Source organism: Dermochelys coriacea, chromosome 24 (genome assembly GCF_009764565.3).
Source record: "Dermochelys coriacea isolate rDerCor1 chromosome 24, rDerCor1.pri.v4, whole genome shotgun sequence".
In the NCBI taxonomy this organism is placed as follows: Eukaryota; Metazoa; Chordata; order Testudines; family Dermochelyidae; genus Dermochelys; species Dermochelys coriacea.
This window is the reverse complement of record NC_050091.1, coordinates 2,097,429-2,241,607: the sequence shown is the minus strand read 5'-3', so window position 1 is coordinate 2,241,607 and position 144,179 is coordinate 2,097,429. Positions and strand designations below refer to the sequence as shown.

Below are 144,179 nucleotides of genomic sequence, written 5' to 3'. Positions count from 1 at the left end.
TTTGTTTATTCACTAGCAAGTAGTGCTGACTGGTAAGTTTTAAACATCAGAGGGTTGAACTCTGATAATGGACAGAACTAGTTTCCACGCTGAGATTAAAACTTAAAAAGGAGAGAATCCCTATTAACATAGCCCTCTTGTTAATCCGTGCTTTAAATTTTTATTGGGATTGCAAAGTGTTCTGGGCAGGAACAGTCTCTTAGATAGATAGCATGCTGTGCATTGTAGAAACCTAGACAATCTATCCATCGATCCATCAACTGACTGACAAAGAGAGTAAAAAGGGTACCAAAGGTTGGTCAAGAGAGAGGCTAAGGGTGAATGGAGGGAGAGAACTAGAAAGAGGAATACGGAGAATAAATGTAGGCAAGAATTAAAGATCAATTGATCATGTGGCTTCTATGAAGCTATATATTCTTTCAAGTATACATCTAGGTTGCTGGCAGGTTGCTAGTGCCATAATATATTAGATTCTAACGCTTTATTCCACTCGCACTTGTAAATAATGGTTTCTCTCCTCCCCATTGTGTGTTCAAGGTTTCCCTCCATCGCAGAAAGATGTCTTCCTACAGACAGCTGTGCAATACCCAGTGCTACACACCATGCAATGTGACATGCCCCCGGCCATTTGTTGACGCCTGCAATGAGCCATGTGTTACCTCATGTGGTGACTCAAGCACAGTGGTTTACCCACCACCAGTCATCGTGAGATTCCCAGGACCAATTCTTGCCACTTGCCCTCAGGAAAGTGTAGTGGGATCCTCAGCACCCTTTGGCATCGGGAGCTCTCTCGGTGTAGGGGGCCCCTACGGTTCTGGGAGCCTGGGAAATTATGGGGGGTCATACACTTCCGGATTATCAGCAAGAGGCAACGGATGCTCATACCCATCCTCCTCCCAGCGTTTCACGACATACCGCTATGGAAGCTGTCTGCCATATGAAACCCAGAAGTAAAATCCACAGAACAAGGAACAAGCCAGCATGAAAAAGCATGATACAGATTCATTAATGAGCTTTAAGGTGGAGCTTTCCGATTTGCTGAGCATCCTGAATCCCCATTCAAGTCAGCGGGATGTGTGGGTGCACAGCAGTTCTGAAAATCTATTGGCTGATGTCTCGCTCATCTTCTCTTTACTGTTGATATATGACTGTTTCCTCCAATGATTTACCATTATATGTTTATTACATGATTAATATGATCAATCAGATTCTCAATTATATTAAGGAACTACATTACACTCCCAGAGAGGTGTATATTGTCTTGAGTGCCAATGAGAAGTAGACTATTGATACTCCAGCCTTTCCAAAATACGTACCATTTGTTTATGGCTTTTGTCTTTGCTACACAAGATATACTAGGGAATGCTGTTTAGTCTTCTTTTTAGACTCCACTTTCTCTTACTTCACATTGAGAATGAGAAAACAATTAAATTAAAACAGTTAAAACGGAACTTGATTGTCCCAGTCGAGAGCTGCAGGAAAGAACATCCTGTGTGAAATGTATCACCTTTGAGTGGGTGGTTGGCTGCAGCCCCTCTTGAAACCCTAAAAATGTATCCTTCATGCTCTGCATTAGTTCATTGTACCAGTGTACACTTCTCCTGCTAATTAAAAATTATACCGCATCGTACTATTGGACTTCTGGTTTTACTATCTTCTTCATTTTGAATTTGCAAAGCACTCTGGATGAAATTCTCCCCTCTTGCAAGGGCTAACATCTAGCCAAGGCACTATTAATTCCCTTTTAAGCCCTGTAGTGAAAGGAGAATCAGTCCTAAAGCAGTTGCTAGCATTGTGCAGGCCCTCTGCTAGGATTAGTTCACACTCATTGCACATGTTTTAGTGCTCAGGATGTTGAGTAGGAATGTGTAAAATTGCTGACAGAAGGAGAACTTACAGGTGGTTACCATTGTCATCATAGAATACTGGGGTTGGAAGAGACACCAGGAGGTCATCTAGTCCAATTCCCTGCTCAAAGCAGGACCAATACCCACTAAATCAATGCTCCTATCCAAATGTGGATGATCCACAAGGGATGTGAAAAAGAAAGGAACGTCATCCCTCTTACAAGGGAATAGTCATTTATGCCAGTGCAAAGTGTGTCAAAAATGCTACCAGATCAAAGAATCCACATCTAATGGCCACTGGTATAAATGACTGTAAAAAGTACAAAGAAATGGAGAATCAGGGAGAAATAGTTCAGTGTCATAATGAGATTTTGGATTTCAGTCCACCCATAAAAGCACATTTAAATAACTTCCCTTTGTCATTCTTTGTCTTGGTAAAACAGGACTGCTAGAATTTATAGCCTTTCATACTTGACTCTAAGGATGTCATCAGAAGTTGATTCAAGGCTGATGTTGCAAACACAGCTAAACGAGTCCATTCTCTCACATATACTAATGACACTACAACAAGACATCGGGGGGCGTCTGGAGAGTTTTGTACAAGATCCATAGATTAGATCAATAGATGAAAGCACTATCTACTGATTGAGTAATAGAGTGTAATGCTTTTTACTGTAAAGCTTTTTACCGTGGTTATACAGAGGGAGCTGGAGAGAGCGGGGCTCGACACAGCAGAAACTGAAATCTGAAATGCTGAATCCCTGCTGCTATTTTGGATTTGCTTCTGATGCCCCCATATGGCTCTGACATGGCACCATTTTTGTATCTGCTTTGCAATGGTTTTAGTTTTAATTGTAGGTTCAAGGTGGTGGGGAATTAGGCCCTTTGTATTCATTGGAGAATGCTTTCTTTGAGTATTTGCATCCAGATATCCATTGAGGGAGACAGGAGACCAGTAATATTTGCCTTATAGTCTATCAAAGTTTGCACCTTTTAGCATGCTACAGGGTGACCTTATACTCAGGGAATGTGGGGAAGAGATCAATAAAGACATTTCTGCCCCTTTTGAAGTTCCCTTCACCTTCAGCCATTTGCCAGTGCCCTGTGGATTTGCCCTCAGAAGTAGCGTCTTCCCCCAGGTTAGCAAAGAACACAGGCTGCGGTGAATTCTGAACTCCATTATAGCATGGTGTAACTGTGGAATAACTACAGAAATCAAAGTAAATACTCTGCAGCTCCACAAATGAAAAGGACAACAGAACCCTGATCTGTGACTGCACCCAGCTGTGGGCTAGGTTTCATGTCAAGAAGGCTTTCAGAAACAGAGTGCCCAGAAATTATTTCATTGTATTCCCCTTTTATGCTATTTATGTTTTATTTCATGTTTCATTATTTCATGGTTTCATGTCCAGAAGGCTTCCAGAAATATAGAGCCAAGAAATTGTTTCATTTCTTTATTTTTCCTTCCCATTTTATATTTGTATTATTTTAACGTTATTTTGCGACATATCAGTAGTTGCAGTGCTTCTAACTACATATCACAATATGACATAATATAATAGCTGAAATAATCTATTTTGTTTTATGTTTTTAAAATCATTAAGGGCACATTCTACTTACTACTGATTGAAACATCTTATTATCATTTCTAGATCAAAGTGTCTCCTATATGTGTTGTAATGAAGGATTTTAGAGGTCCTGTGCAATGCTATTGACCATTATATAAAGGCCTGGGTCTCATCTCACAACATGTCTTAAGAGGGACATAAATAGTCCAGAATCACTATGGACAAGATTGAATTTTACCCTCAGTGTATTGTAATTAAAAAAATGGAGGGGAAAGGAAAACCAGAGGTCCACTATTGGGATGTAGCATAATTTTAAGGGGAATGAGAAGCGGAGTATACACTTGAAGAATAAAATAATGCAGAGTAGAAAGAATAGATCTCCAGGGTTACAATAAGGGCTGCAAGGCTCAATCCAAAGGGAAGCATTTCACGCAGGATGTTCTTTGTATTTCAGCTCAACACTTTGACAGTGAAATCCCATTTTCAACTATTTTAAGAAAATAAAGAGACAGACACTGCAGGACATAATCATAACTCTAACATAAGGCATGAGAAAGACAAATATAGAAGACAGATTTTCAAAGGAGCTGAAGATTCAAAGCTCCAATGACTTCAAGGGGAGTTTTCGGTGCTCAGCACTTTTGAATCCCATTTCCTATAAGCTCAGGATTGGATCTCTATCTTGCTTTTACATTTTGTGGTTATTACTTGATTTATGGATATTGCTTCTCAGATTAACATGGCCAACAGCTTCCAGAGCAGGAGGTACTGGACTGTTGGGAAGAATAAGGGTATGAGCATCAGGTGCCTAATGCTGACAATCTGGACGTGTACTACTTCCCATAATTGTACAAGCTTCTGGAATCATATGAGCCCCCATAAATAAGAGAAGGCCAGAACCAAATGGGCTCTCAATGCCAAATAGTGCTGAGGATCCCACTATGCTTTCCTGAGAGAAGAGCTGAGATTTGGTCCTGGGAACATCATGACAACAGGTGGTGGGTAGACTACAGTGCTTGAGTCACCGCACAATGTAACCCAGGGCTCATTGCAGCCGTTAACAATTGGATGAGGGCATGTCACATGACCTGGAGCGTAGCACTGGTCTGTGGGAAGACATTTTTGTGCCATGGACATAAACCTTAAACACACAATAGGTAATAGAGTAAACATCATTCAAATGTGCCAGCAACACAAAGGGCTAGAAGCTAATTTATTGTGGTAATTATGCTACCTTCTAGGACCCTAGATATACACATGGAATAGATAGCTCCCTGGAAGCCAGAGGTGATGCGATCCTTTACTTTCTGGCTACATTTCTCCTCCTTCTATTTCTCTCCCTCTTACCGGACTCTTTGTACCTCTTTCATTCTGTCTCCCTTCCTTAGGCAACCAGTTTCAGTGGGTCCTGCCTGTGAATGCATTTGAGTTGTAAATCCATTTCTGAAGACCTTTTGTAGAGACTCCATTATTTTGAGCTTGCACCATCTACATGCATTCATCCCGCTTGTCCTCCTCTGATTTCCAAAGCCTACCTCTTCTTTTTACAGCTTCAGACACCAGTTAACATAGGAAATAGCACTTGAAAAGCAACTTCTCTTTTATCTGCTCTATACAACCCTTAATCTTGACAACACCCTTGTAAACTAGGTAGTAATTATGGCGGGATGATTGAGGCACAGAGGCTAAGTGATTTGCCCTGTGTCACTTGGTGATTCAATGAAAGGGCTGGCACTCCTAGTTCTTATTACTTCTCTTATTATTAGAATTCCTGTATCTCCCAGCTGCTGCAACTGAGATTGTGTCCCCACTGTTCTCAACACTGTAAACAAAGTGTAAGAGATAATCTCTGCATTGAAACTAAAATAAACCCTACAACAACCAAAACTGACTAAAGGCAATGAGCCTGGGGTTAGGAAAAGGCAGCAGGTCCAAATCCTCCTTGCCGATGATGAGTGGTTTACAGACTGCAGTCTGCCCCAGTGAGCAGAGGCTAGATGCTTGCTGGCAGTAGCCACTGAGGCAAGGTGGAGATAGAGGGTTGGGGGAGGGGAGACCCAAAGTGTGGGGACACTGCCAGGGGCAGCACCCCAAGGCAAAGGGGCACCGGGGTTCGGGAGGAACAGGGGGCCCAGCGGCAGGTGAGACACCAGCCTGTAGAGGGCACTCTGGGCTGGAAGAGCTAATTCCCAGGATGACCAGCAGGAGGCACCGCACCAGTGAGTCATCACCTCACTACAGACCTCCCAAATGCATTTGAAAAAACTCATCTAAAAGTCTCCCACCTTCCTTGGAATTGTAAAAATTAACTCCACAAAGCCCCCAAATTAATATCAACATAGATTTAAACCACATAAATATAACACCATGCATGAAAACAGATTGTGATACTGATACATGTTTGAAGCCTAGATGGAGGGAGCTTCAAACTCATTGTAAATCCAGGGAAGTCAGTGGAATGATATCCGGAATTAATTTCACCCAAAAAGCTTTAAGAAGGAAGAAACTGTAGGTTGTAGGGTAAAACTGAGAATTGCCTAATAATCTCAAACAATGAGAAAAACAATTACCTCAATCTGAGGAGTGCTACAGTACACAAATGTAGTTTGGTAACTAATTGGACTTCATGCACAAGGGGTGTCTCAGATCCTCCATGCAACCTGAAGAATCATATAAAAGCACTCACTACTCAAGGTTCTTCCAACCACTTCTCTTGATTTCTCCTCCTTGGTGAATTGAATAAATCTGATTCCACTCAATCTCTTTAGACACTTTGAAATGTTGATTTTCTGGTGGCTTAACTGAGTCCTGCAGAATTACTGTGTGAATCTTAGTATCGCTGGGGCCTTTCTTTTCACAAAGGGACTTTTTGTATTTATGCAATTGCAAGCATGGTTGGATGCAGATTTGGGATTTTCAAGAGATAGTGTTTGTAGGACAGTTAATTTCTGTTAATTTTTATTGAGGATTGAGCATTCACACCTCTCAAGTGCATTTGAAAAAACTCAACCTAAAAGTAACTGTATACTGACGAGTGTTGTTAAAACGTGTTTGTAAATATACAGATATGACCAGATCTTCATCTGACTACCAAATTAATGGACTACTGGTTTGAGCTTAAAGAAAAGGAGTACTAGTGGCACCTTAGAGACTAACAAATTTATTTGAGCATAAGTTTTCGTGAGCTACAGCTCGCTTCATCGGATGCATTTGGTGGAAAAATCTGATGAAGTGAGCTGTAGCTCACGAAAGCTTATGCTCAAATAAATTTGTTAGTCTCTAAGGTGCCACTAGTACTCCTTTTCTTTTTGTGAATACAGACTAACACGGCTGCTACTCTGAAACCTGGTTTGAGCTTGTTTAGGAATTCCTATGACCTTAATCTTAACAACTACCATTCCTAGCCAGCTGTTATAACTCCACTGAAATAAATAGAAGGGTGATGACTGACAGAGAAGATTAAGTCTAAACTTTTAAAGGTAGTGAGGAATTGACAGGCAATGGAATTTATGTGCCTAAATAGCTTTAAAAACCTTGGCCTGAGGGTATCGTTTTGACACAAGACTATTTTCAATTTTTTCATTAGCGTGTATTGCTGACTCACCAGCTGCACATATCAGATGGACAGAACTGGTTCCCATGCTGAGATTAAGTCTTAACAAGGAGAGGATCATTACATGAACATTGCCCTCACCTCAAACTAAGCCATAAATTTCTATTTAGATTGTACAGTCAGCTGGGCAGGGACCGTCTTTTAGTCTAAGTCTGCACAATACCTAGCACAAGGAGGCCCCTTCTAATTAGGGGGCTCTACTAGAATTCAATTTATAACAATACAACTAAAACCAACTAAGTGTCCCTGAATTCTAGTCCCAGCTCTTTAAATGGCCAGGTGACTTACCCTCACGTTCTTCTTCTTTAAAATGCAAATAACACCTATGTAGTTTGCATTGTTGGACTGAGGATTAATAGTTAAATAGAGAAGTGAAAAGGTAAGTGGCTATGTAGGTGGCAGGTAGAATTGACAATGGTTCCTCAATTTTTTTTTAAAAGCAAGCTCAAGGAATGGAGAGTGGGTGTCAAAGAGAGGGGAAAGAATGGGGTTGGTGGAAGCTCAAAGCAATGGTGATCTCTGGGAAAGGGAACCAGTGAAGGTTTTACCGAGGATCGGATGAGGAGGTCCTAAAGAAAAAGGTATATTGGTAGGAGTCTGAAGGAAGGAGACAAAGAGACTGTGAAGAGTTCAAAGGGCTGGTTTAAGAGGGCAGGCAAAGGCGAGTAGGGGAGGAAAGGAACACAGTGACTAGAAGGAAGAACACAATAAATCCTGCATCTTGGCAGGAGTCGGACTAGACGACTCTTGCGGTCCCTTCTAGGGTGACCAGATAGCAAGTGTAAAAAATTGGGACAGAGGGTGGGGGATAATAGGTGCCTATATAAGAAAAAGCCCCCCAGAATCAGGACTGTCCCTATAAAATCAGGACATCTGGTCACCCTAGTCCCTTCTGACTCTATGGTTCTATGATTCTAAGAAAATTGGAGCAAGGATTTATCAAGGAGACAATAGCATTTTTTTTGCACTGCACATTACTTTTGTCCATCTATTTATCTAGACTCCCACATGGCCCTTACTCCTATGGTATCTGAACTTTGAAACTCTTATTCCACCGGTACCTGTGTGTTGTGTTTACACTACTTTTTACTGTGTGTTTCGGATTTACCTCCAACACAGAAAGATATCTTCCTACGGACAGCTGTGCAATACCCAGTGCTGCATACCATGCAATATGATATGCCCACAACCAATTGTTGATGCTTGCAATGAGCCATGTATTACCTCATGCAGTGATTTGAGGGCAGTGGTATAGCCACCACAGATTGTCGTGACATTCCCAGGATCACTCCTCAGCTCCTGCCCACAGGAAAGTGTAATGGGACCTCAGCACACTGACATTGGGAACTCATTGAGTTCTGGGGGCTCATATGGTTCAGGGAGACTGTACAATCACGGGAGGTCATACACTTCTGGATTGTCAGCAGCAGGCAGCAGAAACTCATACCCTTATTCTTCCAAATGCTTCAGTATATACCCCAAGGGAAGCAGTCGGCCTTGTTAAACCCAGAAGGAAAATCCATGCAACAAGGAACAACCCAGAAATGAAAAGCTAGATCCAGATCCATGAATGAAATGTGGCATTATATATATATCTCTATATCTATCTATATATATATATATCTTTCTCCTGTTAAAACTATACCTTATATTTGTGACTATTTCCTCCAATGGCTTCCTAGCTTAGTCCTCTCCTTATATTGTGCTTTGTCATATTAAACAATGACTTTGTGACAAGAATTATTTTAAAATGGCTGATGATAGGACATGATTCTCAAACTCAACGTCAGCAACAAATAAAGAAGAACATCTTGCGTGAGATGCATCACCTTGGAGTAGGAGATTGGTTGTAGCCCTCTGAGACTCTGGCAATAGATTTATATTCTTTTATTTCATTACGCAATTGTATACTTCACTTTTCATTCCCATTAAAGCTTTCTTCATCAGAGTATAAACCTACTGGTTTCCTTGCTCTTCCATTTCTTGTGTAAAAACCGCTCTGAATGAAATTCACCACTCGCAGAGTATCAGCACAAGGTCTCTGCGCTACTTGTCTCATTCAAGTTCTAAATGAGAGAATAATCAGGTCCCTTAAGTGACCAATAACATTGGGTCTGTCTTCTGCACAGTGGTAACTTCACATTCGTTACATGTGTTTCAGAACTCACACTAGTAAGTTTGAATTTTACTTCCTGGAGAGGTGTGGTTACAATATCTATCATCCATGAGGTAACAAAAGGACAGAAATTAAATAAATGACTCTGTTTCAACTTGAAAATATTTCTTTTCTCAAAACAGTATTTGCCTGGGGCTCAGAAATAATTATTCTCAACTAATTGTCCAAAAGCTGAGGCAATAAAATATCACTAGTCACTTGAGAAACTCTTAGCTTTGGGTTTAGTCATAGACTCCCTGAGTGATTTGGTGTAAATTAATAACCTTCTCACCTCTCCATTCTCCCCATATGGAACATGTCACAGCGATTCCCCCCATTAACCCATCACCCTGCACGCAGAGGTAAAGGTGAATGGGACAGTTATTTATTGGGCTGGTTTTGCTGGGTGGATGTCCAGCTCCTGGCCTCTCCTAACAAATCAAAAATCAGTTTGGACAAACATCACCATTCCACTTTAGGATGATGATCGGGGAGGGCTATATATCTCCCAGAATTGTGGAACTTGCATAGCTGGGACTGTAATACTGACCAATAGAGACAGACCAAGGTCCATCCTTGTGGAGTCATTCATTGTCTCTATGAGTCTGGAAAGTGGATCAATGCAAGCAACGTATCGGACAGGGCAGGCAGGACTGTCTCTGGCTCACTTTACATTATGAACATGGGCTCTGAGCCTTTCAGGACAAGGAGTGGATCATGCTCAGACTGGCAAATACAGACACCCTTTGCCGCCAAGAACACACTTATTTCCCTCCATTTCTTTCAGTTACTTTTTTTTTAATATAATAAAGTTATTGCTACAATTGATACCTGAATTGCCCAGTGCGTTTTGGAGCTCCTTTTTGAAACAACACATCTGGGATTTTTGAGGCTTCTTAGCAACAAGGGATTTCAAAGAACTTCATAAACATTCATTAATCACTTACCTATGGAACGTGAGGTGTTATTATAATATTAAATTTTGGTGAGTGGATTCAGATGCTCCAATATGGAGTCACAGCAACATTTCAAAATAGGTGCGTCAAGGTCACTCATGTTATTCCCTAAATCAGGTCATATTTTAGTGGGATTAGGGGTTATTTTATTTCCATTAAAAAATACCTTTCTGCTTCTTTTCAGAAAATCCTGAAAACCCTCACAACTCCTTCTATTTCAATGAGACGACTAATTTCTAGGACACTCCAGCTCCATCACAGCACTCTTTTCCCCCTCTGCTGCACTGTATTTGAAAATGGATGTATTCTCTCTTTTATGGCATGTTCACAAATTTATTTAGCAGGCATCTTGTAGCCCGCTTAAGAATTCTTTTACTGTCCATCATCTCCCAGCTACGAGTGGATTTAGCTCTGGCATGTAAAGTAAGGGGAAGGATGGATTGTCTTGTGCAGAAGGCATGAGGCAAGAACAGCTGAAGGCAAACATTTCCAAAAGTAATTTTGGGTACCTCTCTCTTCTTCATCCTCCCTATATATTAAATGGGGGATAGTCACACTTGGCTGTTCTCAAGAGTATTTATCCATAAACTCACTGATGCTATTAATGAATCTGGTCCACAGAGGTTTAAAATGAAAGAATTTGTTGGGTGTAATGTTCATGTCATACCATGTGCAGATGAGAATAGACTAATAAACACAAAGGGCAAGCAAAGCAATTGCATCATTTTGAGGAGTTCCACATTCTACAAACTTTCTTTTGTAATAAATTAGGACCTCATGCTCAGAAAGTGTCTCTCATACTCCAAGTCATCTGAGAAATTTATAAAAGCACTCACCACTTAGGGCTCTTCTAACCATTTCTCTTGACTTCTCCTTGGTGAACTAGGTAAGTCTGATTCCACTCACTTTCTTCATTACCATTGAAATGTTGTTTTAGTGATAGTGTTATAGTAGGATTGTATCCAGGGGAAACAGCCTGTGATTCTCTGAGGAGTTAAAGTGGTTTTTTTTGGTAATAACTCAGTTGCAGACATTAGGAGTTGCTGGCTTTAAAACCTAAGGTAGGGGTAGTCAAATAAGATGTGTGTTTCGGACATACAACTCCCATTCCATTTCATTAGGGACTGGGCGTTCCAATTCATTCAAAAGCTTTAAAATGTCATCCTGAATTCCCTTTGATACAGAAAGAATTATTTTAACATTTAAAAAAATATATATCCTTGTCCTCTGATCTCTTTAATGTATCTATGCTGATTGTCAACCTCCAAAGCTCTGGCCTTCAATATTTCCAGAAAATTATGGAGACTGGATTTAAAAAATAACTTTAAATTATAACTATAAATAAAGTTGCACTTAGTTTATATATAGCGAAGAAACCAAATGTATGGAAGCAATACAAATACATCCTCCTTCTTCAGGGCAAAACAACCTCTGCCTTGCAATCTCCTACTAAAAGCAGTTTATTTCCTAATGGACCATTTGAGGGTTCTTATATTTTCCTTTTACTTATCTGCTGGTGGACACTACTAGAGACAGTATACAGGATGAGACTCAATATATACATTTCTAGCATTATATACAGATCCAAAACCCTAGCTGCTGAATCAGAAGTGGCTGCACCGAGGTCAAGGGAACTGCACTCAGTTACAATGAATAATGAAGTAGCACTTGGGGAAGATGGGGTCCTGGAGAAAAGGCTCATTTCTAGTCAAGGTAAAAAAAAAATATTCTTCTTTTAAAAGAATGTAACAGTCAAGGTTTGAATGCAACACCTGGCCACAGCCTTCATCCTTTGGATTTTAGCAGCACATTTCTAGGGAACTGCAAACATTAGAGCTGAAAAGAGAACAACAGACAATACAAGGTAGCCCAGTGAACTAACCAAGGGGCAGGGAGATTGGAGAGAATGGCTGATCTTGTAATTAAGATTCTGGAGGGGTATGTCTACACTGCAAAGAAAAATCCATGAAACCAAATCTCAGAGCCTGGGTTAACTGACTCGAGCTTGCAGAGCTCAGGCTGCAGGGCAAAAAATTGCAGCGTAGATGTATCTGTGCAGGCTGGAGCACAGATTAAGAGACCCTCCGTTTTCACTGTATTTGAGAACCTGGGCTCCAGCCTGAGTGGGAAGGTCTGCACAGCTACTTCTAGCCCCACAGTCTGAGCCCTGTGAGCCTGAGTCAATTGACGGGGGGTCTGAGATTCAGTGCCACAGGATTTTCTTTGCAGTGCAGAGATGTCCATTGGGACAACAAATCTGCCTTCAATTCCTGTCCCTCCTATTCATTTTCTGCTTGAACTTCAGGAAGTCAGCTGGGGCCACATTTTCAGAAGAACGCGGTATGCTTAGATATATTGAAAACTTAGCCAGGAATATCTGTGGACGTGAGAACTACATTTGAAATGCATGAAAAATAACCCTTCTTTCCACCCTTCCATAAATTTCCTCTGTGTGTTGCAGGTGTTCCTCCATCGCAGAATCATGTCTTGTAACAACGAGTGTTACGCACCAGATGCACTGCCAGGCCCACGACTACTCCTCACAGCAACAATGAGCCATGTGTGAGACAGTACCCTGACTCAATAGCAGTCATACAACCACCCCCAGTTGCAGTGACACTCCCAGGCCCAATTCTCAGCTCTTTCCCTCAGCAAACCGTAGTGGAATTCTTAGGACCAGCTGGAATTGGAGGCTTATTGGGTTCCGGGAGCTCTTATGGTTATGGAGGCTCTCTAGGGTCTAGAGATCCACTTCCTGGACACTACGGTGCTAATAAGCGATGGTCACATAAACACCACCCTATATCGGAAACCTACTGACCGCTATTCCTACCTACATGCCTCTAGCTTTCATCCAGATCATACCACTCGATCCATTGTCTACAGCCAAGCGCTACGATATAACCGCATTTGCTCCAACCCCTCAGACAGAGACAAACACCTACAAGATCTCTATCATGCATTCCTACAACTACAATACCCACCTGCTGAAGTGAAGAAACAGATTGACAGAGCCAGAAGAGTACCCAGAAGTCACCTACTACAGGACAGGCCCAACAAAGAAAACAACAGAACGCCACTAGCCATCACCTTCAGCCCCCCAACTAAAACCTCTCCAACGCATCATCAAGGATCTACAACCTATCCTGAAGGACGAGCCATCGCTCTCTCAGATCTTGGGAGATAGACCAGTCCTTGCTTACAGACAGCCCCCCAATCTGAAGCAAATACTCACCAGCAACCACACACCACACAACAGAACCACTAACCCAGGAACCTATCATTGCAACAAAGCCCGTTGCCAACTCTGTCCACATATCTATTCAGGGGATACCATCATAGGGCCTAATCACATCAGCCACACTATCAGAGGCTCGTTCACCTGCGCATCTACCAATGTGATATATGCCATCATGTGCCAGCAATGCCCCTCTGCCATGTACATTGGCCAAACTGGACAGTCTCTACGTAAAAGAATGAATGGACACAAATCAGACGTCAAGAATTATAACATTCAAAAACCAGTTGGAGAACACTTCAATCTCTCTGGTCACTCGATCACAGACCTAAGAGTGGCTATCCTTCAACAAAAAAGCTTCAAAAACAGACTCCAACGAGAGACTGCTGAATTGGAATTAATTTGCAAACTGGATACAATTAACTTAGGCTTGAATAGAGACTGGGAATGGATGAGTCATTACACAAAGTAAAACTATTTCCCCATGGTATTTCTCCCCCCACCCCACCCCCCACTGTTCCTCTGATATTCTTGTTAACTGCTGGAATTAGCCTACCTGCTTGTCACCATGGAAGGTTTTCCTCCTTTCCCCCCCCTGCTGTGGGTGATGGCTTATCTTAAGTGATCACTCTCCTTACAGTGTGTATGATAAACCCATTGTTTCATGTTCTCTGTGTGTGTGTATATAAATCTCTCCTCTGTTTTTTCCACCAAATGCATCCGATGAAGTGAGCTGTAGCTCACGAAAGCTTATGCTCTAATAAATTTGTTAGTCTCTAAGGTGCCACAAGTACTCCTTTTCTTTTTGCGAATACAGACTAACACGGCTGCTACTCTGAAACCTCTCTAGGGTCTGGGGACTACCTCAGTTATGGGGGTACATGTGGCTCAAGCCATTTGTGCAACTATGGGGGGTCAGATAGCTCTGGCTGGTCATCCTTGGGCAGTGGATACTGTTCCCCATATTCTTACCTAGGGTTCAGTGGGTACCATGGTAGAAGCTGTGGGCCATGTTAAACCCAGCAGATATCTCCACAAAACCCAGGAGAACCAGGCAACAGGGAAAAAAAGATTCAGATTCATGGCTACATTTATGGGCAATGGCATTCAGAAGTGATGAACTGTGAGTGCTCAACTGTGAGGCTCATACCAAGCTTGTGTGTCTTTTTCATTTTATGCTTTAGCTTACCTTGCTCATCTAATTGTTTCCAACCTTAGTTCTCTTCTTATATTGTGCTTTGAACTCTTTGAAACTAACTGGATAAAACATGCAACTTAAAATGGTTCAAAATGGGACTTGATTGTCAGCCTCTACAGCAGCAACAAAGAAAAAAGAACATCTCGTGTAAAATGCATCATCCTGCAGCATGGGATTGGTTGTAGCCCTAACTGGAATTCTTTTCAATCTATATGATTTTGTTCTGCAAGTATATACTGCATTTCTCATGCACATTAAAGTTATGTTGCATCTTATCATTTGCCTTCTTGTTTTCCTTTTGCCTCTATATTTTTATGAGTCATTCTGCTTTAAATACATCTTTGTGCGCAGGGCCATCACCAGGTTTCTACATTACTTAAATCCCTTTTATACTCTGGAATGAGAAGGTAATTTGGCCCCTTAATTGGTCAAAGGCATTATGCAGGCTTTCTGATTGTGGTGAATTTCACCTTTGTTATACTTGCTTCAGACCTCACACTGCTGAACAGCAATTTGCTTTCCTGGAAAGGTCTGGTTATTATAACATCTTCAAGCTACCATGTAACAAAAAGTTAGAAAGGAAATTAAAATGATAGTGAAGTCAAATCAAATAAATTACTTACAACTTGAAAATATTTCACTGCTATTTTCTTGGGGGCTGTGAAATAATTATCCACCACTACTTATTATAATACTTTTAGAAAAAAAACCTAAAAGATTGAGGAATATAGGAAGGGTTAGTGGTCTGTGATTGGGGTCATATGGTACAGAGGTTCCCAAGACAAAATCCCCCCCGTTCTCCCACCCACAAATAAGGTCATTTTAAATTTTATTGATTCTTATAGCATTTTTTACCACATCTAGGGAAAAAAATCTGTGGGCGGAACCAACAAAATTATGAACGGTTTGGGAAAGAGACACAGGCTTTTCAATGTAAGGAATGCGAATTGTAATACTCTTCAGGAGATTTGTGTGTGCCCATTCCGTAGGTTTCAGAGCAGCAGCCGTGTTAGTCTATATCCGCAAAAAGAAAAGGAGGACTTGTGGCACCTTAGAGACTAACAAATTTATTTGAGCTAAGCTTTCATGAGCTCACTTCATCGGATGCATGCAGTGGATAGTTATGAACTCTCTCAACATGCCTTCTACTTGGGCTAAGGGGACAGGAATTGTTTCCTTTTGGTTCTGTGAATTGTGGATGCAACTTTTCAGAAGCCCAGTACCATATAAATATATTCTGAGTACCAAGTACCCCTCTGCCCAAGTCCCAGCTGCAAACAGATTGTTGTGTACATCAGACCAGGGGAAAGAGAACACCCGTTGAAATGAGTAGAGCAGTTTGCCTCCCTCAGAGCTATTGTTTCAGACTGTTTTTGTCTCTCTTCATGGGGTACTCTTATTCAGTGGAGAACATCCTATTGAGATAAATGGGGAACTTCAAACCTCTGGATATCCCCTGTGCTGCAGATGTATGGAGAGATCCCCTTCTTCACAGACTAGGCCTTGAAGTTGGGTAGATGCTTTGAGGTTCCTCTGATCTCCTATCAGTGCCCCTCGATCTTGCTGTTTCCAGCTAGTAGATGCACTTCTAGGAGCCTTTAATCTACCACCTTCTCTTTCCCCAGGGTCCCTCCAGTCTTATTTTGGATATTTAATTCATAGATACATGGATTCCAAGGTCATAAGGGACTATTCTGATCAGCTAGTCTGATCTTCTGTATAAAACAGGCCATAGAACTTCCCCCAGATTATTCCTAGATTTGATCTTTTAGAAAAGCATTCATATTGAAGACTATAAGCATCTAACTAGAGTACATATATATGGACAAATTTCTGTGAACCTTTTCTCATCAGAGATTTTTTGTGTTTATTCACTTGAATGGCTGCATTTATCTTTATTTATCCCAATTATCAATTGGTATTCCTGCTTTTAAGCCACTTTCTTTAAAGATAAATACATTATTCAAGTGAATAAACAGAGTCTCTGATAAGAAAAGAAAAGGAGTACTTGTGGCACCTTAGAGACTAACAAATTTATTTGAGCATAAGCTTTCGTGAGCTACAGCTCACTTCATCGGATGCATCCGATGAAGTGAGCTGTAGCTCACGAAAGCTTATGCTCAAATAAATTTGTTAGTCTCTAAGGTGGCACAAGTACTCCTTTTCTTTTTGCGAATACAGACTAACAGGGCTGCTACTCTGAAACCTGATAAGAAAAGGGTTCACAGAAATTTGCCATAGACCATCGCCATCTACTGGCTATGGAAAGCATCTAATAGAAATTAGAGGGCAGCCATCCTCTAGGGAGCCCTGAAACTAGGCTATAAAACACATGGTCTGCATGTGTGCAGAAGTTTACTAACCAGTTGATTAGACATGTTTCCTCCACAATCCACCAGGTGGAGTGAGCTCTGCTTTCTCTCATTACACCATACAAAAATCATGTTCTATTAAAGCAACTAAACACGGGCCTTTTGCAAATGTACTTCTTAAACTTACTCAGTTTATTCAAAGACAGCACTAGAGAAGTTAGAGATCTATTGTGGGGAAAATAACCAAAAAAACCAGTTCTGTGTGCAAATGCCTCCTTTAAAGTTATAAATATTTTTGAGCATCTTTTGAGGCATACATAATCACAGGTTTCAGAGTAGCAGCCGTGTTAGTCTGTATTCGCAAAAAGAAAAGGAGTACTTGTGGCACCTTAGAGACTAACAAATTTATTAGAGCATAAGCTTTCGTGAGCTGAAGTGAGCTGTAGCTCACGAAAGCTTATGCTCTAATAAATTTGTTAGTCTCTAAGGTGCCACAAGTACTCCTTTTCTTTTTGAGGCATAGTCAGTGACCAGGTCTCCACTCCTGTTCAGTCTTCTCTTTCTGGCATTATTCCTCCCTCTGGCTTAGAAAATGTGCCTCTCTTCACTGCAGTTTGCAGCACTCCCCTCCGCCCCAATTCTTCCCCGGGTTTTCTCTGTTCACCACACCCTCAAGTTGGGCTGCTGGCAGAGGGCTATTAAAAGTCAGAAGATTACACAGATATATTCCACAGTCACAATTCCTCTACCCCCACCCCCCAGAAAAATGAACAGTTATAGGGTCTTTAGATACCCCAAGAAAGTTCTTACCTGCCCCGTAGATGATAAATCAATGAAGCAATAACAGATGCTGCAGCATTCATGTATTCATACAGTATATACGCCAATAACCAAACTAACATGATGCATTGATCATATCTACAGAGCAATTTCAGATCTAACATACATTTCCCTTTATATCACACTACACATATATACCTGGGGATTTTAATGTGTCTCTATGCTTCTGTCACAACATTGCCAACCTCAAGAGATCAAAAATCATGAGCCAGAATCCCCCAAATCATAGGATTGACCCAAAAACCATGAGATTAAAAAAAATTAGAGTCTCTTCATCAATTCTGACAGGTTTCAGAGTAGCAGCCGTGTTAGTCTGTATTTGCAAAAAGAAAAGGAGTACTTGTGGCACCTTAGAAACTAACAAATTTATTAGAGCATAAGCTTTCGTGAGTTACAGCTCACTTCATCGGATGCATTTGGTGGAAAATATAGGGGGGAGATTGATATACACACACAGAGAACGTGAAACAATGGGTTTTATCATACACACTGTAAGGAGAGTGGACGTAGAGACTGTCCAGTTTGACCAATGTACATGGCAGAGGGGCATTGCTGGCACATGATGGCATATATCACATCGGTAGATGCGCAGGTGAACGAGCCTCTGATAGTGTGGCTGATGTGATTAGGCCCTATGATGGTGTCCCCTGAATAGATATGTGGGCAGAGTTGGCAACGGGCTTTGTTGCAAGGATAAGTTCCTGGGTTAGTGGTTCTGTTGTGTGGTGTGTGGTTGCTGGTGAGTATTTGCTTCAGTCCACATATCTATTCTGGGGACACCATCATAGGGCCTAATCACATCACTAATCAGCCACGCTATCAGAGGCTCGTTCACCTGCGCATCTACCAATGTGATATATGCCATCATGTGCCAGCAATGCCCCTCTGCCATGTACATTGGTCAAACTGGACAGTCTCTACGTAAAAGAATGAATGGACACAAATCAGACGTCAAGAATTATAACATTGGAGAACACTTCAATGTCTCCGGTCACTCGATTACAGACCTAAGAGTGGCTATCCTTCAACAAAAAAGCTTCAAAAACAGACTCCAACGAGAGACTGCTGAATTGGAATTAATTTGCAAACTGGATACAACTAACTTAGGCTTGAATAGAGACTGGGAATGGATGAGTCATTACACAAAGTAAAACTATTTCCCCATGTTATTTCTCCCCCCCCCACTCCACCCCCCACTGTTCTTCAGATATTCTTGTTAACTGCTGGAACTAGCCTACCTTGGTTGTCACCATGAAAGGTTTTCCTCCTTTCCCCCCCCCCCCCCCCGCTGCTGGTGATGGCTCATCTTAAGTGATCACTCTCCTTACAGTGTGTATGATAAAACCTATTGTTTCACGTTCTCTGTGTGTGTGTATATCAATCTCCTCCCTGTATTTTCCACCAAATGCATCCGATGAAGTGAGCTGTAACTCACGAAAGCTTATGCTCTAATAAATTTGTTAGTCTCTAAGGTGCCATAAGTACTCCTTTTCTTTTCATCAATTCTGCGCACCATCCGTTTTGTTGACCTATAAGCCACATTATCATAAGATCTTTTAGCTTGTCTATGAAACAGACTCCCCATCATGCTCTGAAATCATATTAAGAAGAGAAAAAATACTTTCTTGCTAGATTTAATAAAGCCCAAAATTGTTAAGTAAGGGATATACATTTTTAGTAAGGTACTAAACACAACACGCAACAGACTCTTGAGTTAGCAAAATATAACGTACCTGCCAAAGAGACATAAGTGAATAGATGTTCAACTAAATATACTAAAAATAGGATATATCCTTTTGTGGAAAAGAGGAAATAAAATATGCTCAAAATGCTAGACAAGTGGGATATAAGAGTGTGAAGCTATAAGCAGTGAGCAGAACCAGACGGTACCAAATCCGACTATTACCAGCTGCAAGGCATGGTTCTCCAGATTGTGGTAGAGGATATATCTTTCTGCTATGCACTGACTAACAATTGGTTAATAAACTCAGCCAAGCTGAGCTATATGAAGGCTCTTTATTGCCAAAATTCAAACCCATCAAATGTATTGATTCTTTATTATCTACTGTCATAAATATAAAGGGAAGGGTAAACACCTTTAAATCCCTCCTGGCCAGAGGGGAAACCCTTTCACCTGTAAAGGGTTAAGAAGGTAGGATAACCTCACTGGCACCTGACTAAAATGACCAATGAGGAGACAAGATACTTTCAAAGCTGGAGGGGGGGAAACAAAGGGTTCGCTCTGTCTGTGTTGTCTTTTGCCAGGACCAGAGCAGGAATGCAGGTCAGAACTCCTGTAAAGGGTTAATAAGCAATCTAGTTAGAGATGCGTTAGATTCTGTTTTGTTTAAATGGCTGATAAAATAAGTTGTGCTGAATGGAATGTATATTCCTGTTTTTGTGTCTTTTTGTAACTTAAGGTTTTGCCTAGAGGGATTCTCTGTGTTTTGAATCTGATTACCCTGTAAGGTATTTACCATCCTGATTTTACAGAGGTGACCATTATAGCTCACTTCCCCCATGCATTTACCTCTGGTACGTAAAGGGTAGGTGAAGGAGGACTGTCTGGCGTTGAATTAATGAGACTTGGACAACTGAAGACCAACGTTTCAAAAATAATTTTGAGTTCCTCTCTCGTCTTCATCCACCAATATGTTAAATAGAGGATGATAACACTTTGCTATCTCTTGAGGGGCACTCATTTCTTTATATTTGTGTTTTTTTCATAGCTGCACACTTCTGTGGGGTCTTAGTGTTTCCATATAAATCCCTACGATGCAGCTAGTACTGACCACTGACAATTCCTATATCCCTAAATCTGCCCCGCAAGGAGGTCCACAGGAGACTTCACAGAATGTCTCCTTCTCCCTTTGCCCCTGTTTATAGGAAGCTCAGCTTTGACTGTAAATCTATTCCAGAGATAGTGGAATGGCTTTCCCAAAAAAGAAGTATCATGAGTGCTCTCCATACATGGTCAGACTCTTATTTTGTTGAATTTGCTGTGGGTCGTGGATGGAGTTGTAGGTTGAAGACTAATCCAAAGCTTTACAGAAACACTATATTTGTTGCCTAGCACCCACTGCCAACATTCATGTCAAGTCCCCATTAACCCCAGAACAGACAACCCCCCAAAGCATTCCAGTATAACTAAGGTCGCTTCAGAGAATAATTTCAGATCACCACTGGGTAAAATATGCATTCTATCAGAGCCAGAGTGAATAATTAGGGTATGGTGATGCTAAGCATGAAGAATTTCCACTCTCTTAGGAATTGCAAGAAGAAACTCCAATTTCTTCCCAACTAGGTATCAGACTGAATGTAAAGAACTAAAATAGACTCCTGTGTGTAACAGCAAATTGTACTGCTGACACAACCCTGAGCCACCTGGCTAATGTAAAGTTAACAACTACAAAAACATGTAAATGGAGACATCTTAATTGATGCGTCTCTCAAATGAGGTCAATGGAATGACACCAAAAATTAATCTGGCAAATAAAGTTTTAATATGAAAGAAATGTGTAGTGTATAATCTGCATGTCATATCATGTGGCTTGAGAATGGACTAATAATTATAAGCAGTGGCCAAAACGATCAGCAGGAGGAATTATATTGGCAATAAAATTTGTTTTGTAACTAATTAGACCTTGTGCACAAAAGGAACCTAAGATCCTCCAGGCTGGCTAAGAAATTGTATAAAAGCTCTTGCCACTCAGGGATCTTCTAACCAATTCTCTTGCATTATTCGCCACAGTGAACTCCGTAAGTCTGATATTTTATTCAAATCAATCTCTTTCTAAATGTCAAAATGCATACTTTTACTTGCAACTGAATCCTACAAAAATACTTTGTGCTTGAGCAATGTAAAGGTGTTTTTGTTTGTTTGTGATGATTTTTTTATTCAATTGCAGGCTTTTGTGTGTGAAAATTGAAGAAGTTAAGGCTGTTTAGGACATCCAATGATTACGAATTTTAATTCTGGAATGCAAATCCATTAAGCAACTTTAAAAATATCAGCCTGAAAGTGCTTTGACTACTAGAGAGTATTAATCTTATATATATTGTGGCAAAGCTATGTCCTTGCCTCCGTGGGTCCCGCGTTTCCTGGCGGATTTTGCTAGCCTCAGAGGCTCACTGTGACCCATTCACGTAACCCTTCTCTCTCTAGAGACAAGGGTCACAGTCTACTGAGCCATTTTCATCATAAGCCAGAGAGGGAGGTGAGGAGAAGTTATCCTTCCTTGCACAGTCTCTGTTGTCTCCCAGTCTCAGTGATTAATCAGGGGGCAAAGGTGGGGGGGAGCCCGGGCCCACCCTCTACTCCGGGCTCCAGCCCAGGGACCCTAATAGTATCAGATATGGTAGCTAACCTTTTAGAAACATGACATGTACAATTCCCTGGGCTACTTCCCCCACAGAAGCCCTCACTTCCTTAAGCTCCACTTCACCCTTACCTCAGGGCCTCCTTCCTTGTGCCTGATATGGTGTGTACTACTCAGCCTCTCCAACAGCGCAACTTCCTCCCACAGCTCCTGACATGCACCTCCACCTGACTAACTGGGAGGCTTTTAACTAGTTTCAGCCGGCCCTTGATTGGCTTCAGGTGTCCCAATCAATCTAGCCTTTTCCCTGCCTTCTGAAAAGTTCTTAATTGGCCCCAGGTGACTTAACTGACCTGGAGCAGCTGCCATTTCACTTATCCTGGTACCAGAGATTTGTTTAGCCTGGAGCTAATATATCTATCTCTGACTACTTTTCTATAGCCATCGGGCCTTGCCCCATCACTATATATATATATATATATATATATATATATATATATATATATATATTTATAAAATGTGTAGGGCCCCATCAAATTCATGGCCATGAAAAACACGTCACAGACAGTGAACTCTGTATAGTATAGGGTAAAAGCACACAAAAGACCAGATTTCACGGGGGGAGACCAGTGTTTCTCAAACCGGGGGTCCTGACCCAAAAGGGAATTGCAGAGGGGGTCAAAGATTATTTTAGGGGGGTTGTGGCATTGTCACCCTTACTTCTGTGCTGCCTTCAGAGCTGGGTGGCTGGAGAGCGGCAGCTGTTGGTAGGGCGCCGAGCTCTGAAGGCAGCACCCTGCCAGCAGCAGTGCAGACGTAAGGGTGGCAATACCAGGACATGCCACCCTCCCTTCTACACTGCTGCTGGCAGTGGCTCTGCCTTCAGAGCTGGGCAGCTGGAGAGCGGTGCCTGCTGGCCAGAAGCCCAGCTCTGAAGGCAGAGCCACTGCCAGCAGCAGTGTAGAAGGGAGGGTGGCATGTCCTGGTATTGCCACCCTTAAAGGGTTTGCTCTCCCCCGGCACCACACACACAGATGTCAAATAATCTTTTTCTTCATTTTTTTAAAATCAATTAGCCATCCTAAGTTTGTTTGTCTGGAAAACAGTCCTGTTTAGATCAGAGCAGAGCAGTGACCTGGGGCGGGAGTTTGATGTGGGGTTTCCTGGATAAATTTTCAGGGGCTCCTTGCCCCACAAGACCAATCACAGCTCAGCTTTGTGCTGGACGGTGCCAAACTTTAACACTGAGGAACCCTGTTGCTGACCAACTGTGAAGAAGCGGCAGCCCCGGACACTTAGCATGAGCTATGGAAGAAACACAGGGCTATTCATTCTTTCTTTTCCTGCACCCACCCGTGCACTGGGGGCAGAGCTCAGGGCAAGCAAATGATTTTTATCCTTAGTGGATCCTTTTGGCACATAGCTGCTGTCCTTGCAATGCTGACAACCCATTGCATTTTCTTTCCTCTTTGGATCAAGACTGTGTTCGGGTTTCCGCTTGTTCTCACATGGTCTTTGAAGGAGGTGAACCTATTTTTTTTAGTATTAATTTATTGTGTGGACGGCGGCAATGGGGGTGGAGAGGAACACATCTATCAAAATTGTGGGCTTCCTTTTGAGCTGGGATAAAAAGATTTACCAGCAGACTCCGCTCAGAACCTATTCCTATGGTGGCTCAAACCCTCTGCATGGGGGTGAAGAGTAACCTGGTACAACCAATGATCCAGACCTCGGTAGCCGTGACGGATTCTCTGACTGGGCAGCCAATTTGACTTTTGGGGTCTGCCACTCAGAGCAAAGGATGACTCATCTGCACCCACCCTTGGGTAGAAAACATGATTATTCCCTCCTGAAGCTGTTTACGGTCTTATTTAATAAAGTTCTGCTCTTTACACCACAACTTATTCCTCAGTGAGGAGGTGTGGTTTGGTGTATTCCCGGGAAAATAACACTTGTTGGAGAACATAATGAGGCTTCAAAGATTTCTAACCGCTTTACAAACACTCATTAAAGGTTTATACATGCAAAATGTTGTATAATTTGAATATTAAATAGATATAAATGGCTTTGGACACCCATGCATTGAGTAATAGTATTGCCTTAGAATGTGCATGCAAGGCCACTAATCTCATTCCCCTAATCAGGTTATGATTTATAGCTTTAAAATGCAGGATTATTTTATTTTAATTAAAAAGTAGCTTTGCATTTGTTTTCATACAGCTCACAGGCGAGATTTTCCGCTGGTGCAAATCAGCACAACTTCACCTCCTTTGATGGTATCGCAATAATTTACAAAAATTTATTTTAAATAATGTATTTTAGGAAGCTCCAGAGCGATCAACAAGCTGTTAAAGCTTTTTTCTATGTTCTGAAAGACTCTTCTGTCTACCAATGGCAGGCTTAGTTAAATATCCCGCAACATTTCATTATATCCCACCTCCTGGTGCATTTAGCTCTGGTACATAAAGGAAAGGTATAGAAGATAGTCTCATGTTTAAGTCATGTGGCTAGGACAATTGAAGGCCAACATTTCAAAAATGATTTTGGAGTAGTAGAAACTGGATGAAATTACACTGATCTGATCTTTTCCTGTCTTGCAGCTAACAGAATACTCTGTGAGCCTCTGCAATGACCAACACTCCAAGATTTAGTAGGCTTTGAGATGGCTGAAGATGACTCTTAGAAAGTTACTGTAAAACTTGCTGTTCCCGGGTCTGAATCACAGTCTGAAACACTCAGGAGGGACCCTCCTTGGACAGGACTCTGAATTGAAGATCACCCAGGAAAGGGTATATCGGCATCCCCTCCTGCCTGAGAAAAGCCACCAAAATGACGAGGACTTTCATGAACATTCAAGGTGCGGACGACAGCCTGAAAGGCGGAAAATGATCTGTCCTATGAGCAAATTAAAGAAATCCCACATGTGCCTGGTGAAATGGTTCGTGAAGATAGCTCCCTCTCAAGTTGATTGATGTAAAGTAATGCCCTGTCAGATTGCTGCCACTATCGACTTCGGGGTCTTCACCTTGAATCTTGTCCTCTTGTGAACCTGTTCAATTGTTTTAAGTCCAACACTGCTCTGTCCTCCCCGGAACTCTTGGGTACCAGAAACAAGATGGAGGAATGGCCAGAGAACATCTCCGCCTCTGGAGCTCACTCTCTCGCACTGATTCACGAAGGACGATCTATAGCCTGTTGCATAGACTGCCTCTTTGGAGGAGTTGAGGATAGTGGTGATGGGAAAAAATGACAGTTCGGAATCTTTGAAAATTTTAGGACTTGCCGTTGACGAACCATATCTAGGACCCATCTCTCCGACACTGAATTTTAATAGCCTGCTTGCACAAGTGTTGCTCAGCAGTCCTCTCCTGACTAATCCGGGGTTGTTTCTTGTGTTGGAATTTGCATTGGAGGAAGACTGGTCTTTCCCTTTTCCTGGCCTAAACGTGTTCCATCTGCTTTTACTGTAGCCTTGCCTTCCGTTCTTAGAGGCGTAGCCACAAAAAAGATACTTAGGCCTGTAATTAGAAGCCACTCTATTTACCTGTCACTGGACTCCTTAACGAGCCAGGTCATGATATGCACCAGTCTCTCGGCACAGCCCTTTGTCTCATTGGAGCCCCTAGTGAGCCAGTCACTGGTACAGAAGTGCCACTCGGCATAGCTGTGTTGCCTCACTGAATCTTAGAGTGAGCAAGGCAGGTTTCTGTAAGGGCTGACTCAAACCTTGCTAAAGCAGGAAGTGTAAATTTGTCAGAAATCAGTGATGGGCCAACAGAACCCTCACCGCCTGCTTCTTCCTCCACAACTGGGCTGCTCTCCCTCTCTGCCCTCCAGACCTGTCTGTCCAGCACATGGTCAACCCTCAATGAGCAAGGTCCCATAAGCCCCCGCAGGTGTGGTGTGGCTGACCTTTCACACAAGCAGGGTTCAGTTAAGCCCAGGTATTTTTACATCCTTTTTCTTCCAAATTCCTTATTCCTCTGATTGCCTGGGAGGTGTTCCGCCAGAGAGGCCTGCCCAGATGCACTACCCCGGAAGCTGCTTTTTCATTGTGTTTTTCTTTCTATGCATGAGAACCTTGCGAGCAGGGCCTATAGCTCTGGCACCCTCTGGGGATGAGTCAGGGGAACGGCTGTCCCCTCAAGAAGAACAGACCAGTTTTCTCCTAATTTTCTTGGGCAACCTCTTGAACATTTTTCTTCAGTTACTCCTTAGGGGAGGTGGGGACTGTGAACCTGAGTCGGATGAGGTGTTTTGTGAACTGCTTCAGCTAACAGGAATTTCTTTACCTTTGCCCTCTTGAGAAAGGATAGGCGGCCAGTAAAGGCATACTGCAGCTGCTGCCTGGGCTTCACAAGATTTCACCTCAGATGCTGCCAGCACTTTTGGCACCAAATTCAGGAGCCTCCTATCCCATAAAGGGATTTTTTTCCCTGGAGACGATTCCCTTCTTCTCCTCCCCATGACGAATTCCTGACTTCCCCTGGGGCGGAGGGTTAGAGATCGAATTGCCTGATGAGGAAAGAGAGTGGGAGATGATGCGACCTATGCGTCAGCAGTGCACGCATCAAAATGGTCTCACTGAAGGGTGGGGAGAGAATCCCAGATTGGTTTTACCCGCCACTTCTTGCTCTGTCTGTGGTGGATTTGTCTGGTCCCACTAATGGTTTTCCTATGCCGGGCTGCTGCCCTTTGACAGAATAGCCTCCAATGGCAGAACAGCTCCCTTAATTTTTCCGCCATCCTTTGGGACATCCATGGCCTGGCTCTCAGTCTCCCTGCTGGTGGGGAACCAGCTCCTGGGTCGGGGAAGGTGGCTGAAGTGAACCCTTTCCATCCGGTGGATGACGGGGGCTAGAAAGCACAAGTCAAACATCTCCTTTTACAAAGATACAGAGCTGGATAGACACAGCAGTGCAGTGGGGGTTGGCAGGATATATATAATTCTCTCTTGCTGATTCTGGACTCCTCTGCCCTCCCAATAGCTCCAAGAGGCAAAACAAAATGGAGGGGGTCTTCAAAAAGGGGACGCTAGTCCCTTGTCTGCCCCCTCCACCTACAAACAGGTGACGACCCACTGAGGATCTGGGACCCTGGCTCTGAGAGAGAATACATTCTTTTCCTATCTTCCTTTTGTTATTTCTTTGTTGTTTGTTTACTCAGGAAATTTGCAAACTTATTTTCACATCTATTTTCATAAATTTCCATACATTTTGTGGTGTCTTTGTGGAGATCCCTTGGGCAATAACACTCATCAGGGAAGTTCTCAAGCTTTCCTGGCTTGAAGGATTTCAAAACACTTCAAAAACATTCGTTCAGTTTCGACACATGCAAAGTGCTGTGTTATTAACATCTTAATGATGTGTTATTGCTTTGAGATGCACAAATACTGAGTGATAACATCATTTTACACACATCAGAGTCATCTGATCTCATTCCCCTCTTCAGATCACATTTCATAATCTTGGAGTTCATTTGATTTTCATTCAAAAGTAACTACACATTTGTTTTTAGAGAAATTCCTTTTAAAGCTGATAGCTCAGATCCTCAGCTGGTGTAAATCAGCACAACTTCATTGGTCCTTTTGGTCATGGAGCTATGAATTTATGAAGAGATTTCACTGTCAAGACACAGATATGATTTGGCACACAGAGGCAAATATTCATGTTCCAAGGGTACTCCCAATTTACCTCTGTAAGGGTTATAAATGACTGGCCTCTCTCTTGTATGGCATGTCTGCAAATTTATTTAGCAGGTAGCTTGTTACTTGGTTAAGATGCCTGTGCCCTTTAGCCATTTCCCATTCCCTGTGAATTTAGTCCTCATACGTAGAGGAGAGGATGGATAGTCTGATTAAAGCATCATGTTCAGAGATTTTAAGACCAAGATTTTCAAAAGTGATGCAGTGATTTTTGGGCGCCTGACCTGAGATCCATTAAAAGGGCCAGATTTTCAGAGGATGGGTGCTCAGCACTGTCTACAAAAACAGTCCTGTTTTAAGCTGCGGGGGCTCTAGTTGTGTACTCAGAAGTTGAGACACCTCACACTGCAAATCACGGATGAAAGTCTTGGCTGTAGGTTTAGACACAGAATGAAGGAACCTGGCTAAATCAATAAGCTCTTTCTCCACTGCAGTTCCTGTATTGGTTGCATTCTGCTCAGATGTTCCTTTCCTTAACCCCCTTTTCCTCCACATAGGCTCATAGAGGAGCAGAGCAGTGACCTGGTGCGGGGGTTTGATGTGGGGTTTCCTGGATACATTTTCAGAGGCTCCTTGCCCCACAAGACCAATCACATCTCAGCTTTGTGCTGGATGGTGCCAAAGGATCTTCCTTTAACACTGAGGAACCCTGTTGCTGACCAACTGTGAAGCAGCAGCAGCCCCGGACACTTAGCATGAGCTATGGAAGGAGCACAGGGCTATTCATTCTTTCCTTCTGTTGCACCCACCTGTGCACTGGGGGCAGAGCTCAGGGCAAGCAAATGATTTTTATCCTTAGTGGATCCTTTTGGCACATAGCTGCTGTCCTTGCGATGCTGACAACCCATTGCATTTTCTTTCCTCTTTGGATCAAGACTGTGTTCGGGTTTCCGCTTCTTCTCACATGGTCTTTGAAGGAGGTGAAGCTATATTTTTTTTATTATTAATTTATTGTGTGGACGGCGGCAATGAGGGTGGAGAGGAACACATCTATCAAAATTGTGGGCTTCCTGTCGAGCTGGGATAAAAAGATTTACCAGCAGACTCCGCTCAGAACCTATTCCTATGGTGGCTCAAACCCTCTGCATGGGGGTGAAGAGTAACCTGGTACAACCAATGATCCAGACCTCGGTAGCCGTGATGGATTCTCTGACTGGGCAGCCAATTTGACTTTTGGGGTCTGCCACTCAGAGCAAAGGATGACTCATCTGCACCCACCCTTGGGTAGAAAACATGATTATTTCCCTCCTGAAGCTGTTCACGGTCTTATTTAATAAAGTTCTGCTCTTTACACCACAACTTATTCCTCAGTGAGGAGGTGTGGTTTGGTGTATTCCCGGGGAAATAACACTCGTTGGAGAACGTAATGAGGCTTCAAAGATTTCTAACCGCTTTACAAACACTCATTAAAGGTTTATACATGCAAAGTGTTGTATAATTTGAATATTAAATAGATATAAATGGCTTTGGACACCCATGCATTGAGTAATAGTATTGCCTTAGAATGTGCATGCAAGGCCACTAATCTCATTTCTCTAATCAGGTCATGATTTATAGCATTAAAATGCAGGGTTATTTTCTTTTAGTTAAAAAGTAGCTTTACATTTGTTTTCATATAGCTCACAGGTGAGATTTTCCGCTGGTGCAAATCAGCACAACTCCACCTCCTTTGATGGTACCACAATAATTTACAAAAATGTATTTTAAATAATGTATTTTAGGAAGCTCCAGTGCGATCAATAAGCTGTTAAAGCCTTTTTCTATGTTCTGAAAGACTCTTCTGTCTACCAATGGCAGGCTTAGTTAAATATCCCGCAACATTTCATTATATCCCACCTCCTGGTGCATTTAGCTCTGGTACATAAAGGAAAGGTGAAGAAGGATTGTCTGGGTTTAAGTCATGAGGCTAGGACTACTGAAGGCCCAAAACTTTTTTAAACGATTTTGGGTGCCCCTCTTGTCTTCATCCACCAATATATAAAATTTGTGATGACAACACTCTGCTATCTTTTGAGGGTTATTTATTCTAGATCTTAGGGGTTTGTTTTTTTCATAGCTGCCTGCTTATGTTCTACATAAGTATCTCAAAGTAAACCTCTGTGAAGCAGCAAGTACTGATCACTCTGACAATTTCTATATCCCTACATCTGCACAGAGAGGTCCATGGGGGGCTTCATAGAATGTCCCTTTCTTCCTTTCTCTCAATTTACAGGAAGCTCCACTTGGAGTGCAAAACTAGTCCAGCGATGGTGGAGAGGCTTTCTCAAAGGAGGTGCTCCCCCAACGTAGTCAGACTCTTTGTCACATTTGCTGTGTTGTATTGATGGTTCATGGATGGAGTTGTAGGTTCAAGAGCTGTTAAAAAAAACACGACAATTTTCTTTCACCCACTGTGGACTTTCATGTCAAGTCAGTCTGAAATCTACAACAGGCAGCCCTCTTTTGTTGTATGATGATCCCAAAAACATTTCAATATAACTAAGGTCACTTCAGAGCGTAATTCATTCTCATCACTGAGTGAAATACACCATATGGAAAGGGCCTACGGAGGAAGTTCCACATAATCCATATTTTGAAGGCTAATGTAGCAGTTAAATGGCCCATGAAAGTCTTGCAGTGGCTTTCTTTCCAGGAGTGGATTACAACCCCTAGGACCTGATTCAAAGATTCACTGAAGTTACAGGACAGATGTCTGTATATTGTTATGGATATTGTATTGAACACATAGTGAATAGATAGGGTGTGCAGATGCTAAGTATGCAGAATCCCCGTCCTCTTGGGAAATCCCCACTTTCTCCCCAACTAGCTAGTAGCCTGGATTTAAAAGACTAAAATAGAATCCTGGACATAATGGCAAATTGTGCTACTGAACCATCTCTGAGCTCTCTTCATGTAGTAAAGATGGCCAAAAAAACCCAAAACCCACCAACTAACCAACTCTACATCAATGGAGCCAGCTTAATTCCTGTTTTATCTCAAATGAGGTCAACGGAATGATACCAGAAATTAATTTGGTACATACAGTTTTTAAGATGAAAAAAACATGTAGGGTGTAATGAAGGGTGTAACAGGCATGCCATCCGAAGTAGGAATGATCATGTCCTGGTAATCACAAGCAGAGAACAGAGCAATAAGTTAGAGGAAGTACATGCGCAACAAATTTTGTAAATAGAGGGCACAAAGAATGTCTCACTTCCTCCAGGATGTCTGAGGAATAGTATAAAAGTGTTCGCCACTCAAGGCTGTTCCAGCCACTTCTCTTGACTTAATCTCCTTGGTGAACAGGTAAGTCTGATACTTACTTACTTGGAATTCAATCCTGCAAAAATACCTTGTGATTTTGGCAATCAACAGGGTTTATTTTGGGTGTGGGGTTCCCCCTATTTTTATTGATATATTTATGTTTTCATTATTTAACTGTAGGGGTTGGTTTTGGAGATTTTAGAAGTTAAGTCTGTGGATTTCAAAAAGACATAGGTGTTTGGGACACCTGATTCTTATTAACTTTAATTTGGGAATGCAAATCCATTAAGCGACTTTGCAAACCTCATCCTCAAAGTATTTTAATACTGCAGAGTATTAATCATTTAAAGAAAAAATAACATATACGTATATATTATGTGTGTGTTTGTATGTGTGTATATGGCCACATCCTCCACGCTCTTCAAAGGAGCTAAACCCGTCTTTGAAAATGAGGATCTAGCCCTATTTTTTTTAAATAAAACAATGATATTTGATTTCATATATAACTTTTGAAGTGTAAATGTATTGTTCCCTTCAATTTAGTTTTCATTGATAAATTAGACAAAAACAAACAGACTGGGTCAAGACTAATGGTCCACCTAGCCTAGTATCCTGTCTTCAGATACTGGCCAGTGACAGATGTTTCAGAGGGAATGAACAGAACTGGGCAATTATTAAGTGATCCACCGCCCTGTTGTCCAGTCCCAGCTTCTGGCAGTGAAAGGCTTCAGGAAACCCAGAGCATGGGGTTGCATCACTGACCATCTTGGCTAACAGCCATTCATGGACCAATCCCACATGAGCTTATCTAATTCTTTTTTTGAACCCAGTCATATTTTGGCCTTCACAACATTCCTTGGCAATGAGTTCCACAGGCTGAGTGTGAGTTGTATGAAGAAATACTTCCTTTTGTTTGTTTTAAACCTGCTGCCTATTAATTTCATTGAGTGATCCTTGGTTCATAGAATCAGAGGACTGGAAGGGATCTCGAGAGTTCATCTAGTCCAGTCGCCTGCATTCATGACAGGACTAAGTATTATCTAGACCATCCCTGACAGGTGTTTGTCCAACCTGCTTTTAAAAATCCCCAATGATGGAGATGTCACAACCTTCCTAGGCAATTTATTCCAGCGCTTCACCACCCTAACAGTTAGGAAGTTTTTTCTAATGTCCAACCTAAACCTCCCTTGCTGCAATTTAAGCCCATTGCTTCTTGTCCTATCCTCAGAGGTTAAGAAGAACAATTCTTCTCCCTCCTCCTTGTAACAACCTTTTATGTACTCACATGTGTTATGTGAATGGGTAAATAACACTTCCCTCTTCGCTTTCTCCACACCATTCATGAATTTATAGACCTCTGTCACATCGCCCCTTAGTGGCATTTTCATATTTTCTGTTTCATGATCTATCCCTTTCCTAAAGGTTCCTCAACAGACTCCAAATCAATAGTTTAGGAGTAATAGAAATAAATTCTCCTTCTTCAGAGCAAAAACCAGGCTCTACCTTAGGGATGTCAGAAAAAAAATGTTCTGTATGTGTAGTTTATTCCCTAGTAGACTATCTGAGGGGTTACTGCTTTCCTATGAAATATCTGTTACTGAAAGCTTTCACAAAGAAAGTATGGGACAGGGCTAGGACAGCTGGTGCTACCTACTATGGCGATGACTAAGTTATATGTTGAACTGGGTGTTTTTAAATGCAGATAAATTGTAAACAGGATGAATTATAAAGGGACTGTACAGATTTTCCTAGCCCTCATTGTCTCTGTGAATCAGCTCTTCATACATAAAACAGGGATAGCCAACCTTTCCTCTCTCCCTTTGTCTCTCTTGTTTAGTTTGTTTTTATGCACTGCAGGGCAGAGAATGTCTGTTACTCTGTCTCTCTACAATGTCCAGTACAATGGGGCATGGATCGGAGAGCTTTTCTACACGGTACAACAGTCGAGACAATGGTGGTGTGAATTATAGACCGCTTGAAGGTGTTCTGCCCTGTGCGGACCCCACTGGCACAAACTGAAATGGACCTAGTGCATGTGAACGTAGTCCTTTTTGAAACAGGACTACACTGATGCAAATTAGGTACCTTTTAGTTTGTGCCAGCAAGTTGTACACGGGGGAATTAGAGTGTGACATGCTGACACACTCTACAGTTGAGACCCCCATAGTCTGCATTGCATCACAGTATCGATGAGAACTCAGAAGCTGCTTCTAAAAGCGACTGGAATTCAAATATTAACAAGAAGATTAACAGGTCGGTGTGCCTGAATTCTAGTCCTAGCTCTTCCCTTCATTCAACATGTGACCTTAGGCAAGTCATTTGGCCTCTCTGTTGCAACTTTCCCTCTAGTGAAACAGGGGTAATAACTACCTAATTCACATGGATTGTATGACAGCAAATGGGTGCTTAGAGCTGTGAAGATTTACTATGTACATGCTAAGTAGGATTATAATGATTATCTGTGTTTGAAATAAAGACGATTTAGCACTTGCGGGAGACAGGGCTCAAGAAACAGGGAGAGAATTAAAATGAATGGATGCAGATGGTGCAAGGATGAAGCGGTTGTGAGCTCTAGAAAGATCATCAATGAAGGCTTTACGCCCCAAGGGATTAAGTCATCATTTTCTTCATTATATATCAATCTATCCCGGTTCCTACATGACACCCCTTACCACAATAGCTGAGCATTGGACCTCTTATTCCACTGGCAGTTTGCCTTTTGTTTACTCCCTACTTTATATTTCAGGCTCAACTCCATTGCAGAAAGATGTATTCCTATGAGGAGTTCTATTCCAAAGGTCAGCAGCAACATCCACCACAGAAATGCCCAGAACCATGTCCGCCGCAGAAAGTCCAAAAACCATGTCCAGAAAAGCGTCCTCCGTGTCCGAAGCCATGCCTTCCGTGTCCACGGCCATGCCCTCCGTGTCCACGGCCATGCCCACCAAGGTGTCCACCAATATGCCCACAACCATGTATTGGGGTCTGCAACGAGCTGTGTGTCACAGGATGCGGTGACTCGACTGCAGTAGTCTATGCACCACCGGTTGTCGTGAGATTCCCAGGCCCAACTCTTGCCTCTTGCCCTCAGTATAGCGTAGTGGGATCCTCACTACCAGATGGAATTTTAGGCCCATATGGTTCTGGGGGCTTCTTTGGTTCCGGAGGCTCATCCTTCAGTTCCGGGGGCTCATCCTTCGGTTCCGGGGGCTGGTACCCATGCCACTCTGGAAGATGTGGGCCATGTTAAACCCAGCAGGAATAACCATGGAAGAAAGAGCAACAAGGAAATGACAAACAGGATACAGATTCATGGCTGAGCTTATGGGATTTAGAAGTGATGGCCATCCACAACTCCTACTGAATTCAGTCAGAGCTATGAGAGCTCAGCACCTCCTAAAAATCAAGCATACGTGTGTCTTTCTCATGTTATGCTTTATCTTAGATTTCTGACCCAGTGGCTTCCCATCTTTTTTTTTCCTCTTCATATATTGTCCTTTGTGCTATTAGATGCTGGTAGGGATAAAGCAAGTAACATAAAAAATGTATAAAAGAGCATATTGCCAAACTGTACAGCTGCAACAAAGAAAGAAGAACATCTTGTGTAAAATGCATCACCTTGGAGAAAGTGATTGGTTGTAGGCCTTATTGAAATTCTAAACAGGCTACTTTATTTGCATTCTGCAAGTGTTTACTGTACTTCTCGCTCTCGTTAAAATTATCTTGCATCATATTATTGGGCTTCTGTTTTTTCTTTCACTTCCATTCTTTGTTTACATACCTCTCTGTGTGAAAGTCAAGTTTGTGGAGAGGACAAATGCCAGGTCTCTGCCCTACTCAGATTCTGAAGTTAGATGCTAATCAAGTACCTTAAAACAGTGGCTCTCAACCTTCCCAGACTACTGTCCCCCTTTCTGGAGTCTGATACCTCTTGTGTACCACCAAGTATCACCTCGTTTAAAAACTACTTGCCTACACAATCAGACATCAAAATACAAAAGTGTCACAGCACACTTTTACTGAAAAATTGCTTACTTTCTCATTTTTACCATATAATTATAAAATAAAGCAATTGGAATATAAATATTGTACTTACATTTCAGTGTATAGTATATAAAGCAGTATACATTAATCATTCTCTGTATGAAATTTTAGTTTGTACTAACCTCGCTAGGTCTTTTTATGTAGCCTGTTGTAAAACTAGGCAAATATGAAGTTTGTGTACTCCCTGGAAGACCTCTGTGTATCCCCAGGGGTATGTGTACCCATGGTTGTGAACCACTGCCTTAAGAGGTCAATAGAAATATGCAGGTCTCCTGTCATGTGGAGAATTTTACCCTCTTTACACGTGTTTCAGAACTCACTTTATTGTGTAACAATTTTCCTTCCTTGGAGAGGCTTGGTTATACCTTCTTCTAGCTACATAGTTGGAGAAGTATAGGTAACAAATATGCCTGCAAAGGTTAACCATTATTAATTCATCCTGCCCCTCAAAAATCAGAGAAACTATACATCTCTGATGACTCCAAAATGGGTACCTCCACATAGTCAACTCTGCCTGGAAAGTCAACAAAATAAGAAAACATTGATTCATATAACAACCACCATATTAGGTCAAACCAATGGCCCAAATAGCCCAGCATCCACTCTTCCAACAGTGGCTGATGCCAGATGCTTTCGAGGGAATGAACAGAACAGGGCAGTTTTGTGTTATCCATCCCATATTGTTCAATCCCAGCTTGTTGGAGTTGGAGGTTTAGGGACACCCACAGCATGGGATTCTGTCACTTAGGTAGCCTTGGTAGGCCTGATGGAATATCTGGAGTGAAAGACAGTTTGACTTTTGGGCTCTGCCACTCAGAGCAAAGGGTGACTTATCTGCACCAGACCTTTACCGGAAAATGTATCATTATTTCCTCCTTATGATATTTATATTCTCTCTCTTTTTTTAAACAAGGTCGCAGCCTGCATGCCATAAATTATCCCTAAATGTCAAGGTGTGGTTTGGGAGATCACCTGGCCAATAACACTCAACAGGGATATTCTGAGGCTCGAAAGAAGGGCTTTCAAAGCATTTCACAACTTGTTCATGGTATATAGAATCATAGAATATCAGGGTTGGAAGGGACCTCAGGAGGTTATCTAGTCCAACCCCCTGCTCAAAGCAGGACCAATCCCCAACTACATCATTCCAGCCAAGGCTTTGTCAAGCCTGACCTTAAAAACCTCTAAGGAAAGAGATTCCACCACCTCCCTAGGTAACCCATTCCAGTGCGTTACCACCCTCCTACTGAAAAAGTTTTTCCTAATATCCAACCTAAACCTCCCCCACTGCAACTTGAGACCATTACTCTTCGTTCTGTCATCTGCTACCATTGAGAACAGTCTAGATCCATCTTCTTTGGAACCCCCTTTCAGGTAGTTGAAAGCAGCTATCAAATCCCCCTCATTCTTCTCTTCTGCAGACTAAATAGAATCAGACTATCAGGGTTAGAAGGGACCTCAGGAGGTCACCTAGTCCAACCCCCTGCTCAAAGCAGGACCAATCCCCAATTTTTGCCCCAGATCTCCAAATGGCCCCCTCAGGGATTGAACTGGGTTTAGCAAGCCAATGCTCAAACCACTGAGCTATCCATCCCCCCCATAATAATCCCAGTTCCCTCAGCTTCTCCTCATAAGTCATGTGCTCCAGCCCCCTAATCATTTTTATTGCCCTCCACTGGACTCTTTCCAATTTTTCCACATCCTTCTTTTAGTGTGGGGCCCAAAACTGGACACAGTACTCTAGATGAGGCCTCACCAATGTCGAATAGAGGGGAATTATCATGTCCCTCAATCTGCTGGCAGTGCTCCTACTTATACAGCCCAAAATGCTGTTAGCCTTCTTGGCAACAAGGGCTCACTGTTGACTCATATCCAGCTTCTCGTCCACTATAACCCCTAGGTCCTTTTCTGCAGAACTGCTGCCTAGCCACTCGGTCCCTAGTCTGTAGCGCTGCATGGGATTCTTCTGTCCTAAGTGCAGCACTCTGCACTTGTCCTTGTTGAACCTCATCAGATTTCATTTGGCCCAATCTAAGTCCCTCTGTATCCTATCCCTACCCTCCAGCATATCTACCACTCCTCCCAGTTTAGTGTCGTCTGCAAACTTGCTGAGGATGCAATCCACGCCATCCTCCAGATCATTAATGAAGATATTGAACAAAACCGGCCCAGGACCAACCCTTGGGGCACTCTGCTTGATACTGGCTGCCAATTAGACATGGAGCCATTGATCACTACCTGTTGAGCCTGATGATCTAGCCAGCTTTCTATCCACCTTATAGTCCATTCATCCAGCCCATACTTCTTTAACTTGCTGGCAAGAATACTGTGGGAGACCATACCAAAAACTTTATAAATGCAAAGTTTTGTATTATTTGTATATTAAATGTATGTGACCTATTTCAGAGTAATAGTGAACCTCATGTCATTCCCCTAAGGAGGTTGTGATTTATAGCTAGTTATTTATTTGGAATTTTGCATTTGTTTTCATAAAAAATCTTTTTAAAGCTTACGGTATCAGACCCATGGTGAATTGTTAGGAGGTAGTGTTGCTAAGCCTGAATAACTCCCTTCTTCTTAGGAGCTGCAAGGAGAGACTGCACGTTTCCTCCATCAAATCACTACCCAGGAGTTAAAGGACTGAAATAAAATCCTGTGCATAACAGCAAACTGTGCAGCTGAAACATCTCTGAGCTACTGTAAAGTTGGGGGCAGGAAGCTAAATAAATGGAGCCTGTTTATTCCTTCTGTAACTCAAACAAAGTCAATAGAATGATACCAAATATTAATCAGTTAAACCAAGTTTTAAAATGGAAGAAATATGTAGCGGGGAATGCGCATGTCATACTGTGCAGGACTGATAATCGACTTAATAACCACAAGCAGTGAGCAGCTCAGTAATTAAGAGGCATTATATCTGCAATAAAATTTGCTTTATAACTAATTAGGACCTCATGCAACTAATTAGGACCTTTCAGCTCCTTCAGGCTGTCTGAGAAATTGTATAAAAGTGTTTGCCTCTCAGGGTTGTTCTAACCACTTCGCTTGCATTATTCTCCTCGGTGAACTGCGTAAGTCATATACATGAGTCAACTCTTCTCTTTCTAACTGTCAAAACTGAAATTTTCACATTGAACTGAATACTCCAAAAATACTGTGATTTTAGTAATTTTAAGTGTTCTGGGGGAGTCGGGGGGAGGGCAGGGGAAGTGCCCCACACACTTGGTTTTGTTTTTAAATTCAGTTACACACTTAGGTGTGGGCAAACTTGAGAAGTTAAGGCTGGGGTTTTCAAAAACACATTGGTTTTTGAAGCATCCAAATCTTATTAATTTTAATTTGGAAATGCAAATACATTGAGTGACTTTCAAAATATCAGCCTGAAAGTACTTTGATACTGAAGAGTATTAACCTTTTAATACTCTAAGAGTCTACTATTCTGTCTTTCTACAATAGCCAGCACAACGTGGCCTTGATCTCAGAGCTTGTCTATACAGCACCGCAGTCCAGACTATGGGGATGTGAATTGTAGAGCAGTCAGTTGCACTCTAACTGCCCTGGGTAGACCCTGCTGGCATGAACTAAAAGATACCTAGTGCATATTAACATAGTACATTGACTTAAGCTAGATACCTTTTAGTTCATAGACAGAGTCTACATGGGGCATTTAGAGAGCAACGTATTAGAGGTATTTGCAATTCACACCCTGAAGTCTGGACTGCAGAGCCATGTAGAGAAGCCCTGAGATCAAGCTCCCATTGTGCTGGGTATTGTACAGAGTAATGCAAGTCCTCAGATGTCACTTCTCAGAGCAAATTGAATTCCAATTATAAATAATAAGATTAACAATGGGTAGGTGTGCCTGGGTTGTGGTCCCAGCTCCACGAGACCCATGGCAGCAATATTCAAGCTTTGAAACTCTTATTTCACAGGCAGTGGGGCTTATGTTTACCTATGACTCCTCAGTGTGTTTCAGGTTTTTCTCTATCGCAGGAAGATGTCTTGCTATGACAGGTGCTACACACCCTGTGCGGGCCATGCCCAGCATCCTGTGCTGAGAGCTGCAAAGAGCCATATGTCCTGGCTCTAGAATTGACACTGCGAGGCCCAAGCTCTTGCCTGCAGGATAGTGAAGTGGGATCCTCTGGACCAGCTGGAATCAGGAGTCTTATACAGTTCCAAGGACTCTCTCTTTCTTGGAGGCTTATACAGTTCCAGGAGTTTCCAAAATTACCAGAGGTCATCCTTGGGTACTGGATACTGTAGCCCTTATTCTTTCCAGCAGTACAATAGATATCACTATGGAAGCTGTGGGTCATGTGAAGCTCAGCAGGAATTACAGTGGAAGAAGGATTAATCAGGAAATGAAAAACAAGATACGGATTGCTCTGCATACCTTATTCAGGCACATGTGTTTCTTTCTCTCATTATACTTTATCTTCGATTTCTGTTCTAGTGGCTTCCCACCTTACTTTTCCTCTTATGTTGTGTATTGTTGTATTTGACATTGACCAGGATTTTTTAAAACATGTATTTTGGACACCCTGGCAGGAGTTCACCTCCACATCTGTCCATCCCTTGATTAGCTATTAATTCTGCCCCCAACCTCCAAATCAATCCTGTTCCCCCGATCCCTGCATCAGTTGGTGCACCACCAATTCAGACCATCCTCCTGCACCCCAGCCATTCAGCCCCCACCCAGCCTGTCCCGCAGCAGTAACGACCGCATGTGTTCAGCCTCCCCATCAGTTCAGCCCTCTACTCCCCCTCTGCTCCTTACCACATCCTGCATCCTCCTTTCCCAGACCTGTAGGGAAGCTGCAGTGGGCTCCTCCTCATGAGGGTAATTGCCGATCTGATTTTGTCCTTGCAGCTAACAGAAAAATGTTGTGGGCTTCTGCAACTATGTGCACTAGATGAACTAGGCACTGAGATGGTTGAAGATGACTTTTAGAAATTTGCTGTAAAATCCTGCTGTTGCCATGGTCTGAGTCACTCAAGAGGACCTTTCCTTGGACGATACTATGCCTTGAACATCATCCTGGAAAAGTAACACCAGTACCCCCTTCTGCCTGAGAAGAGCCACCAAAATGACAAGGACTTCCGTGAATGCCCAAGGTGCGGATGAGAGTCCAAAAGGCAGCATTTTGTATTGGAAATGATTGTCCCCATTGTTAACCACAGAAATCCCATGCGAGTCTGGTGAATTGACACACGAAAGTCAGTATTCCTCAAGCCGATTGATATAAGGTAAACCCTGGGGCAGACTGCCACCACTATCAACTTCAAGGACTCCATCTTGAAAGTGGTTATCCTGATAAACTTTTTCAGGTGAGTTAAGCCCACCACCACACGGGGCATAGTCAACCTGCAAAGAGCAAGATCCCATTAACCCGGCAGGTGTCGACATGCAGCATAAGCTCAGTCTGGCAGTTGTCACATGGCTGATTTGCAGCATAACTTCTCTCTTCTTCTGATTGCCCGTGCAGTGTTCTGCCCGAGAAGCCTGCACCCACACACTACGCTGGAAACTGCCCTTTTATTATGCTTTTTCTTTCTATGCATGAAAACCTTGTGAGCAGGGCCTGTAACTCTAGCACCCTCTGGGGACAAGTCAGAGAAACAGCTGTCACCTCAAGAAGAGACCAGTTTTCTCCTAATTTTCTCGGGCAACTTCTTGAATGTCTGTTCTCAATTTACTCCTTTGGGGAGGTGGGGATTGTGAACCTGAGTTGGATGAGGAGACATATGAACTGCTTCTGCTAACAGGCGTCTCTTTTTCTTTGCCCTTTTGAGCAAGGCTACAAGGCCTGTAAAGGGACACTGCAACTGCTGGCTGGGGCTCACAAGATGGCAACCTCTGAGGTGAAGGGACTTTTGGCACCAAATCCAGAAGCCTCCTATCCCACGAGGGATTTATTTCCTTGGAGGAGATTCCTTTCTTCTCCCCCCCATGCACATTTCCTGACTTCCCCGTGGCTGAGGGTTGGAGACCGAACTGTCCAATGAGGGAAGGGAATGTAGCCCTTACTGAAATCCTTCATACTCTCCTGTATGTCATTCTGCAAGTATACACGGCACTTCTCCTTCGCATTAAAATCATCCGGCATCATACTGTTGGCCTTCTGGTTTTTCTTTAACTTCCATTCCTTATTTATGAACTTCCATTCATTATTTATGAATTTAGCTTTGTGCAGAGTGCTACTCAAACTCTGAAGTCAGATGCTAATCAGGTCCCTTAAATGGTCAATAGTATAATGTAGGCCCCCTGACTGGGGTGAATTTCACCTTAATTACACATTTCAGAACTCATGTTATTGTGCAGCAATTCTCCTATCTGGAGAGCTTTGGTTACACCCTCTTCTGGCTACAATGTGGGAGAGGTACAGGTAACAAATATTCCTAGAATGATTAATAATTATTCTTCCTGCTCCTCAAACAACAGAAAAAACTATACACCTCTGTTTAATCCAACATAGGGTCCCACCCAGTACTCAACTCCACCTAAAAAGAAAAGAAAAGAAGAAAACAGTGAGTCACATCATGTAAGACACTTTGTCTAAGGAACCACAGATGAGCTAAGGTTAGGAGATCCCACGCTCTGAAGAACAGAAACTAAGTATGTTTAAATATCAGTATTCTTAATTACCTAGGCAAGAATCTCTCAATTTGCATATGGATAAAATGTCTCTCTCTCTCTCTCTCCTGGCTTATAAAGTAACCAAAAAGAGGAACATCCTACTTTCTTATATAAAGTGGATCATGTGACTTGTTCTAGTGTTAGCCCTGGAAGATGGGAACGCTTATATGCAATCTGAGAATGCATAGACTAGGTCCACTTGAATTAGAAGACAAAGAGATTTGGTTTGTTCTTGTTGTAAATGATTGTTGCACTGCAAAGGAGATATGAATGATATAGCTCAAGAAGGAGAAAGGCATAACAAAGGTTATAAGCACCTACCCAAGGTATAACTTTGAAATATTCAAGGCAATTGCTTAAAAGCAGGAATACCAATGGGTAGTCGGAGTCAATGATGAGAAATACAGTCATTACAATGAATAACCATAAAAAACCTGCTAGAAGAAAAGGTTCACAGAAATTTGTCGCCATACACCATCGCCATCTGCTGGACATCAGAGAAACTAAGGGCTGAAACAAGAGAGCAATTTGGAAAGTGTAGAGACCAGAGGGTGGCCACCTTCAATGAACACTGAAACCAGGCTCTGAAACACAGCGTCACTTGTGGCACTCCAGAATTCCTGGAAATATTCCACTCATATCCAGAAGTCTTTGAAAACAATATTCCCCCTCTCTTGGGGTCTAATTTGTTAAACATTGCTCAGCTCCCCAGAAAGAGTCAGCTCTTCACTCACCCCTTGGGTCCTGGGCCCCCCAGGCCTTCTTCCTGGGGCTGTGTGGGTCAAGCCCTGGCTTCTCAGTCTGCAAACTCTCTTCTTTAGTTCAAAGTTTTCCACAGCCCTCCTTCTGGGACTATATCATGGCAGAGCCCCAAGCTTTCCATGACCCACTTTAGGTGGTGTAAAAACCACCCACATGATCAGTTTGGATCTGCCATACAGGATCAGACCATGGTCCATCTAGCCCACTATCCTGTCCCCAAGAGTGGCCCATACCAAGGGGAATATACAGAAAAGGGCAATTATGGATTGATCCACCCAGTCTTCCACTTCAGCTTCTGGCAGTCAGAGATATAGGATTGCCCCGAGCATGGGGTTGCATCCCTAACCACCTTAGCTAATCACCATTGATGGATCCATCCTCCATGAACTTACCCAATTTGAACCTAGTTATACTTTTGGCCAACATAATATCCCACGGCAATGAGTTCCACAGGTTGACTGTGAAATGTGTGAAAAAGTACTTCCTCTTGTTTGTATTGAATCTTCTGCCAATTAATTTCATTGGATGATCTCTGATTTTTGTATTGTGTAAAAAGGTAAATAACACTTCCCTATTTCATTTTTCACAACAGTCATGATTTTATAGATCTCTGTCATATCACCTCTTAGTTGTTTCTTTTCTAAGCTGAACAGTTCTAACTTTTTAGTGTTGGTCCCAAGATATTAGAGACACAAGGTAGGTTAGATAATATCTTTTACCAGGCCAACTTCTAAAAAGATTAGAGACACAAGGTGGGTGAGGTAATATCTTTTATTGGACCAACTTCTGTTGGTGAAAGAGACAAGTTTCAGAAGAGCTCTGTGTAGCTCAAAAGCTTGTCTCTTTCACCAACAGAAGTTGGTCCAATAAAAGATATTACCTCACCCACCTTGTGTCTCTAATCTTTTTAGTCTCTTCTCGGATGGAAGCTGTTCCATACCCTTGATCATCTTTGTTCCCCTTCTCTGAACCTTTTCCGGTTCCTCTATATCCTTTTTGAGATGGAATGCCAAAACCTGGACACAGTATTTAAGGTGTGGGTAAACCATAGATTTATATAGTGACATATGAGATATTCTGTCTTATTTTCTATACCTTTCCTAATAGTTCCTAACATACTGCCAGTTTTTTTGGTGGTTGTTGTGCATTGAGTGGAAGTTATCAGAGAACTATCCACAGTAACTACAAGATCTCTTTCTTGGGTGGTAACAGCTAACATAGAACCTATTGTTGTATATGTGTAGTTGGGATTATGTTTTCCAATGTGCATTACTTTGCATTTATCAATTCTGAAATTATTCTGCCATTGTGTTGCCCAGTCAACTAGTTTTGTGAGATTACCCTGTAATTCCTCACAGTATCTCTTTGGAATTATCTATCTTGAATCATTTTATATCACCTACAAACCACCTCAATTGTTCACTCCCCTTTCCAGATCATTAATGAACATGCAGAACAGCACTGGTCCCACAACAGATCATTGGGGGACCCCATTATTTACCTCTCTCCATTGTGAAACCTGACCATTTATTCCTACCCTTTGATCAGGACAGGCGTGGCCCCATGCAAAGCTGCTCTTAACCATTGGCTCCAGTTACCCAGTGACAGGTGAGGAACTGATTCCCCTTTTTGGCCTTCCCCCTGCCCCCAGCTCTGGCATGTTTTCCCAGGGTGTTTCCCCAGACCTCAAAGACATGCATAGACAGGGAGAACATTTCCTCTCTTAGCAGTGAAACCCCTAACATTCCTCAGAGCCGACTACCTCTCTCCACAAGATCAAGAATTGAGAACTCTGTGCCAATACTTCCTGGTAAAAGGAATCAGTAGAGGGATTCTCTTCCCAGTAGTTCGCCACTCAGAGTGATTATGCTGGCGCACCGTTCTCCCCACACATCCTGATGGGAGCTGAGCAGTAGGTTTTGCCCCTCACCTCTCGGAGACATTTACGTTTTCAAAGACCATCAGACACCTACCACCTACCTCCTTCATCGTGGCTTCTACTTCTGCATTCTCCCAAGCAGCTGCTGAACATTTATCTTTGTTTTTCCCCAACTTCTGGCACATATCAAAGGTTGTTAGTACTCTTTTACTCCCTCATTTTCCCCACACTCCATGGGGATTTGATTCCCATCAGCATTCAGCTGTGCCTCAGTTTCCTCATTTTCAGCTCAGGTTTTATCTGTAGCCACACCTAGATGAGCTCCAGGCACAGCAGTGCTCTGCTCTGCCTCAATTTTTCTGGTAAGGGAACAGAGTAGCAGCCGTGTTAGTCTGTATCCGCAAAAAGAAAAGGAGTACTTTTGGCACCTTGGAAATTAACAAATTTATTTGAGCATAAGTTTTCGTAAGCTACAGCTCACTTCATTGGATGCATGCAGTGGAAAATACAGTGGGGAGATTTTTGATCTAGCCTCACTTTTCTATTTTTATTTTCTATTGGGACAAAACTGAAATCTTCCAAAGTTTTTTGTGAAAGGAGAGAGAGAGATAGAAAGAGAGAGAGAGAGAGAGAAAACGCACCTGCAAGAATAGAGAGTTGTTAGAGAGAGTCCCTCCCCCAAGTTCAAGTCCCTGATCTAACATGATCACACTTTCCAGTCTTCGTCTGGCTCTCTAGTTTTGACCAAAAGTTATCTCTTGCGCCTGAAAAACCTTTTGCAACTGGTACATTTCTTCCAAACAAATTTTGTTTTTAATGAATAGGTTTTTTTCCTACAAAAAAAATATTTGTTGAACAATTCCCAACCAACTCTAGTCACAAACTTTCTTGAATGAGTCTGTTCTCCACACATATATACCAATTACATGCCAAGAAACATAACCCCTGCTCTCGGAAATGTGGGTTCAGTCCTATGGTCAGTTCATATCCTTGGGAGGTTATACAGACATTTACCTGCAGAATGTATGTTGGTGTCGTGATGTTGGCTATCCATTGGCTTTTTTTTTCTGTTCAGGTCAAGCCAGAATTGCATGCATATTTCCATGTGTTCCCATAAATTCTATTGCAATTTTGCAGCTGACATAGTCTTAGCACAAAATTAAATTCACTCGGCTGTGAGGGCAGGGACTGTGATTCGGGATGAAATACATCTCCCAGAATTGTGTGATTCGTGTGTGTCTAGGACCAAAAGACTCATCAGCAAAGACTGCCATGGTGGCAACTCTAGCCATCTCTACAGGAGTGGAGAGTGATTTGGGTAAGCCTGGTGCCCAGCCTTGGGTGGGCCAGATGCTCTTTCTGGGAGGGGTAACATTTTTTACCTTAGTTTCTGCTGGTCAGGACAATGGCTTTCTCTTGCTTGGATTTAGCAGCTACAGCCACCCTTGACTACAAACGTATTCATTTCCCAGCATAATTTGGTAACTTTCTTATTATTTATTTAATAATAGCTTTGGCTTTTTTGCTATAAATTATCACTAGCATGTGAGGTGGCCTGAGGGAATGACACTCAAAAGGTGATTCATGTTCTCTCTGAGGCGCTAAAGTCACCCTTTCCTACAAAGTCTACTTGGCTTTTCTTCTCAATATGATTACACTCATATTGCTTGCTCATTTAATAAAACTGCAACCATTTTCACATAAATTATCCTTAAATTATGAGGTGTGTTTCTGGGGATCCCCTGGGCAATGACACTTAGATGGGGATGTTCTCCAGTTTCCTAAGAACAAAATTTCAAAGCGCTTCACAAACATTCATTAATGCCTTACACACGCAAAGTGTTCTATTATTATAATATTGAAAATACATTATTGAATTTAGTCTCGCGAGTCCTGAGTAATAGCATCACTTTAAATATGTGGGTCAAGGTAATTTATGTCATTCCCCTAATGAGGTCATGTTTTATAGCCTTCGAATTCAGGATTCTTTAATTTTTCATTTAAATTTTGCTTTGCTTTTTGTTTTCCATAAACATTCCTTTTTAAAGCTTAAAAGTCAGATCCTTAGCTGGTGCAAATCAGCATGTCTCCATCAACTTCAATGATTGATTTTTAACTAGCTGAGGCTCTAGCATTATATTTCAAATAATTTTTCCTAAGATACTCCAGCTCTCTAAGTGACTCATTTTCCCTTCTTCTATTGTCTGTAAGGATGGTCTCTCTGTTTTGTAGAGTGTCTATTCATTTATTCATCTGGCTGCCTGGTGTCTCCCTAAGATTCCTTTGACCATCAGTCCTCTCCCATCTCCTATGGATTAGCTCTGGTACTATAAGGATGGGAGAGGACGGATGGTCTGTTGCTTAAGACTTGAGGCTTCTTTGAAGATCTGGGCCAGAAATATTAAGATAGATTTTTCCAAAGTGGCTAGTTAGTTTGAGCTTTGGACTGGAACCACCTTAAAGGGGCCTGGTTTTCACAGTGTGGGTGCTTAGCAATGTCTGAAAAACCAGGCTCATTAAAGTGTCCCTAGCTTGGCAACTCAATTTTCTTGCTGGTTTTTAATGTCTGGCTTCTGCATTTATCCATAGATTCCCAGAGCAATCTTGGGCAAATCAATAACCTCTTTACTCTTCCATCTCCCCAGATGTGACATTCAGCTCAGCCACTCCCCTGCCACCCCTGCACTCGCCGCACAAGAGTACATTACTCCATTTAGTGACCGCATCGGATGCATCCGATGAAGTGAGCTGTAGCTCACGAAAGCTTATGCTCAAATAAATTTGTTAGTCTCTAAGGTGCCACAAGTACTCCTTTTCTTTTTGCGAATACAGACTAACACGGCTGCTACTCTGAAATTTCCCAAAGAGGAGTCCAACACCACAGGTTAAAGGTCAACTCCTCTTTAACAAACCACTTGCAAAAGATGATCCTGGTTTTTTAAAATGTGAGTTGTCTGTAAGCAGGGGGTACTAACTGTCTTCTCATTCATTAGTTTCTTAAATATTGGGTTTGTACTCTGGTACACTTCCAAGGCCAGTTAGGCCACAGGTGTGCCGAGACCATTGTCTACCATGCTGACTAATGTCTCATTGTTTCCTTGAACTTCCCCATACATTTGTATCCCTCTTTTGTCTTATAGATTATAAACTCTTTGGGACAGCGACTATCTTGTAGTTCTGTGTTTGTACAGCTCCTAGCACCAAGTGTCCTGCTCCATAATTAAGGACCCTATGTGCTATGGTAAAAATATTAATAATAAATGTATACATTTTTATTATTTTATTTGGGAGCATGTATTGGCACACCCTGCTGAATGTATACTGTAGCTGTGATGTTGACTAGCCATTGCTTTTTCTTTGCTGTTTGTGTCATGCTAGAATTGCATGCTGATTTTCACCTGTGTCCATACCTGTGTTGCAGGTTTTGGATGGACATCATCTTCAGAGAGTGGTAAATTCATTCTACAGTTTGGTGCAGGATAGTGAGGAGGGACAGAGACCTATCTCCCAGAATTTTTGTTTCATGTGTACCTGGGACCAAAGGACTTACCAGCAGCGACCATGTGAAGCCTGTCCTGCCGTGGTGTCTCTCATCATCACTACAGGGGAATGCCATGTGACTTTGGGTAAACAGACCCGGGTGGGCCAAATGGTACCCGTGGCTGAGGAACCATGTTGACCTTGGCCTCTGCCTGTTAGGACAAAAGGTGGTTCATAGAGGAGGAGCGAAAATTATCCTTTGTTGCAAAATCTTTGTTTCTTTACATGCTTGTTGTCTGCTCATTAGACAAAGTTGCAAACTTTTCCATAAATTATTCCTAAATTATTATGTCTTTGTCAGGATCATCTGGACAATTACTCTTATTGGGAAATTCTGAGGTTTCTCCAGAACAAAGGATTTCAAAGTATATCAGAAACATTCATTAATGGTTGATGCATGCAAAGGTTTGTATTACACAAATAGTCAAAGCAGGTGACCGGAGTTAGAGGCTCAAGAACAACTGAGTAATAGCGTCCCATTAAAATGTGTGTCAAGGTCACGCGTGTCATTCCTCTAATCAGTCATGAGCTCAGAACTCAGAATTATTGGTTTTTTCCCATAAAAAATAGCTTTGCATTTGTTTTAATAAATATTCATTTTAAAAATGTATAGCCCAGACCTCAACTGGTGCCAAGTGACAATACTCCATTGACTTCAATGACCCTATCCTGATTTATGCTATTTTAGGATCTGGCCATATGTTTGATATATCTTCAGCTTTATCAGGGACTTATTGTATTTTTATGTTATTAAAGGATGGTGTCTTACTTTTGTAGAATAGCTGCACTTTTATTGAACAGTCTGTCAGTCGTCTGCTTGAGATTACCTTTGCCTTCAACCAACTTTCACTGCCTATGGATTTAAATCTGGTACATAAAGGAAGGAAGAGGTGGTTAAGACCTGAGACTTGCAGAAATGAAAGCCAAAGTTTTAAAAAACTGACTAGTGACTTTGGCCTCTCTTTGAAACACCTTATAGAGGCCTGGTTTTCAAAGGGTGGGTCTGAACAAAACAGGATCTTTAAGGGTGTCTCCACTTTGATAGCCAAAATCTCTGGCCACTTTTGAAAATCTTGGTTTAGGCTTAAGCAATAGAACTCGTGAGTGATCTTGGTCAAATCAGTAAACTCTCTCCTCTTCCCTCTCCCCATAGATACCATTAAACTCAGCTGTTTTCCCCCTTAGCTCCCTTGTGCTCTATACAGATGTGCATGGAAGTGGGGCCAAAGGCCAACAAGCCCTGACGGCCTCCTTGGATGGATGTCAGATGCTCCAGGCCTCTCCCAAATTTGATGAAGCTGCATACCTTCCTCCCCAGAGCCTGAGATGATGGAGGCGTAAAGGTCTTCACAAGGGACTATATTTATTTGGACCAGAATAGTGAGTAGGGAAGGTTATATTTCTCCCAGAATAATGGGATTCATGTGTATCCAGGACCAAAAAACTCACTGGTAGAGACTACCCGGAATCTATCCCAGTGGTGGCTCTAATTCTTTCTACTAGAGTTGAGGATAATACGGTGCAAGGAATGTGCCCAGACTTCTGTTAGCTCAGTTCACAGCCTTCTCCCCTTGACAAAAACACCTTATTTCTATCTTTCATGAGCAGTGTATCTAATCCGATAGGGTGAAATTAACCCTGTGCAGAGGGTTTACACAGATTTATGCACCACTTAAACTCTACTTAAGCACTATTTTTCAAGGCTACAGTGGGACTTAAATAGTGCATTGACCACGTGCTGGCCCTCTGTGTAGGAATGAATTGCTACTCGTATAGCTGAGTTCAAAGACAATTGACCTCACTGGAGAGATGCCCATGCATTTCCATGGGTATTCTACTAGATCAATAATAAATAGTTAGGGGTAGAGATAATAAAACACAGATGAAAGTCAGCCTCTATCTTCAGAGTTGCAAGGGTGAACTCCACTTTGTCCCCAACTAGACTGTAACCAGGATTTAAAAAACTAAAGTAGAATCCTGTGTATTACAGTAGATTATGCTATTGATGTTCCCCTGAACCATTCATGTTTTAAAGCTCATAAAAGAAGAACAAAATAAATGAAATCTGCTTAATTCCTGGCATAACTGAAATGTGATGAATGGATGTCAGGAATTAATTTGACACACAAAATTTTAAGATCAAAGAAACTTGCAGAGCATAATGCGCAAGCCATACTGTGTGAGGCTGAGAATACACTAGCAGACAACAAACAGTAAGCAAGACAATTCCATCAGTGGTTGGGGTTAAGCATAGAGCATGATTTGTTTTGAAACTAATTAGGGCCTCTTATGGAAAGTGCGTCACAGATCCTCCAGGCTGACTTGGAAACAGAATAAAAGCACTCATCAGCCAGGGCTCTTTTTTCCACTTCTCGTCTATTTTCCTTGGTGAACCTGGTAAGTCCATTTTGTTGAATTGTTCAATTCTATTTAAATGTTAATTTAGTGATGGCTTTCAGTTTACAATTGAATCCTGCACAAACACTATGTGAATCTCAAAAATGTTATGGGATTTCTTTCCATAACAGAATCTTTTTTGTAGCCATTCAGTTTCAGGCAGTGGTGCCTGCAGGCTTCAAAAATTAAGACTGGGGTTTTCAAAGCTACCAAAGCATTTGGGACATTCATTTTAACATCCCATTCATTTTAACTGGTCATTAGGTATCCAACCCCCTTAAACAGCTTTGTAAAATCTCAGTACTTTAATACTGGGAAGTACTGATTTTATATTTTAAAAATACTTATATATATTCAGATCCTCAGATGTCTTCAATGAAGGTATGATGTTGGCTTTCAGTTTCTGAGGAACTTGCCCTAAATATTTCCATAAAACTAGAGATTGGCATTCTCTAACGTTGAGATGCAACTTTATTGCTATTTTCAATGGAGTAAACTAGATCTATCCATAGCTAGCTACTAGGCAGATAGATATGAACCCAGAGTTTGGACAGAATATATTTAAATCCTCCTTCATCTGGTCAAAGGCAACTTTTACCTTAGGAGTGTTAGGAAGAAAATCCCCCTATGGATATTTTACTCCATAATGAACCAAGTTAGCTCTGAAATGACAGACACTATCTGAGACAGGATGGACCATAGCACTGATTCTCTATAGCAATTCTTTAATTCTCATATGCAGAACTAACAATTTCAGATCCTGATCCTCATCTTGTATAATTTGGTGTGGTTCCACTGAAGCAAAGTGCCCTTACTGGACATGCATATGAGGGTTTTGTGGTTACAGTTCTCTGTTGTGTTTCAGGAAATCTGCCTTTAGGTCTTGGCTCTGCACAGATTTCCTGGGGAACCTTTGGCAAGTTATTTGGGGCCAGATTTCTAAGGACTCGAAATGCTTTGAAAAGCTAGCTCTTAATCCTTGTGCATCAGCATCCCATCTGTAAAACTGAGATAATGAATACATCCCCCATCCTTTGCCTGTCTCAGCTAATTAGTCTGTGCAGAGCTGAGACTCACTCTTAATTTGTGTTTGTAAATGGCCAGGAGCAGCCATTACATCTTCAAAGAGCTACTAGAATTCAAATTAGAAATAATAATACAACAACTAGAAGTGCTTGGGTTCCATCCAGGCTGTTCCATGGGCTCACGAAGTGACCTGGGGCAATCCTCTGTGTTTGGGTTCCTCCTTCTATTAAGCATGGATAATAGCTACCCACCATTTCATATAAGTGTTGTTTTAAAATTAAGGTTTGCCTAGAGCAGGGGAAAGGTAAATTGTTCTGGTAAGTGATCGGTAGCTTTTTTTAATAGTGTCTGAAGCGGTAAAAGGAATGGTAAGGTGTGACCAGGGAACAGAGTGGGAGGATGAGAGAGAGCACAGGTTAATGAAAAAGAGGACTAGAATGAGTAAATGGGAGACACTTGTCAGTAGGAACTAAGGAACCAAGTCATCTTTGCGCACCACTTTCTTCCTATCTACATGGTTCCATAATCATAGTATCTGAGCTTTGAATCTCTTACTCCAAAGACTTTTGTGCATTTTGTATATTCAATTTGAGATTGTGTGTTTCAGGTTTAATCTCCATCACAGAAAGATGTCTTGCTATGGCCTACGCAACATACTATGTGAGGTTCCATGCCCAACGCCAGATGCTGTCACCTACAATGAGCTTTGTGTCATTCAGTGCCCTGAGTCAATATTTGAGACTGACTCACCACCAGGCATTGCTATAATACCTGGGCCAATTCTCACCACTTTTCCTCATTACTCTCTAGTGGAACATTCAGCACTATTTGACATTGAGAGATCATTCTGCTCCAAAAGATCTCTCGGTTCAGAGGGTTTCATGAACTTGTATAATTAGAGTTTTCCATCCTTTGACACCAGATCCTAGAATCTTTATTCTTCCCAGCTGACCAATAAATTCTGCTCTGTAAACTGTGAGCATGTTGAACCCAGTAGGAATATCCAGGGTACAAGTAACCTGGAAATGAAAAGTAAGATACAAATTCATGGCCGAGCTCAGCACAATGAGTTTCAGAACTGCTGAGCACCCACAACTCCAATTCAAGTCAATTAAAGTTGCAACTGCTCAGAACTATAGCTGTGTGGGAACCTGAATTTCCACTGCAGTGAAATAGTCACAATTTCAAAAAACTTGTTTTTGTTCCAAATTAGAATTAGAATTTTCAAATTTAAAATGGAATTTTTGAAAAAAAAATTCAAAAAATGTTTTGTCTTGACTTTTTACAGATTTTATACTATAAAATTAAATTAAAACACAAAAAAGTTGTTTTAAATGAAAAATCAAATGTTCTATTCCTATGATATCTGATTACGACAATCAAAACACTGCCCCCCACACCTCCCAAATGAAATTTCATTTAAATTAACAAGCTCCTATGGAAAGTTTCAATTTAGCTGAAATTTACATTTTCCTATGTAAAAACTTTTCATTGTAAATTTTTTAACCAAATTCTACTTGGTACCTCTTAAAATTAGGCCTAAATAAGTTTCTCTCATGTTATGCTTTACTTTTGATCTATAATATAATGGGTTTCCAGCTTAGTTATCTGCTTGCAATGTGCTTTGTCCTATTTGACACTGTCTGGGATAAATCAAATAACTAGAAATATCTGAAAATGGGACTTGATTGTCAAACTCTATAGTTATAACAAAGAAAGAACATCATCTTGTGTGAAATTTAAACCTTAGAATGGGTGATTAGTTGTAGCCTTTCTTGAATCCCTGGAAATGTTTTCTTTATATACTGAATGATTTCATTTGGCAAGCATACACTCCCTTTGTCATTCTCATTAAAAATTATGCTGCCACATAGTATTGGTCTTCTGGTTTTCCTTTCTCCTCCTTTCCTTATTTACAAACCATTCTGGGTGAAATTCACCCCAGTACAGATGGTGAATACTGAGCCTATGAACTATTTAACATCTACCGAAGCTAAAGTGACTGGCTAACCATGCCCCATACATGGTCTTTAGAATTTTGCTGACCCTCTGCAAAGAGATTTTCACCCTAGATACATATTTCAGAACTCATCCTATTGTATAGCAATCTTACTTCCTGGAGGGGTTTGTTTACATCTGCTTGCTACAAAGGTAACAAAAAAGAGTAGCAATGAAATAAATAAAATTATTTTTCAATATGAAAATATTTCTGTGCTCTAAACAACATTTACTTGGAGCTCAGAAACGCTCATCTTTCACTAATGAGTTAATATATATTTCATTTACTTTGAATAACCTTTGAGGATTAGTGGTAATCTTTGAAAAAGAAATTTTTCATTTCCAACTTTTTGGTCTAAATTGGAATAATTCCCCCCCCAAGATATGTGAAATTTATCATGGGTTGGAAATTCCAGTTCTCACCCATCTCTAGTTGTATATTTCTGCTGTGCCCCAATTTGAACTTTGTGTAAGCAATTAGGCTCGTGCTGAATTTGTGTAGATACAACTATCCTTTGCTGCAAAGACTACATTCATTTTGGCTAGATATGAGGGAGCTGCAGACCCCGTACCCACCCAAATTTGAGCTGTGACAGAAGTAAAAGTCCTATCAGCCTATGATCCTGCTGCATTAAGGTTTTCCCTGCCACTAACCCCTGGACATGGAATCTGGGTTTAGGGCAAGCAGTCAGTTCTTATCCTCAGGATTATTAGCATATTATTAGCATATCAATATTAGCATATGGCTGCTAAGTGTAATTCTGCAACTAATATAGTGTTTGCGAGGGTGGGGGAAAGGTTATATTTATTCAGTAGCTTAGGTCTGGATGCTGTATAGGAAGGGGTATATTTCTCCTAGAACTATGGGATTGCTGCATAACTGAGAATTAAAGGCTGACTGTCAGAGACAACCTCAAATCTATCCCTCTATGTGGTATGGTACAAAGCGCATAACCAGGCCTGGCTAGGGAACCATTCTGACCTTTTTATCTGCCAGTCAGGACACAGAGTGGCTCATGCTCAGACCCACCCTTTGCTAGGAAGCCTATGCAGGGAAATGAGCACAATTCACTTCCATTCTCATGGTTATTTTATTTAGGCAAGTTGTGGTCTTAATGCTATTCATTATCCCTAGCATGTGACCCACTTCTGTGAGACCACCTGAGCAATAATGCTGATTGGGGATGTTTTTAGGAAACCTCAGGGGACAGGATTTCAAAACATTTCACAAATACTTCATGATTTCTATAGACATGCAAAGGGATGCTTGAGGATAATCTCACTATGATGTCACTCAATGTAGATACCCCATGTTGAATAGTAGCATCACTTTAAAATACACATCTCAAGGTCAAGCATGTCCACCCTTTATTTACATAAAGAGGTACAGGTTCTGAATTCAGGATTATTTGATATTCACTATAAAAGTAGTTTGGGCTTATTTGTTATAAAAATATTTTTTTTCAAATTGATAAGCCAAGTCCTCAGCTAGTGTCCATTAGAATGTCTCAATAGATGTCAATGGCTCTCTATCACCTACATCAGTGGAGAATAGGACCCTATATTTCTAATAAAATACCCCCTATCATATTATGGATGAGTAGGACAAAATTCTAAGTTAAAATCATCACTGAAGTAAAATTTCAATAGTAATGAAGAAATTGAGGCCCAGACCCTCCACGGTGTTTAGGCACCTAACTCCCATTGATTTCCTTGGGAGTTAAGCATCGAAATAGCTTTTGAGGGTCTGGGCCTGAGTCAAAAAGGATTTACCCACTTCATCAAAGAGAAGAAGTCAGGGGAAGTGGAGTGAAGAGCCCTTGAGACGGATAGAGCTGAAAACAGCCTTCATGCACCTGAGGTCCTAATTAGTTACCAATCAGTTTGTTGCACACATAATTCCTCCAGTTCATGACATTATTTTGCTCCCTGTGTTTCAATCTATTCTCAGCCCCATGTGGCCTATATTGCACATTGCACCCTGCAGGTTTATTTAATCTGTCATACAGGGAATTAACACAGGGCCATCAAAAAGGGAATTCAAACTCACAATCCCTGGGTTAAAAGGCCAATAAGTCTTACAAAGTCACTGAAAGGAGATGATCCTAAAGGAAAAAAAGTAGCTTGAAGAAGTGTGAAATGTCTGCAGGCAGAGTTGATACATCTTCTGTAGGTCATTAACTTTGCAAAAAAAAAAAGGGGGGGGGGTATAAAATATCTATAGTGCCTTTCAATACCTAATCTCAGGAGCAATGACATATATTTTATAAAGATCAAAGTCATTTTTTTCTTGTTCTGTGTAAATAAATGTATATGAATATAATAAAAACAGATCATTTTTGGATGTCACTCAAACTTCATGACAAGATGTCAAATTTGCACCGTAAAAAGTCTGCTGACACAACTTACCATTTTTAAAGATGATTTCATTATTTTCCTGGAACTTCTTAAGGCATTTTGTATTCTGTCTGGACACAGATATATTTCTAAAATGTTTTAAAAATGCCAGCTGGGCATGTCATTAATATTCTATACACAATATCTTCAGCTCAGCCTCACCTCAGAGACTAAGAAACCAGGTACTTTGTCTTCAGTGTGAGATCCTATTCAGAGGGGGTGGTCAGCCATCTTGCTGGAAGAAGCGTTTGCTAAGAATCTTACCCAATCCCTGGACAACAGTTTGTTCAAATTTTAGCACCAGAAAGCGTATTTTTACTTGTGTGTGTTTGTCACCCTTTTTAACTCTATCCTTTATAATTGAACTGACTTAAAATCTTATGTCCTTTTGTTAATAAACTTGGTTTACCTTTAACCTAAACCAACCAGATCGGTGTTTGAATTAAAGTGATTGTTAAGTTGGGCTAATGTGGCAAGCTGCTGGATATTGACTATTTGAAGGAGCAAACAACCCTCCTTATTCCTCTCAATGGTCCAGGAAGGGGCTCAACGTTGCAGAGCACACAGCTTTGAGAAAATTCAAGACTGGGAATGTGTTGAAGAAGTCACTTGGTGTAGTAACCAAGGTTGGTGGATACCATGACTGTGGCTGGGGTATAACAAACAGGCTGCTGGACACAGAGTTGCTGAATGAAAGCTGCTCAACACACAGACACTCAGCGCATGCTCGTTGACTGGCTGTTGGTGTCCAAGCTGTGAGCCACAGTAGTGGAGCGTACCGGGGTATAGGGCGCGCAATAACACAACCCTTCACTGGTCTGGACTGCACTCTTTCCCAGACCTGAAGAAGAGTTCTGTGTGGCTCAAAAGCTTGTCTCTATCACCAACAGAAGTTGGTCCAATAAAAGATATTACCCCACCCACATTGTCTCTCTGTACACAATATAGTCAGTGTTTTGTTTGTTCAAATTTTAACCCACCTTTTGTCCTTCATTGTTCTATTGCTTCTATTGTGAACCAAAGGTAGAACAGGACATACAACTGAAAGGAGAATAATAGACTATGTAATGTTGCATGGTGAACTAACCAATATCTTTTTTATAGATATATAAAGATATATATCTTTTTGTTATAGGCACTGTACCAATTAAAATCTTCACCAAGTGGGCCCATGGTTCCACCATTAATCATACCCCAGGACCCGATGAGTAATTTTCAAGAAAATTTCAAGTATTCATATGGATATTAGAGTACTTGGAAACATTGAGTCTGAAAAACAGAAAGCTCTGCTCACCAGCACTGCTCCATACTGTCTCTTTTCCATTCTATTCTTTTTGTTTGTTTGTTTTTTGTCTTCTTCCAGGATCTGCACCAATATACAGGGGTTAGAAACCAGGCAAAGGATAGTCATTTACACCACTGCAAAATGCTCATAACATGCTACTGAATCGGGTAGTCTACATCCATTGTGCTTTCACTTTATACTGATGACAGTCTGAGGTACAGGGTTAAGTATTTCAGCTTAATTATGAGATTTTGCACCCCAGTCCACTTTGAAGTGATGCAAACTGGACTGCAACACTGCTTAGTCTTTCATCCTGTGATCAAAAAGATGGGGTAAGATGATGACTCATCAAGGATGTTGCAAGCAAACCTGAATAAGTCTGTTCTCACATATTAATTTACACATCAACAAATACAACCCAGGTCCTGAGAGACAGGGCTGTGGACTCGGGGTAGATGTTTATCCTTGAGAGACTGTATTGGTTTATACCCAGAGACTACTATTATTGCTGAGACAAGGCGGGTGAGATATTATTATCTTTTATTAGGCCAACTTTTGTTGGTGAGAGAAAAGCTTTCAAGCTTACACAGAGCTCTTCTGATTAAGAGTTGCATATTATTTTCTGTTTGGCTCCAGCCTGATTTGTGTTTGGGTTCCCACATTTAATTGCAATTTTGAACTGGATATCATCTTTCGCTGAGATGGTGAGTGGGGAGGGGCATGTGTCTCAGAATTGCAGGATTCATGTGCTAGGAGCAGAAGTCCCTTCAGTAGAGACGGCCCAGAAACTGTCCCATTGGGGGCTCTAATCCTTTCTACAGCAGTGCAATGAGGCTTGATTCAAGCAGTATAACCAGACCCGATTGGGCCAGATATTTCTGTCTGTGCAGGCCATTTGACTTTGGCAGCTGCCAGCCTGGACAAAGCATAGCTCAGGCCCACGCTATGGCCACCCTTTGCTGCAAAGACTGTTTATTTCTGTTCATTTATGTTCTTATTGTTGGTTTATTTTGTTATGTTTTTGTTAGGCTATCAATGATCCCTATGCAATTTTTTATTGGTAAATGTCAGTGAACACTGATTTCATGTACACAAACCTTACAAAAACATTTACATCTATAATCATTAAAATTTACAGGCTGACAAAGTAATACAAATGCTGCTTGGGAACAGAGTTTGAATTAAGGTTATTTATTTGGTATATTTTGGCATGTGATGCTGACTATTTGTGTTCTAATGGTCAGAAAGCTTTAACATTTTGAATCTCAATGCCTACTCTCGTTAAATAATTATTGCCTGACCACCCCATAATTTCCTGTAGCTGTGAACATTTAAATCAATAAAGATAAAGAAATGCTTAAAAACACTAATATTATAAATTGAATGCTGACATGTCCATTTAAGAAATGTCTTTCTCACCTGGGCAACGAGACTTATGAGGGATAGTCTGTGGATTCCTGAGAACAAAGGATTTCAAAGAGCTTCACCAACATTCATTAACATGTTACATATGCAAAGTGTTTTTACTCTGTTTTTACTGGGTTTAGACGCCCCAGTGTTGAGTAATAGCATTACTTTCAAATGTGTGGCAAGATCACGTCACTCCCCTAATCAAGTACTAATTTACACCCTCATAATTTGAGGCCACTTGATTTTTCATTAAAAGGTAGTCTTGCATTTGTTTTCCTACTTAGAATTCACCAGTCAGATCCTCATCTGATGTAAAGGCAGCACAAGTCCATACAATTCAATGATGCTACATCAGTTTACACCAACTGAGGAACTGGCCCAGATAATATTTTCCTAGGACAACCCTGCACAATTCATGATTCGGTTTCCCTATTTTGTTGTGAAAAGATGAGCTGCCTTTTTAGACATATTTGTAAACTTGACCCCAGCTTCAGGCTCCGTTGGCTTTCAGTAGGAAACTTAGAAAACTGAAAGCCAAGATTTTCGACTTGCCATTTTACAGTGCCCAACTTGAGACATCATAAAAGGGGACACATTTTCAGAGGGCAGTGGCTTAATGCTTTTGATATTAAAGCCCCCTTAAGGTATTTCAACTTTTGAAAATCGTCACCTTGTGTTTAGCAAAAGACATCCTGAGTGATCTTGAGTAAATCAATAAATCTCTCTCCTCTTCAATATACTCGTCGGTTAAATAAGGCATGATGATATTCTCCTGACTGTCTTTGGTATCAAGCTATTCATCTATTTTAGGATTTTCCATAGCTCCCACTAGCATAGTATTTACATTGCCCAGGTAGCTCTCTCTGAAGGAGCTGGTACTGACCATTGTTGGAGACAATATATAGAACATTGAAATGTAAGGTTGGAAAAAGACCTTGAGAGGTTATCTAGTCCAGCCCCCTGTGCCAAGACAGGACCAAGAATACCTAGACCACCCCTGACAGGTGTTTGTCCAACCTGTTCTTAAAAACCTCTAATGATGGGGATTCCACAACCCCCCTTGGAAGCCTATTCCAGCGTTTAACTATCCTTAGAGTTAGAACATTTTTCCTAATAGCTAACCTAAATCTCCCTTGCTGCAGATTTAGCCAATTACTTCTTGTCCCACCTTCAATGGACATGGAGAACAATTGATCACCATCCTCTTTATAATAGCCCTTAACATAGCTGAAGACTTAGAGACCAGAGGGATCATGGTTCTAATCCAATTTGGCAATTTCTAAGTGGTGACATGACAGTAAGGCCCTTCAGACCTGAAGTCCAAGTTGCTATAGGATAAAATTTACTCTTGGGCCTCAGAGCAGAAGGCCAGAACAAGGTCCTATATACCAAGTAAGTCCCAATTAAGCACCATTTTGAAGGCTTAAGTGAAACTTAAAAGGTGCATATGCCTTGGTGCTTGCCCTTAGTCCAGAAATGAACCACAACCCCTAGGATCTAATTCATAGTCAATTGAACTCGTTGGAAAGATACCCATGGACTCCAGTGAGTACTGACATCATAGGAGTAAAATGGCATTAGATTAATTCTCACTATAACTCAAAAGGAATCAGTAGAATGATATTAGAAATGAATTTGTCCCCTAAAATGTTGAGAGAGAAGAAATCTGTAGGTTGCAACATGCATTTAAAATTATCTGATTCCAGGAATTGAGTAATAATAAAACAGTGAGCAAAACAATTGCAGCCACTTGAGGAGTCAGAAAGTTCAGTTTATAAGTGATTAGGACTTCATGCAAAAAGGGTGTCTCATGTCCTCCAGGCAATCTAAGAAAGCATATAAAAGCTCTCCCAACTCAAGGCTAGTCTTAAGGCTTCTCTTGACTCATTCTCCTCGGTGAACTGAGTAAGTCCAATTCAACTCAATTGATTTTATAACTATCTTTTGGTAACCAATTACTTTAGAGAGAGTTTTATTAACCTAGAGCCAAGTCCTACACATAATTTTTTTTATTTTCACCAGTGCTAGGGAGGTTCTTTCTATAAAACTGTTTCTGTAGTGATTCACTTCACAGGCATTGGTGGATGCAGACTTTAAAAAAAAAAAAAAACAGTTTGTCCCAAATCCATATGAGGTTTTGGAAATCTTGCCCTATCAATTTTATTTGGGTATTGAGACTGTAAATACCTTTTTATATATATATATATATATATAAAGAAATTATTTTTGATACTAGACATTTACATTGTTTTGGCATAAGTATGTGCAATACTAGATTAGAATTCAGCCTTTTGCTTTCTATTAAAAATGATTGAGATGAGCTTTCATATATCTATTGAGTGAATTTCACTGCTGTTTTCAAGTTGGTTTATCTGTAGATATAAATATGCAGCAGTGGTTTGAAACTTAATATGTTAAACAATCTCCACACCTTCTGCTGCTTTATTTGGAATCATGGCAAATTACACCAGCTGAGGATCTGATCCTATTACCATGTTACTATGGAGATCAGCTTTTATATATCACTATTGAAGTGTCGCTTTATGGCTGTTTTTTAATTTTTTTTATCTCTGTAGCTAAAAATTTGAAAGATATTTATGGAAGTTCTCCTTCTTGAAGTCAAAGCCAACTTTTAATTTAGGAAGAAATGCCCTTTAGGTTTTTCCCATTATGGAGCACTTCAGCCTTCTTATACTTTCCTCTGAAGCAGCTGGGAGCCCACCCTCTTAGAGACAGGACAATCGATTAAATGGGTCACAGATTTAATCCAGTATGGCCATTTCTATGTTCTTATGTGAGCAACTAGCAATTTTAGATCCACATCCTTACCTACAGTAAGGTAGCACAGCTCTGTTGAAGTCAGGGGAACTGAGTTTAACAATGTAGTCCTCAAGGTTTTGTTTTGACAAGATTATTTTCTGTTCCTCCATTAACAAGTATTGCTGACTCATAAGCTTTAGAAACAAGAGTACCCTGGTGATTCTGGAGAACTGGTTCGCATGCGAAGATAAAATCTTAGCAAGGACATGGTTATGATTAACATTGTTCCCACCCTACTCTATGCTATAATTTTCTAGGGTAGTTTGAAAACACCCATCCATCATACGCTAGATAGAAATATTCTGCGTTCACTTATTAGAGTCAGCATTTTTCACTCAGCCGCCTCCTTAACATTCACTCTTCTGTGAGTGTGATGAAACCAGTTCTAGAGAACTGCTCCTCATGGGTCTGAAAAGATAATGAAATAATTTTATGTTTATTCATCATGTATTGTTGATTTTCCAGTTTAAAAAAGTCATACTGTACTGCTGAACTGAATCAGTTTGCATATTAAGATTTAATCTGAAGGAGGGAAATAGCATTAGCCTTTTCCCAATCCTAACCCACTTTAGTTTTCTGAACTGGTTTGAAAACACCAGCTGCCCATGGTCCAAATTTTCTGGAGTGTTTGTTTTGCTTATTGCAATCTTTGCTTTTTAACCCATCCCTCATCTTGTTGCTTTTAGCAGAATTCCAGTATTGTCTTTTAAATATCCTATAATTTCCTGGGATTTTTCTGGGTTTTAGCAGAAAATGAGGTAGGATGAGGGATGGGTTAAAAAGCAAAGATTGCAATAAGCAAAACAAACACTCCAGAAAATTTGGACCATGGGCAGCTGGTGTTTTACAAGCCCCCCAACACCCTCTCTCTTTAGCCTCATTGAGCACCAAGCCTCAAGTCACTCTTTGCCTCAGCAGTACCCACTTATAAAAGTAGGATAATAATCCTTTCTCCCACCTTTGGTAAGCTTTGCCAGTTTAGTAGATAAGCTCTTTAGAGAAGGGACTGTCTCTTACTCTGTTTTCATACAGCTCAGCCCCACCCACTCTCCATTGCAACATCTCAGAGACACTGGAAATGGAGTTTAGATAGAGACAACAACTAGCAGTGGCCAAGTTCTAGTCCCAGCTCTTACAGAACCCCCATGTGACAGAGGATAGTCCAGCAGCCACCCCACCCTCTGCTATCTGTCCACACCTGCTTGTTTGGCTAATGATACCCTGGCTTATTAACCCAGACCATTCACAATGAAGCCTTCATCCAATCTAGTTATCCTTTGCTGCTTTGTCAAAGCCCTCTCAGCCCCTCCTGCCTGAATTATTTTGAGCCACTCCAAGGCATTTCTGCCTAAAGCCTTTCCCAGCATCGGTAAGCCACTCCTAGCCCTATCTCGCTAGAGTCTTTACTCCTCTGGCATCTTAGCCTTTTACTTCCTACAGCCCTCAGCTGAAGTCTTTATCTCTCCAAGTGTCTTATGCACCCGCCTCTTCCTTATATAACCATCCCAGATTGAGTCATATGACCATTTTTCCCCACCTGGTGAGTCAAGTGAAGTATTATCACAGGTGGGACTGAGACTCACCTCCCCTTAAAGAGCCAGCCACCCTGTGACACTATGAAAGTATTAGGGGAATTTTTTTTTGTTTTGGTATTTGGGTCTGAAGCTTGGGTCCAAGAGGTTGTCTGGGAGCTGGCTCAAGCAACAGAGTGTGGGAGGACAAGAGGCGTGAAAAGATGGGGATGATGTAGCTCAAAACAGGGTTTATCAGATCATCAGTGCAGACTTTACAGATGAGATGCATTTTGTGGACGGCACCCACGTGAACAGGAAGGTTTCTTGCTGTCTAAATAAGAGAGATAGAGGGCTTGTCTGCACAAGAAACAAGTGGCAGGCAAGCCAGGGTGTGAATTTACAACATACCAACTTGCTGCACAATCACTCACTGTATGGGCCCTGCTACCACGCACTAACAGTTCTGTAGCACTATGGAACTTTTAGTGCACATTGCTGGTGTCCCCATAGCCACTTAGTGTGTGGCACATGCACACCTTGGGTTGTGAGCACTAACCCACTGTGCGGAGAAGCCCAGAGAGAGTGAGAAGGGCACAGTGGGGCTGGTTAGGAAGGAGGATAAGGGTGAATGGAGCAAGAAGACAAGGACAAGTAAGTGGGAGCAGATTTGTAGCTGGGAACTACAGCTAGCCTGTATCTATCTTCCTATCCGTCTGGACTCCTACACAGTCTCCATTACCTTTGTATCTGTTTTTCCACTAACACTTGTGCCTCATGTTTACTCTATCCCCTCCTATGTGCTTCAGGTTTATCTCCATCCCAGAAAAATGTCTTTCAATGGACCACAGACTGGTGCCCAAGGCTCCCTATCATGTGGGGTAAAATGCTCAGAACCATGTATTGTCACAGCCAATGAGCCATGTGTGGTGAAGTGTAAGGACTCACGAGTGATAATCTACCCACCGCCCGTTGTCGTGACATTCCCAGGACCAATCCTTACCACTTGCCCTCAAGAAAGCATAGTGGCATCCTCAGGACCACCTGACGCTGGTGTGGCTGAGTCAGCTATGAGGATATCTGCAGCACCAGAAGTCACTGGAAGGTTGAGGCCACATCTTGATAGATGCCCTCCAAGCGTCAATACAATACATGAGCCCCAGTACACTCCAAAATACTCCTACACTTATTCTTCCCAATGGTCATATCCTGGCAAGTCCCTGGAAACTGCTGGTTATAGTCAAATCACAAGGAACATCCACAGAACAAAATAAAAACAGGAAATAAAAGGACAGGTAGAGTTTCGCAGCTGAGCTTATGGACATGGCTTTCAAAAGTGCTGAGCACCCACAACTCCAACTGAAAGCAGCAGTGGGAGTGAGAGCACAGCACCTCTGAAAATCAGATCCGTAGATGTCTTTGTCATGTTACCCTTCACCTTAGATTTCCTATCTAATGGCTTCCCAGCTTAGCTCTCTGCTTATAATGTGCATTGTCAGCTCAAATGGTTGAAAATGGGAACTCAATTGTCAAACTCTGCAGCTACAACAAAGATAGAAAAACATGCAAAATGCATCATCTTGGAGTGGGTGATTGGTTGCAGCTGTTATTGAACACTGTATAATCTTTATACTTTGTATTGTTTTGTTCTGCAATTTTATACTCTCCTTCTTATTCTCATTAAAAATTGTACTGTACATGACATTGGCCTTCTGATTTTCTTTTGTCCTCTATTATTTATTTACAAACCACTATGGATATTTGCCCTGAGCAGAGGAATTGAGCTGTGAACGCCTTCTGTCCCACGCAAGCCATGTAGTGAAAGGACAATCAGGCCTTTTAATGGGTCCATAACACTGTGCATCTGAAGTGGGTTTTTTACTCACAAAAGCTTATGCCCAAATAAATCTGTTAGTCTTTAAGGTGCCACCAGACTCCTTGTTTTTACTGTATAGGCTGTTGTACAGGGGTGTACTTAGTTCATTTCAGTACCCACACTATTGAATGGAATTTTTCTTCCTGGCTTGGTGAGGTTACAATTAATGCTGGGTGACTAACCGATTTTTCAGTTCAATGACAGTTCTGGGAGGGCACGGGGGTGGGGTGGGGAGTTGAAAAATTTCAGCAAATCAAAAAAAGTCAACAATTGTGTTTCAGTCAAATGAAACATTTCATCTGCCAACATTTTAAAATATAAACAAAGGAAGTAAAGGGCTAGATTCACAAAACGGGGGTGAGGAGGAGCTTTCCTGATCATCTCTAAACACAGTGGTTAAGACACCCACATAGGGTGTGGGAAACCTATTTCAATTCCTCTCTGTCCCCCACCTCATGTGGAGAAGGAATTTGCACTTGGGGCTCTGGCCACTGGCCTATAGGGCAGGGCACTCTCAATCTTTCCTGTTTGAAGCTGTTCCTCTTTGTATTAAATGGTCAATGGCACAGGGACCTAAATGTTTGCCTCCCACCTCCTAGAGTGCGTACCCCAAACATCAGGTTATAGAGTCATCCCCACACTTTCTTTTTACTCTGTATCTATTAATGTATTTTATACACAGTGGAGTAGCATCAGTGGAGACACTGAGAGACAACTGCCTCAGAATATCCTCTGGTTATAGAGTCATAGATCTGAAAGTCAGAAAATCTTCCGGTCTGACCTCCTGTACATCTCAGGCCACCACCAACCAGCATTGGCACACTAATCCAACAACTGAAATGAGACCAAAGTATCACAGCCCACCGGAGACCAAGCAATTATGTGCCACAGGCAGAGAATAGAAGGGACCGAGGTGTACTAGTGCCAGAGGCCCCTGCAACGGCCAGGAAATGATTAAGCGAGATGCACCCAGTTAATGCTGCTAGTGACCTCCACCCACTTGCTGCAGAGGTCCCTGCCAGTATGACCTGGGGGCCAATTCCTTCCCCACCCCACACATGACAATCAAGAACCAGCAAGAACCAGCCAGCCACAAACCTGAGAAGAGAGACTGCTCAGAACCAGCTCAGAGCCCTGGCCCGCCCCGTCCAATGTCTCATTTCCAGCCATGGCTATTCCTGATGTTTCAGAGGAAAGGAGAAAAAAAGAATACATTGGGGATGGTGGGAACCTTCTCCCTTGCAGATGGCTGGCTGAATACCTGACACATGAGCTTTAGGAACATAAGACATAAACTGGAAGAAGTGAGCTGTAGCTCACGAAAGCTTATGCTCAAATAAATTTGTTAGTCTCTAAGGTGCCACAAGTACTGCTTTTCTTTTTGCGAATACAGACTAACACGGCTGCTACTCTGAAACTGGAAGTGAGTCCCAAGCTGCTGAGTTGTGTCCCCCATCATCACAAGTAAGCCCATCACAAAATCACACTCAGAAATGTGTCCAGCTCTCTCTTAAAGCTAATTAGGTCCCCCCCACCCCACCCCCTGTTTGCTATTCAAGGCTGTTCCAGAAACTCACCCCCTGTTAGAAACTCACCCCTCGGTTAGAAACTTTCTTCTCATTTGCAGCCTGAATTGATTCATGGCTAGTTTATCCCCATTTGTTCCTGTGACAACATTGTCCTCTAGCTTAAATATCTCTTTGCCCCTCCCAGGTGCTTAGCCCCCTGATGTATTTCTAGAGAACAGTCAAATCCGCCATATTGCCTTTCTTAAATAGAGAGAGAGAGAGAGATGTCAAGAGGGAAAGGGAAGATAAGAGCACATCACCCCATTTTAACAACAGAAAGAATTCCCCAAGAATATCTCATGGCCCAGTGAGAGGCCTAACTTCAAATGCCTTCTCCACATCAAGCAGAGAGGAGAGCAGAATGTGGGTCTCCCGTGCCCCAGGTGAGTAACACAGAGCTAAACGTTATAAGGAAGGCACTACTGCTACTATTCAGCAAACTGGTGAATTGTTTCAAGCTGTACGCTGTCCTTTTTTGGCAACCTCATCATCCAAAAACTTTCATCCCCGTGCTAGGGACACCATCTTCTAACGACAAAGCAACAAAGTGATAGAAATGAAAGAAAGAAATGGCTTCCAACTTGTAAATATTTCCCTGCTCAAAATAAGGTTGGCCTGAAGCTCAGAAATTATTACCCTCTCCACTGAGGTTTTAATAAATTGTGATGCTTTGGGGGAAGCTGCCTCTGCACAGCTTATGCATTCTGTTTGATATGGGAGAGGCTTTTATGTATATCTGGGTCAGACTGCAGGCTCCATTTTGAACGTGCGGTTCGTTTGTCCTCTCGGTGCGGGGTGGCCTGCAATTCCAAGGGCTAGCGCCACAAGGCTAACAATGAAGGGCTGGGAAGTTAGGAGCAGCTTCCCCACTGAAATGGAGCAACCGTTGACAGAGGCCGAGACTCTTCCCAGGTGTGTTGGTTTACCAGATTGTCTGGCAACACAAGCAGTTGCTAGGGCTCTGTGCTCCTGTGTTGAAACTGAGCAAGAGGTCGCAGGCCAGAGGAGACTGGGAAGGTGCAAAAGGGCAGGAGCTGCTCTGTTCTGGCTCTGTAGCCATTTTCTGCTGCTCAAGCCGAGGGGAGCTGCTGCAGGAGCAGGAACTTGAGGCGGCAGAGGGCATCCCGGCCTACCTCAACACAGGACCTCCCCACACGCCCAAGGACTCTCAAGGTCATGTAAGGGGGCTTTTGGCCCTACAGTGAAACTTTGGTTGGCCCTCTCCCTGTAGCAAAAGAAAGGGGAAGAGAAATCAGGGCTTGTGAGATTGACAGTCCGCAGGGCCAATGAGGAGAGGCCAACACGCCGAGTCAGCCCGATTGGCAGGGCAGGCAGGCCAATGAGAGAGTCAGGAACCCAGGGGCCTGTCCTCCAAGCGAGCTGCTGCTGCTTGAGCCAGAGTAGGGCAGAGCTAAGGGGAGCCCAGAGCTGGGCTGGGGAGTGAGCAGCAGCCCGGGGCCAGAGCTTGGGAGCCGGAGCAGCGCACAGCCAGGAGCTGGCGCAGCAGGGGCCCGGTCTGAGCTGCAGCCGGACGCTGTGGGGCTGGCAGACGCCGGCCGTACCACACGCGCTACCGAAGCCGAGCGGGGTGAGCAGCTGGGGAGAGCGAGGCGGGGACCCTGGGCACAGGGCCTGGCACTGGGAGACTGACTTGGCGGAGGGACACGAACCTGACGGGAGGGACGATACCAGGAAGAAGGGTCCTGCCACCCAGAGCCTTGTTCCCTTTTTTTTTGGCTTTCTTTCCCCTTATTTTTTCTTACTGTTTCTTGCTGTTTTTAATAAGTTGTATTTGGTTTGAACTTAATGGAGTGCTCACTGGGCCAGGGAGAGAGCACCCTGGAGTGGGGACACCCTAGCTCCTGTCCTGAGAGACCCACAATGAGAGAGCGGGTTCAGCTTCCCAGGAATCCTGGGCCCAGCCTTACTGGAGTTACGAGGACTCCGCCACAAGGGAGAGTGCAAGGGGCGTCCTCGAGGTCAGGCCGGCCCCTGGGTAAAGGGTAGGAGCGAGGACTTGGATCCTTTCGCTACCTGATTCCACCGGGGTAGTGCAGAAGTCAGGAAAGTTTCCCCACAATAGTGGGACTGTTCCCCTGCTTACAGTAAGGGTAAGCTGGAGGGAGGGTGTTTGTTGTTTTCTAGATGATCGGTACTCTCTTGTGTTTTATCTCTTCAGAGGAATTGCACTGGAGACTTTAGGCTAAGCCTGTGTCTGATTGCTTCTGCTACCACATGTCCTTGAAGAGGTGAACTGTAAACCAGGAGCCTCATGCCTTTGGGGGGGATTTTTGGGGAGCATCCAAGAGCTGTTGGGGGAAGCACCACTAGTCTCAGGTCCTGGACAATTGGACCTCATGAACCCCACTCTTAAGAGGGGTATCAGACAGGAGGCCTGCAACTGAAGTTTGTGTCTAGTGGCCTGAAGCCTGGGACAGGGCCTAGACAAGTCCCAGCTACAGCAAACTCAGGGCAAGTAGGATTCAGTGTTTGGATCTGCTCACAGTAGTCTGGTGAGCGTCCAGCAGGGGGGAGCACAACCAGACCCATGATCCAAGTCTTTCGTGCGGTGTAGTTGTGTCGATCCCAGGATTTTAGCGAGATGAAGTGGATGAGATAATATCTTTTATTGGGCCAGCTTCTGTTGGGGAGAGAGCCAAGCTTTTGAGCTACACAGCACCCACCTTCAGGTCTGGGAAATGGACTCCGGGAGTGTCATGGCTAAATAGAAGGTGAAACAGGTTCTTTAGCATAAGTAATTAGCACATATTTCAATATTTCCATTCAATGTAAAGTGACTTTCAGGTTCTTTAAATAACCTCTAATGGTATGTGAATGCTACTCTTAGAAAAATCTGCAAGGGTTGGTTGGTTTTTTAACTTGTATTGTTAATTTCTTCCGATAATGCATTAGTATGTTGTAACACTTGGGTTTTTTCACTGTCTACATGGTCTCAAGCCCAGCTCCTATAAACACTTATGTACATGCTTCACTTCTAGCTTGTGAGTTTTCCTTTTCTACTCAATGAGACTGTTCCAAACACATGCAGGACAAAGGTATGGCACCTCTGGTTCCTTCATGCAATCTGGCTGAGTGTGAGACTCCACCTGCTGTTGTGCTGAGCGATAACCGCTCCTGGGGCAGTTGGTGGTTGCTTGTCACTAGCAAAGGGTTGTGAGAGACACCCAGCCCAGGCTGGAGAGTGAAGGGGGCACAGCGGTACGCCAGTTCCAGGTTGTACCCCGGGGATCCTGTCACAAAAGGGTAGAGTGAAAAAGTAGTGTGAGGAGAAGAGTTGAGTCAAGCTATCTAACTTCTAAATACTTTCCCTGCTTCCCTGGTAAAATAAATCCCCAAAGACTTTGCAATATTTCAGTATTTGCAATTAGCAGGAAATCCATCCTGGGATATCACTTGGGCCACTGCTGCCTGAGCATGGTGAGGTCTGCTAACTGCTAACACACTGCTATCTCTCTCCAGAGCAACAGGTTTCAGAGTACGGCACCCAGGATAGGCACTGAGCAGTGTGGAAATTCCAGTGCAGGTGTGGAGTTCTGGGAATATGCCAGGAAATATGGCTAAAATGGGGCTATGTATTTCATTTTCCCCCTGGACATCCCTCCTGGACTGTTAGCCTCTGAATGTGACATGAGAGCCATGCTAATCGCCTGCAAGTTCTCCTGGGATCAATAATGCTAAACATAGCATACTGAGGGATGGTGCAACTGTGTGATTGGGATTAGTGATGTTAATTTATGCTGAGCTCTTCCATATTTTCAGTCCCTATTGCCATTCTCCAGAGTTAAGACTGGAGAGACAGATAATAAAGACCATATTTTAAATATAGCTAATGATTTTGTGTGTTGAGGTCTTCTTGAAAATTTGACCCCAATTAGTACAAATTCATACATTAAATCTATGGCAGAGCCAGGAATTAAATGCAAATCTGAGTTTCTATCCTTTCCTTTCATCACAAAATTATCCATTCACACCAAGGCATGCATCTCTTTGTTTGTAATGCAATCCTGTCTTCATTTGTCCACGGATACCAAATAAAGGGCCTGTCAGCAAAATGTTCCCATTCTTGTAGGCATAGATCTTTCTGGGCATAAGTAAACTTGCATATAGCTTGAGTGCAAGATTAAACTGTAAGCAAGCGTGTGATAGGCTGTGTGCTGGAGTCAGTGTTTTCTGGATAGTTGGGATAAGTGGGAACACTCTGAACTGATAGGCTTGAATGAGAGTGTAACAACCAATCACTTATATCCTCACCTTATCTGCAAAGTGGCTGGTCCTTATGCGAGCCATATCAAGTCCAAACTAATTGGATTGAAGTATAGATGTTAGTAGCTAGGAAAAAAGTATATAAACTGTATAGTGTGTGACATGGTTTGGACTTGTCACATAACCCTGTACCTAAACTCCCTGTGTCTGGGCCTGGACAGTGTATGCAGAGAGCTGTTCCATGCCTAATAAAACAACCTGAATGACAAGCTGGAGTTTTTGGATCCCAGAGAGCAGCCTGAAGTGTTCTCCCAGATCTGGACAAGGTTTTCTGGATAAGCTGAGTGGAAACCATCTCAGAGGGAATCCCAACAATTATTGCACACTCCCAGTAACTCAAAACTATGTCATGATCTCCAGGAAACTGAAAGTACCCAATTGGATTTGACATCAGGATCCATAATTGCAATTTGTCGAACTCTATCAATTGCAAACATCTGAGAAAAAAAGAAAAGGACTACTTGTGGCACCTTAGAGACTAATAAATTTATTTGAGCATAAGCTTTCATGAGCTACAGCTCACTTCATTGGATGCATTCGGTGGAAAATACAGCGGGGAGATTTATATACACACACAGAGAACATAAAACAATGGGTTTTATCATACACACTGTGGGAGAGTGATCACTTAAGATGAGCTATTACCAGCAGGAAGGAGGGGGTGAAGGAGGAAAACCTTTTGCGGTGATAATCAAGGTGGGCCATTTCCAGCAGTTAATGAGAACATCTGAGGAACAGTGGGGGCTGGGGTGGGGTGGGGAAAGAAATAACATGGGGAAATAGTTCTACTTTATGTAATGACCCATCCACTCCCAGTCTCTATTCAAGCCTAAGTTAATTGTATCCAGTTTGCAAATTAATTCCAGTTCAGCAGTCTCTCATTGGAGTCTGTTTTATAGTTTTTTTGTTGAAGGATAGCCACTCTCGGGTCTGTAATCGTGTGACCGGAGAGATTGAAGTGTTCTCCAACTGGTTTTTGAATTTATAATTCTTGACGTCTGATTTGTGTCCATTTATTCTTTTACGTAGAGACTGTCTAGTTTGACAGTGTGTATGATAAAACCCATTGTTTCATGTTCTCTCTGTATAATTGCGAATACAGACTAACACGGCTGCTACTCTGAAACATCTGAGATGCACATCAGAGAAAATTATTTGTGGAAGTGCACAAGGCTGATTTCGCCCAGAATAATGTGACTAAGGAACAATAAGAAAGGAAAACCAGAAGGCCAATGTCATATTGCAATGTAATTTTAATGCAAAAGAAAAGTAGAATATGTAGTTGTAGATGGAAATAGTGTAGAGAAGAAAATGTATTTCCAGGGTTTCAAGAAGGCCTGCAATCAATTATTCTTTCTAAATGATGCACTGCCCAATAACCGGTATGAAACATTTATGCTGATCGTTTTGTTGGAGAATTATACTCACATAGAAAGAAGACAAAGGAAACATGGTTCACAATATTTGTCTATTGTTTAGGCTCAGATAAATGACTCATCCAGAATGTCAGAAAAAAATCCACCAAATGAATCTTTAACAATATTTTTATTTTTGACACATTTGGAATTGAAGAATGTTATCTTCTAATGCAGTAGAGGTCAGGACTCGTGTTTGACATGTCACATGAGGAGGCAGGATTCCTGAATTCTGTTTCTGACACTCAGTAGCTCTCGGTGTGACATTCACCTCAATGTTCCTCTTTTAGCTACATATAAAACAAGGGTAACCGTCATCATGACTTCTGAGTCTTCCTCAGAACTAAGGGTTTCAAAAGTTCTTCACAAACATTCATTAATATTTTATAAGCACAAAGCATACTATTATAGTATGGCCTGATGTAAAGCCTGCTGAATGACTCCCACTGATTTCAATATGCATTTCAGACCCACTGGGGATGGAGGTGCTGAGCATTCAGAATAACTCTAAATCCTTCCTAGGAACTGCCAGGGCAAATGCCTCTAACCAGTTCCAGTGATCTAAAGAACCAGGATGAATTCCTGTGCTTGACAGTAGATTGTGCTACAACTATACTATTGTATTCCCATGATATTCATTCCCACTGTAACTTCAATGAAATCAATGTTGTAATTTGGCATATAAAATTTTAAGATGAGTCCTGCAAGGTGTAATGTACATGTCATACCATATGAGGCTAAAAACCACCAGCAGTGAGGAAAACAGAGGAGTTCTGGGGACTATGAAATGTATTTTAGGAACTAATTAGGTCTTAGAAATTGTATAAAAGTGCTCATGACTTAGGGCTCTTCTAACCACTTCTCTAGATTTGTACTCTTTTTGGTGAATTGGGTAAATCTGAGTTGATTCAATCTCTGTATTGCTATCCATGTCATGTTAATCTTTGTTTAAATTAAAGCCTAAATTCTGCTAATACATTCTGTGATTCTTAGCAATATAGAGGGGTTATATTAAGTTACAGGCATAGGTTGATTTCAGCTTTAGAGGGCAAGTCTGAGACTTTTAAAATATACACATTTGGGAAACCTATTTCCTATTAAATTTTAGCTGGAAACTGCACTTTCAGGTCCTTGAATTTGAAATATCACATCCAACTTGTAGTTCACAGGTGTTAGGAAAGTAGCAAATGGGCAGTAGTAATTTTAGATTTAGATCCTAAGATGGTGTAAGTTAGTGCATCTGTATTATGATCAATGAAGATGCATGGATTTGCACAAGCTGACATTCTGCTTCATAGTGCTTTGTTTTCACAAAAGCATATTTTGCATTCATTCATTAGCAAGTTTTGCTTTAGAAACCAAAGTGCCAATCTCTGATGCTGGACAGAACTGATTTCAGAGGTTAAATCATAAAAAGGAAATCAACATTAATGTTATCCCCTCTGTACAACATGTTAAAATTTTCTGAAATGGATTGAAAACTCCAGGTGTCCATGATAGAAATACTCTGTATTGTGGGATTACTTATTACAGCCTGTGTTGTAAAAGCAAAGAGTGAGAGACTGGTTTAAGGGTATGTGGCTAAAGATGAATGAAGCAAGAGAATAGAAGGAAGAACTAGGAGCAGAAGTGAAGCTAGGGACTGAGGGATTTACTCCATCTACATAGCCCCCATCACAATGTGCATTACAATCAACCTATGCCTGTAACTGTGCTTTAACCCTTCTAATTCCACTGGCACTTACACCTCATGTTTACTTTCTCCCTGCTGTGTGTTTCAGGTTTACATCCATCGCAGAAAATGACTTGTAGCGGCTATGGGTGCAATGATGGGTGCTACTCACCCTGTGGCTATGGGGGCCAATGGGCTTGTGGGAGCCCTTATGGCTACAGGGGCCTGTGTGGCTATGGAGGCCATAGCGGTCATGTTTCAGAGTAGCAGCCGTGTTAGTCTGTATTCGCAAAAAGAAAAGGAGTACTTGTGGCACCTTAGAGACTAACAAATTTATTTGAGCATAAGCTTTCATGAGCTTCAGCTCACTTCCAATGAAGTGAGCTGTAGCTCACGAAAGCTTATGCTCAAATAAATTTGTTAGTCTCTAAGGTGCCACAAGTACTCCTTTTCTATAGCGGTCATAGTGGCTCATGTGGTTATAGGGGTTCTTTTGGTTACAGGGATCATACGATTCCAGATATTGCTACCCATTTTCTTTCCAGCAGGGCCATAGGTATAGCTATGGAAACTGTGGGCCATGTTAAACCCAGAAGGAACATCCACAGAACAATGAAAAGCAAAGATACGGATTCACAACTGAGCTTATGGGCAAGGCTTTTGGAAGTGCTGAGCTCCCACAAATTAAATTTGCTCAATGAGAGCTGTGACTGCACAGCCCCTCTAAAGTTGCCCACTAGATGTATTTCCTATGTTATACTTTCTGACTTATGCCTTCCCAGCTATCTGCTGATTAACACCAAAGGCCTGATTCCTGATTACTATCTCGTTACACCCAGCCCTCTGGCAGTGTAAAGGAAGCAGAGCCTTAAGGTGAATATAAATTACATTTATACTCTTTAAGGATCCTTTCACTGCCAGAGTCCTGCAAAAAGAAAAGGAATACTTGTGGCACCTTAGAGACTAACAAATTTATTAGAGCATAAGCTTTCGTGAGCTACAGCTCACTTCATCGGATGCATTTGGAAATGCATCCGATGAAGTGAGCTGTAGCTCACGAAAGCTTATGCTCTAATAAATTTGTTAGTCTCTAAGGTGCCACAAGTACTCCTTTTCTTTTTGCAAATACAGACTAACACGGCTGCTACTCTGAAGTCCTGCAAAGAGGTCTTAGAGTACCTAATTTGCATTGACACTATGCTCTAGCCTTTCCATGAATATGTACCATTTGTTTCTTGCTTTTAACTTTGTTACAGCAGATTAGTCTTGCTTATATGGTACTTTGTCACTGATTGGGGTGAAACATGTGGCTTGAGATGGTTGAAAACAGGCTTGATTATCTAACTCAAGAGCTGCAAGAAAGAAAGTCATCCACATTGGACTGGGTGATAGGTTTGGAGCCCTTCTTGAACTCTGGAAAACATTCTTTATTCTGGTTCTTTCTACCACTGTATATTCTACTTCTTAGTCTCATTAAAATTTTGTTGCATCATAATACTGCCTTCCATTTTTTCCTTCTCATCCATTCCTTATGAGCAAACCAATCTGGGTGAAATTCATCCTGTACAGAGAACCAAAGCCAGGCCTATGTACTTCTTAAATACTATGTAAGCCCTGAACTGAAATGAAAATCAGGCCCCTTTTGTGGTGACAAGCATTGGATAGGCCTTTTGCATGTGGGTCAATTTTCCTTAGGGTCAGATCTTTCAGTAAAGACTCTACCCCTCTCAACACTTATGCACATACTTGACTTTAATCATATGAGCTGTCTCTTTGAATTTAATAAGGCTGGTCACATAATTTATGTGAAGCACCTGTGTACGTCTTCACAGGACAGTGGTCCAATTTTTCATAAATAAAATAATTCACCTCCAAAAACGCTTTGTTAATGCAGGGTAAATTCTACCCCAATTCCTCTGTACTGTCTTTTTCAAGACCATCTGAGAATGCTTTTGGTATCAGAGCATTTTCAATAATTGGTTCTTAAACAGAAAGCTCTGATCAACCTGTAGTATATACTTCACAGCCACTCTTCCCTAAACTCCCCGCAGAGTTTTCATGTGCCTCAGCAGAAGTGATTAGTATAAACTAATGCTGGGGAAATTTTACTGACAGGGTTTTTTTGTTTTTGTGTTTGTTTGTTTTTTACTCTGGGGTGCTGGTCATCAAGCCAAGTTTCCACAGCTATCCCTGTTCCAGGCCCTGATGAAGCATAACAATGCCAATGCAGTTTGCACAAGTGAATGTTAGAGCATTTTGAATAATTGGCTCTAAATCAGAAATCTCTGCTCTATTTCTACTTATAGACTCACTACCACTCTTCCACACTATTTGTCCATTTCGCATTACTAGACATTCTTCCTTCTGCTTCTGTACCGTATACTGCCACACAGAGGAATGTAATTGGAGAATGGGGAGAGTAGTCATTTGTGTCAATCTTAAGTATGTGCAAAGTTCTACCAGATCAGATGCTCCACCTTCACTTAGCTCTGGTGTAGGTGACAAGATTCTGGGTGGTGGTGAATCTGACCCAGATATCTTATTTTCATGTAGTGAATTTGGGTTTCAGTTTCAAGCTAATTCACTAGTATGTGATGTGTTCAGAAACTGGGTTGCAACAATTTCCAGTCTTTCAAGCTCTGGACAAATATTCTGGACAAAAAATTGCATCCGATGAAGTGAGCTGTAGCTCACAAAAGCTTATGCTCAAATTTGTTAGTCTCTAAGGTGCCACAAGTACTCCTTTTCTTTTTTTGCAAATACAGACTAACACGGCTGCTACTCTGAAACCTGGACAAATATAGTGACTGACAGTCAAGTCATCAAGAATATTGCAAACACCTGCATATATCCATTTCCCCCACATACAATAAACACCTCTGCAGGGTCAGGAATCTCCTGTGTGTTTATAAATAGTTCTTCTTAGTGTAAATGTGCCTTTTCTGAGGCCCTTAACACCATTAGAGTTATTGTTTGCTTTGGGGAATATGGCAGTAAACTTTCACCCCAGGCACAAAGACTGTGAGTTCCAGGCCTGCCAGTGGCAGGCTTCTGAAAACCTCTGCTTTGAATATGACTGCTTGTGTTCTGTTTCCCCTGAGGTGCTGCAAAGTAGCTCTGTTTTGAAATTTGTTGCAAGAGTAACCATTACTATACTAAGGCTTTCTCTGACCCTTAGGTACTATTCAGTGCCTTTTTGTGTTAATCATCTCTGCTGACACACACAGAGACATTCAGAGAAAGGCATTATGGGAGAGTGACAGGGAATTGCATCAATCAGGCTGAGCAGAGTAAATTTAAGGCACAATTGTCAGTGGAATAAAAATTTGGAAATTCAGCTACTGTTCTTATGGGAACAGAGAACTGACATAGTCTCTCAGTTTCTGGCGACGTACGCCCTCCTTCGAGATCTCTTCCCCCCCCCGCCACCTTTTTTTTTTTTAACCTTCCCTCTTTTCCAACCCCTTTGAACTCTTCTCTTTGTCTTTCTATCCTGGACACCTGGAATTTTCTGTCCATTTCCCATAATTATAACTGAGAGTATGGAGAATACAATGTTACGTTTCAGAGTAGCAGCCGTGTTAGTCTGTATTCGCAAAAAGAAAAGGAGTACTTGTGGCACCTTAGAGACTAACAAATTTATTTGAGCATAAGCTTTCGTGAGCTACAGCTCACTTCATCGGATGCATCCAATGAAGTGAGCTGTAGCTCATGAAAGCTTATGCTCAAATAAATTTGTTAGTCTCTAAGGTGCCACAAGTACTCCTTTTCTTAGTACAATGTTAGTAATGCTTGTTTCCTTGTTTAACCTCTCCACGTAAACCAATTGTGTCCCACATGTTCTGGCCAGCATGCTTGTGCATCTATATCCTAATAGTCTTTTTAAAAAAAAATTATACTAAGCAATAGATCCTCAGCTGTTGTAAATGTGTCCAATTCTTCTGACTTCAGTGGAGCCACAGTAACTTACACCACCTGATCTGACTAAAATTGCTTCTTACATACAAAAGATAAAAATAGTTCCAAATCAGGTCTGTGATCCTTGTAATGTATTGTCCCATTTCAAATAAGGTTGAGTACCATTGTTTCAGATATTGAGAACCCTGCAATGATCCATTATGGAAAAAATCATAGGTGATTCTTCCTTACAGCCTTAAAGTCAAACTTAGGGCTGAGATTTTTCAGAGCTTTTTAAGGGATTTGAATATCCAATTCCCAGTAAAAATTAATGGGAACTGGGTGTCTCAAATAACTATGTACCTTTCAACATCCCAGCTTTAACTTTTATTGGGTGTGTCCACTCATGCAGGCAACATAGTGTGTGTGTATATATATATATATATATATATGTATGTTTGTGGAAATCTGACCTTAACATGTTAAGAATTACAGAATGCCTGTGCAAGATCCAGTTAATACATACACATGACATCTGAATAGCTTTAAAGAGAGTGAGTCAAATCAGACTTACCAAGTTTACCAAGCAGAATAATGCAAGATAAGTGATCTCAAAAGTCATAAGTTGAAGATGTTTACCATAAACCATGGTAAACCATTTTCACTTCTTGAAACCAGAAGGAAAAAAATACATTCTTAAAGTGACAATCTTTATTTATCTTTCCAGGTAAGGACTCTTTGCTCAACCAGGCAATGCAAGCAGGAACTCCAGCCCTGTGCAGAGGGCTTGCAGAATCCTATGGACCACTTCAAGAGCCAGATTGACACCATAGCCTTCAAAGTTGCAATGTGAGAAGTGCCTAGTGCTGCCTGCTCCACAGGGATGAATTTCATCTGGCACGATTTTTAAACAAGGAGGGAGGAACAAGGAGTACCACAAGACTGATATTCGTGAAAAGAAAAGGAGTACTTGTGGCACCTTAGAGACTAACAAATTTATTAGAGCATAAGCTTTCGAGAGCTACAGCTCACTTCATCGGATGCATTTGGTGGAAAAAACAGAGGAGAGATTTATATACACACACAGAGAACATGAAACAATGGGTTTATCATACACACTGTAAGGAGAGTGATCACTTAAGATAAGCCATCACCAGCAGCAGGGGGGGGGAAAGGAGGAAAACCTTTCATGGTGACAAGCAAGGTAGGCTAATTCCAGCAGTTAACAAGAATATCAGAGGAACAGTGCGGGGTGGGGTGGGGGGGAGAAATACCATGGGGAAATAAAAAGAAAAGGAGTACTTGTGGCACCTTAGAGTACTCCTTTTCTTTTTGCGAATACAGACTAACACAACTGCTACTCTGAAACATGGGGAAATAGTTTTACTTTGTGTAATGACTCATCCATTCCCAGTCTCTATTCAAGCCTAAGTTAATTGTATCCAGTTTGCAAATTAATTCCAATTCAGCAGTCTCTTGTTGGAGTCTATTTTTGAAGCTTTTTTGTTGAAGGATAGCCACTCTTAGGTCTGTAATCGAGTGACCAGAGAGATTGAAGTGTTCTCCAACTGGTTTTTGAATGTTATAATTCTTGACGTCTGATTTGTGTCCATTCATTCTTTTACGTAGAGACTGTCCAGTTTGGCCAATGTACATGGCAGAGGGGCATTGCTGTCACATGATGGCATATATCACATTGGTAGATGCGCAGGTGAACGAGCCTCTGATAGTGTGGCTGATGTGATTAGGCCCTATGATGGTGTCCCGTGAATAGATATGTGGACAGAGTTGGCAACAGGCTTTGTTGCAAGGATAGGTTCCTGGGTTAGTGGTTCTGTTGTGTGGTGTGTGGTTGCTGGTGACTATTTGCTTCAGATTGGGGGGCTGTCTGTAAGTAAGGACTGGCCTGTCTCCCAAGATCTGTGAGAGTGATGGGTCGTCCTTCAGGATAGGTTGTAGATCCTTGATGATGTGTTGGAGAGGTTTTAGTTGGGGGCTGAAGGTGATGGCTAGTGGCGTTCTGTTCTTTTCTTTGTTGGGCCTGTCCTTTAGTAGGTGACTTCTGGGTCCTCTTCTGGCTCTGTCAATCTGTTTCTTCACTTCAGCAGGTGGGTATTGTAGTTGTAGGAATGCATGATAGAGATCTTATAGGTGTTTGTCTCTGTCTGAGGGGTTGGAGCAAATGCGGTTATATCGTAGAGCTTGGCTGTAGACAATGGATCGAGTGGTATGATCTGGATGAAAGCTAGAGGCATGTAGGTAGGAATAGCGGTCAGTAGGTTTCCGATATAGGGTGGTGTTTATGTGAGCATCGCTTATTAGCACCGTAGTGTCCAGGAAGTGGATCTCTTGTGTGGACTGGTCCAGGCTGAGGTTGATGGTGGGATGGAAATTGTTGAAATCATGGTGGAATTCCTCAAGAGCTTCTTTTCCATGGGTCCCTGAAAAAGCACAAGAACAAATCCGCACAGACACACCCCTAGAACCCCAACCTGGGGTATTCTATCTGCTACCCAAGATCCATAAACCTGGAAATCCTGGATGCCCCATCATCTCAGGCATTGGCACCCTGACAGCAGGATTGTCTGGCTATGTAGGCTCCCTTCTCAGGCCCTTCGTTACCAGCACTCCCAACTATCTTCGAGACACCACTGACTTCCTGAGGAAACTACAGTCCATTGGTGATCTTCCTAAAAACAGCATCCTAGCCACTATGGATGTAGAAGCCTCTACACCAACATTCCACACACAGATGGACTACAAGCCGTCAGGAACAGTATCCCCGATAATGTCACGGCTAACCTGGTGGCTGAACTTTGTGACTTTGTCCTCACCCATAACTATTTCACATTTGGGGACAATGTATACCTTCAAATCAGCGGCACTGCGATGGGTACCCGCATGGCCCCACAGTATGCCAACATTTTTATGGCTGACTTAGAACAACGCTTCCTCAGCTCTGGTCCCCTAATGCCCCTACTCTACTTGCGCTACATTGATGACATCTTCATCATCTGGACCCATGGAAAAGAAGCTCTTGAGGAATTCCACCATGATTTCAACAATTTCCATCCCACCATCAACCTCAGCCTGGACCAGTCCACACAAGAGATCCACTTCCTGGACACTATGGTGCTAATAAGCGATGCTCACATAAACACCACCCTATATCGGAAACCTACTGACCGCTATTCCTACCTACATGCCTCTAGCTTTCATCCAGATCATACCACTCGATCCATTGTCTACAGCCAAGCTCTACGATATAACCGCATTTGCTCCAACCCCTCAGACAGAGACAAACACCTACAAGATCTCTATCATGCATTCCTACAACTACAATACCCACCTGCTGAAGTGAAGAAACAGATTGACAGAGCCAGAAGAGTACCCAGAAGTCACCTACTACAGGACAGGCCTAACAAAGAAAAGAACAGAACGCCACTAGCTATCACCTTCAGCCCCCAACTAAAACCTCTCCAACACATCATCAAGGATCTACAACCTATCCTGAAGGACGACCCATCACTCTCACAGATCTTGGGAGACAGACCAGTCCTTGCTTACAGACAGCCCCCCAATCTGAAGCAAATAGTCACCAGCAACCACACACCACACAACAGAACCACTAACCCAAGAACCTATCCTTGCAACAAAGCCTGTTGCCAACTCTGTCCACATATCTATTCACGGGACACCATCATAGGGCCTAATCACATCAGCCACACTATCAGAGGCTCGTTCACCTGCGCATCTACCAATGTGATATATGCCATCATGTGCCAGCAATGCCCCTCTGCCCCTCTGGCCAAACTGGACAGTCTCTACGTAAAAGAATGAATGGACACAAATCAGACGTCAAGAATTATAACATTCAAAAACCAGTTGGAGAACACTTCAATCTCTCTGGTCACTCGATTACAGACCTAAGAGTGGCTATCCTTCAACAAAAAAGCTTCAAAAATAGACTCCAACAAGAGACTGCTGAATTGGAATTAATTTGCAAACTGGATACAATTAACTTAGGCTTGAATAGAGACTGGGAATGGATGAGTCATTACACAAAGTAAAACTATTTCCCCATGTTATTTCTCCCCCCACCCCACCCCCCACTGTTCCTCTGATATTCTTGTTAACTGCTGGAATTAGCCTACCTTGCTTGTCACTATGAAAGGTTTTCCTCCTTTCCCCCCCCTGCTGCTGGTGATGGCTTACCTTAAGTGATCACTCTCCTTACAGTGTGTATGATAAACCCATTGTTTCATGTTCTCTGTGTGTGTATATAAATCTCTCCTCTGTTTTTTCCACCAAATGCATCTGATGAAGTGAGCTGTAGCTCACGAAAGCTTATGCTCTAATAAATTTGTTAGTCTCTAAGGTGCCACAAGTACTCCTTTTCTTTTTGCGAATACAGACTAACACGGCTGCTACTCTGAAGACTGATATTACGATGCAGCATAGTTTTTAATGCAATTGAAATTAACAGTACACAGTTACAGGAAGAAACAATACAGAGCAGAACAATTTTAAGTTCCTTGATTTATCCCAGTTGGTGGGAAATGAAGGAACACATAATAGAGGCAGAGAACTAGCAGCTTCTCCATATCTCTATTATATCTGCCATAGTAAAACGCAAAGTGAGATGCTTAAGGAACACAATGATGGAAAGGACAACGTGTAGGGCCTACTCTGCTTTATTTCATGGATATCCTGTTGAGATTAACATGGCCCACAGTATTCACTGTGATACCTCCGGCCATATCCTCCTTAACCACACAATCCCCCATAACCACCTGATCCCCTGTAACCATAACCTCCCCTGTACCCACAGAATCCCCCATAACCAGTGGAAAACGCAGATTTGCACTAGCTGAGGAAGTGGTGCTCAGTGTTTTGTTTTGATTTTTAAAAAGCCAAATACGTTCCTTTATTCATCAGCAAGTACTGGTGACACACAGAGGGCTGGTCTTCACTACAGGGAGATCAACGCTGCTAGACCTGCTAAATCGATAGCAGAGCACTCTCTGGTCAACCCCAGTACTCCACCTTCCCAAGAAAAGCATCTCCCATTGACACAGCACAGTGAAGACACCAAGATAAGTTGACCTAAGCTAAGTCAGGTAACTTAGGATGACTTATCCCCTAGTGAAGACAAGCCCTAAGGTTTACAAACCAAAGTACCACATTCTGATGCTGGACTGAACTTGTTTGTAAGTAGAGGTTACATCCTAACAAGGAAAATAGCATTATTAATACTATTCCAGCCAGGTTCTTTCTAATCATTTTTTAATGGAGTGAAAATCCAAAACATTAATGACAGAAATATATGTTTATACCACTAAGACACAGGACTTTGTCGGTCAAAGATAGTAACAAGGATCAATAGAGCTGGTTGGGTTGGTGACTGGGTGTAAGTGGAGGAAGAAGACTAAAAGCAGAACACAGGACCAGAGTTTGGAACATGAAGAGAGTGACTAGGTCTGTATATGTTATAATCTCTCTCTCTCTCTCTCTCTCTCTCTCTCTCTCTCGCTGTCTCTTTATGTCTCTACGTGACCTCAGTTGTGTATTCTGATAGAGGGCTGCTGATTCCATACTTCAGTTTCAGACGAGTTTCTGTCATTCTCCTGCAAAGGCTCATACAGATGCTTATCATGAACCATGTGATTGGTCTTCTTGAAACCAAAGGGAAAATGTACAATGTGTATAAATCTTTTCAGGAAAAGACCCTTTTGCCTAACCCGGTAATGAAAGGAGGAACTCTGGCCCTGTGGAGAGGGCTTGCATAATCCTATGGACCTCTTCAAGGGCCGGATTCACTCTATGGCTTTCAAAGTTGCAACTTGAGATGTACCCGATGCTCCCTCCTCCACAGAGATGAATTTTTAAACAAGTAGGAGAAACAAGGAGAACCACAAGACTGATATTATGATGCGGCATAGTTTTTAATACGAATGTAATTTGCAGTACACAGTTATAGGAAGAAATAATACAGAGCAGAACCTTTTTAAGTTCCTTGTTTTACCCCAGTTGGTGGGAAATAAAATACAACATAATAGAGGCAGAGGACTAGGCAGCGTCTCCAGTACATATCTGACGTAGCGTGATTCAAAGTGAGATGCTGACAATACATATTGGTGGAAAGGATAGAACATGTAGGGCCTATTCTCCTTTATTTCATGGATATTCCTGTTGGGATTAACATGGCCCACAGTATCCACCGCGATACCTCCGGCCATATCCCCCATAATGGCATAATCCCCCATAACCAGCTAATCCCCCATAACCATAACCTCCCCCGTACCCGCCCAGTCCCCCGTAACCACCCAATCCCCCTAAATCATACAATCCTCCGTAATGGCCTCCAGAGCCATACAGTCCCCCCAAACCGAATGAGCCCCCGTAGCCAGCTCCGACAACAGGTGCTCCTACGGCTCCCACTTCACTGTGCTGTGGGAAATTGCTGAGAATTGGTCCTGGGATGGTTACAGCAACTGGTGATGGTCTAATGAGCACTTCAGAGTCAGGGCACTGCCTAACACATGGCTCATTGAAGCTGCCAGAAACTGGACTGGGCCGGGTCACCCCGCACTCTGGATAGTACAGGCTGGAGCAAGACATTTTTCTGTGATGGAAGTGAACCTGAAACACACAACAGGGAACAAATTAAAGAGAAGGTAGAAGTGTCAGTGGAAGAAAGGCTTCAAAGCTTGGTTACTCTTGTAGTGTGGTCTACAAGGGCCTGAGAGAGAGGCGGAGGAGTGGATTCAATCCCTATGTTCATGATTATTATTTGTTCCTATTTCTGCTTTCTACGCCTCTTCTCCTCTCCCACTAAACTTCCCTCCCAACCACCCTCTTTGAAGCCCTCTCAATGATTGTGTCTGAAAGGCACCAACTGGAATCAGTGTAACTATTTCTAATATGGACAGCTGGGATTTTGTGTCTATTTTAGACATTTCTCAAAGAGAACATAGCTGGGATAATGGTAATCAAATTCTTTTCTTTTTGGATATTGGGTGTGGCTCTTTGGTTTTCCCAACTTTGTAAATCACCAATACTTGCTGAGAAATGAACAGAAACTTTTCTTTTCTCCGAATAAATCATGAATGAATAATAGCCTCTTCAGAATAACATAGAAAACCACTGAATTGGCCCTGTATGGACTACACTGGGAAAGTTTCTTCCTAATCTACCTAAATGAAAAATGGCTAAGGGATTTTCTGAATCACTTAAAAGATTTAAATGCCCTAATTCAATTTCCAATTAAATGAAAATATATTTCCCAGTTGCATATGTTGTTTCTAAAATCTCCCCTTTAGCTTAACATCATGAATCCACCAGCCCTTGCAACTGAAGAGGTGCACAATGTAATTATGGAAAAACACCCTCATCCCTGATAAAAAGCCCTGAGAGTAGGTGCAAGATTCAGTCTTAAATGTAAATGGACGCTACTAGGATATCTCTATGGTAAGAAAGAGAAGGGGTCGAACTGGACTTACCGTGTTCACCGAGGAGATGAAGTGCAGAGAAGTGTTTAGAAGAGCCTTGAGCTGTGAGCGCTTTTATACAGTTTGTAGGACTGCCTGAAGGATCTCAGATGCCTTTTGTGCAGGAGGTCCTAATTAGTTACCAAACAAACTTGACTGCCTTGCTAAATCCTCCTTTTGATGGAGCTGATTTCCTCAGGGTTTGGGATTATTGGGCTAATTTCAGCCTCAAAGGGCGTGACATTGTTGCACTCTTTAGCTTTCTTTCATCTAAAAATTGTACGAGCCAACTGCTTTCCTCATGGTATTCCACTGACTTTCTTGGTGCTGCAATGAGAATGCATGCCACGGTGATTCAGAGCTGCATCAGTAGCACAACTGGCTGTCATGAACAGGAATCCAGTTTGGTCCTTTCAATTCATGCTGGTCGTGGTTAGGGCATTGGGCACTGCATTTTGTACCCTCACCACCTCTATCCCCACTGGGTCAGATCCAGTTCCCGTTGTAATCATGGGAAACATTCCATTGCCTTCAGCGTGTTTCTTGTCAGGAGCTTAAGTCTGAAATTCCTCAGTTGTTAGGGGGATACTACGATGTCTCTGGACAACTTGAGTCCCACTTGAAACTTTCACACTAGATCTTAGTAGGGACTCTTGTGGAGCATGGACCTTTGTGATGGCCCTCTGCCAAGGGGAGAATTTCACTTTATGGGGATTCAAAATTAACCAAAAATCAGACCTCCACTTGTGGCACCAATTCTAAACAATTATCAAAATTAAAAAAAAAAAAAAAAGCAAACCAAAAAAACAAATTAACAAGCCCTGGAATGAGCCTCTCTTAGAGTTACTCTCAGGTTAGGGACACATTTGGAAGCCATGAATGGGAAGTATCCAGTAGGGTTCAGGAGATTGAAGTTAGTATTCGGCATGAGTAGTCCCAACTATTGGGGACTTTTTTCTGACTCTGCCAGTTGTTCCCTGTCTGACCTTGACCTTGACCTTAACATGCCTCTGTTCACCGCTGTGTAAAACAGGTATAATTATAACTTTCTTGATGATGGAAGCTCAGAGGCTTCCACTGATGTAAGCATTTGGATCTGATGGATGGGAGATAGTGACTAACTTCCTCTATGGGCAAGTGACTCTATACCTCTGTTCTCCTGGGTTACTTGCAACTCCCTGTAAGGCCTCTGGTAAAGACTATTGATGGAGAGAGGCCTGATCATTGACAGCAATGTCTATGTTCTACCATTCCAAGGTGGAGTCCATAGGTACGGTCTGATATTGAAGAGTAGAGCTGTATTGCCCTTAAATACACCTGTGGCCAGACAGATAAATTTCCCCTCACCAGCTAAATATTATGGCATGTTCTTGAAGAGTCAGGCTGGCCTACCTAATTTTTTTCTTTTGTGTCATCCAATCAAAAAAATTGATTATAGGAAAATATTCATCTTCTGGGAGCTATAGGGCACAAAAATGTTGATGACATATGTAGTGGAAAATGTCATTTTTAATTTGCAGTTCCTGCAATATCATGCCATGATAGACCCTGGGGACGTTAGATAAGAATGGTAATATGGAGTGTAGTGAGCAACAGCAACCTCAAAACCATTAGATTCTTATACTGAAGTAATGCTCTGTGCATTAGTTCATATCATACATGAGATTCCTGATTGCTGCAGATTCCTTTGGTGTAGTCTAATTTGTTCTATTGGCTGAACAAACTCAGTCAGGTGTGTTTCCAACATCCTCATGAAATCCTCTATCGGTCTAGTCATTTCACCAAGGAGTGGAAATTGCTGCTGAAGAGTTAATGAACACATCAAGGCAAAGAATGAGAAGAAGATCAATTTAATTGACTTTTAATGGTGCATTGAAATCCAAAATCACAATATGAAGCTGACCTATTTCTGCCCCATTGCCTTAGATCTCGTCAACTCATCTCCAGCATGGCAAAACGAGTGCAAAGTTGGTGTAAAGGAGAAGACCTGGTTGAATTTACACCTTCATTAGGTTGTCATAACAGATTGCTGTCTAGATGAATTCTAAGTGTTCCATGTCACTGGAGGTCCCAGCAAAGCAAAGGAGAACAATGTCCTGGAAAATGGAGAATTATTCTGAAAGAGGGCCGCTGATTCCATACTTCACGTTCAGCAGAGTTTCTGTTTGAGAGTTTATTATTCAAAATGCTCTCAGATTACCATGCCAGTGATACATTGGTTTGAACATTCATCCTTAGCCCGTGGAGTAGTGCTAAAGCGATGGAAAGGGGGATTGGTTTGGTCAAATGCCTCCAGATAAAGCATCCATATCAAATGGCCATATAAATAAAGTTTTCCCAGTGTTTGTCTTTATCAATAGTCTCTGCTGAAAAACCCAAAGCCTGGGGAAAGGCAGCTCTATAGAGCAGTGAGGTTACTTGTGGAGTTAAAGTTGAGAAGAGCTTTCTAGTGAACAGCCAAACCTTCAAAGCTCTCTAGAAGCAAAGGCAGCCTGTCTCGAAAGGTTGAGGCTAGATTGAACCATGCATTAACCAAGCAATTGGCTGGCCAATTTTCTTTTTCTTCTTGAAACCTGGGTCATTCTCCTGCAAAGGCTCATACAGATGCTTACCATGAACCATGTGATTGGTCTTCTTTAAACCAAAGGGAAAATGTACAATGTGTATAAATCTTTTCAAGAAAAGACCCTTTTGCCTAACCCGGTAATGAAAGGAGGAACTCTGGCCCTGTGGAGAGGGCTTGCATAATCCTATGGACCTCTTCAAGGGCCGGATTCACTCTATGGCTTTCAAAGTTGCAACTTGAGATGTGCCCGGTGCTCTCTCCTCCACAGAGATGAATTTTTAAACAAGTAGGAGAAACAAGGAGAACCACAAGACTGATATTATGATGCAGCATAGTTTCTAATGTGAATGGAATTTGCAGTACACAGTTACAGGAAGAAATAATACAGAGCAGAACCTTTTTAAGTTCCTTGTTTTACCCCAGTTGGTGGGAAATAAAATACAGCATAATAGAGGCAGAGGACTAGGCAGCGTCTCCAGTACATATCTGACGTAGCGTGATTCAAAGTGAGATGCTGACAATACATATTGGTGGAAAGGATAGAACATGTAGGGCCTATTCTCCTTTATTTCATGGATATTCCTGTTGGGATTAACATGGCCCACAGTATCCACCGCGATACCTATGGCCATATCCCCCATAATGGCATAATCCCCCATAACCGTAACCTCCCCCGTACCCTCACAGACCCCCATAACCTGAGGAGTGAGGAGTTTTAAGATGAAAGAGTGGTCCAGAGTTTATTGTGCCATATGTAGTTAGGAACAAATTAATCGTCAAAAACACAGGGTTGATGTTGAGCTAGTGTAGACCAGCACAGTTCCATCTTCTTCAATTTGAAAGAAGGCACTTTACCAAGCCCATTTTAGAGAATATTTTGCTGGGAGAGTATCTGTCTGTCCATACTCTGCACTTCCACCCCAAACTGCTCCAATCCAATGTACAGTGAAATCAATGGGAATATCAGGTACTGTGTCTCCATCCATGAGCAGCTAAGAGAATTGGGTCCTTTCAGAGAATTCAGCTCATAAAGAAAAGGAAGAAACACAAAACAGATGGAGTTAAGGAAAACATAGCCAGATTTCTTTGGAAGGAGATTGGATTCCAAGTCTGGTCAACCTATGGCATTCTGCAAGACCCTTCTCCAACAGAAAGCTTTTCAGCTATAATTAGAATGAGTTTGAAAGTGGAAAATACACCCCCAATGTGATTTCTTTTAACCTGGGCAGCATAAAATGCCTTCCCTCAGTTATAAGGCACAGAACATCATTGGAGTCTATAGAAAAGTGCGGATTTACTCTGGCTCAGCATCTGCCCCTTGAGCTTTACAAAGTAATGTTTGTTAAAGAAAGAGAAATGCAAAGCTATTTTAAATATTTTAAATGAATTCAAAGAGCTCAAAATTCAGAAGCTAGGAGACATGCACTATCTATTGGAATGAAATCAGAAACCTTAACATGCATTTGTAAAATTAATGGTTGGTTTCAGAGTAGCAGCCGTGTTAGTCTGTAATTGCAAAAAGAAAAGGAGTACTTGTGGCATCTTAGAGACTAACAAATTTATTTGAGCATAAGCTTTCATTGGATGAAGTGAGCTGTAGCTCACAAAAGTTTATGCTCAAATAAATTTGTTAATCTCTAAGGTGCCACAAGTACTCCTTTTCTTTTGTAAAATTAATATAATCCACAATTTGAGCATTTTGGCATCTAATCCCAATAAAATAATACAACATCGTGGACACCTGCAACTTTAATAAGCATGAAGTGCTTTGAAGTCCTTTTATTTGAGGAAGGCTAATATCATCGAGCATAATATCATTATTAGATCAGATTAATGGGGATGTGATATTGATGTCAACAAGCACATTGAGTGAAGGTTACACTCAAAGCTTCTGCTCACTTTTGCTTCTGCACTTCATTGGACACTTATCATTCAAAGTTTTCTAATCTCCCAATGCAGCATTAATGAGGTTAGTAGAATGAAAGCAGGAATGTATCTGATCCATAAAGTTTTCAGATGAAAGAGAGCTGCAGGGTGTGATGTGCATGTCATACCATGTGGAGTTAGAAAGAAACTAAGAGTCAAACAGATTTTTAAAGGATGGCAAGGTCTCTCATGTGATTCCCTTAATCAGTAGAAGCATATTTATCTGAAAATATAGGTGCTCTCTTGGTGTAAATCAGCATAGTTGCTTCAACTTCAAAGAGGATCAGGGCCTTAAACTAAAAGGTAAACACTTCTGCTTCCTTCCCTGCAAAAAGAGCCCACTTTTGGGGATGTATATTACACTTTAAATAACATTCTAGTTATGGCAGTAAAGTTTTCTACAAAATGACCTATTGCTGGTCGGACTTTATGTCAAATCTCATCCTACAGCCATCTCCTCCTTCACCAAGATGGCATAATGTCCATCTCTCCTGTGCTTCTTCCTGGGCTTTGTCAGCTGTATTAACTTACAAGACCTCAGTTTCTTGGCTGCTCATGGATGGAGAGATGGTTTCTGGTAGAGTACAGGTTATAATTTAAAATCTTTATACAAAAGAGCACTGCTTCCTTTCACTCCCCACCAGGCCTCCCCTTCAACAATGAGGATATCTGCTCTAGACAGCTCTTTGAAATGACATTGGTGCCAGAAGCGGAGGTCCAATTTTAATTTTGAATGCCTGTGAGGTGAAGCTCACCCTTCGCAGAGGACTATCAGATGGATATGTGTTCCATTAAAGTCCCTCATAAGATGGGTTTCAGAGTAGCAGCCGTGTTAGTCTGTATTCGCAAAAAGAAAAGGAGTACTTGTGGCACTTTAGAGACTAACAAATTTATTTGAGCATAGCTTTCATGAGCTACAGCTCACTTCATCGGATGCAACTGTAGCTCACAAAAGCTTATTCTCAAACAAATTTGTTAGTCTCTAAGGTGCCACAAGTACTCCTTTTCTTTTTCCTGATAAGATATAGTTTGAAAGATTAAAATGGAACTCAGGTTGTCCATAGGCATCATACTATACCTGTGTCAAAGGAGGACTTTTGGACTTAAGGTCCTGACAAGAAACACACTGAAGGTAATGGAATGATTCCCATTGGTTACAAAGGGAATTGGATCTGATCCACTGGGGATAGAGGTGGTGAGAATGCAGAAAAATGGCTCCCTCCTTCCTACCAGGTACAAAATGCACTACCCAATGCCCCTAACCATGACCAGCATGAAATAAAAGGACCAAACTGGATTCCTGTTCATGACAGCCAGTTGTGCTACTGATGCAGCTCTGAATCACCTTGGCATGCATTCTCATTGCAGCACCAAGAAAGTCAGTGGAATGACATGAGGAATGCAGTTGACAGATACAATTTTAAGATGAAAGAAAGCTGGAGAGTGGAACGTGGATGTCACACCCTTTGAGGCTGGGATTAGCCCAATAATCACAAACCCTCAGGAAAACAGGTCCATCAAAAGGAAGATTTACCAAGACAGTCAACTAATTAGGACCTCCTCCACAAAAGACTTCTCAGATCCTCCAGGCAGTCCTACAAACTGTATAAAACCACTCACAACTCAGGGCTCTTCTAAACACTTCTCCAGACTTCATCTCCTTGTTGAACTGGGGAAGTCCAATAAGACTAAATGTCTTTCTAACCATAGAAATGCCACAACAGGGTCCATTTTCTTTTTTAAATGACTCTTGGATAGACTCTCTGTGAGATTTATCAGGGATGACGGTGTTTCTCCATTATAATCTTATGTAGTTATTGAGTTGCAGGCATGGGTAGATTCACGATTTTAAACTAAAGGGGGGATGTTAGGGGCAATATATGTAATTGGGAAACATATTTCCTATATTTGGAAATAGAATTAAGACATGTAAATCTTTTAAATATCTTTAGGAAATCCCTTAGCCATTTTTCAGTTATCTGTGTTAGGAAGAAACTTTCCCAGGTTAGTCTACACAGGGCCAATTCAGGGCTCTTCTACTTTATTCTGAAACACCTGTTACACCTCACTATTGGAGACAGGAGAATGGATTAAGCTGACAACTGGTATGATCCAGTTTACAAATTCTTATGTTCTTATGAGCAGAAATACCCATTTGAGATGCTTCTCCTCAGATAGTGTGATTAGTGTCGCTCCATAGAACTCAGTTGACCTGAACCCGTTTTATGTCAGCCGAGAATCTTGTTTTTAGAGGTTTATTTGCAGAAAACAAAAGTTTCTGTTCATTCATCAGCAAGTGTTGGTGACTCACAAGGTTTGGAAAACCAAAGAGCCAGACTCTGATACCGGAGTAAACTTGTTTGCCATGCAGAGGTTAATTCCTCAAAGCAAAGGATGTGATTACTATTATCACTGTCATGTTCTCTTTAAGAAATGTCTAAAATGGACACAGAATTCCAGCTTTCAGAGTAGCAGCCGTGTTAGTCTGTATTCGCAAAAAGAAAAGGAGTACTTGTGGCACCTTAGAGACTAACAAATTTATTAGAGCATAAGCTTTCGTGAGCTACAGCTCACTTCATCGGATGCATCCGATGAAGTGAGCTGTAGCTCACGAAAGCTTATGCTCTAATAAATTTGTTAGTCTCTAAGGTGCCACAAGTACTCCTTTTCTTTTTGAGAATTCCAGCTGTCCATCAAAGAAATGGTTACACTTATTCAAGTTTGTGTTTTTCAGACAATGTCATTGAGAGGAATTCTAAGGGGCCGGTTGGGATGGAAGTTTAATACAAGTGGACAAGTGGTATAGAAAGAGGAAATAAGATCAAATACATTGTTGTGAAGTTGGGGACTAAGTCCATTCCTACTCCCCCTCTCATGCCCCATTTAGAGCTCACTACAATAGTAACCAAGCTTTGAAGCCTTTCTTCCACTGGTACTTGTACCTTTTCTTTAATCTGTTCCCTGATGTGTGTTTCAGGTTTACCTCCATCACAGAGGCATGTCTTGCTCCAGCCTGTGCTATCCAGAATGCGGGGTGACCCGGCCCAGTACAGTTTCTGGTAGCTGCAACGAGCCGTGCGTTAGGCAGTGCCCTGACTCTGAAGTGCTGATCAGACCATCACAAGTTGTCGTTATCCTCCCAGGACCAATTCTCAGCACTTTCCCTCAGTAAAGTGGAGTGGGAGCTGTAGGAGCACCTGTGGTTGGATCCGGCTATGGGGACTCATTTGGTTTGAGGGGATTGTACGGCTATGGAGGCCATTTCGGAGGATTGTACGGTTACGGGGGACTAGATGTTTATGGGACCATTACAGTTATGTGGGATTGGATGGTTATGGGGGACTGTGTGGTTATGGGGGAGGTTATGGTTATGGGGGATTAGGTGGTTAGGGGGATATGGCCATAGGTATCGTGGTGGATACTGTGGGCCATATTAATCCAAACAGGAATATCCATGGAATAAAGGAGAATAGGTCCTAAACGTTCTGTCATTTCCACCAATATGTACATTAAGAATCTCACTTTGAATTTTGCTGTGACTGATATATAATGGAGAAGCTGCATTGTTCTCTGCCTTTGTTATGGTTTGTTTAATTTCCCACAAACTGGGACTTAAAATGGTTTTGCTCTATATTATTTCTTCCTGTAACTGTGTATTGCAAATTTCATTTGCATAAAAACTATAATGCTTCATAATAGCAGTCTTCTGGTTCTCCTTGTTCATCCCTTCTTTTTAAAAATCATGGCAGATGAAAATCATTCCTGTGGACTAGGCTGCACCAGGCACTTCTCAAGTTACAACTTTGAAAGCCATGGAGTGAATCCAGCCCTTGAAGTGGTCTATAGCGTTACGCAAGCCCTCCACACAGAGCAGGAGTTGCTTCTTGCATTACCTGGTTTAGCAAAAAGTCTTATCCTGAAAAGATGTCTACAGATTGTCACTTTAAGAATGTACAATTTCCTTTGGTTTCAAGAAGAACAATCAGATGGTTCATGGTTCATAACAGGATTCAAAAAAGAACTAGATAAATTCATGGAGGATAGGTCCATCAATGGCTATGAGCCAGGATGGACAGGGATGGTGTCCCTAGCCTCTGTTTGACAAAAGCTGGGAATGAGCGACAGAGGATGGATCACTTGATGATTCCCTCTTCTGTTCATTCCCTCCGGGGCACCTGGCACTGACCACTGTCGGAAGACAGGATACTGGGCTAGATGGACCTTTGGTCTCACCCAGTATGGCCATTCTTAAGTTATGGTAAGCATCTGTGTGAGTCATTGCAGAATAACAGTCCAGTTTTTCATAAGGAAAAGAAAATTGGCCAGAAATTCTTTGGTTACTATAGGGTTGACTCTTGCCCCACCCTCTTGAATGGGTAAAGGAACTTTCAAGACAGCCTGCCTTTGCTTCTAAATCACTTTGAAAATTAAGCTGTTCACTAGAAAGCTCTTCTCAACCTGAACTCCACAAGTAACCTCACTGTTCTATGGAGCTTACCTTCCCCAGGCTCTCGGTGTTTGAGCTGTGATTATTCATACAGACAAACACTGGGAAAACTTTACTAACCTGGCCATTTGATATGGGTGCATTATCTTTAGGCCTTTGACCAAAAGAGTCCCTGGTTCCATTGCTATAGCTACTCTAGGTACTAAGGATGAATGTTCAAAGCAATGTATCTCTGGCATGTCAATTTGCGATCATTTTGAATAATAAACTCTCAAACAGAAACTCTGCTAAAACTAATTATGCTTCAGAATAATTCTCTTTTTTCCAGGACATTCATCTCTTCTCCTCTGCTGAAAGCTCCAGGGACATGCTGTGCTTAGCATCCATCTAGAAAGCAGTCTTTTATGGCAACCTATTTGGGGTGTAAATTCAACATAGTCTGCTCCTTGACACCAAATCTGCACTCATGTTGCCATGCTGGAGATGAGCTGACAAGATCTAAAGCAGGGGTCCCCAAAGCAGTACCTGCGGGCGCCATGGTGCCCACCTGGGCATTTTCGTGTGCCTGCAGGAAACCCCACCACCGAAATGCCGCTGAGAAGCATTGCCGTTTCTCGGCGGCATTTTGGCGGCGATGCTTCTTGCCGTTGCCACTTTTCGGCGGCGGCATGTCAGCTATTCCCACAAGAAAGTTTGCAGACCACTGATCTAAAGCAATGGGAAAAGGGGCAGAAATAGTTCAGCTTCATAATGAGATTTGGAATTTCATTGCTCCATTAAAACTCAATTAAATTAATCTTAGAATATCGGGGTTGGAAGGGACCTCAGGAGATCATCTAGTCCAACCCCCTGCTCAAAGCAAGACCAATCCCCAATTTTTGCCCCAGATCCCTAAATGGCCCCCTTAAGGATTGAATTCAGAACCCTGGGTTTAGCAGGCCAGTGCTCAAACCACTGAGCTATCCCTCCCCCCAGAATAATAATAATTTAAAAAAAAAACATTTGCAGCAGTGGTGCCTTCTCTCATCTTCATCTTATTCTTTGCCTTGATGTGTTCATCAGCTGGTCAGTAGCAATCTCCACTCCTTGGTAAAATGACTAGACCAATAGTTGATTTCATAGGGATGTTGCAAACACACCTGAGAGAGTCCATTCTGCTTATATAGAAAAATTACACAACACCAAAGACATCTGCAGCAGTCAGGAATCTCATGTGTGATATGAATTAATGCACAGACCATTAATTCAGTACAAGAATCTAATGGTTTTTGAGGTAGCTGCTGCTCACTGCATTCCACATTGCCACTCTTAGATAATGTCCGCTTTGTGTATCATGTCTTAATATTGCAGGAATTGCCGATAAGAAGATTACATTTTCCACTACTTTTTTCTTCAAAATTATTGTGGCTCTCAGTTCTCAGATGAATATTTTCCACTAATCAAATTTTTGATTTGATGACACAAAAGGAAAAATTATCCAGGCCATCCTGGCTCTTCAAGAACATTCCATAATACTCACATAGTGAGGGGAGATTTAGCCATCTGGCCACAGGTTTTGTTTAAGAGCAATACAGGTCTATTCTTCAATGTCAGACCATACCTATTGACCCCTCCTTGGAAGGGAAGAACAAAGGCATTGCTCCAGCAGTTCAGGAGATTGGTCTTTTTGACATTGAAGGAAATATTTACTTTCTTAAAGTGAAAATCTGTATAAGACTTAGCAGGAAAAGACTTTTTGCTAAACAGATGATGCAAGGAATAACTCCATCCCAGTGCAGAGAGCCTGCATAATTCTATGAACCACTTAAAGGGCTTTATTTATTTAAAAATGGTGGCAAACAGACTTGATTGTCAAACTCTACATCTGTGATCTTTTAATATCACCAAAAGCTACCACATCACTATGAAACACTTAAAGGGCTTTATTCTCCTATCGCTCCATGCCTTCGAAAGTTACAATTTGAGAAGAGCCAGGTGCTGCCTGCTCTAGAGAGATGAATTTCATGGAGCAGGATTTTTAAAGAAGGAGGAAGGAACAAGGAAAACCAGAAGACCGATATTACGATGCAGCATAGTTTTTAATGTGAATGAAATTTGCAATACACAGTTACAGAAAGAAAAAATACACAACGGAAAGAAGGTATTTTAAGTGTTTCCAGAAGGGCTGCGACTGATCACCCACTTCCTTGCAATGCATTTGAGACAAGATGTTCTTTTTCCTTTTTCGCAGGTGCAGAGTTGGACAAACAAATTCAAGTGATAATAAATACAGCTGATGCCTGTCTTAAGGCCCCTGTGTCCTTCACACTGTGGGGTAAGTGCAAACAGCCTGAGTGTAATTCAGAATGAGTCCACATATGACTAAGAGACTAAGCATGTGTTTGGGAAAGCATTGGCAAAAGAGGTTATACGCATAACATTAGAAATGGGTCTGGGAGACAAAGGGGCTGAGCAGGCACAGCTTGCATTGAATTCAAGTGGAGCCATACCTGCCCAGCGCTTCTGAAATCTCCCTCTGAATCTATAGCTTGTTCTTCATTTCCTGGTCTTTTCTTTTACGATTGATATTCCTGCAGGGTTTAACATGGTGTAGAGCTTCCACTCAGGTACCTATGGCAAGATACCCCGGAACCGGATAATCCTCCATAACCATTACCTCCCCCGTATCCACACAGTCCACCATAATGGCCCCCATAACCACTCAATCCCGCATAACTGCCCCCATAACCACTCAATCCCCCATAACCATAATGGCCCCCATAACCACCTAATCCCCCTAAACCATACAGTCCTCCATAATGGCCTCCATAGCCGTACAATCCCCCCAAACCGAATGAGCCCCCATAGCCGGCTGCGACCACCGGTGCTCCTACAGCTGCCACTTCACTCTTCTGAGGGAAAGTGCTGAGAATTGGCCCTGGGATGGTCACAACAACTGGTGATGGTCTAATGACCACTTCAGAGTCAGGGCACTGCCTAACGCACGGCTCATTGAAGCTGCCGGAAACTGGACTGGGCCGGGCCACCCCACATTCTGGATAGTACAGGCTGGAACAAGACATCTTTCTGTTATGCAGGGAAACCTGAAACACGCAACAGGGAATAGAGGAAAAAGAAGGTACATGTGTCAGTGGAAGAAAAGACTCAAACCTCAGTTATTATTCTAGGGAGATCAATGTGGGGCCTGAGACAGAGAGGAGGAGTGGACTTAGTTTTTGGCTATATATTTGTTCCTATTTCCTCTTTCTTTGGCCCTTATCCACTCACACTAAACTTACTCTCCCAATTGTCCCCTTTGAAGTCCTCTCAATGACCTGTCTGAACAACACCACCTGGAATAAGTGTAATTCTTTCTTTGAAGGATACCTGGGAAGCTATGTCCATGAAAGACCTTTCTCACAGAGAACTTGGCTGGGATAATGCTGATCTTTTCCTTTCCTTTGAGGGTTCAACCTCTGCATGCAAACCAGTGGAGTCCAGTGTCAGAATGTGACTCTTTGTTTTTCCAAACCTTGGGAGTCACCAGTACTTGCTAAGGAAAGAACAGAAACTTTTCCTTTCTCCAAATAAATCACTAAGGACAAAATCCTCAGCTCTGGTAAAATGGGTTCAGGTCCACTGACTTCCATGGAGCGACCCTAAATTACACATCTGATTATAAGAATCTTCAATGGGCATTTCTGCTCATAAGAATGTAGGAATTGCCAGACTGGATCACACCAGTTGTCTGTTTAATAATTCTCCTGGCTCCAATAGTGAGGAGTAACAGCTACTTCAGCATAAAGAAGACCCCTGAATTGGCCATTTATGGACTAAGGTGGTGAAGTTTCTTCCTAATCTATACAAGAGAAAAATGGTTAAGGGACTTTCTGATGTTACTTTAAAGATTTAAATGCCCAAATTCTATTTCCAGTTAATAGGAAATCTGTTTCCCAATTGTATATGGTGCTCCTAAAATCCCCACCTGTGACTTCAGTTCATGGATCCACCAGCACTTGCAAGTGAATAACTACAAAAGATGATAATGGAGAAACACCCTCGTCCCTAATGAAAATACAGAGAGTATGTACAAAAGTCTTAAATGAAAATGGACCTACTGTGACAGCTCTTGTGTTAGAAAGAGATTGAGTTGAATTGGACTTACCCAGTACACCGAGGAGATGAAGTCCAAAGAAGCGTTTAGAAGAGACCTGAGTAGTGAATCCTTTTATACAATTTTTAGGACTGCCTGGAGGATCTGCGTTGCATTTGGTACAGGAAGTCCTAATTACTTACCAAACAAAGTATAATACCTCATTAAATGCTCCTCTTGAACATGCTGTTTTCTCAGGGTTTGGGATTATTGGACTAATCCTCATAATGCATGTTGCAGTCTGCATTGCTTGTGTCATTCCAGTGACTTTCTTGTTGGTGCAATGAGAATGCATGTCAAGGTGATTCAGAGTTGCATCAGTAGCACAACTGGCTGTCCTGAAGAGATACCCCCTTTGGGCCTTTCTGTTCATACTGCTCATTCTTAAGGGCACTGGACATTTCATTATAAACTTGCTTGGAAGCAGAGAGCTATTTTTCTGCATTCTCACAACCTTCAGACCCATCTCAGATCCAATTCCCTTTGTAATCAATTGGAAATATTTCTTTGCCTTCAGTGTGTTTCCTGTCATGACCTTAAGTCTCAAACTCACCCTTTGGAGGGGGGATCGAACAATGCCTATGGACAACTTTAGTTCTACTTTAAACTTTCAAACTACATCTTAGCAAGGACTTAGATATAGTACGAGCCTTTGTGATGACCCTCTGCCCGTAGAATTTCAGTCTACAGTGATTAAATGAAGGCATTGACACTGCTCAGGTTAGAAGAAGTGGCATTGGGGGTATATTTTCTGCTTTACAGATCATTCCAGTTACAGCTGAAAGGCTTTCTGCAGAATGCCCGAAACATATCTTCCAAAAAATGTGTGTCACAGGGATGGAGCATGTGCTTAGCCTGTGGTAGTAGGAGTCAGAAGTATTGGGTTGTATTTCTGTTTCTGCAACTCATACCCGTGCAACCTTCACCTCAATCTGCCTCTTTTTTCTGTACCTATAAAACAGGGATAGTAAGGATGTTAAAACTGGAAATTGTTCAGCATTCTTAGACCTCAAGATTTCAAAGCACCTAAGAACACTCATTGGTGTTTCATAAATGCAAAGAGTTGTATTCTTAGAATATTATTAAATTGTTTTGGGATTAGATGCCTCTGCATTGACTAATAGAGTCACTTGAAAAAAAATAGAGGCCAAGGTCTCCTGTGTTATTCCTTTAATCAGGTCATGATTCAAAGCCAAAGAATATGGGGATATTTCATTTTCATTCAAACATAATTTTGCATCTGGTATTTTTAAAATTATTTTTATAGGAAAATGAAGGTGCTCTCATGGTGTAAATCAGCACAGTTGCTTCAACTTCAAAGCGATTCCGGGCCTTAAAATCAAAAGAAGATATTTCTGCCTTCTTCCCTGGATACAGAAAGCACTCTTAGAGATATAGTTTACAGTTAAAACAACATTCTGGTTCTTGAAGGATTTCTTTCTGAAATACGGCCCATAGCTGCTCAGATTTTATGTCATATCTCATTCCACAGCACTTTCTTCCTTTACCAAGAATCCATGATTTCAACCTCTCCTGGGCTTCTTCGGGCTTAGTCTGCTGCATTGTCTTGCAAGACCTCAGTTTCTTGTCAGCTCAGTTATAGAGAGATGGTTTCTGATAGAGTACAAGTTCCACAACTTCAAAACCTTCCTATAGAAGAGCACTGCTTCCTTTCACTCCCTACCGTCCCTTCCCTTGACCCAGGAGCAAATCAACTCTAGGCATCCCTTTGAGACAGCATTGGTGACACAAGGGGAGGTCCAATGTTAGGTCACATTTTAATCACTGTAGGTTGAAATTCACTCCTGGGCAGAGGGTCATCATAAAGGCTCGTACTGTACCTAAGTCCTTGCTAAGACGTAGTTTGAAAGTTTAATGTAGAACTAAAATTGTCCATAGGCATTGTTCGATCCCCCCGCCAAAGGGTGAATTTGAGACTTAAGGTCATGACAGGAAACACACTGAAGGCAAAGAAATATTTCCAATTGATTACAAAGGGAATTGGATCTGAGATGAGTCTGAAGGTTGTGAGAATACAGAAAAATAGCTCTCTGCTTCCAAGTAAGTTTATAATGAAATGTCCAGTGCCCTTAAGAATGAATAGAAAGGCCCAAAGGGGATATCTCCTCAGGACAGCGAGTTGTGCTACTGATGCAGCTCTGAATCACCTTGACATGCATTCTCATTGCACCACCAAATAAGTCACTGGAATGACACAAGCAATGCAGACTGCAACGTGCATTATTAGGATTAGTCCAATAATCCCAAACCCTGAGAAAAGAGCACATTCAAAAGGAGCATTTACGGAGGCATTATACTTTGTTTGGTAAGTAATTAGGACTTCCTGTACCAAATGCAATGCAGATCCCCCAGGCAGTCCTAAAACTGTATAAAAGGATTCACTACATAGGTCTCTTCTAAACGCTTCTTTGGACTTCATCTCCTCGGTGTACTGCGTAAGTCCAATTCGACTTAATCTCTTTCTAACCAAGAACTGTCACAGTAGGGTCCATTTTCGTTTAAGACTAACTCTTGTACATACTCTCTGTATTTTTATTAGGGACAAGGGTGTTTCTCCATTATCGTCTTTTGTAGTTATTCACTTGCAAGTGCTGGTGGATCCATGAATTGAAGTCACAGGTGGGGATTTTAGGAGCACCATATACAATTGAGAGACATATTTCCTATTAACTGGAAATAGAATTTGGGCATTTAAATCTTTAACGTAACATTAGACAGTCCCTTAGCCATTTTTCTCTTGTATAGATTAGGAAGAAACTTTACCACCTTAGTCCATAAATGGCCAATTCAGGAGTCTTCTTTATTCCGAAGTAGCTGTTACTCTTCAGTATTGGAGCCAGGAGAATTATTAAACTGACAACTGGTGTGATCTAGTCTGGCAATTCCTATATTCTTATGAGCAGAAATGCTCATTGAAGAATCTTATACTCAGATGATGTAATTTAGGGTCGCTCCATGGAAGTCAGTGGACCTGAACCAATTTTACCAGAGCTGAGAATCTTGTCCTTAGTGATTTATTTGGAGAAAGGAAAAGTTTCTGTTCCTTCCTTAGCAAGTACTGGTGACTCCCAGGGTTTGGAAAACCAAAGAGCCACACTCTGAAACTGGACTCAACTGGTTTGCATGCAGAGGTTGAATACTCAAAGGAAAGGAAAAGATCAGCATTATCCCAGTCAAGTTCTCTTTGAGAAATGTCTATAATGGACACAGCATCCCAGGTATCCTTCAAAGAAATAATTACACTTATTCCAGGTGGTATTATTATAAACATAGGAACTAAGTCCACTCCTCCTCTCTCTCTCGGGCCCCATGTAGACCTCACTACTATAGTAACTGAGGTTTGAGTCCTTTCTTCCACTGACACTAGTACCTTTTCTTTACTCTATTCCCTGTTGTATGTTTCAGGTTTACCTCAATCACTGAAAGATGTCTTGCTCCAGGCTGTACTATCAAGAATGTGGGGTGGCCCGGCCCAGTCCAGTTTCCGGCAGCTTCAATGAGCCGTGCGTTAGGCAGTGCCCTGACTCTGAAGTGGTCATTAGACCATCACCAGTTGTCGTAACCATCCCAGGACCAATTCTCAGCACTTTCCCTCAGCAGAGTGAAGTGGGAGCCATAGGAGCTCCTGTGGTCGGAGCTGGCTATGGGGGCTCATTCGGTTTGGGGGGATTGTACGGGGGCTCTGGAGGCCATTACGGAGGATTCTATGGTTTAGGAGGCTTAGGCAGTTATGGGAACCGTTATGGTTACGGGGGATTGAGTGGTTATGGGGGCCATTATGGTGGACTGTGTGGTTATGGGGGAGGTTACGGTTATGGAGGATTATCTGGTTCCGGGGTATCTTGCCATAGGTACCTGAGTGGAAGCTCTACACCATGTTAAACCCTGCAGGAATATCAATGGTAAAAGAAAAGACTAGGAAATGAAGAACAAGCTACAGATTCAGATGGAGATTTCAGAAGCACTGGGCAGGCATGGCTCCACTTGAATTCAACGCAAGCTGTGTCTGCTCAGCGCCTTTGTCTCCTAGACCCATTTCTAATGTTGTGCTTATAAACTCTTTCTGCCAATGCTTTCCCAACCACACGCTTAGTCTCTTAGTCACATGTGGACTCATTCTGAATTAAACTCAGGCTGTTTGCATTTACCCCACAGTGTGAAGGACACAGGGGCCTTAAGACAGGCATCAGTTGTATTTATTATCACTTGAATTTGTTAGTCCAACTCTGCACCTGCGAAAAAGGAAAAAGAACATCTTGTCTCAAATGCATTGCAAGGAAGTGGGTGATCAGTCGCAGCCCTTCTGGAAACACTTGAAATACCTTCTTTCCGTTGTGTATTATTTCTTTCTGTAACTGTGTATTGCAAATTTCATTCACATTAAAAACTATGCTGCATCGTAATATCGGTCTTCTGGTTTTCCTTGTTCCTCCCTCCTTGTTTGAAATCCTGCTCCGTGAAATTCATCCCTGTAGAGCAGGCAGCACCAGGCACTTCTCAAGTTGCAACTTTCAAAGGCATGGAATGATAGGAGATTAAAGCCCTTTAAATGGTTCATAGCGATGTGGTAGCTCTCTGCACAGGGGTGGAGTTCTTCCTTGCATTATCTGTTTTGCAAAAAGTCTTTTCCTACTAAGTCTTACAGAGATTTTCGTCTTAAGAATGTAAATATTTCCTTTCATTTCAAAAAGACCAATCATGTGATTCATGGAAAGTGTCTGTGTCAGTCTTTGCTGGATAGCCACCCAGATTTTCAGAAGGAAAAGAATATTGGCCACCTCTAAAGACAAATGACGCTACACCAAAGTCATTTGCAGCAGTCAGGAATCTCCTCTGTGATATGAAGAGATTAGTACACTGACCATTACTTCAGTACAGGAATCTAATGGTGTTTTAGGAAGCTGTTCCTCCTTGCACTCCATATTACCATTCTTATATAAACCCCCCTGGGTTTACCATAGCTTGATATTGCAGGAACTGCACATAGCAAGATTGCATTTTCTACTATGTTTTTCTTCAACATTTTCATGGGTCTCAGTTCCCAGAAAATGAGGATTTTGCACTAATCAAATTTTTGATTACACAACACAAAAGAAAAAATGTATCCAGATCATCCCAGCTCTTCAATGTCATGATGTAATACTCACGTAGTGAGGGGAGATTTAGCCATCTGCCACCGGGTTTTATTTAAGGGCAACACAGCTGTATTCTTCAATGTCAGACCATACCTATTGACCCCTCCTTGGAAGGGAAGAACATAGGCATTGCTGCAGCAGATCAGGCCTCTCTCCCACAGCGGTGAGTGCCCGAGGCTTCACAGGGAGATGCAAGAAACCAAGCAGAACACAGTTATGGGATCACCTGCCCATAGAGGAACTTTTTCACTATCCTCCATCAAGCCAATCTACACCCATTATTGGACGATGCCCTGAAGCACAAGATTTTATATCTTTGCCAATCTTGAAGAAATACAGTAAATCCATCTCAGTCAATATTTCCTCCAGAGTACTGCAAGCACCATCCTCTCTCCATCATCAAGAGATATGTCTGAAGCATCCCTCTCTTTAGAGATACACCAGGATCAATAACGAATTTAAAGCTGCAACATTAAAGACCTAAATTGCACAGGAATTAATCTTTTGCCAGTAAGCAATGAGCCTTTCACCCCCAGATCACAGCTTCATTGAGAACAAATACCTGAATTTCACCAATCTTCCTCTCTAAAATATTCTCAGTTCTTTCCCTCAGGAAAGCACAGTGGGACCTTCAGCAGCAGCTGACACTGGAGGTGGTGATGGGGGCATATGAGGTGATAGATCCTTAAACCATTATGAAGGCTTATGAAGTTGGGGGGTCCCTGTGGTTCTGGGACATGACATGATTATCGGGCTCAATATGGTTAGGAGAGATTCTGTGGTTATAATGGAATTTATGGTTGTGGGAGGAATATAGTGTTGTGGGGATGGTGATGGGGCCATGGGTACCTGAATGGAAACAGTGGGCTATGTTAAACCCAGCAGGCATATGCAAAGAAAAAGGAAGAACCAGGAAATGAACAGCAAGATACAGATTGATGGTTTAGCGCATAGGCCTGTCTTTGAGAAGTGCTGAGTACATCAAACTCTTTGCGAAATAACAAAAGAGCTCCACTTAATCAGCACCTCTGCAAACATGCCTAATGTTTCCCATAATTCACAGGATGGGTCTTCTAATGCCTTCCTGGCTATGTGCTTCCACTCTTATCAACACAGTGGGCCTGATTCTCAACTGCGCTATGGGTTTTTACACCACTTTGTAAAGTGCAAATGCAGTAGGGCCTTCAGGTGTATGTGACCTATATTTCTGGTGACTTTCCTGCCTCTTTCCAATGCCAGAGGAGTGTCAAAAGACTTTAGAGTCAATGAGAATCAGGCTAGGTTCTCTCCTATCCAAGAATATGGAGCGTTTCTTTCTGCCTTTTAACTTTCTAACAGCAGCTGCATAATGTAGAAACTTTTTGATTTTCAACTTTTATTGTGTTTTCATAATGTTTTGACAGACCAGGGTGAAACAAGGAATTAAAAATGGTGGCAAACAAACTTGATTGTCAAACTCTACAGCTGTGATCTTTTAATATCACCAAAAGCTTCCACAACGTTATGAAACACTTAAAGGGCCTTAATCTCCTATCATTCCATTCCTTCAAAAATTGCAACTTGAGAGCTGTCTGGTGCTGCCTGTCTATAGGGATGAATTTCATGCAGCAGGATTTTTAAAGGGGGGAGGAACAAGGAAAACCAGAAGACCATGCAGCATAGTTTTTAGTGTGAATGAAATTTGCAATACACAGTTACAGAAAGAAATAATACACAACAGAAAGAAGGTATTTCATGTGTTTCCAGAAGGGCTGCGACCGATCACCCACTTCCTTGCAGTGCATTTGAGGCAAGATGTTCTTTTTCCTTTTCCGCAGGTGCAGATTTAGACAAACAAATTAGAGTGATAATAAATACAACTGATGCCTGTCTTAAAGCCCCTGTTTTCTTCACACTGCGGGGTTACTGCAAACAGCCTGAGTGTAATTCAGAATGAGTCCATATGTGACTAAGAGACTAAGCACGTGTTCGGGAAAGCATTGGCAGAAAGAGTTTATAAGCATAACATTAGAAATGGGCCTAGGAGACAAAGGCGCTGAGCAGACACAGCTCGCGTTGAATTCAAGTGGAGCCATGCCTGCCCAGTGCTTCTGAAATCTCCATCTGAATCTATAGCTTGTTCTTCATTTCCTGGTCTTTTCTTTTACCATTGATATTCCTGCAAGGTTTAACATGGTGTAGAGCTTCTATTCAGGTACCTATGGCACGATACCCCGGAACTGGATAATCCTCCATAACCATAACCTGCCCCATAAGCACACAGTCCACCATAATGACCCCCATAACCACAAAATGCCCCTAACCACCCCCAAAACCACTCAATCCCCCATAACCATAATGGCCCTCATAACCACCTAATCCCCCTAAACCATACAGTCTGCCGTAACGGCCTCCATAGCTGTACAATCCCCCCAAACCAAATGAGCCCCCATAGCCGGCTCTGACCACAGGTGCTCCTACAGCTGCCACTTCACTCTGCTGAGGAAAATTGCTGAGAATTGGTCCTGGGATGGTTACAACAACTGGTGATGGTCTAATGACCACTTCAGAGTCAGGGCACTGCCTAAGGCATGGCTCGTTAAAGCTGTCGGAAACTGGACTGGACTCGGCCACCCCACATTCTGGATAGTACAGGCTGGAGAAAGACATCTTTCTGTTATGCAGGTAAACCTGAAACACGCAACAGGGAATAGGGTAAAGAAATATTACTCATGTCAGTGGAAGAAAGGACTCAATCCTCAGTTATTATTATAGTGAGATCAATGAGTGGCCCGAAACGTAGAGGAGGAGTAGACTTAGACCCTATATTTGTGCCTATCTTTTTGTTCCTATTTCCTCTTTCTTTGGCTCTTATCCACTTACACTATACTTACTCTCCCTATTATCCCCTTTGAAGCCCTTTCAATGACCTGTCTAAAAAACAACACCTGAAATAAGTGTTATTATTTCTTTGAAGGATACCTGGGAAGCTGTGTCCGTCATAGACATTTCTCAAAGATAACTTGGCTGGGATAATGCTTATCTTTTCCTTTCCTTTGAGGATTTAACCTCTGCATGCAAACCAGTAGAGTCCAGTGTCAGAGTGTGACTCTTTGTTTTTCCAAACCTTGGGAGTCACCAAAACTTGCTAAGGAAGGAACAGACTTTTTTCCTTTCTCCAAATAAATGACTAAGAACAAGATCCTCAGCTCTGGTAAAATTGGTTCAGGTCCACTGACTTCCATGGAGCAACAATAAATTATACCATCTTATTATAAGAATCTTCAATGGGCATTTCTGCTCATAAGAATGTAGGAATTGGTAGACTGAATCACACCAGCTGTCAGCTTAATAATTCTCCTGGCTCCAACAGTGAGGAGTAACAGCTACTTCAGAATCAAGAAGACCCCTGAATTGGTGATTTATGGACCAAGGTGGCGAACTTTCTTCCTAATCTCTCCAAGAGAAGAATTGCTAACAGACTTTCTGATGTTACTTTAAAGATTTAAATGCCCTAATTCCATTTCCAGTTAATCGGAAATATGTTTCCCAATTGTATATAGTGCTCCTAAAATCCCCACCTGTGGCATCAAATCATGGATCCACCAGCACTTGCACCCTCATCCCTAATAAAAATACAGAGAGTATGTGCAAGATTCAGTCTTAAATGAAAATGGACCCTACTGGGTTAGAGAGTGAGTCGAATTGGACTTACCCAGTTCACCGAGGAGATGAAGTCCAAAGAAGCGTTTAGAAGAGACCTGAGTAGTGAATCCTTTTATACAGTTTTTAGGACTGCCTGGAGGGTCTGCATTGCATTTGGTACAGGAAGTCCCAATTAGTTACCAAAGTATAATACCTTGGTAAATGCTCCTTTAGAACGTGCTGTTTTCTCAGGTTTTGGGATTATTGGGCTAATCCTAATAATGCACGTTGTGTCATTCCAGTGATTTTTTTGGTGGTGCAATGCGAATGCATGTCAAGGTGATTCAGAGCTGCATCAGTAGCACAACTCGCTGTCCTGAAGAGATATCCCCTTTGGGCCTTTCTGTTCATACTGGTCATTCTTAAGGGCACTGGACATTTCATTATAAACTTGCTTGGAAGCAGAGAGCTATTTTTCTGCATTCTCACAACCTTCAGACCCATCTCAGATCCAATTCCCTTTGTAATCAATTGGAAATATTTCTTTGCCTTCAGTGTGATTCCTGTCATGATCTTAAGTCTTAAATTCACTCTTTGGCAGGGGGATAGAAAATGCTATGGACAGCTTTAGTTCTACTTTAAACTTTCAAACTACGTCTTAGCAAGGACTTAAGTATTGTGCAAGCCTTTGTGATGACCTTCTGCCCAGGAGTGAATTTCAACCTACAGTGATTAAAATGTGACCTAACATTGGACCTCCACTTGTGTCACCAATGCTGTCTCAAAGGGATGCCTAGAGTTGATTTGCTCCTGGATCAACGGAAGGGACAGTAGGGAGTGAAAGGAAGCAGTGCTCTTCTTTAGGAAGGTTTTGAATTAAGTTGTGGAACTTATACTCTATCATAAACCATCTCTCTATGACTGAGCTGACAAGGAGAGTGCTGTGGGATGAAATATGACATAAAATCTGACCAGCTATGGGCCGTATTTCAGAAAGAAATCCTTCGAGAACCAGAATGTTGTTTTAAGTGTAAACTATATCTCTAGGAGTGCTTTCTGTATCCAGGGAAGAAGGCAGAAATATCTTCCTTTGATTTTAAGGCCCAGAATTGCTTTGAAGTTGAAGCAACTGTGCTGATTTACTCCATACGAGCACCTTCATTTTCATATAAAAATAATTTTAAAAATACCAAATGCAAAATTACATTTGAATGAAAATGAAATAATCCCAAATTCTTTGGCTTTGAATCATGACCTGATTAAAGGAATAACTCAAGAGACCTTGGCCTCTATTTTTTTTTCAAGTGACTCTACTAGTCAATGCAGAGGCTTCTAATCCCAAAACAATTTAATAATATTCTAAGAATACAACTCTTTGCATTTATGAAACACCAATGAGTGTTCTTAGGTGCTTTGAAATCTTGAGTTCTAAGAAAGCTGAACAATTTCCAGTCTTAACATCCTTACTATCCCTGTTTTATAGGTATAGAAAAAAGAAGCACATTGAGATGAAGGTTGTATAGGTATGAGTTGCAGAAACAGAAATACAACCCAATACTTCTGACTCCTCCTACCATGGGCTAAACACGTGCTCCATCCCTGTGATACTCTTTTAGAAGACAAGGTTAGTAGTATGTCTTGTTAAAAAATGTATGCATCCATGGATCTAAGCATCAATGATTAAAAAAAACTGGCTAATTTTGGTCCACTTTAACTGTCTCTCCTTTATACATTAATACAACACTTCTCCAAAGGAATTAAAAGTCTATCAATTTCTTTTCCATGAGTCTGTTAGCATTGTAAATCACAGTATATAATTCAAGCTTCAAAAACTTGCTTTAAAGCATGTCACCCATTGGGACGGAGTCACCAACTGCACTGTGTGTGCTACTTTTTCTTTCCTTGGAAACACATCTCTCTAATGGGTCATAGTGACCCAATGGTAATGAATTCTTTCAGATTTGTAAAACGAGGTACAGGGTAAGTCATCTCTTTGACATAGACTTCTTTATACATGAGGATAGTAATTGTCCAAAGACGTTACAAGTGTGTACATTTCAAGCTTGTTCATGTGTTTTATAGGAATAACACTCTCCACATTTAATTCAAATGTGGTACCAGATAATTCAGTTCACTTCAATTTGGTATGAGATAATTAAAATCTGCTCAAATGTAAATACCCACCACCTTCAAAAAAAGGGAGTTATAGTGGATTGCAAAACCCTTGATTTCTGATTATGTTTCACACTTAGATCAGAAGATGTTTCACTGAAAAATTCCCCCAAAAATCATGAGAACAAACTAAAAAAAATTTGAGAATGAGTCTTTCTAAGAGTTACTCTCAGGAGAGTGACATAGCTGGAAGCCATGAACGGTAAGTGTCCAGTGAGGTTCAAGAGATGGAGTAAATTTTTGGCATAAATTGTCCCAACTATTGGTGTCTTCTTTTGACTCTCCCAGTCACTCCCTGTCTGACCTTCATTCACCTTTGTGGCAAACAGGTATAATAATAGCTTTCAAAATGGATTGTCTGAGGCTTCCTCTGATCTAAGCATTTCAAAGCACTTCACAACCATTCATCAAGATTTATACAGCCAAAGTGATGTATTATTATAGTAGTAATAACATTTACTTGGATTAGATGTACTAAAGATTAGATTCACTTTTAAAATGTATGTCAAGGTCTCAGATGTCATTCCAGTACTCATTTGTGATTCTCAGCCTCTGAAATTGGACTCTTTGATTTTCATTCAAGGTACCTTTGCATTTTCCTTTTATATCTATTTTACAGTTTAAGGGTGGATGTTGAGCCAGTGTGTACCAGCATAGCTCCATCAGCTTCAAACTGAAGAAAGGCACTTTATACAGGCTAGCTTGTGTGGAGCGTATCTGTCTGAGCATACTGGGCACTTTCAACCACAACTGCTCAGATCCAATGTACAGTGAAATGAGTGGGAAACATCAGCTACTGCATCTCTGTTCATGAGCAGCCAAAAGAATTGGGTCCTGTAAGAGAATTCAGCTTGTAAAGAAAAGGAAGAAGCACAAAACAGACAGAGTTAAGGAGTACTTCTTCAGTGGTCAAATTGCTGTGAGAGGAGATTGGATTCATTCTAAGTCTGACCAACCAAGGGCATTCTGCCAGACCCTTCTCCACAGGAAGATTTTCAGCTATAATTAGAATGTTTTAAAATGGAAAATATACCCCCAACAGGATTTCTTCTAACCTGAGCAGTGTCAATTTCTCCACTCAGTTTTAAGGCACAGAATGTCATAGAAATTTATAGAACTGCACTGATGTACCCTGGCTCAGCATCTGCCCCTTGAGCTTTACAAAGGAATATTTGTTAAAGAAGGGAAATGAAAAGCTTTTTTGAATGAAAATCAAAGAGCCCCTAATTTGGAAGCTAAGAGTCATGAGCTGACTATTGGAATGACATCAGAAACCTTAACATGCATTTGTAAAATTAATCTAACCCACAATCTGGAGGCATCTAATCCCAGTACAAATATTCTACTATTAAAATTAATACAAAACTGTGGACACATACAACATTGATGAGCCTGAAGTGCTTTGAAGTTCTTTGATTTGAGGAAGGCTATGATCATTGAGCATAATTTCAATATTAGATCAGATTTATGTGGAGGTGAACAAGCAATTGAGGTGTAGGATACACAGGGAGCAGATGGCAGAATCTGAAGTAAAATCCAGTAACAGTGATTAGTAATGCCACATGCTCACCATGGCTTATCAACTACATTGGACACTTTACTATTCTAGACTTCCAAATATCCCATTGCAGCATCAATGAAGTCAGTAGAATGAAAGCAGGAATGTAGCTCGCCCATAAATTTGTAAGATGAAAGAGAGTTGCAGGGTGTAATGTGCATGTCACACCATGTGGAGTTAGGAACAAACTAGTCGTCAAAAACACAGAGGAAAAAAACTACATCAATTGAAGGAGTTATGCAAAGATTGATTTGTAACTATTTAGACCTTCAGGAACACAGGGCCTCTCAAGTTCTCCAGCGAGTCTACAAAATGATATAAAAGCACTCATGGCTCAGCGATCTTCTAAATACTTTATCTTATTCTCCTAGGTGAATTAGACAAGTCCTATTTGACTCACTCTCTCTGTAACCATTCTGATGATGTGTCAGTGATCCTAGTGAGAGCCACAAAAATGTGGAAGGAAAATGTAGTGAAAAGGAAATCTTTTTATCTGCAGTTCCTTCAATATAAAGCCATGGTACATCCAGGGGATATTATACAAGACTGATAATGTGGAGTCCAGTGAGTCATAGTTACCTAAAAAAGCCATTCGATTCTCGTTCTGAATTAATGGTCTGCGCATTAATCGCTTCATATCACACATAAGATTCCTGACTCCTGGAGGTGACTTTGGTATAGGGTAATTTGTCTACATGGGCAGAACAAAGTCTGTCAGGTAGGTTTGCAACATCCTTCTGAAATTAATTTTTGGTCATTTCATTTGACCAAGAATTGGACAACCAGTAGATGAACACATCAAGGCAAAGAATAAGAAGAATATTAATTTAACTGAGTATTACTGGTGCAATGAAATCCAATATCTCAGTATGAAGCTGAAATATTTCTTCCCCGTTGCCCTAGATCTTTTTAGCTCCTTTCCAGCATTGCATAGTGAGTTCTGCAAAGTTGGTGTCAAGGGGCAGACTGGTTGAATTTATACCCCCATTAGATGAATGCTAAGTGCTACATGTCACTGGAGGTCCCAGCAGAGGAGCGGAGAAGAATGTTCCGGAAAAAGGAGAATTCTTCTGAAAGAGGGCTGTTGTCTCCATAATTATATTTCAGCAGACTTTCTGTTTGAGAGTTTATATTTCAAAATGCTCTCAAAATGACATGCCAGGGATCTATTGATTTGAACATACAGGGCCTAATTCTCCTTGACAGCAAGTTCACTTTCTCCCCTGCAAAGGGATTTAAAATGATAATAAATGTAACTGATACCTCTGTTAAGGTCCCTGTTTCCTTCACACTGCGAGGTTAGTGCAAACAGCCTGAGTGTAATTGAGAATGAGTCCACATGTGAGTAAGAGAATAAGTACATGGTTGGGAAAGCATTGGCAGAAAGAGTTTATAAGCATAACATTAGAAATGGGTCTAGGAGACAAAGGCGCTGAGCAGACACAGCTCGCGTTGAATTCAAGTGGAGCCATGCCTGCACAGCGCTTCTGAAATCCATGCTCAAAAGGTCAGCTGTGAGTCTGTAACCTGCTGTTCATTTCCTTGTCTTTTCTTTTCCAACAGATGTTCCTACTGGGTTTTATGTGGTGCACGGCTTCCACTGAGGTACCTATGGCAAGATACCCCAGAACCACATATTTCCCCATAACCATAATACCCTGGGTAATTTCACAATCCCCCATAACTGTAACCTCCCCCGTAACCACTCAGTCCCCCATAACAGTAATGGCCCCCATAACCACCTAATGCCCCAGAACCATACAATCCTCTGTAACGACCTCCATAGCCGTACAATCCCCCCAAACCAAATGAGCCCACATAGGGCGCTCCGACCACAGGTGCTCCTACGGCTCCCACTTCACTCTGCTGAAGCAAATTGCTGAGAATTGGACCTGGGATGGTTTCGACAACCGGTGATAGTCTGTCCAAGAGAGAGAGGAGGAATGGATTTAGTCCCTATGTTCATGGCTATGTATCTCTTCCTATTTCCTCTTTCTACGCCTATTACCCATTTGCACTGAACTTCCCTTCCAATTGGCCGCTTTGAACCTTTCTCAATTACTTTATATGAAAAACACTGACTGGAATAAGTGTAACTATTTCCATGATGGACAGCTGGGATTCTGTGTCCATTTAAAACATTTCTCCTAGAGAACATGTCTGGGATAATGCTGATCATTTCCTTTCCTTTGAAGATTTAACCTCTGCATGGCAAACCAATTCTGTCCGGTATCAGAGTGTGGCTCTTTGGTTTTCCAAATCTTGCGAGTTACCAGTACTTGCTGATGAATGAACAGAAACTTTTGTTTTCTCCAAATAAATCAATAAGGACTAGATCCTCAGCTGGGGTAAATTGGTTCAGGTCCACTGCCTTCCATGGAGCGACACTAAATTACACTATCTGAGAAGAAGTATCTTCAATGGGCATTTTTGCTCATAACAATGTAGGAATTGCTAGACTGGATCACACCAGTTGTCAGCTTAATCCCTTCTTCTGGTCTTTCAACCAGTTGTTCATCTTACAGTAAAGTCATCTAGATGACATCTCCCTAGTTTGCTTATGAGAATGTCATGTGGGACTGTGTTGAAAGCCTTATCAAAATCAAGATGCATTATGTATATTGCTTCTCCCCTATCCACTAGACCAACAGCTGCCATATCCTGGCCTCAACCGAATGGCTACTGAAAGTGGGTGGGCAGAGAAGCTGCTAGGCAATAGCCTCAGCTAAGGCACCATGCATAGGAGCTCGGATTGGAGGATTGACTGGCTCCACTAATTGATCCAGCTATACTGTTTAAGCCAGGAGGAGAAACCAGAAGTTTGTCCAAGTAACCAGTTGGTTTCCTATTGTGGCTGCATCAGACCCTGCCTGTGCCTGCCTCCTGCACCCAACCTGGGTCCCACTCTGCTCCTGGCTCCTATATCACCCCCACCTTCACTCCTGTTCCCACTGTGATTGACCCTTGCCTCTCCTCCTGCCCTTATGTCTCAGCTACAATCCTCAGTGACCACTCCTGTCTGTAACTCCAGCCCCTGACTTCTGACCCTGACTCTGGCTTGACCTTTGGCTCTGGCATTTGGCATCTGACCTTAGCTCTTAGCCCTCAGCTTCGATTCCTGGTTCTGAGTCTGGCTTGATCCCGGCTCTGGTAACTGGCCGCTGATTCTGGTGCTGACCGTTGGCTTCATTCCCCAACCTGTATGCCTGCTCTGCCCTCTAGACATGACCATAACAAAGTGGATTGGTTGACACCCAGTTGGAGGGACGTAATGTGGGGTTCACTGGCAGTGATACATCTGACTGATATGGGGGGTGCAGGGTGGCCCATCCCTTTTATATCCAGCCAAAGCCCAGAGATGCTTAAGATTTCTGAAACTTAAATCTGAAACACTTTCAATTAAAAATGTTGAGAGATTGGATCACCTTGGTAGGGAAAACACCAGGCTCCCTCTAACCTCAAAAGTAGAGGACGAGTAGGAGGAATGATTTACCTGCTGACATTGCCCATCTAGAACATACTGAGTGGCTGTTATTAGGCATTAACCTATGGCTGAATATGTCTAGATCTTCTGAATAAAAAGGAATGCCAAACACCCTATTTGGGTTAGTTGGTACAAAGAAAGAAGCACAGAGGTAATCCCGCTTTTTTGATTTATAGATTCTTGCCAGACCTGATTCTCATCTCAGTACAGGGCTCGAGTGGGACTTAAGTAATGCATGTGCCCTGTCTCCCTGCAAAAGAGTAAATTTTTACCCACTGGACCAGATTCACAAAGTTGTAGCATTCCCACTTATTTCAATAGGTATTAGGCAATAGGTATGTATTTCTGGGAATCTGGGCTGCAGTGACTGGTAAATAAGGAATGGAGCTGACAGGAAAACCAGAAGGCTGATATTATAATGCAGAATCATTTTAATGTGAACAAAGAAGGGGAGTATACAGGAACAGACAGAAAGAATGCTACAAGAAAGAATCTATTTCCAGGGTTTCAAGAAGGTCTGCGACAAATCACCTGCTCCAAGGTGATGCATTTCACAGCAGATGTTCTTTTTTCAGTGCAGCTGTAGAGTTTGACAATCACATCTTGTTTGCAACCATTTTAATGTATTTGTTTCATTCCAGTCAGGGTCAAATGAGACAAAGCACAATATGTGTGTTAGTAACATACAGGTATGTTAACAACAAGAAGAAAGTCAAGGAAAGCGTGGGCCCCATACTGAATGAGGGAGGCAACCTAGTGACAGAGGATGCTCAGAGGAAAAAGCTAATGTACTCAATGCTTTTTTTGCCTCTGTCTTCACGAACAAGGTCAGCTCCCAGACTGCTGAAGTGGACAGCACAGCATGGGGACGAGGTGGCCAGCTCTCTGTGAAGAAAGAAGTGCTTCAGGACTATTTAGAAAAGCTGGACGAGCACAAGTCCATGGGGCTGGATGCGCTGCATCTGAGAGTGCTAAAGGAGTTGGCGGATGTGATTGCAGAGCCATTGGCCATTATTTTTGAAAACTCATGGTGATCGGGGGAGGTCCCGGACAACTGGAAAAAGGCTAATGTAGTGTCCATCTTTAAAAAAGGGAAGAAGGAGGATCCTGGGAACTACAGGCCAGTCAGCCTCACCTCAGTCCCTGGAAAAATCATGGAGCAGGTCCTCAAGGAATCACTTGTGAAGCACTTAGAGGAGAGGAAAGTGATCAGGAACAGTCAGCATGGATTCACCAAGGGCAAGTCATGCCTGACTAATCTAATTGCCTTCTATGATGAGATAACTGGCTCTGTGGATGAGGGGAAAGCAGTTGATGTGTTGTTCCTTGACTTTAGCAAAGCTTTTGACACGGTCTCCCACAGTATTCGTGCCAGTATGTTAAAGAAGTATAGGCTGGATGAATGAACGATAAGGTGGATAGAAAGTTGGCTAGATTGTCGGGCTCAACAGCTAGTGATCAATGGCTCCATGTCTAGTTGGCAGCCGGTATCAAGTGGAGTGCCCCAAGGGTCAGTCCTCAGGCCGGTTTTGTTCAATTCTTCATTAATGATCTGGAGGATAGTGTGGACCGAACCCTCAGCAAGTTCGCAAATGACACTAAACTGGGAGGAGAGCTAGATATGCTAGAGGGTAGGGATAGGATACAGAGGGCCCTAGACAAATTAGAGGATTGGGCCAAAAGAAATCTGATGAGGTTCAACAAGGACAAGTGCAGAGTCCTGCACTTAGGACGGAAGAATCCCATGCACCACTACACACTAGGGACCAAAAGGCTAGGCAGCAGTTCTGCAGAAAAGGACCTAGGGGTTACAGTGGACGAGAAGCTGGATATGAGTCAAGAGTGTGCCCTTGTTGCCAAGAAGGCCAATGGCATTTTGCGATGTATAAGTAGCGGCACTGCCAGCAGATCGAGGGACGTGATCGTTCCCCTCTATTCGACATTGGTGAGGCCTCATCTGGAGTAGTGTGTCCAGTTTTGGGCCCCACACTACAAGAAGGATGTGGAAAAATTGGAAAACATCCAGCGGAGGGCAACAAAAGTGATTAGGGGACTGGAACACATGACTTATGAGGAGAGGCAGAGGGAACTGGGATTGTTTAGTCTGCAGAAGAGAAGAATGAGGGGGGATTTCAACTACCTGAAAGGGGGTTCCAAAGAGGATGGATCTAGACTGTTCTCAGTGGTAGCAGATGACAGAACGAGGAGTAATGGTCTCAGGTTGCAGTGGGGGAGGTTTAGGTTGGATATTGGGAAAAACTTTTTCACTAGGAGAGTGGTGGAGCACTGGAATGTGTTACCTAGGGAGGTGGTGGAATCTCCTTCCTTAGAAGTTTTTAAGGTCAGGCTTGACAAAGTCCTGGCTGGGATGATTTAGTTGAGGATTGGTCCTGCTTTGAGCAGGGGGTTGGACTAGATGACCTCCTGAGGTCCCTTCCAACCCTGATATTCTATGATTCTATGAGCAGAAGACTAAGCTACTTTTTCATTATACATCATTTGTAGCAACATGGAAGCAAGAAGCAAATGGTACATATTCATGAAAAGGGTAGGACACACAGGGACTTATTTTGATTGACACTAATAGCCCTTTGTATGACTCTCAAAGGAGCCTTCAAGTGAATGGAAATTTTATTTTTCCCAGCCTAACAGACCCTGCTTCACATACACTGTCAGAGTGGCCTACAAGAGCCTTCATGGAACTGAGATTCAGGCCTTCAGATAATTATAGAAGAAGCCGAGAATAGGAGAATTAACAGACATAACATGTAACTTGGAAAATACAGATATGGGGAAAATTTACAGAACTGCTGAGCAATCACAGTTCCTATGGGAATTGTGGGGGATCCACATTTCTGAAAGCCGTTGCCTATAAGCTGATCGGTGAATCGTATCTTGCTTTTCATTTCCTGGTTGTTCCTTGTTCCGGGTCTATTGCTCCTCAGCGAAACATGGCCAGCATCTTCCATAGCCGTACCCACTGCCCCATCGGTAAGGGTAAGAGTAGCAGGAACCGTAATGCTGGCCCCACCCATAACTATATGGCCTATAGTAAACCCATGGCCGATAGCAGTCATAATGGCTCCTATAACCACCCCAGCCCCCATTCCAACAGGGGTCACAACCCCAATGATAAGAAATCGTTTGGTGGTGGTAAGTCATCTTTCTGTGTTGGAGGTGAACCTGAAACACAGGGAAAAGAGTAAATATCATGCATTAGAAGCAACCGAATGAAAAGGACAAAGCTCAGTTGCTATTGTAATGGGGGTCAGCAAAAGACACACAGAGTAGGAAAATGATGAACTAGACCTTCAGTTCCTGGCTACATTTTGCATCCCATTTTCTCCGCTTGCTCCACTTACTCTGTCTCCTTCCTAATGCACCTCTTGAATCTGTGTCAGTCCTCTTGCCCAAAAAACACTGACTGGAGTAAGTAAACATACAATATAGAATATTTCTGTCATGAGCAACTGGGATTTTTATTCCCTTTTACAAAGTCTTCATACAAAGTATTGCAGGGTGAAATGTGTTAATTATCATTTCCTTGTGAGGATTTAACTTCCGCACGCAAACCACTTCTCTTCCCCATTAGAGTGTGGCACTTTGGTTTCTAAAGTTTGTGTGTCAGCAATATTTCCTAATGAATGAATGGAAAATATTATCTGCTCAATACAAAACACTAATGAGCAGAGCCTGAGCTGCGTTAAATCGGATCAGTTACTCTGACTTCAAAGGAGTTATGTTGACTTACCCCAGGCTAAAATTCTTAGTTGCACATACTTTAGAACACAGGAGTTCTCATGCTAGATCAGACCCACTGGTCCTCATAATCTATTATCCTATCTCAAAGAGTGGTGAGTACCAAATAAACTGCAAGAACCTAGAATTGTTCCTTTCTAGAATAACTATGGGAGTTTCTTCTTAAAACACCTCAGTTAAAGCTGGGGTGTGAGATTTTTTCAAAACTACCAAAGGGATTCCAATTCCCTATTTCTAATTAAGAGTAATAGGAACTGGGTGTCAGAAGCACACATGTTGATCTGCAAATCTCACCTTTGACTTTTAAACTATGAATCCACCAATGCCTGCAACTTAAGAACTTTAAAAATATGGAAAAACTTGTTAGCAATGAGTCTATGTGCAACATTGAGTCCTGAATCACTAACATGACACCTCCACAGTTATAGAGAGAGAGATTCAAATCAAACTTACCCTGTTCACCAAGGAGAGTAAGTCTGAAGAAGTGGTTAGAAGAGATTTGACTAGTGAGCGGTTTTATACTGTTCCTCAGACCACCTGGAGGCTCTGAGACACCATTGGGGCCTGAAGTCTTTATTAGTTACAAAAGAAATTTTGTTGCACGTCACACTTTCAATTGATATTGTTTTCCTCAGGGTTTGTGATTATTAACCTGTTCTCAGCCACAACTGGTACAACATGCCTACTACGCACTTCAGATTTCTTTAACATTAAAAGTTATGGGCAAACTACATTCCTGTTATGATTCTCCTGACTTCATTGGAGTTAAAATGAGACTAAATCGGAAGGAAAGTCAGAACTGGATCTGTGCATCAGTATCACATACAGGAATCCAATTTGGTCATTTAAATTAAATCTGGTATTAATTAGAGTCTAGCATTTTCCTAAGATTCAGGAAGCTTTTTTCTGTGTATTCAGCACATACAGCCGTAATATATCTGATCTAATTTAGGCTAAAACAAATGGTAGTTAATCCATTGACTTCATGAGTGGGTTGTTCATGGGACCCTATGACATGAAATTCACCCTGGCAAACAGGTAATACAGGGTCTGTAAACACATATGTCCCACGTAAGTGTTCAGAAGTAAGTCTTCTCAGAGACTTAAGTTTTAATATGCTTTTGTGCTGGCCCTCTGTCCTGTGGTTAATTTCAGCCCATGGTGTTTAGAAATACATCTCTCAGTAAAGTTCCCCTTATGTCTCCAATGCTGTGGGATTAGGGTGATCACTATGGCAGAACCACACAGAGCTGCTTTTGCAGGTTTGCTCATTGTTCACATTGAGGGTTGGTGGTATAAAGACTTTGAGTTATATCCTTGAACCTGTACAACCTGAGGTTTTATGAAGAAATGCAGTTGAGATAATCCAGAAGAAGCATAGGAGAAATGGAGAAAAAGCAGCATTGGCCAAGCAGGAGATGGCTGTGGAATGAGATTAGGCTAATGCAGACTCCAACAAGCCATAGGACATGCTTGCAGATACTTCTCTTGTAGAAGGTGTTCCAGCTATACTACTTAAAGTCTTATGTACACTCCAAAAAATGTTTCCTCTAACCAGGGAAAGAGGAAGAGTATTTCTTTGCTTTTCAGGTGTCACTGTAGCCAACAGAGCTGGAACAATTTACACCAGATGAGGATCTCATCCATAAATTATACAATGGAATTTTAATACAAAAGAGAAACACATAGCTGCTCTTTAATGAAAATCAAGAAGCCCCATTACTGAGGTTAGAAATCATGATCTGATTAAGGCCTTGAAATAAGAGAACTTTAAATGCATTTTTAAAGTGACCTTATTACACAGAACAGGGGTGTCATCCAAAAACAAAATATTAATGTTACAATCAAACACTTTGGATGTGTAAAACTTCAATAGGTGTTTGGTGAAGTGCTTTGGTATCATGAGTTCTGAGAAAGCCTCACAACATCCTTCAGAAGTGTTACCCTATTTTATATGCGGATAAACAGAGGCACATTGAGTTGAAGGTCAAATAAGGAGTCAGGTGCAGAGACAGAAATAAAAGCCCATAGTCCTGACAGCTCTTAATACATGTTACTCTCTGGGATGAACACCATTAGACTGCATTACAAGACAACATTAGTAAAGTATGTTGTTGTCTTCTTAATAACATTTAGTATTTTTGACTTCCTAATATGCAACTTACATGACTGCAATTGTTACAGACTCAATTTTGTTCTTGTTTTGTTTGACAAGCTTCTCGATGAATCACCTTCTGATAACTTGTAAGCAAAAACCAACTAGATAATGTCATGATCCACTTTAATGTTGCCTTCTTTATACATGGTGATAAAAATTCTCCAATAGAATGACAAGTATATAAATTGCATAGTTTTTCACTGGTGGTGTAGGATGATGAACTTCAATTTAGAATTCAAATATCAAAAACCCTGTGATAAGACACTGCAGGAGGTCAAACTAGATGATCATGATGGTCCCTTCTCACCCTAAAGTCTATGAGTCTATTCCTGTGTACAATCCTGTTCCTCTTTCCCCTGCCTCTTCATCTGATTGTTACTATCAAGCAAAATCTTTAACTCCAGTCTCATGTTTTCCTCAAAATGTTTCCCCATCTCCTCCAGCAACGTGGATCTGGACCTGTTATATGTACATTTCCTGAGATTGTAGTTAAGGTTTACAGAACATGTCAGGGTGATTTTGGCCAGTGTAGTGTGTGTGTGTTATTCTTTCTTTCCATGGAAACACGTCCCTATGGTGGGTCAATCCTACTACTTATGAATAATTTCACATTTGAGTAGCAACCAAGAGGTAGCATTTTCTCTTACCTCCGAATTCCCTTCCTTTTCAGGTTTTGGGTCAGTGGCTGGGATTTACACTTCAGCCTCATTAAGAGACGTACACTGCAGTTTTTCTTATTTTAATTACATATTGAGATTTGCAATCGTACACCACGCACAAACAAGCTTGAAATTTACACAATGACCATTTTTGGACAATATTTTTTTATTTATGAAGAAGGAAAACTTAAAGTGGATCAGAACCTTATCTAGCTGGTCATTATTTTGGCTTAGATTGGAAGATGATTCCTACAGAAGCTTGCCAAACAAAACAAAAAAATTAACGAAGCCACAAATAAGTCCCTATATGAATGATTCTCGTCTTAGTGACATATTAAGAGTCCAAGAATTCAAAGGATCTAATAGGGTTCAGGATCAATGGTAAATACATAGCACATGTTGTCAAGACTTCTGTGTTTTATTTCTGATGCTGCCACTCGATCTTTATGTGACCTTTACTTCAATGTGCCTTTGTTTATCTACAAATAAAACAGGGATGATATCACTCATGGAGGATGTTCTACTTCCTCAGAACTCAGCATATCAAAGCACTTCACAACACTCATTAAGGTTTTTGGTGTTCAAAATCTTGTATTACTAAGATATTAATAGTTGGTTATTGGAAAACGCCCTTGTTCTGAGTAATGGAGTCAATTTAAAAAATGTAGGTCAAGGTGACTCGTGTCATTCTCCTAATCAGGTTGCAATTTATAGTTCAAAATTTGGGATTTTCCATGGAAGAAGCTTTGCATTTTCTTTTATTATAGAAATTCCTTTTCAAAGGTTAAGAGCAGGAGATCAGCTGACATAAATCAGCACAGCTCCATAGAAACCAAGGATGTTCAGGGCATCTAAATCAAAATAAGGCTCTTCACCCTTGTCTGTTTAGAGGAAACATTCTATGGTATTACACTTTAAAAGTCATTCTCATCCTGGTAGACAAGCTTTCTGCAAGTTACGACTCTCTTTGCTGTTGATGGATAGAGATCATGTTGCAGATGTTCCAGGGTTTATTACAAACCCTTTATAAAAACATTACACTGCTTGTTTTCAACCACCACCATCCCTCAGCTCAACCCAAGAGCAACTGTGCAACAGGCAGAACATCTTCTGCAATGATGACTGGTGATATCAGTGGAGGTGGATTATGAACTGAATTTCTAATCAACATGAGGGGAAATTCACCTATGAGCAGAGGAGCAGCACAAAGGCTATAGAAAACTTAGGTCCCTGTTAAGACCTTTTTTTAAAGCTTAAGTGGTTCATAGTTCCGTACTGTCCTTTTGCTAGGGGAAAATCTCAAGTCAAAAGGCTGGATAAAAACCCACCCAGAGTAATGACTCCCATTGACTTCAACGGGTGATAGTTCAGAAAACTTGGAGGTGCAGACTCTGAGAATGCACAGTGCTCCCTCTCTCCTAGGAATTTCAGAAAGAACTGTGCAATGCTCCCAACACATACCAGCATGGCTTACCAGGACCAAGCAGGATTCCTCCACAGGACAGTAGATTGTGCAACAGATATAGTTCTGACTATCCTTTTAATTCATTCTCATTGTAACTCCAACACAGCCACAAGGGTGAAACTATGATTGAATGGGTCCAATAAAACTTTTATGATGAAAGACACCCGTGGCGTATCATGTGTGTCATACCATGTGAGGCTGAAAACAAAATAATCCTGAAAACAATTATATCAATTGAAGGAGTGATGTGCACAGCAAAATGAGTTTTGAAATGGATTAAGATCTAAAGAAATAGGGTGTCTCCATTTCTCCTGGCAGTCTAAGTTACTGTATAAAAGTGCTCACAACTCAGGTTTCTTTAACCACTTCTCTTGACTTCTCCTCCTCAGTAACCTGGGTAAGTCTGATTTGACTGAATTTTTCTACACCTAACGAGATGTCATGTTAGTGATGTTTTTAATTTAGGACTGAATCTTGCACATAACTCTGTGATTATTGGCTATATGAAGGGTTTTCTTCCATTTAAAAATTATAGTAAATAAGTTGCATGCTTTTGTGGAGTTTAGAAGTTTATGCTTCAATTTTAAGAGGTACATAGATGGACATTTGGACTGATCCAGTATGGCAATTCCTAAGTCCTTATAAAGAAAAGGAGTACTTGTGGCACCTTAGAGACTAACAAATTTATTTGAGCATAAGCTTTCGTGAGCTACAGCTCACTTCATCGGATGCATTTTTTTTCCACCACATGCATCCGATGAAGTGAGCTGTAGCTCACGAAAGCTTATGCTCAAATAAATTTGTTAGTCTCTAAGGTGCCACAAGTCCTCCTTTTCTTTTTGCGAATACAGACTAACACAGCTGCTACTCTGAAACTAAGTCCTTATGTGCACTACAAGCAATTTTACGTGCAGATCTACAAATAGTGTAGGTTACCTTAGGTCCTTGATTCAGTTGAATAGTGCTGATTTCTACCTGCTCAGGATCTGGTTCTTAGTGGTTTATTTTGACAAAAGAATATTTTCTATTCATTCATTATCAAGTACTGCTGACACACAAACTTTAGAAGTCAAAGCACCACCCTATGATTCTGGAGAGACGTGGTTTGCATGCTGAGATTAAGTCTTCACAAGAGAAATAATTTTAAAAATTTGTCCCTGCCTACTTTGTATGAACATTTTGTAAAAGGAATAAAATCATTATGCACGCATGAAAGAAATATTGTATATTCTATGTTTACTTATTCCAGTCAGTGCTCTTGAAACAAAGGAATTAAGAAGTTCAAAGGAATTAGGAGGGAGGCTAAGAGAGAGGGGAGCAAGGGGTCTGAGAAATAGGAGGCAAAATGTAGCTAGGAACTGAGGGGCTAGCTTATCATTTCCCTGCTCTGTCTCTCTCTCTCTATGATCCCCATTACAATAGTAACTGAGTTTTTCCTTTTCATTATATTGACTCTTTGCCCTGCTGTGTGTTTCAGGTTTACCTCCAACGCAGAAAGATGACTTACCACCACCAAAAGATTTCTCACCATTGGGGCTGTGACCCTTGCAGTTACGGGAGCTGGGGCGGTTATAGAGGCCATTACGACTGCTATCGGCCATGGGGTTACTCTAGGCCATATGGATATGGGTGGGGCTACAACGATGGTTGCTACTACCCTTATTCTTCCCGATGGGGCCATGGCTATGGTGGCTATGGCTATGGTAGCCATGGCTATGGAAAGTGTTGGCCATGTTAAATCCAGCAGGAATAGCCCTGGAACAAGGAACAAGCAGGAAACAAAAAGCAAGATATGATTCATGGCTGAGCTTATGGGCAATGGCTTTCAAAAATGCTGATTCCTACAACTCCCCTCAGAGTTGTGTGGGCTCAGCAGATCTGTACATTTGCCCCATATCTGTATTTTCCAAGTTACACTTTATGACCGTTACTTCTCATATTCTCTGCTTCTTCTTTCATTATCCGAAGGCCTGAATCTCAATTCCATGAAGGCCCCTTTAGGCCAATCTGACATTGTCAGTGAAAGGGGTCTTAAGGTTAGGACAAATAACATTTACACCCACTTGAGGCTTCTTAAGAATAGTGCAAAGGGGTCTTACTTGGCAAAAGAGAATTATGCCTTGGTTGTTTAAGCCTTTTCCTGAATATATGTCATTTCTTTTTTCATTTAACTGTGCTAGAGAAAATGGATAATGGAGAAACAGCTTAGTGCTCTGCTCGTATTGTGCTTTGTCTCATTTGACCCTAACTGGAATGAAACGAGTACATGAAAATAGTTGCAAACAGGACTTGATTATCAAACTCTACAGCGGCCATGAAGAAAGAACATCTGGTGTGAAATGTATCATCATCAGTGATTCATTGCAGACCATTTCAAAAATCTGGAAATATATTCTTTCTTCTCTGCATTGTTTCTGTCTGTTCCCATGTACTCCTTTTCTTATTCACAGTAAACTTATTTTGCATCATAATATCTGTTTTCTGGATTTCCTTTTGGCTCCATTCCTTATTTACCAACCTTTGTGACCCAGATTCAGAGAGCTTTGAAATCAATGTGAGAGAGGCACCTAAATACCCTTGTGAATCTGGGAATGTGGGTAACCATTCACTCCTGTGCAGGAAGCCAGCACCTGTGCACTACTTAAGTCCCATTTGAGCCCTGTAGTGTGAAGAGAATCAGGTCTGGCAAGAGACTGTAAATCATAAGAGAGGCATTAGCCTTAGTGTTCCCCTGTTTGTACCAACTAGGCCAAATAGGGTGATGGGTATTCCTTCTCATTCAGAACAGCTATCCTTTTCAGTTCAATATCAACTAATAGGAACTTGGTATGTTCCAAATTGGCAATGCTAGCATTTAAACTGTTCTGCTGATTCCCTCCCATGCTCCTGAGGTTAGAGAACAGCCTGGTGTCCCCCAAGCCCCAAGTTATTCCCAACCTCAGAATGTTGTTTAATTAAAAGTGTTTCAGAAATCTTAAGTATAATTGGGCTGTGACTATGTGGAATGGAGTTGCCCAACCCAAGCTTCCCCTTTTGTGGCATTATGTTCCCCCCAGCTGGGTGCCAATCAATCCACTTTTACAGGCCAGGGCAATGAAAAGACAAAACAAACAAATCCAAAGAAGTGTGTCTTCCTTAATAAAGCCCAGGGCAGGATCACATGTAATAAAACAAAGGTCTTTAGCTCATGATCCAGGTTCAGATCCCCAAAATAAAGGCTCTATGCCTTCTCAGGCTAGTCATCCAGAGCTTAAGGGAGATCACCGCTTCTTCAAGGATATTCAGCTTCTTTTCTCCTCCCCGCTGCTCAGCTTCCTCGTGCTTTTTGAATAGTCATTAGGACAGAGCAGGGAGTCTCCTAAATTGCTTCCAGGCTCTTCTGTTTTTGAGCTTCAGGCTGACCCTTAAAGGGGTAGTGCACTCTTTCACATACTTCCCCCTCTTTCAGGGACCTGTCTGTATGCTCCCCAAATGTCCCAATGTCTTCATCTATTCATAAGAAGAAGTCCATCTTCCAGTGGTGCTTTCCAGGGCTTTGTTCTACCTGAAAATGAAAGGTCTACAATGCTAAAGACCACTGGGTGAGATGGGCATGTGAGTTTATCATCTGGAGCTACCACAAAGCTACATGATCCATGACCAGTACAATAGGTGTCCCAAACTGGTAGTACCTCAGCACCCACAGGCCCAAAGTATGCCCAAATATTCCTTTTTTGAGGTCTGTGGAATGTGTCTCTTTGTCCAGTAATTTTCTACTCAGATACAGGAAGATACTGGATACAATTAACTTAGGCTTGAATAGAGACTGGGAATGGATGAGTCATTACACAAAGTAAAACTATTTCCCCATGTTATTTCTCCCCCCACCCCACCCCCCACTGTTCCTCAGATATTCTTGTTAACTGCTGGAATTAGCCTACCTGCTTGTCACCATGAAAGGTTTTCCTCCTTTCCCCCCCCTGCTGCTGGTGATGGCTTATCTTAAGTGATCACTCTCCTTACAGTGTGTATGATAAACCCATTGTTTCATGTTCTCTGTGTGTTTATATAAATCTCTCCTCTGTTTTTTCCACCAAATGCATCCGATGAAGTGAGCTGTAGCTCACAAAAGCTTATGCTCTAATAAATTTGTTAGTCTCTAAGGTGCCACAAGTACTCCTTTTCTTTTCTGTTGTGCATTTAAGGTTTACTCCCATTGCAGAAAGATGTCTAGCTCCAGGAACCTGTGCAATGATGAACTCATTGTTCTTTGTCTTGATGTGTTCATAAACTGGACTGCAACAATTTCTAGATGTTTATGCTTTTTTTATGGATTCATGTGGAATGTTGCAAACACAACTGACTAAGTCCATTCTCCCCACAGAAAACATGTATTAATTAAGTAATGGAATCCAAATTTTTTTAATGTATTGTGCACCCACAGTACCGCTAATGATCATTCTTTTATAAAGTCATATACACTGGCCATGAGGTACCGTGGCTTGGCACAGCAGAAGCCATAAATAAATCAGTTACCTTTTTCTTTTTGAGGGTTCTCTATTCTCAGAAGATAGAAAATTTTCATTATCTTTTTCATTTTTTTGACATAAACTGGAATTGTTTTGGGAGGGGGGTATATTAAAAGACTGAATGCTGAATAGATATTATCGTGCTATAGGATGGATGGATGGATAGTTTAGTTTAGGGAAGACTGGAAAGCACATTTTTTAGAAAAAATCATGGCCTGTCACGTTGAGCAGGATATTGGGTGAGTAGGAGGTAAAGCTTATATTACTAATATCTTCCAGTTTCCCATGACATGAGAGATACCTCCCAGTTAGAGACAAGTATTGTATAGCATCAGCAGTGCCACAAGGTGAGCAAGAAATGTAAGTTCATATTTCCTTTCTGATATGGCACTGTACTTTAGGCCATCCAATAACAGGTGAAGAAATAATTTTCACTGCACTTAGAGCTCATATATTCTTTTATGTATTCAAACTGCTGGATAAACCTTGATTAATTACTCCTTACACCTTGCCTAAGAGGCAGGTAACTACCTCTATTCCAATTTTACAGCTGTTGAAGCACAGAAGGGAGATGTGATTTGTCCAGAGTCCCACAGTAGGCTCTGTACTTCATGAGAATCAGATATTGTGTATTGAAGAATCAGTCCTACATTAAGACTATCATTAATGTGACACCACAATAGTTATAAAGAGACTGATTTGTGTCAGACTTACCCAGTTCACCAAAGAAAACAGGTAAAGAGAAGTTGTTAGAATAGCTCTGAGTCACTAGAACTTGTATATAATTTCTCAGTTCTTCTGGATGATCTGAGACACCCTTTGATCTTGAGGTCCCTATTAATTACAAAACAAATTCTGCTATGCAGATCACTTTTTCAACTGATAAAACTGTATTCCCTCTGTGTTTATAATTACTACTCTGTTCTCAGACTCACGCAGTAGTTATGTCAGATATTGCAATAGCATGAAATATCTTTGAGGGAACATATTGTATAAAGTTTATGTTAAGTTTTGGGCAGGGATTGTATGTATTATTGTGTTTCACTCCTGAGGGGAGGGTATCACCAGGAACTAAACCACTGAGGGGTGATTAAGGTAAATTACTCATGATTGTAAACACCTCCAGAGAGGTACCATCCCCTAGGGAGGCTCGCATAAACTGGTTTACACCTGCTGAGGATCTCGCCCATACACTATGCAATGGAAGTTTATACAAAAGACAAACATATAGCTGCTATTTAATGAAAGTCACATAGCCCCAAATTCTCAGGCTAGAAATCATGACCTAATTAATGCATAGGAATAAGAAAAGTTGACATGCATTTTAAAGTGACCCTATTATCAAAACGTGTCTGTCTTCCAAGAATGAATGTTATTGTTATTATTATCATACAACACTTTGGACTTGTAAAATTGTAATGAGTATACGTGAAATACTTTGGTATCACAGTTTGAAGTAAATGGGATAAAATTCAATAAGGACAAATGCAAAATACCCCACTTAGGAAAGAACAATCAATTGCACATATACAAAATCGGAAACGCCTACCTAGGAAGGAGTACTGCTGAAAGGGATCTGGGAGTCATAGTGGATCACAAGCTAAATATGAGTCACCAGTGTAACACTGTTGCAAAAAAAGTGATCATTCTGGGATATATTACAACACGAGTGTTGTAAACAAGATAGGAGAAGAAATTCTTCCACTCTACTGCATGCTGATAAGGCCTCAGCAGGAGTATTGTGTCCAGTTCTGGGCACCACATTTCAGGAAAGATATCTGCAAATTGGAGAAAGTCCAGAGAAGAGCAACAAAAATGATCAAAGGTCTAGAAAACATGACATATGAGGAAAGATTGAAAAAATTGGGTTTGTTTAATCTGGAGATGAGAAGACTGAGGGGAGTCATGATAACCGTTTTCAAGTACATAAAAGGTTGTTAAGGGAGGAGGACAAAAAATTGTTTTCGTTAGCCTCTGAGGATAGGTCAAGAAGCAATGGGCTTAAATTGCATCAGGGGAGATTTAGGCTGGACATTAGGAAAGGGTAGTTAAGCACTGGAACAAATTTCTTCCACAAAGGGAGGCTGTGGAATCTCCGCCATTGGAGGTTTTTAAGAACAGATTAGACAAACACTTGTCAAGAATGGTCTAGTTCTTACTTTGTCCTGCCTTAAGTGCAGAGGACTGGACTAGATGACCTCTCAAGGTCCCGTCCCACCCTACACTTCTATGAATTTTGAGGAAGCCTCCCAATGTCCAGCAGGAGTGTTGTTATCCTTATTATATATGTAAATAAACAGAGCCACATTGTGTTGAAGGTCACACAGAAATGTTGAAGAGTCAGTTGCAGAAATAAAAATAAAAGACAATAATCCTGACAGCTCGTACCACGTGTGATGCTCTGAGATGAACACCATTAGACTACATTACACGGTAACATTAGAAATGAGTGTTGTCTTATTAATAACATTTAGTATTTTTGGTTTATTAATATACAACTTCCATAATTTGAATGTTTACACAGGCTGCACTGTGTTCTTGTTTTGCATGGCGAGCTTCTGAATGAATCATTTTCTGAGCCACATGTAAACAAAAAACAACTAGATAATATTCTGATCTACTTTCAATTTGCCTTCTTTATATGTGGAGCTCCCAATAATACTCTAAAGGAATAACAAGTACATCAATTACATAGTTGTCCATTAGTGGTGTAAAAAGAAAAGGAGTACTTGTGGCACATTAAAGACTAACAAATTTATTTGAGCATAAGCTCAATGCAAATGCATCCGATGAAGTGAGCTGTAGCTCACGAAAGCTTATGCTCAAATAAATTTGTTAATCTCTAAGGTGCCACAAGTACTCCTTTTCTTTTTGCGAATACAGACTAACACGACTGCTACTCTGAAACCTGTCATTAGTGGTGTAGTATCATAATCTTCCATTTAGAATACAAATAACAAACGCATTTGTGATAAAACGCATATTTATATTTCTATGCAACATCCCACTCTCACTCCCCCCTCTTCATCATACAGTGACCATAAAGCAAAACTTTAACTCCAACCTCAGATTTCATCAAAACATTTCCCCATCTCTGCCAGCAACAAGGACCCTGGACCTGTTCCACCTACATTAGCTGAGGTTGCTGTTAAGATTTATTTTATAGCATGCATCAGGAGGCCCAGTAATGTGTCTGTGTTATTCTTTCTTTCTGTGGAAGCACTTCCCTGTGGGGAGTCATAGTGTCCTACAATATATAAATAGTTTCAGGTAGCAGCACATGGAGTAGCCTTTCCTCTTATCTCTGAATTCCCTTCCTGGGTCAGTGCTGAGGATTTACACTTCAGCATTCTTGAGACTTCCAATGCAGTTTTTCTGATTTTAATTATTTATTGAGTTTTACAAGTGTACCCCATCCCCATACAAGCTTAAAATTTATACTCAGGCCATTATCTGGGACAATTATTTTAATGTATGAAGAAAGCCAAGATAAATATGATCTCAACATGGTCTAGTTGTCATTATTTAAGCTCAGTTTGGAAAATGATTCCTCCAGAAACTAGCCAAACAAAAGACAAAAGCAAAACAAATCCATGAATGTGTCTTTGGGTGAATTAATCTCTTGCTAGTTTTCAGTGTTGTGGTAGCTCTTATGGTACCCAAAGTATTAGATACACTAGGTGGGTGAAGTCATAGCTTTTGTAGGTGAAAGAGAAAAGCTTTTGAGCATACACAGAGCTCTTCTTCTGTGTGAGCTCAAAAGCTTATAGAAGTTTGTCCAATAAAAGATATTACCTTACCCACCTTATCTCTTGCTAGTGACATATTTGGAAGTCAAGAATGTGAATGGGCTAAGATGGTTTAGGATCAATGATAGGTATGTAGCACAAGTAGTCAAAAATACTGCCTCTTATTTCAGACTTTGCTACTTGTTTTCTGTGTGACCTTCACCTCAACGTGCCTTTGTTTTAATCTGTGTGTAAAACACCACTCCAGATATCAAGGCACTTCACAAACATTCATTAAGGTTTCTGATGTCCAGAGTGTTGGAATATTATGATAATAATACTTACTTACTGGAAGACACCTTTATGATGAGTAATAGAGTCACTTTAAAAAATGCATGTCAAGGTCACTCATGTCATTCTCCTAATCTGGTCATGGTTTGTAGCTCACAGTTTCAAACTATTTGATTTTCATTAAAAAATATTGCATTTCCTTTTAGATTAAAAATTCCTTTTAAAGTTTAAGAGCAGGAGATCAGCCAGCGTAAATAAGTACAGTCACACAGAATTCAAAGAGGTTCATGGCATTTGAATGAACATAAGGTTCTTCAATCTTGCCTCACTAGAGGAAAGAGCCTTTAGGGAGAGAGGCTGTTACACTTCAAAAATCATTCTCAAAAGCTTTCTGTAAGCTCCAAGTCTTGCAGCATGCTCTAAAATTGGTCAGATATTTAATTAATCTAATCTCATAACACAGCCTTGGCCAAGAAAGCCGTATCTCTATCTTTCCTGTGTTTCAGCTGAGGCTTTATCATCTGCATTTTCCTGCAAAACGAGAATTGTATTGGCTGTTGTTGGAGGGAGATCATGTTACTGATGTCGGAAGTGTTCCAGGATTGATCTCAAAGCCTTTATAAAATATTGCAATGCTTTTTATCACCCACCACCATCCCTCACCTCAACCCAAGACAACCCTGCAGTAGGCAGCACCAGGAGCTTCTGCCATCATGACCATCCTCATCCCACAGCATTGGTGACATAACTGGAGGTGGATTATGAACTAAATATCTAATCAATGTATGGGGAAATTCACCCCTGCACAAAGGACCAATACAAAGGCCTATTCAACTCTTAGGTCCCTCTTAAGACCTATTTTGAAAGCTGAAATGGAACCTCGGTGGTTCATGAACCTTTTACTATCTATCTATCTATCTTTACTATCTATTCCAGGGGGAATTTTCAAGTCATAGGGTCTGCATCAAAACCCACCCAGAATAATATCTCACATTGATTTCAATGGACATTAGATCTCAAAACTTGGGGTTACAGGTTCTGAGCAATCAGATTGCCTCCTCCCTCCTAGGAATTACAATAACTATACAATGCCCACAATACATATCAGCATAGCTTACCAGGACCAAACTGGATTCCTCTGCATGACAGCAGATTGTGCAACAGAGACAGCCCTGAATCTCCTTGACAATCATTCTCATTGGAACTCCTAAGGAGGTCACTAGAATGATACCAGGCAGGAATGTTTCCCATAAAACTTTTAAAATGAAAGAAACCCATGGGCTTGTATGTGCATGTTATACCTCATGTGAGGCTGAAAACACAACAAATCTGAACACAGAAGAAAACAATTATATCAATTGCAGGAGTCATGTGCCCAGCAAAATATGTTCTGTAACTAATTAAGACTTTGAGCAAAAGGATGTCTCAGATTCTCCAGGCAGCCTAAGAAACTGTATAAAAGCGCTTGCAACTCAAGGTTCTTTAACCACTTCTCTTGACCTATCCTCCTTGGTGACTTTGGTAAGTCTGATTTGACTCTATCTTTCTATGGCTGTCAAGATGTCGTATTAGTGATGGTTTAATTTATGACTGAATCTTGCACATTACTCTCTGATTATTGGTTGTGTTCAGAGGCTTTACCATTGAAAAAATGGTAAGTTATTAAGTTGCAGGCATTGGTGGATTCATAGTTTAGAAGTTAAGGCTACAATCTTCAGAGGTGCACAGGAATTTGGGACACTAGGTGCTCATTTTCATTAAGAAAAAAGTGTTCAAATCCCTTTGGTAGATTTGAAAAATCTCAGACCTAACTTTTCATTTCATGGGGTTAGGAAGAAACTCCCCCAGTTTATTCCCTAATAGAACACTTATGTGTTTTTCTACTTTATTCTGTGGCAGCTGGTACCGAACATTATTTCAGACAGATTATTCTGATCTGATCCAGAAGAGCAATTTCTATGTTCTTCTGTGCACTAGGAGCATACTAAGATGCAGATCAGCAACTGGTGTAATGTAGCTTTACTCCATTGAACTCAGTTGAACAGGGCTGATTTCTACTGGCTGAAAATCTGGTTCTTAGTGTTTTCTTTTGACAAAAGAATATTGTCCATTGTTGTTGTCTCACAAGCTTCAGAAGCCACAGCTCTGATTCTGGAGAGAACTAGTCTCTCTGCTGAGCTTAAATCCTCCAAAGAAGCTAACCTTAACAGATTTGCCCCTGCCATGCTAAACATTTTGTAAAAATGCCAGGTTTCAGAGTAGCAGCCGTGTTAGTCTGTATTCGCAAAAAGAAAAGGAGTACTTGTGGCACCTTAGAGACTAACAAATTTATTAGAGCATAAGCTTTCGTGAGCTACAGCTCACTTCATCGGATGCATTTCCACCAAATGCATCCGATGAAGTGAGCTGTAGCTCACGAAAGCTTATGCTCTAATAAATTTGTTAGTCTCTAAGGTGCCACAAGTACTCCTTTTCATTTTGTAAAAAGGAATCAAAATCCTATGTGCATGACAGAAATACTCTGTATTTTATGTTTACTTATTCCAGACAGTGTTGTTAGGATAAAAGCACTGAGAATGGTTTAAGGGGGTTGGATAAGAGGGAGGCTAAGAGAGAGGGGAGCAAGAGGGCTAGAAGAAGGAATCCGGAGGCAATAGGTAGCCAGGAAATGAGGATCTAGGTCATCATTTCCCTGCTCCATCTTTCTATCTCCATGGCCAGCAATACAACAGTAACTGAGTTTTGACCCTTATTATTCCACTGGCCCTAGCGCATTCTGTTGACTCTTTTCCCCGCTGTGTGTTTCAGGTTAACCTCCAGCGCAGAAAGATGACTTTCAATGAACTCATGAATGATGAATTCTATTATAACCCCTACTGTTACAAGGGCTGGCGCGGCTATAGAGGCCATTATGGCTGCTATAGGCCCTGGGGTTCCTGGAGGCCATACAGGTATGAGTGCGGCCATCAGTATGATGGCCACTACCCTTACCGATGGGGCCATGGGTACGGCTATAGAAAGTTCTGGCCATGTTTAGCCGAGGAGCAATAGACCTGGAAGAAGGAACAACCAGGAAACGTCAAGCGAGATACGGAATCACAGCTGGGTTTATGGGCAATGGCTTTCAGAAATGTTGATTGTGCACAACTCCCCTGGGAGCTCTGAGTCCTCAGCACCTCCATAAATCTCCCCATATCTGCATTTCCCAGGTTACAGTTCATGACTGTTTCCTCTAATGCTTTCCATGCTCACTCTCCGCTGCTTCTATAACCATCTGAAGGCCTGAATCTCACTTCCATGAAGGCCCTTTTAGGCCACCCTGACACTGTAAATTAAGCAAGGGCCTTAAAGTTCAAAGAAATGACATTTAAACTCACTTGAAGACTCCTTACAGAGCAGTGCCAAAGGGTCTTTGTGTCAATGAGAATTAGGCCCTTGGTTTTCTAGGCTTTTCATGTATATGTACTCTTTGTCTCTGGCTTTAATTTCGCAACAGAGAATGTATGATGGAGAAGCATCTTAGTGTTCTGCTCATATTGTGATTTGTCTCATCTGACCATGACTGGGATGAAACAAATACCTTGAAATGATTACAAACAGTACTTGAATGTCAAACATTACAGCTGCCACAAAGAAAAAAGAACATTTGGTGTGAAATGTCTCACCTTGGAATGGGTGATTCTTTGTTAACTATCTCAAAACCCTGGAAATAAATTCTTTTTATTTCTGTCTGTTTCCACGTGCTCCTCTTCTAATTCACTTTAAACTGATTCTGCATCATAATATCAGTGTTCTGGTTTTCCTTTCTGCTCCATTCCTTATTTACCAACCCCTGTGGCCCAGATGCACAGAGCTACTTAAGTGCCTGTAGTCAATATGAGTGAGGTACCTAAATACCCTTGTGAATCTGGGCCGGTGGGCAACAATTCATTCCTTTGCAGAGAGCCAGCACCTGTGCATTAGTTGATTCCCACTTGAGCCCTGTAACGTGAAGACAATCAGGTCCAGCAAGAGTCTGTAAATCATAAGAGAGGTATTAGCCCTGCCATTCACTTCTTTGTACAAACTAACCCAAATAGGGGGGTTAGCATTCCTTTTTATTCACTACAGCTAGATCTTTTCAGCCATGGTTCAAAGAGAAAATATATAGAAAACAATAGAAGTTCCTATATGCATTCTAAAAGCTTACCAGAGGTCACCCATCAGTCTTATGGGATTCTAGTCGGCCAAAGTCTTTCCAACTCATCTGCTAATTTTGGGGGCCCCTAGGACACAAGCTCCTGTCCATTTGTTGAATCAGAAAGATGTCCCTGAGTCAGTTCACATTCAGCCTGTTGATATTAAAAACTCTTTCTTTGTCTGTTGTTCTCTGGGAAACCCACTGTGAACCAGTCTATGGGAGCATCCATGGGAGTGGCACCTCTGTGCAGGTGTTTACAATTGTGAGTAATTTACCTTAATCACCTCTCACTGTTCTAGTTCCCCCTTCAGTAGAAAGGTACATTTATACAGTCCCTGGCCCACAGTGATACATAAACATTATACGGCATGTTTCCCCAGTGCTAGTGTGTGAGGTTACAATATCTGTCACAATTTCTGTGTGAGTTTGAGAACAGAGTAGTAATCACAAACACAGACGAAATATAATTATATCAGCTAAAGGATCGACCTATGCAGCAGAATTTGTTTTGTAATTAATAGGACCTCAAGATCAAACGGTGTCTCAGATCTTACAGAAGAACTTAGAAATTGTATACAAGTTCTAGAGACTCAGAGATAGTCTAACCACTTCTCTTGACCTGTTTTCTTTGGTGAACTGGGTAAGTCTGACACGAATCAGTCTCGTTATAACTATTGAGGTGCCACATTAATGATAGTCTTAATGTAGGACTGATTCTTCAATACACAATATCTGATTCTCATGAAGTACAGAGCCTACTGTGGGACCCTGGATAAATCACATCTCCCTTCTGTGCTTCAACAGCTGTAAAATTGGAATAGAGGTAGTTACCTGCCTCTTAGGCAAGGTGTAAGGAGTAATTAATCAAGGTTTATGCAGCAGTTTGAATATATAAAAGAATATATGAGCTCTAAGTGCAGTGAAAATTATTTCCTCACCTGTTATTGGATGGCCTAAAGTACAGTGCCATATCAGAAAGGAAATATGAACTTACATTTCTTGCTCACCTTGTGGCATTGCTGATGCTATACAATACTTGTCCCTAACTGGGAGGTACCTCTCATGTCATGGGAAACTGGAAGATATTAGTAATGTAAGCTTTACCTCCTACTCACCCAATATCCTGCTCGAAATGGCAGGCCAGGCTTTAAAAAAAAATATGATTTCCAGTTTTCCCGAAACTAAACTATGCAGTCTCTAGCACAATAATAACTATTGAGCTTTTTGTCTTTTAATATCCCTCCTCCCTCCAATGTCCATGTTGATGTCAAAAAATCAAAAACATAATCAATGAAAAAATTCTATCTGTTGAGAACCCCACACATTTAAAAGATAATTGATTCATTTGTGGTTCCTGCCATGTCAAGCCATGGTACCTCAGGTCAGTTTATAAAAACAATGTTCATTAGCAGGACTGTGGGTACACACTGTCTTGAAACCTCTTGGATTTCATTACTGAACTAAAACACAAATTCTGTTGGGAAAATGGACTTAGCTGTGTTTGCTACATGTCTCTTGAGTCCATTTTTATCATGTCTTTTGATTCTTGCATAAAATACTAGAAATTGCTGCAGGGCAGGCTATGAACACATCAGTACAAACAACTGAATGCATCTGATGAAGTGGGCTTTAGCCACGAAAGCTTATGCTCAAATACATTTGTTAGTCTCTAAGGTGCCACAAGTACTCCTCGCTCTTTCTGCTGATACAGACTAACACAGCTGCCACTCTGAAATGCTTAAAGGGTTACTTGGTGTTTTATTGGTGGTACAAAATCCAGAATCTCAATATGAAGCTGAACGACATGGTATTGCCCTGGATCTTGAATGGGCATCTAACGGAGTGCAAAGTGAATGTTGGATATCAGAACTTGTAGAGTTTACTTCTGTGATTGTCTACTTCTAACTAGATTCTAATCTCTACATGTCACTGAGGGATAGGGGTAATACCTTACCTATGATTTACAGAATCTTGCCAGGCCTGATGGTCTTTGCAGTACAGGGCTCAAATGAGACTTAAGAATATAAGAATGGCCCTACTGGGTCAGACCAAAGGTTCATCTAGCCCAGTATCCTGTCTTCCGACAGTGGCCAGTGCTAGGTGCCCCAGAGGGAATGAACAGAACAGGTAAGCATCAAGTAATCCATCCCCTGTTGCTCATTCCCAACTTCTGGCAAACAGAGGCTAGGGTCACCATTCCTGCCCATTCTGGCTTAAAGAGGGAACAGGCACTGGTGGCCTGCAAAAGAGCGAACTTTTACCCACACTCCCAAATTCACAAGGGTATTTAGGTGCCTCTCTCACATTGATTTCAATGGGAGTCAGGCACTGAAGTAGCTCTGTGAATCTAGGCCACAGAGGTTGACAAATAAGGAATGGAGCAGAAAGGAAAACCAGAAGGCTGACATTATGATGCAAAATTAGTTTAATGTGAATTAGAAGAGGAGCACATGGAAACAAAACAAAAAAAAAAGAATGTATTTCCAGGGTTTCAAGATAGTTAACAATGACTCACCCGTTCCAAGGTGAGACATTTCACACCAGATGTTCGTCTTTCTTCATGGAAGCTGTAGTGTTAGACATTCAAATCCTGTTTGTAACCGTTTCAAGGTACACGTTTCATCCCAGTCAGGGTTAAATGAGACAAAGCACAATATGAGCAGAGCACTAAGCTACTTCTCCATGATACATTTTCTGTAGCAAAATTAAAGCCAGAAACAAAAAGTACATATTCACAAAAGGGCTAGAAATCCTAGGCCCTAATTCTCATTGCCACAAAGATCCTTGTACACTGCTCTGTAAGGAGCATTCAAGTGAGTGCAAATGTTATTTCTGCCAACCTTGCTTCATTTACACTATCAGAGTGGCATAAAGGAGTCTGCATAGACTTGAGATTCAGGCCCTCGGAGAATTATAGAGGCAGATAGTACAGAAGACATTTGAAGAAAGAGTCATAAAATGTAACCTGGGAAATACAGATATGGGGTAGTTTTATAGAGTTACTAGGCACTCACAGCTCTCATTGGAGTCATGGGTGCTCAGCCGTGAATCCACATCTTTCTTTTCATATCCTTGTTGTTCCTTGTTCCTGGGCTATTCCTGCTGGGTTTAACAGGGCCAACACTTTCCATAGGGGTACCAATGGCCCCATCGGGAAGAGTAAGGGTAGTAGCAATCGTAACCATGGCCCCACCCCAACCTGGATTGCCTCCCATAACTCCATGGTATCCCGCAGCCGTAATGGCCCCTGGAACCGTGCCAGCACCCGTGACTCCAGGGGTTATAAAACAATTCCTCATTAATGCTTTCATCGAAAGTCATCTTTCTGCGCTGGAGGTAAGCCTAAAAGAAACAGCAGGGAAAAGAGTCAACACAATGCTCTAGGGCTAGTGGAATAAAAGGCTCAATGCTCAGTTATTACTGTGTTGGAGGCCATGGAGAGAGAGAGACAGAGTGAGATGGAACCGAGAAATTATGACCTAGACCCTCATTTCCTAGCTATATATTCCCTCCCATTCCTTCCTCCTAATTCCTTCACTCATTCTTAGCCTCCTTCTTAACCAACCCCTTTAAGTCTCTCTCAGTCCCTTTCTCTGAAAAATACTGATGGCAAAGTAAATATGTCCTACGGACTCTTCCTATCATGCATTGTATTCTCTTTTATAGACGGTTGGGGCAAAGTCTGGCTGGGACAAAGGTAATAATGTTCGTGTCTTTGGGAGGATTTAACCTCAGCATAGAGACGAGTTCTCTCTAGAACCAGAACATGGTGCTTTGCCTTCTAAAGCTTGTGAGTCAGAGATACTTGCTAATGAATGAATGGACAATAGTCATTTCCCAAGGAAACACATGAAGCAACAGATCTTGAGCTGGATTAAATCTGCTCAGTTACAGACTTCAGTGGAGCTTTGCTAACCTACACCAGCCTAAGATGTGCCTCTGAAATTCTTAGTTGCACACAAGAATATAATAATTGTCACATTATGTCAGACCGGTGGGTCATTTAATCCATTATACTGTCTCAGGGTGTTGAGTATCAACTATTTACCAATGAAGTAAAAGAAGAGTGTGTTAGTCATTTGTGGACGGAAATGGAAAAGTTTCTTCCCCAAACCTCCTAGCTAACACTGGGGTTGGAGATTATTCAAAGCTACCAAAGGGATTCCAATTCCCTATTTTCAATTAAGAGTCATAGGAATTGGGTGTCAGAAACATATATGTTGCTCTGCAAATCCCACCATTAACTTCTAAAGCATGAATGCACCAAAGTCTGCTACTTAAAAACCGTGAAAAAATATGGAAAAACTCCTTAGCACTGCTAAAAATCACAGAGTCTAGTTGGAAAATTCAGTCCTAAATTAAACCCATTACTAATGTGACACCTCAATAGTTATAGAAAGATTGATTCAAATCAGACTTACCCGATTCACCAAGGAACGAAGTCAAGAGAAGTAGTTAGAAGAGCTGGACTCACAAGAGCTTTTATACTGTTTGTCTTACCACATGGAGGACTGAGACATCGTTGTGCATCAGGTCTTTATTAGTTACAAAACAAATTTTGTTGCACATGTCACTCTTTTAATTGATATAATTGTTTTCCTCAGTGCTTGTGGTTATTAATCTCTTCTTAAACTCACATGGAATAATGTGCACATTACACCCAGCAGGAATCAATTGTACTAAATATTTTATGGATGAACTGTATTCCTAGTCTCATTCTCCTGACTGCATTGGCGTTATACTGAGAATGAATCTGAAGGAATTTCAGAGCCGGATCTGTGCATCAGTATCATGTATAGGAATCCAGTCTGGTCCTTGAAATCCATGCTGGTATTGGTTAGGGATATTTTGGCATTTGCCAACTGTAATTCTTTAGAATCAACCAGCCTTCATTCTGCATACTCAGTACATCCACCCATAATGCAGCTGAACCAATGCCCATGGAAATGAATGGGTAGCTAATCCATTTACTTCAGTGGGCTGTTCATGAAGCCATATGGCTTGAAATTAACCCTGGCAGAGGGGCAATACAAGAGCTATAAACCCCATAAATCTCACTTACACATTCAAAAATAGCTCTTCTCACACACCTAAGTTTGCATAAGCTTTTGTGCTGCGCCTCTGCCCTGGGGTGAATTTCGCCTTATGGTGATTAGAAATACAGCTCTCAATAGAGCTCCAGGTATGTCACCAATGGTGTGGAATTAGCATGATCACCACGGCATAACCGCACAAAGCTGTTTATTGCGGGGTTGCTCATTGTTCACACCGAGGGTTGGTGGGGCAGCGTTTTATACAATCTTTGAGTTATAACTTTGACTCTGTACGGCCTCAGAAAATGCAGAAAATGAGAAAATGCAGCTGAGGTAACCCACGAGAAGCACAGGAGAAATGGAAAAAAGGCAGTATTGGCCAAGTAGGAGATGGCTGTGGGATAAGATTAGGCTAATGAAGACTCCAACCAGCCAAAAGTCATGCTTCCAGATCCTTCTCTTGTATAAAGTGTTCCACCTATAATACTTGCAGCGTTCTATATGCTCCAGTCAGTGGTTCCTCTAACCAGGGGGAAAGGAAGAGAGTGTCTTTGATTTTCAGGTTTCAGAGTAGCAGCCGTGTTAGTCTGTATTCGCAAAAAGAAAAGGAGGACTTGTGGCACCTTAGAGACTAACAAATTTATTTGAGCATAAGCTTTCGTGAGCTACAGCTCACTTCATCGGATGCATTTTCAGCTGTCACTGTAGTGAACAGAACTGGAAAGATTTTCACCAGCTGAGGATCTGGCCCATAAACTATACAATGGCATTTTATACAACAGAGAAACACATAGCTGCTATTTAATGAAAATCAAATAGTTCCAAATTCAGAGGCTAGAAATCATGACCTGGTTAAGGTATAGAAATAAGAGAACTTGACATGCATTTTTAAGTGATGCTGTTGCTCAAATCATGGGCATTTTCCAAGATTGAACTATTAATATTGTCATACAACACTTTGTACTTGGAAAATCCTAATCAGTGTTTGTGAAGTGCTTTGATATCATGAGTTCCGAGGAAGCCTTATAAAGCATCCAGCAGGCGTGTTATCACCATTTTATGTAGATAAACAGAGGCACATTGAGTTGAAGGTCACATTAGGAGTCAGGTGCAGAGACAGAAATAAAAGCCATTAGTCCTGACACCTCATACCAGATGTTATTCTGAGATGAACACCATTAGACTGCATTACAAGACAACATTAGTAATGTGTGCTGTTGTCTTGTTAATAACATTTAGTATTTTTGACTTCCTAATATGCCACTGACATGACTATAATTGTTACAGAGACTCAATCATGTTGTTGTTTCTTCGTTTTTTTGGTGTTTTATTTTTCTGGGAGCTTCTGGATGAATCATCTTCTGGGCTTCTGTATGCATGTAGACAATAATTCTCTAAAGGAATGACAAGTGTATACATTACATAGTGGTCCATTCATGGTGTAGTATAGAATCATAGAATCTTAGAATCGCAGGACTGGAAGGGACCTCGAGAGGTCATCTAGTCCAATCCCCTGCACTAAAGTCAGGACTAAGTATTATTTAGACCATCCCTGACAGGTGTATGTCTAACCTGCTCTTAAAACTCTCCAATGATGGAGATTCCACAACATCCCAAGGCAATTTATTCCATGACAGGAAGTTTTTCCTAATGTCCAATCTAAACTGCCCTTTCTGCAATTTAACCCCATAGCTTCTTCTCCTATCCTCAGAGGTTAAAGAGAACAATTAATCTCCCTCACTGTTCTCTTCTTCAGACTGAACAAACCCTATTTTTTAAATCTTTCCTCAGATGACATCTTTTCAAGGCCTTTAATAATTTTTGTTGTTCTCCTTTCTCCAATTTGTTCACATCTTGCCTGTAATATGGCAAAACTGGACAGAATACTCCAGCTGAGGTCTAATCAGTGTGGAGTAGAGTGAAAGAAATACTTCTCCTGTTTTCCTCACAACACTCCTGTTAATACATCACAGAATGTTTGCCTTTTTTGCAGCGGTGTTAGACTGTTGACTTATATTTAGCTTGTGATCTACTGTGACACCCCAGATCGCTTTCTGGACTTCTCCTTCTTAGGCAGTCATTTCCCATTTTGTATGGGTACAACTGATTGTTCTTTCCTAAGTGGAGTAATTTGCATTTGTCCTTATTGAATTTCATCACTATTTACTTCAGACCATGTCTCCAGTTTCTCCAAATCATTTTGAATTTTAATCCTATCCTCCAAAGCCTATCCTTACAACCTCTCCCAGCTTGGTATCATGCACAAACTTTATAAGTGTACTCTCAATGCCACTATCTAAATGAAGAAATTGAAGAAAACTGGACCCAGAACTGATCCCTGATGGGTTATAATCATAATGATCATAATAAGGATCAGTATCATAATCTTCGGTTTAGAATTCAAATATCCAGATCATTGTGTTAAGACACTTATGTTTATTCCTGTGGAAAATCCCATTCCTCACTTCTCTCCATCTGAATGGAGAGAATGAAAAGCAGAATCTTAACTCCAACCTCATATTTCCCTCAAAACATTTTCCCATCTCCTCCAGCAACATTAACTCTAGACCTGTTCCACTTACATTAGCTGAGGTTACAGTTAAGATTTTAAGAAGTGGTTTGCAATGTTGTGCTAGCTGTGTTGGTCCCAGGATATTAGAAAGACAAGGTTGGAGAGGTAATATCTTTTGTAGGTGAAAGAAACAAGCTTTCACAGAACTATTCTTCTGTATGAGCTCGAAAGCTTACAGAAGTTGGTCCAATAAAATATATTACATTACCCACTTATCCTTTTGTTAGTGAAATATTTGGAAACAGAGAAAGGTCTAAGAAAGCTTAGCATCAGTGAGAAGTGGGGTAGCAAATGCTGTCTAGATTACGGTGAATTATTTGTAACATTGCCACTTCCTCTGTGACCTTCACCCCAATGTAACTCTATTTATTTGCACATAAAACAAGAGTGCTAACATTCTAGTGGATGTTCCATTTCCCCAGGACTCCAGATGTCAAAGCACTTCACAAACATTCATTAAGGTTGTTGATGTCCAAAGTGTTGGATTATTACGATAGTAATAGTTTCTTACTGGAAGACGCCCGTCAAATGAGCAATAGAGTCACTTTAAAAATGCATGTCAAGGTTACTCGTGTCATTCTTCTAATTATGTTATGTTAAGTTAAGTTAACTCTGAGTTGTAACTCAGAGTTCCGGACTATTTGATTTCCATTGAAAAAAAGATTGCATTTCCTTTTAGGATAAAAATTCCTTTTCAAGTTTAAGAACAGGAGATCAGCTGGCATAAATAAACACAGCTCCATAGAATTCAGAAATGTTCATGGCATTTGAATCAACTTCAGGGTCTTCAACCTTGCCTGGTCAGAGGAAAGAACCTTTGGAAACAGAGATTATTACACTTTAAAAAACATTATCATCATGGTAAGAAAGATTCTGCAAGCACCCAGTCTTGCAGCATGCCCTAAAGTTAGTAAGACATTGAATTAATCTAATCTTATAACACAGCCTTGGCCAGGAAGGTCATATCTCCATTTTCCTGAGGCTTAATCAGCTGCATTTTCCAGCAAAACAAGAATTGTCTTGGCTGTTATTGGAGGGAGATCATATTACTGATGTTGTAAATGTTCCGGGATTGACCTCAAAGCCTTTATAAAATATTGCAATGCTTTTTATCACCCACCCTCACCTCAACCCAAGAGGAACCTTGCAGTAGGCAGTAACATGAGCTTCTGCCATCATGGTCATCCTGACCCCACAGCATTGGTGACATAACTAGAGGTAGATTATGAAATGAATTTCTAATCAAGGTATGGGGAAATTCACCCCTGCACATAGGACCAACACAAAGGCCTATTCAACTCATAGGTCCCTCTTAAGACCTAATCAGTCTGTCTCTTCCCATCATTTATGCCAGTGTACTGTGGGAGTAAATTTTACAAGATCTGACACTTGACTATTCACTTGCGCTCAGCTTGCATGATCCAGAGCAAAAGCGGATGGGACCCAGAGAATTCAGTTTCAAAGGGACATCAATTTTTAACGATATATTTTCTTTAGGAAAACCTAGTCTGTTCTCAGTTACGTGTGTTAGTTGTAACAAATAATGAAACCACATGCAGAATCTTTGGGGAAATACTTTGTATTAAGATTATCTATCAGTGTGTGTAAAGCAATGTAGGTATGATTGTATCTGATACACACAAAGAGGAGGCATACCACAGTTCCTTAAGGAACTAAAACAGTAGGGGGGTGATTAAGGTACATCAATGAGGAATGGAAACACTTCCAGAGAGGTACTACCCCCTGGCAACCTGGCATATGGTTGTGCAACCTTCAATCACTCGGTGAGAAGGAAGCCTGATGCGGGTCTCCAAGCAAAAAAGCTGACAACCGGGAGCTGAGGGAATCACAGAGGGG

The 144,179-nt window shown here is 41.5% G+C and overlaps 3 protein-coding genes, 2 long non-coding RNA genes and 1 pseudogene across 5 annotated transcripts; 3 read left to right on the top strand and 3 right to left on the bottom strand.

Annotated features, from left to right (window-relative positions):
* The first annotated feature begins 31,015 nt into the window (after nucleotides 1-31,015).
* On the top strand, nucleotides 31,016-102,089 carry LOC119848023. The gene is made up of 5 exons (XM_043502268.1): nucleotides 31,016-31,035; nucleotides 33,740-34,238; nucleotides 96,074-96,157; nucleotides 99,875-100,002; nucleotides 101,423-102,089. The coding sequence occupies exons 2-5, from the start codon at nucleotides 33,761-33,763 to the stop codon at nucleotides 101,876-101,878; spliced, it is 1,146 nt and encodes a 381-aa protein (XP_043358203.1). The 5' UTR covers nucleotides 31,016-31,035; nucleotides 33,740-33,760; the 3' UTR covers nucleotides 101,879-102,089.
* LOC122457387 lies at nucleotides 60,231-64,409 on the top strand. Its single transcript, XR_006276906.1, has 2 exons — nucleotides 60,231-60,276; nucleotides 63,512-64,409. It is a non-coding gene; the product is annotated as an uncharacterized LOC122457387 (long non-coding RNA).
* LOC122457386 lies at nucleotides 67,211-73,767 on the top strand. Its single transcript, XR_006276905.1, has 3 exons — nucleotides 67,211-67,319; nucleotides 72,368-72,439; nucleotides 73,627-73,767. It is a non-coding gene; the product is annotated as an uncharacterized LOC122457386 (long non-coding RNA).
* LOC119847997 (claw keratin-like) lies at nucleotides 83,341-84,940 on the bottom strand. Its single transcript, XM_043502045.1, has 2 exons — nucleotides 84,917-84,940; nucleotides 83,341-84,056 (listed from the first exon to the last, which is right to left on the bottom strand). Exon 2 carries the CDS (start codon nucleotides 84,033-84,035, stop codon nucleotides 83,613-83,615), a length of 423 nt encoding a protein of 140 aa, XP_043357980.1. The 5' UTR covers nucleotides 84,036-84,056; nucleotides 84,917-84,940; the 3' UTR covers nucleotides 83,341-83,612.
* On the bottom strand, nucleotides 96,346-106,846 carry LOC119847996 (claw keratin-like). Its single transcript, XM_038383316.2, has 2 exons — nucleotides 106,826-106,846; nucleotides 96,346-96,926 (listed from the first exon to the last, which is right to left on the bottom strand). Exon 2 carries the CDS (start codon nucleotides 96,903-96,905, stop codon nucleotides 96,423-96,425), a length of 483 nt encoding a protein of 160 aa, XP_038239244.1. The 5' UTR covers nucleotides 96,906-96,926; nucleotides 106,826-106,846; the 3' UTR covers nucleotides 96,346-96,422.
* LOC119847870 lies at nucleotides 105,299-105,780 on the bottom strand (annotated as a pseudogene).
* Nucleotides 106,847-144,179: the final 37,333 nt, after the last annotated feature.

Bases quoted from the DNA above. Each gene is read 5' to 3' on its own strand.
- LOC119848023 (XM_043502268.1), top strand. From the start codon at position 33,761: ATGTATTCCTATGAGGAGTTCTATTCCAAAGGTCAGCAGCAACATCCA. The intron at 34,239-96,073 runs GTTAAACCCAGC...CCTTTTTCGCAG, and splicing joins CTCTGGAAGATGTGGGCCAT to GTGCAGAGTTGGACAAACAA. The intron at 100,003-101,422 runs GTGAGAATACAG...AATCACTGAAAG, and splicing joins CTGAGATGAGTCTGAAGGTT to ATGTCTTGCTCCAGGCTGTA.
- LOC119847997 (XM_043502045.1), bottom strand. From the start codon at position 84,035: ATGTCTTGCTCCAGCCTGTACTATCCAGAGTGCGGGGTGACCCGGCCC.
- LOC119847996 (XM_038383316.2), bottom strand. From the start codon at position 96,905: ATGTCTTGTTCCAGCCTGTACTATCCAGAATGTGGGGTGGCCCGGCCC.